General features: G+C 50.3%; 2 protein-coding genes across 3 annotated transcripts; one reads left to right on the top strand and one right to left on the bottom strand.

Annotated features, from left to right (window-relative positions):
* Positions 1-52,758: 52,758 nt before the first annotated feature.
* Positions 52,759-99,012, top strand: SLC9A8 (solute carrier family 9 member A8; the record flags this gene model as incomplete). 2 transcript variants are annotated; one of them, XM_080716763.1, is made up of 16 exons in its annotated part: positions 52,759-52,775; positions 54,706-54,887; positions 62,317-62,397; positions 69,282-69,340; positions 72,876-72,959; positions 75,983-76,084; positions 77,794-77,828; positions 81,680-81,823; positions 84,539-84,689; positions 87,044-87,140; positions 91,347-91,463; positions 94,346-94,428; positions 96,503-96,614; positions 97,091-97,311; positions 98,143-98,289; positions 98,905-99,012. In XM_080716763.1, the coding sequence occupies exons 1-16, from the start codon at positions 52,762-52,764 to the stop codon at positions 99,010-99,012; spliced, it is 1,737 nt and encodes a 578-aa protein (XP_080572889.1). In that variant the 5' UTR covers positions 52,759-52,761. The 2 variants fall into 2 exon arrangements, with proteins under 2 accessions (XP_080572889.1, XP_080572890.1); XM_080716764.1 differs by lacking the exons at positions 52,759-52,775; positions 62,317-62,397 and having other exon boundaries at positions 54,716-54,887; positions 84,539-84,674.
* Positions 99,013-108,884: 9,872 nt separating this feature from the next.
* SPATA2 (spermatogenesis associated 2) lies at positions 108,885-111,180 on the bottom strand (the record flags this gene model as incomplete). Its single annotated transcript, XM_080716027.1, has 2 exons — positions 108,885-110,111; positions 110,845-111,180. The coding sequence occupies 2 exons, from the start codon at positions 111,178-111,180 to the stop codon at positions 108,885-108,887; spliced, it is 1,563 nt and encodes a 520-aa protein (XP_080572153.1).
* Between the last annotated feature and the right edge of the window lie 12,540 nt (positions 111,181-123,720).

The raw sequence follows: 123,720 nt of genomic DNA, 5'->3' as shown, positions 1-123,720 counted from the left end.
TTTCTTTTCTTATTTTTATGATTCTGGGAGGTTGAACCCAGGGTAATTCTACCTCTGAGATACACCTCCAGTCCTGTCCTATTTATTTTTTTATTTATTTTAAATTTTATTTATTTATTTATTTTACAATATTAGGGATGGAACTCAGGGACATTCTACCTCCGAGCTACACCCCCTGACCTAATTTTTATTCTTTATTTTGAAACAGAGTCTCACTGAGTTGCAAAGGGCTGCGCTAAGTAGCTAAGACTGTCCTTGAATTGCGATCCTCCTGTCTCAGCCTCCCAAATACTGGATTTATTTTTTAGTTTTAGTTTTAGTTTTGCAGAACCAGGGATTTAATCCTGGGACACTCTACCTCTGAGCTACACCCTCAGCCCTATTTTATTCTTATTTTGAAACGGGGTCTCACTAGGTTGATGAGCATCTCAGTACTTGCTTGAGAGGATCCCGGGTTTGACGTCAGCCTCGGGAGCCCAGTGAGGCCCTGCGGCTCGGAGGTAGAATGCCTCTGGCTGAACCCCCAGGACCACGAGAGATAGATAGATGATAGATAGATAGATAGACAGACAGACAGACAGACAGACAGATGGATGATAGGAGAGAGAGTCTAAACGCCCCAGGTGCTGGCTGGCTCTCTAGGAGCTGCCCGCCTGACTCTCACTCTGCCATTTTCTACTTTTTTCCTCAGGAACAGGATCCCACTGGTTTCCTCACACACACACACACACACACACACACACACACACACACACACACAGCGAATGCAAGGGCCAGGCCGGTGGGTCAGAGCCCCAGACCAAAGCCAGCAGGTTGGAGTGAGGAGCTGGATGAAGGATGGAGGATGGAGGGAGGATGGAGGGCGGAGGGAGGGTGGAGGATGGAGGGAGGATGGAGGGCGGAGGGAGGGTGGAGGATGGAGGGAGGATGGAGGGCGGAGGGAGGGTGGAGGATGGAGGGAGGATGGAGGGCGGAGGGAGGGTGGAGGATGGAGGGAGGGTGGAGGATGGAGGGTGGAGGGAGGATGGAGGGAGGGTGGAGGATGGAGGGTGGAGGGAGGATGGAGGGTGGAGGGAGGATGGAGGGTGGAGGGAGGATGGAGGATGGAAGGAAGATGGAGGGAGGATGGAGGATGGAGGGAGGATGGAAGATGGAGGGGGGATGGAGGGCGGAGGGAGGATGGAGGGCGGAGGGAGGATGGAGGGTGGAGGGAGGATGGAGGGAGGATGGAGGGAGGATGGAGGGCGGAGGGAGGGCGGAGGGAGGGCGGAGGGAGGGCGGAGGGAGGATGGAGGGAGGATGAAGGGTGGAGGGAGGATGGAGGGAGGATGGAGGACGGAGGGCTGGGCCAGGCGGGTGCTGTGCTCAGGTGCTGTGGAAGGACTTTGCTGCTGCTGTTGTTAGAGCTGTCCAGCGGGCTAGGCAAGGCTCCTCCACTGAGCTCCACCCAGCCCTGCAGGAGGGTTTTCTGAAGAGACCTGGACTGACTCTGGATTCCTTTGCGCTTGGGAGGGGCTGGGAAAGGCAGAAGCTGGGAGACTGCACAGCCTCAAATCAGACAGGCCACCACCTGATCGTGTACCCAGCACACAAGTGCAGAACGCTGTATTGTATTATGAATTGTGTGCGTGTGCACTGAACCCCGGGAAATTCTACCTCTGAGCTACACTCCCAGCCCTATTTTAGTTTTACTTGGAAGCAGGATCTCGCTGGGTCAATGAGAGTCACACTACTTGCTGAGGCTGTCTTCGAACCTGCAATCTTCCTGTCTCAGCCTCCCAAGTACTAGGATTACAAGCATGCACCGCCACACCCAACTCTTTGTTGTATTATTTATTTATTTATTTATTTATTTATTTATTTATTTATTTATTTGCAGTACTGGGAATGGGATCCAGGGGCATTCTACCTCCAAGCTACACCCCTAGCCCTGTTTTTTTTTAATTCGTTATTTTGTAGCTGAGGCTGTCCTTGAACCCAGATCCTCCTGTTTAGGCCTCCCAAATGCTGGGTTTACAAGCGTGTGACACCACGCCTGCTATTCTTTATTTTTTGAATCAAGGTCTCACTGAGTTGCAGAGGGCCTCACTAAGTAGCTGAAGCTGTCGGCGAACGGAGATCCTCTTGTCTCAGCCTCCCGAGTACAAGATTACGAGTGTGCCACCGGGGCCAGCTCAATATAGCTGGTTGGAATCTATTTCTACACCAGTAAATTGGAGCTGAAGGACTGAACCTCCCACAGGTTTGTCCTAAGGACTAAATGAGTTAATCTGTGTAAAGGGACCCAGAGTACGGTCGGCCCTTGCTAAATATTAAAAGTTATGTCACAGGGCCTGCTCCACGGCTGGGAGAATTTCTCAAGAGCTCAGGATTGCTTTAGCCCAGGTGCAGAGAGGGAGCCTCCGGCAGGGTGCTGAAGTTTCTAGCCTTCCAGCTGACTACAAGTATCTCCTCCTCCTCCTTCTCTGTTTTTTTTTTTTTTTTTTGGGGGGGGGTGGGTACTGGGGATGGAACCCAGGAGCATTCTACCTCTGAGCTCCACCCCTGGCCCTAATTTTTATTTTATATTTGGGAACAGGATCTCACTGAGTTGCAAGGGCCTCACTAAGTAGCTGAGGCTGTCCGCGAACTGTGATCCTCCGGTCTCTGCCTCCCCAATGCAGAATTTTAGAGATTTTCTCTCCAGGTTGCTGCACCATCTTTTTTTTTTTTTTTTTTTTGTGGTACTGGGGGTGGAACCCAGAGGCTTTCTACCTCCGGGCTACACTCCCAGACCTTTTTTATAGTTTATTTGGAAACAGGGTCTCACTAAGTAGCTGAGGCTGGCTTCGAACCCGTGCGATCCTCCTGTCTCAGCCTCCCAAGCGCGGGGATTACAAGCTGCGCCACCACGCCCGGCTTTTGCTGCACCATCTTGCCCTGTGAGTGCATCTTAAAGACTCCAACCCTCTGCCGGTCTCCTGGTCAGGTGGAGAGGCTCCTAGGTGCACCCACCCCGGGAGGGCCCCGCTGGCCACCCAGCGCTCTTGTGTAATGCACCAGAGAGATACAGAAGTGGTAGGAAGTAGGGTCCAGCTTCCTCTCTCCAGGCCTGGGGCACTTTTGCTCTGTGTGTATGTGTGTGTGTGTGTGTGTGTGTGTGTGTGTGTGTGTGTGTGTGACTAGGGATTGAACCCAGGGTACTCTGGCGCTGAGCTCCACCTCCAGGCCTATTTTATTTTTTGTGGCACTAGGGACTGAACGCAGGAGCACTGTTCTTCCCCAGACCTACACTCCACTCCAGCCCTATTTTATTTTTTTATTTTGAACAGGGTCTCACTAAGCTGCGGAGGGCCTAAGTGGCTGAGGCTGCCCCGAACCTGCAGTCTTCCTGTCTCAGCCTCCCAAGTACTAGGATTACAAACGTGCGCCACCACGGCCTGGCTTCCTTTTTTTTTTTGTTTTGAAACAGAGCCTCAGTAGGTTGCCAAGAGTCTTGCTAAATCGCTGAGGCTGGCCTTGAACCTGCAATCCTCCTGTCTCCGCTTCCCAACCCCTGGGATTACACCACACTCCTTGTGGTTTTTTTTTTTTGTTTGTTTGTTTGTTTGTTTGTTTGTTTGTTTTTGAGGGTCTGGGGATGGAACCCAGAGGCATTTGACCTCCAAGCTACACCCCCTGCCCTATTTTTTTTAATCTTTATTTTAAACCCAGGTCTCACTAAGTTGCAGAGGGCCTCACTAAGTAGCTGAGGCTGTCCGCGAACCGCGATCCTCCAGTCTCAGCCTCCCGAATGCTGGGATTACAAGAGTGCGCCACCACGCCCGGCTTTGATTTATTATTATTATTATTTTTTTTTTTTTACTGGGGTTCCTGGAAGCCCATCTACCTCTGGGCTACACTCCCAGACCTATTTTTACATTTTTATTTGGAAACAGGGTCTCCTAAACCAGCGCGCGCGGCTGGCTTCGAACCTGCGCGATCCTCCTGTCTCCACCTCCCAAGCGCGGGGATTACAAGCGTGCGCCGCCACGCCCGGCATGATTTATTATTTTAAAACAGGGTCTCACTAAGCATGCCTTTGCCTGGAACCTCTGATGCCCCCATCTCAGCCTCCCAGATACTGGGATTACAGGGGTGCCCCACCTCACTGAGTAATTTTATTTTACTTTAATTTGGGGATTTTAAATTTGCATGTAAATGTAAATATCCACCTGTGGGTAAAGACAACTATACCCCACTGGACTATGCTAGACTTTTTCCTCTGTACATTTACATATAGTTTGCATCCTGTGTTTTACATAAATTCTCCTGCTTTATGTATTCTTCTGCTACTTGCTTCCTCCCCACTGAACATTCTTCTTCTTTTTTATCTTTTCTTCTTCTTCTTCTTCTTCTTCTTATTATTATTATTATTATTATTATTAATTATTACTATTATTACTTTTTTTTTTTGCGGTACTGAGGATAGAACCCAGGGGCATTCTACCTCCAAGCAACACCCTTAACACTATTTTTTTATTTTTTATTTTGAAACAGGGTCTCATTGAGCTGCAAAGGGCCTCACTAAGTAGCTGAGGCTGGCCTCAAACTGCCATCCTCCTGTCTCAGCCTCCCAAATGCTGAGATTACAAGCATGGGCCACCATGCCCGGTTCTATTATTTGTGGTACTAGGGATTGAACTTAAGGACTTTCTATCTCCGAGTTACACCACCAGCCCTATTTTATTTTTATTTTGAAATAGAGTCTTACTAGGTTAATGAGAGTCTCACTACTTTTTTTTTTTTTTTTTTGGTGGTACTGGGGGTGGAACCCAGAGGCTTTCTACCTCCGGGCTATACTCCCAGACCTTTTTTATAGTTTATTTGGAAACAGGGTCTCACTAAGTTGCTGAGAGCCTCACTAAGTAGCTGAGGCTGGCTTCGAACCCGTGCGATCCTCCTGTCTCAGCCTCCCAAGCGCGGGGATGATAAGCGTGCGCTGCCACGCCCGGCTGAGTCTCACTACTTTCTAAGGCTGTCTTTGAACCTGCAATCCTCCTGTCTCAGCATCCCATGTACTGGGATTATAGGCATACACCACCTTACCTAGGTGAACATTATATTTTGAAAGCCTTCATATGAGGCCACATTCTTATTTATGCCAAATTCTTATTTATGTATGTATTTATTTATTTTTACTTGATGGTACTAGGGATGAATCCCCTGCTGTACTTCCACCCTTTTAATTTTTTTTTTTTCGGGTTTGGGGATGGAGCCCAGGGGCATTTGACCTCTGAGCTACACCCCCTGCCCTATGTTTTATTCTTTTATCTTGAAACAGGGTCTCACTGAGTTGCAGAGGGCCTCACTAAGTAGCTGAGGCTGTCCGCAAACTGTGATCCTCCTGTCTCAGCCTCCCGATTGCTGGGATTACAAGCGTGCGCCACCACGCCCGACTTTTCTTTATTTTTAAACAGGATCTCACTGAGTTGCAAAGGGCCTCACTAAGTAGCTGAGGCTGTCCTTGAACTGCAATCCTCCTGTTTCCCCAGTGCTGGGATTACATGCACACACCACCATGCCTGGCTCAGTGATCTCCTTTTGATGTAGGGTATGAGAAATAAACAGGCAAAAAGGAGACAGCAGAAACAGAAAGGTAAAGTAAAATATAACTTAATTTATTTTATTTTATTTTTTTTTTTTTGAGACTGGGGATTGAACCCAGAGGGATTCTACCTTGGAGCTACATCTACATTCCTATTTTATTTTCATTTTGAAACAGGGTCTCACTAGGTTCATGGCGGTCTAACTAGCTGCTGAGACTGTCCTGGAACCTGTCATCCTCCTGTCTCAGCCTCCCACCTACTGAGATTACAAGCGTGTGCCACTTCACCAGCCAAAATATGACTTTAATATAAGAACCTGGTAGCCGGGCATGGTGGCGCACGCTTGTAATCCCAGCGTTCGGGAGGCTGATACCAAAGTATGGCGGTTCGCGGCCAGCCTCAGCTACTTAGTGAGGCCTCTGCAACTTAGTGAGACCCTGTTTCAAAATAAAGAATAAAAAATAGGGCAGGGGGTATAGCTCGGAGGTCAGATGCCCCTGGGTTCCATCCCCAGACCCGCCAAAAAAAGAAAAAAAAAAAAAAAAAAGAACCTGGTGCTAAAGCCGGGCATGGTGGCGCACACTTGTAATCCCAGCGCTTGGGAGGCTGAGACAGGAGGATCGCACAGGTTCGAAGCCAGCCTCAGCTACTTAGTGAGGCTCTCAGCAACTTAGTGAGACCCTGTTTCCAAATAAAGAATAAAATAGGTCTGGGAGTATAGCCCGGAGATAGAGAATGCCCTGGGTTCTACCCCCAATAGCAAAAAAACAAAAAACAAAAACCTGGTGCTTAAAGTATGCTATATAACTTTATAACTTGGACACTGTCCAGCTCATCTGTTAATCAGATAATGAAGGCCTCCATCAGCACATCCCCCTGTCTCAGCACACTAAGGCTGACCAGACCCTAGGCACCACCTTGGTATTACTGCACTGAGTTCTTCCTCCCTAAAGCTGACCAGACCACTGCCCTGGGGGCTACCAGACTGAGATCACCCTCATATACCTCCTCTCGCCCACCCCTCATGAAAGTCCTCTGCAAGAAAGGAGCCCTAGCCAGGCTGGGTGGCACACGCTTGTCATCCCAGTACTTGGGAGGCCAAGACAGAAGGATTGCAGGTTTGCAGCCTGGCTCGGCTACTTAGTGCCCTCTGAAACTTAGTGAGACCCTGTTTCAAAATAAAGAATAAAAATAGGGCTGGGAAGCCCAGGTATGGTGGTGTACCCTTGTAATCCCAGTACTTGGGAGGCTGAGACAGAAACTTCTCAGGTTCACAGCCAGCCTCAGCAACTTGTGAGGCCCTCTGCAATTTAGTGAGATCCTGTTTCAAAACAAAGAATAAAAAATAAAATGGGCCCGGGGGTGTGTAGCTCAGAGGTAGAATACCCCTGGGTTCAATCCCCAGTTCTGCAAAAAGAAAAAAGAAAAAGGAAAAGAAACAAAGAAAAGAGCCCTCCCCTCCCCAAGGCATCTCTCTCCCTCTTGAAACGGCCAGATTGTCCCTTGAATGTGTGTTTTTTTACTTTCCTAAATAAACCTCTGTGTCTCTGACTGGCCCGTGCTGAAATTCTTTTCCGTCACATTAGCCAAGGACCCTGGGGAACCTGAATTCCTGAGCCGAGGAAATGACGGGGTCCCCACCCCCACCCCCGTTGCTTCCAGGGCTGAGACCCTCGCTCTGGGGTCTAGAGTAACACAGCATCCCGGAGCCTTTGGCTCCGCCGTGGCAGCGCTAACCTCTGGACCTTGCCTCTTCCTGCGGTGATTCCCACATCTTCCTCCTGGCCAGCCATTGCAGCCAGCCAGGATGGAGATGACCTGGTAGACCGAGGAGCGCCTGCAGCTACGGCCTCGCTGCTGGGAAGCAAAGAGAAGGACAGGAGAGCTTCCTGGAATCCAGGTCCAGGAGTTGCCAGAAGTGGGCCTCCTCTTTTAGGAACAATTGAATGTCACCGGGGTAACCCAACACTGCGGGCCAGAGTCCTCCTGCCCACAGCCTCACAGAGCAGCCTGTGTGAGCCAGGGAAAAAAAACAGAAGGGCCTGGCAGGGTGCCCCGCAAGGCCATCTGAGGAGAAGAGACAGCTTGCAGGGCTGGCTCCCGGCAGCCCTCCACGAGCGGCCGGCCGCAGGACGGGTCCTAGACTGGAGGCTTCCCAGTGTGTCTCGGCCCACAGGCAGCCCGTGGGGAAGCTTCTAGCTTCTAACTCAGGAGCCAGGAGCTCAGAGCGTGGCACAACCTCTCCGAAACTTGGTTTTCTCGCTGATAGAAAAGGAATAAAAGTGGAATCATAGCTAAAATGGGACTGGTAGCATGCCAGGCATGGTGGTGCACGCTTGTAATCCCAGCGTTTTGGAAGGCTGAGATAGGAGGATCGTGGTTTGCTGCCAGCCTCAGCTACTTAGTGAGGCTTTTTGCAATTCAGTAAGACCCTGTTTCAAAAGAAAGAATAAAAAATAGGGGTGGGGGTGTAGCTCAAAGGTAGAATGCCCCTGGGTTCCAGCCTCAGCACTGCAAATAAATAAATAAATAAATAAATAAATAAATAAATAAATAGGGAGGGACAAAAATATTACAAGAATCAAATAAGAGAGGGGTTGGCAAATCTTTTAGGTAAAGAGCCACGTAGTAAATATTTTATGCTTTGTAAAGCAGCCGGCCTCTGCCACGGCCCTCCAGTTTTGTCAGTGTGGGGCAAAGAAAACAAATGGGTACAGCCTTGTGCCAATAAAACTTTGCTTTGGGCCAGACATGGTGGCTGACGCCTGCAATTCCAGGACTTAGGAGACTGAGCAGGTGGATTGCAGGCTTGAGGACAGCCTCAGCAAGTTAGCAACATGGTGTTTCAAAATATAAAGAGGGCTGGGTGTGGTGGCGCACGCTTGTAATCCCAGTACTTTGGAGGCGGAGACAGGAGGGTCGCAGGTTCACGGCCAGCCTCAGACACTTAGTGAGGCCCTCGCAACTTAGTGAGGCCCTACTTCAAAATAAAAGATAAAAGGGGCTGGGAATGTAGCTCAGAGAGCACTCGCTTAGCATGCTAGGGGCCCTGCGTTCGTTCCTCAATACTGCCAAAGGGAAGAAAAAAAGATAAAAAATAGGGTGGGGTGTAGTTCAGAGGTAAAATGCCCCGGGGTTCAATCCCAGTATGAAAAATAAAATAAATAAAGCTGGGGGTGGTGGTGCATGCTTGTAATCCCAGCATTTGGAAGGCTAAAAACAGGAGGATCATGGCTGGGGATGTCACTCAGAGGTACAATAACCCTCGGTTCCATCCCCAGTACTGCAAAACAACAACAACAAAAAGAATAAAAAATATGGTTGGGGGTGTAGTTCTTAGGAGGCTAAGATGGGAGGATCATAGATTTGAGGACAACTTCAGCAACTCAGTGAGACTGGGTTTTTTTTTTTTTTTTTTTTTTTTTTTTTTGGTACTGGGGACAGAACCCAGGGGCATTGTACCTCCTAGCTATACTCCCAGCCCTATTTTTCATTATTTTGAAACAGAGACTCACTGAGTTGCAACGGGCCTCACTAAGTAGCTGAGGCTATCTGTGAACCTGTGATGTTTCAGCCTCTGCAGTACGGGATTACAGGTATGCGCCACCGCACCCAGCTTGCCTTTCTTTAAGTGCACAAGTAAAATACATTTACTCTGGCAAGCCTGCCTCCTGGTGAAGAGTCCATGACAAGTCCAGTTGCTAAGAGTGGCAAGAAGGCCTGGCCTCGCATCCCAGAGATGGAGGCACATTCTGAATTCTCCCTGTCGGCCCGCCCTCCCCGAGTGTACCAGTATCGGGAAGAGGTTTCAAAATGTATTAATGAGGAGATAGAAAGGAAATAGGCAGATAGGGAAGACTCCTCGGTAGAAAAAAACTTAATTAGAAAAAACTTAATTTCCTGAGGGGCGAGGGGCCAAGGCTCAGAGATAAGAAGGACCAAAGCTTCACAAAGCCATAGGTTTACATGTCAACAAACCCAGGAGCCATCACCGGAGCAAGTCTGACACTTCGGAAAGGAGACTCTTCAAAGGACATGCAAATTCTGAGAGCTGCTTTCCAGAATTCCCAAAATCTCAAACTCACCACAACCAAACAGAGGACATGCAGACATCTGGCAAAAACCCTAGTGCAGCCACCAAATTGGGTTTTTTCCCTCTCGGGACCCCCTCCCCTTTGGGGAGCTTTTCTCTCTCTCGCAGGTCGTGTTAGCCCTGAGAGAAGGCGGAGTGCAATTGAGGGCACGTGGCTCAGGCAGCTCTCCGGCAGTGCCCTGAAGGCCTCTGCTGGACATCAAGGCTGACCAGGGCCCCTAGGGGTGACCTGCACCTCTTTTCTGGCAGATCATGTGGACCCTGGGAGAAAGTAGTTTGCAACTGATGGCACTTGGCTCGGGCGACACTCGGGTAGTGACCTGACCCGACAGCCCCTTTGGGGTGTTCTGCCACTTTCCCTATTCCTTTCTGGCAGATCACGTGGACTCTGGAAGAAAGCAGCTTGTAATTAAAGGCATTCAGCTTGGGCTACTCCGAAGTATTGTCCTGAAGGCAGCTGCTGGACCCCAGAGTTCTGACAGCGGGTGTTCAGCCATCTTTCCTTATTCCCTGCTGCTCCCAATAAACCATTTACTCCCCTTCCTGCGGTCTGCAGGTGTCATTCTTCGCTCACTGTAGACAAGAACCCGGTAAGGAAATGCAGAGTTTCTTCTCAAGAAACTCCGTTTCATCTTTGATGAAACTCCGGGTTTCTTCTCAGGAAACCCCTGCTTCATCTTGGGGGCTCAGAAGAAACTCCCATTTCATTAATGTACTGGTATTGGGAAAGATTTCCAATTTTTTTTTTTTTTTTTTTTTTTTTTTTTTTGGTGGTACTGGGGTTCCTGGAAGCCCTTCTACCTCCGGGCTACACTCCCAGACCTATTTTATATCTTTTATTTGGAAACAGGGTCTCTTACACCAGCGCGGCTGGCTTTGAACCTGCGTGATCCTCCTGTCTCCGCCTCCCAAGGGCGGGGATGACAAGCGTGCGCCACCACGCCCCGGCAAGATTTCCAATTTTAAGATATATCTTTGGTAGTGAAGAAAGCCAGGAGCTGTGGAGAGAGGACAGTAGACTTCTCCATGGATAATTAGCAAAGGGATAGAAGAAGCCTAGGGTCTTTTTACATTTCTGAAGAGAGGCAGACTTCCTCAAGGATGGGAGGAAATCCCAGATTCTGGAGAAGCAACTTAACACATTTTGGAGTGTAACAAAAGGTGTGGGGGTCTGTGCCGGAGACAGAGCTGCCCCCTGCCCCAGAGGGGGCGGATCTGGTTGGATCAGAGACAGAGCAGGATACCTGGGCTAGAGATAGGGCAGGATGTCTACATAAAAGGACTGGCCGCAGACCTGGTGGGCTGGCTAGAAGAATACTCTGCATCCAGGGATTTTTTTGGTTCGTAACTGTCTTCTGTATTTCTATCTTTTTTTTTTTTTTTTTTTTGGTGGTACTGGGGTTCCCGGAAGCCCTTCTACCTCCGGGCTACACTCCCAGACCTATTTTTACATTTTTGTTTGGAAACAGGGTCTCCTAAGCCAGCGCGCGTGGCTGGCTTCGAACCTGCGCAATCCTCCTGTCTCTGCCTCCCAAGCGCGGGGATTACAAGCGTGCGCCAACACGCCCGGCAATTTCTATCTTTTTAATAAACTTCTTTAACTCTTCAGCAAGAGTCCGGGCTATTGCAAATCTATCCTTAGCTCCGGACAAGAACCGTACTTTTTTATTTTTTATTTTTTTTGTCTTTTGAGGGAAAATGTGTCCGGGAGCCTAACAGGCGTGCCCGGGGACAGTTTCCCAAAACCTTAACATCTTCCCTCAAACCGTAACACGGATCAGTGTGCCCAGCCCCGCCTGGCATTTCAAAGGATGTTCGGGAAGTGCGCCAGGCCCCAGCGGTGCCCCTTGAAGTCCTTCTGAATGATTTGAAAGTTCACTTGAAGTTCTTAACTTCCAACGCATTGCCCGCCTCTTCAAAGACCATAGAGAAAAAGTGGCGGTGGTGGGGGACCTCAAAGATGGTCTCCGCATTTGTTTCCAAGTCAGGAAGCTGAAGTCCTGGAGGGGGAAGGACCTTGTCAAGGGCACACACAGTCTATTGGTGGTAGGGAGGGGTCAGCAGGGCATCCTGTCTGCCCTGTGTTCACTCAGTTTGCTTCTCCTTTATTTATTTATTATTTATCATTATTATTTTTTGGTACTGGGGACGGAACTCAGGGGCATTCTACCTTTGAGCTAAACCCCCGAGCCCTATTTTCTTTATTTTGAAACAGGATCTCACTGAGTTGCAAAGGGCCTCACTAAGTAGCTGAGGCTGTCTGCAAACTGCAGAAAGAAATAATAATCTTTTCACTAAATATTGTTGAAAAATAATAATTACTTGAAAAAGAATAGAATTGGACCCTTACCTAACACCATATACAAATATTAACTCAAAATAGATAAAAGACCTAAATGTAAATCTTAAGACTATAAACTTTTAGAAGAAAACCAGGGTCATAACACTTCACAACATTGAAATTGGAAGTGATTTCTTGGATATGATTTCAAAGGCACAGGCAACAAAAGAATAAACAAACTTCTTAAAAAATTGTACATCCAAAAACAATGTAAACAGAGTTAAAAGTTACTGATAAAGCCGGGCGTGGTGGCGCACACTTGTAATCCCTGTGCTTGGGAGGCTGAGACAAGAGGATCACACGGGTTTGAAGCCAGCTTCAGCTACTCAGTGAGGCTTCCAGCAACTTAGTGAGACCCTGTTTCCAAATAAAATATAAAAAAGGTCTGGGAGTATAGCCCAGAGGTAGAAGGCCTCTGGGTTCCACCTCCAGTACCACCAAAAAAAAGAAAAAAAGTTACTGATAAAATGGGATAAAATATTTCCAAATGCTATATCTGAAGGTATATTAATATTCCAAACAGAGATCCTAAAAATTAGCAACAATAAAAGCAAACCATACAATTTAGAAATACAATTTAGAAATAGATAAAAGACTGAAATAAATAATGAATCTCCAAAGATTTTGACGTATAAACACATGAATATATTCTTCTTTGCTTAGTTGTCTGCTGGATGGAAAGTCTTGTTTCTCTGCTTCTGCTGTGTATTACCTATTTCTCCTTTGTAGTTAATCTCTTTGAGTATTTTCTCTAGCGCTGTTTTTTTTTTTTTTTTTTTTTTTTTTTTTTTTTGCGGGTCTGGGGATGGAATCCAGAGGCATTCGACCTCCGAGCTACACCCCCTGCTCTATTTTTTTATTCTTTATTTTGAAACTGGGTCTCACTGAGTTGCAGAGGGCCTCACTAAGTAGCTGAGGCTGTCTGCGAACCGCAATCCTCCAGTCTCAGCCTCCCGAATGCTGGGATTACAAGCGTGCACCACCACGCCCGGCTTCTAGCGCTGGTTTTGAAGACATAAATTTCTTAAGTTTCTATTCGTCTTATTTCCCCATCTAATTTGATAGATAGTTTTTCTGGGTAGGAAATTTTTGGCCGGAAGTTGTTTTCTTTCAGAGTTTGGAATATGTTACTCCATGCCTTTCTGTCTTTCATGACTTGGTTTGGGAAGTCTGGAGTGATTCTAATTGGTTTGCCTCTGAATGTCACTTGGCCTTTTGTTTTTGTTGCCTTTAAGATTCTCTGCTTGCAGGGCATGGTGGCGCATGCTTATAATCCCCACACTTGGGAGGCTGAGACAGGAGGATCGCACGGGTTTGAAGCCAGCCTCAGCTACTTAGTGAGGCTCTCAGCAACTTAGTGAGACCCTGTTTCAAAAAAATATATTAAAAAGGTCTGGGAGTATAGCCCAGAGGCAGAAAGCCTCTGGGTTCCACCCCCAGTACCCCCCCCCAAAAAAAAAAGATTCTCTGCTTGGCTTCCATATTGGTCATTTTGACAATTATGTGGCGTGAGGATCCTCTTCTCTGATCCTGTCTAAAGGGAGTACTGTAAGTTGCCTGGACCTGTGTATGGACCTCTTGCTCTATGTTTGGAAAATTTTCTGCTATTATTTCTTTGAAGAGATTATTGATCCCTTTGGTTTCACCTTCTTTTCCCTCCTCTATTCCGATTATTCTTAGGTTAGCTCTCTTAAAATGGGCCCATATTTCTTCAATGTCAGATTCCTGCTGTCGGATTTTTTTTCTAAGTTAGAAATTATGCATTTGTTTTTGGAGTGATCATCTTCTAGGAGTGAGATTCTATTCTCCATGTGGTCTAATCAATTTTGTATACTTTGAATTGAGGCCTTTACCTCAATGATTGCTTCCCTTATTTCTTTTAGACTCTAAATTCTTTTCGAAAGTCCTGTATTATTTCTACAGTTATATTCCTGATTCGATCTTCTGGAGATCTCTGAATTTCTGTGTTATCAGGTTCTGATGTTGTGGGGTTGTGGGCACTCATTGCTCTATTGTTGTTCCTCTTTCCCATGATTTTAAAATTTTGTGCCTTCCCTGGGTCACTACGACTTCACTTAGGGTACTCTATATCTTGAGTCTGTGGTAATCTCAGCTGCCACTACTCCTTTACTGGGTTGTATCATAAAGTCTAATACCCAGGAAGTTAAGGCTGTGTGAGACCGTGGGGGTGCTGGGCATTTTCCCAAGGGGAACTGTGACTAGGATGTGGTATCTCTGCCACCACTACTCCTTCACTGGGTTGTACTGCAAAATATCCGACCCAAGGAGATTATCAAAGCTGTGCAAGTCCCTGGGAGTGCAGTACAGGGATTTCTCCTTTAGGGGCCACGATTTCACTCACGGTTATTGTGTGCACCGATCTGGAGCCATCGCGGGCGTGGTGAACTCGCTGTCGCTGCTGGCAATATGGTGTTGCTGTTACACCCTCGGCCGTGAGGCTGGTGTATTTCTTTTCTGGTTTTACGCTCCGTTCTGAGTCCCTGGAAGGCATGATGAGCTTGGCCACTGGGAGTTTTAGTCGTTCATTGCGCTGAAAGAACTGCTGAATTAAACCCGAATGATCCGCAGCTGCTCACTTCAGCTCCGTGTTTACCTTTCCTCTCTGGAGCCTGGTGCTGTGAGGCAAGATGGTGCCGGTGCGACTCTGCTGCCGCATTGCAGGCTTGATTTCTTTTCTGGTCTCTGGTTGTTCTTCTAGTCTTTTTTTTCTCTGTCCCTTGTGTTTACATTTTTTAATTTCTCTGCTGATGGTGTTTTCTGGCTATGAAAAGCGCTGATTTTGTGGCAACAGAGATCAAGTTTTAGCAGAACTCGTAAACGCTGCTTTTCTCGGTTGCCATCTTCCCAGAAGTCAAAGATTTCCAATTTAGGCCAGGCGTGGTGGCACACGCTTGTAATCCCTGTGCTTGGGAGGCAGAGACAGGAGAATCGCGCAGGTTCGAAGCCAGCCACGCGCACTGGCTTAGGAGACCCTGTTTCCAAATAAAAATGTAAAAAAATAGGTCTGGGAGTGTAGCCTGGAGGTAGAAGGGCTTCCAGGAACCCAGTACCACCAAAAAAAAAAAAAAAAAGATTTCCAATTTAAAAATATATCTTTGGTAGTGAAGAAAGCCAGGAGCTGTGGAGAGAGGACAGTAGATTTCTCCATGGATAATTAGCAAAGGAATAGAAGCAGCCTAGGGTTTTTTTACATTTCTGAAGAGAGGCAGACTTCCTCAAGGATGGGAGGAAACCCCGCATTCTGGAGAAGCAACTTAACACATTTTGGAGTGTAACAAAAGGTGTGAGGGTCTGTGCTGGAGACAGAGCTGCCCCCTGCCCCAGAGGGGGCGGATCTGGTTGGATCAGAGACAGAGCAAGATACCTGGGCTAGAGATAGGGCAGGATGTCTACATAAAAGGACCGGCCGCAGCAGACCTGGTGGGCTGGCTAGAAGAATACCCTGTATCCAGGGATTTTTTGGTGAATTTGTTCAAACCACCCTCCCCCATGCCACTCCTGAATGGCATGGGGCTGTAACTGTCTTCTGTATTTCTATCTTTTTAATAAACTTTTTAAAATCTTCAGCAAGAGTTCAGGCTATTGCATATCTATCCTTAGCTCAGGACAAGAACCTGTACGTGTGTGTGTGTGTGTGTGTGTGTGTGTGTGTGTGTGTGTGTTTTGAGGGAAAATGTGTCTGGGAGCCTAACAGGGGTGCCCGGGGACAGTTTCCAAAACCATAACACCATCTTCTCTCAAACCATAATAGGCTCCATCCCCAGACCCGCAAAAAATAAATAAAGACACGCTTGTAATCCCAGTACTTGGGAGGTTGAGACAGGAGGATTGCACAGGTTTGAAGCCAGCCTCAGCTACTTAGTGAGGCTTTCAGCAACTTAGGGACACCCTGTTTCCAAATAACATAGAAAATAAAACAGGTCTGACAGTGTAGCTCAGATATAGAATGCCTCTGGGTTCCATTCCCCAGAACCACAAGAAAGAAAGAAAGAAAGAAAGAAAGAAAGAAAGAAAGAAAGAAAGAAAGAAAGCAAGCAAGCAAGCAGGGGTGTAATTTAGGGGTCAAATGCCCCTGAGTTCCATCCCTAGACCCGCAATAAATAAATAAATAAATAAATAAATAATAAAATAAAAAATAAAAGCCAGACCTGGTGGTGCATGTCTGTAATCCCGGCATTTGGGAGGCTGAGACAGGAGAATCATGGTTTGCAGACAGCCTCAACTACAGCTACGTAGTGAGGCCCTTTGCAACCTAGTGAGACCCTGTTTCAAAATAAAGAATAAAAAGTAGGTCTGGGGGTGTAACTAGGAGGTTCGAATGCCCCTGCTTCTGAATTCAATCCCCAGTACCACAAGAAAAAAAATGGGAGAGAGAGAATGAATTTCCTGGGCCTAGCCCGTTTTCCCCCTCAACCCCACCCCCAACATAAGAAGGTCCTAAGGGCAAGGGAGACAGGATGAAGCAGCCAGCAGGATTGGTTTCACAGCTTCAGCGGTTTTCCTGAGTCATCGTCTTTTTCCTCCTCCTTCTCCTTCTTCTTTTCAGTACCACAAAAAATTTAATATTTTCTTAATAAATCAAATAAAAATAAGTCTTGGGTTGTAGCTCAAAGGTAGAAAGCCCCTGGGATCCATCCTCACATACAAAGGGATTGTAAAGTCCAGTGGCTTCAGGCACCACACAGGGAAGACTTGGGAACTGATGTCAAGAGCAGAGACTCAGGCCCCAGCCGCCAAGGAAACTGAACAGTGTTTCTCTTTCTTTCTCTCTTCCTTCTTTCCTTTCTTCCTTCTTTTTCTCCTCCTCCTCCTCCTCCTCTTCCTCCCCCTTCTTCTTTTCCTCCTTCTCTTCCTCCTCCTCCTCCTCCGTCTTCTCCCTCCTCCTCCTCTTTTTTTCTTTCCTTCTTTTTTTTCTTTTTTCTTTTTGCTAGGGACTGACCCAGGGCATTCTACCTTTGAGTTATACCCTCAGAGATGGACATCCCTGGGCTCTGTCCCTAGCGCCGTGGATATGCATGCAGACACACACATACACACGAAGGTAGAAGTTTATTCCTCTTTTGCATAATAGTCCAAGTTGAGCAAATCCAGGGCAAAGGTGGCTCCTTCCAGACGGTCCCTTTGCTATCTTTAACCCATGGCTTCCAACTGGAGGCAACGGGGCTGCCGAAGCCCTCACCATCACACCCACATTCCAGCCTGCAGAGGGAACAGGGGAGAACAGGCCCTGTGCTTTCAGGCGACGGCTTGGGGCTGCCTGTCACCTTCCTTCACCGCTCAGTGGCCAGACTTGCTCTTTTGTAACTTCCTGCAAGAACTAACCAAGTTCCCAGGAGAAATGTATCGGTTCCTCCTGGGGGCGCCCCTCCACACCCCGTGACCCGATGGCCTCCACCGGGCCCCATCTCACGGGTCCTGTCACCTGAGCGCTGCCACGTGAGGACCAGGCCTTCAACAGGTGAGCCCTGGGGGACACACTGCTCCCGGACCACAACATCTCTCAAAACCCTCCGTGCCTGACTTTGAGCCGGCCGGATTCTCCTGTGAGCTACAGTGACGAGCTCCCTTGGAGACCGCCGTGGTCAGTGGAGGACAGAGGGCTTGGCCTAGAGTGGACCTCAAGAAATACTGTGCAAAAATAGAAAGGTAACACCGGGCGTGGTGGCGCACACTTGTAATCCAGCATTTGGGAGGCCGAGACAGGAGGATCGTGGTTCGCCGTCAGCTTCAGCTACTTAGTGAGGCCCTCGGCAACTCAGTGAGACCCTGTGTTCAAAATAAAAAATAGGGCTGGGAGTGTAACTCAGAGATAGAACGCCACTGGATTAAATCCCAGGTACCGCAAAATAAATAAATAAGCAAATAAATAAATAAAACGTAAAAATAGGGCTGGAGGTGTAGCTCGTAAGTAAAATGCCCCTGAATTTAATTAATCCTCAGTACCACAAAAAAGAAAGAAAAGAAAAAAAAAGAAAAGGGTTAGAATTCTGTACTTCCTTTAGAATGGCGACACAAGTAATTCTCTCTCTCTCTCTCTCTCTCTCTCTCTCTCTCTCTCTCTCTCTCTCTTTGTGGGCTGGTATCCAACCCATAGCTTTTCTCTTCACATGCCCACCCACATTTTCTTTTTTCTTTTTCTTTCTTTTTTTTTTTTTTTTGTAGTACTGGGATTGAACCCAGGGGCTTCCTACCTCTGGGCTCTACTCCCAGATCTATTTTATATTTTATGTTGAAACAGGGTCTCACTAAGTTGTCGAGGCCCTCATTAAGTAGCTGAGGCTGGCTTCGAACCTGTGCCATCCTCCTGTCTCAGCCCCCAAGTACTGGGATTACAAGCGTGCGCCACCGCGCCCGGCCGCAAACCGGATTTGACATGATGCTCTAACTCCTGCTTTCTTTGGGGCCCTTTAGATGGTTATTTATTTGTACTGACCCTCCAGTCTTAGCTTCCCAAGTACTGGAACTATAACCCAGAAAGGCTTAGTAGTTATTTTTAAGCCCACAGAAAACATTAGATGTAAGAACTGTTACTATTTTAAGGACAAGACAAGGCACCCGAAGCTACATAGAAAAGGAGAAGAAATAAAATAAAATTTTTTAAACTGGAGATTGAATTCAAGGGTATTCTATCTCTAGATTTACTTTTTTATTCTTTTTTTTTTTTTTTTTGGTGGTACTGGGGTGGAACCCAGAGGCTTTCTACCTCCGGGCTATACTCCCAGACCTTTTTTATATTTTATTTGGAAACAGGGTCTCACTAAGTTGCTGAGAGCCTCACTAAGTAGCTGAGGCTGGCTTTGAATCTGTGCAATCCTCCTGTCTCAGCCTCCCAAGCGCGGGGATTACAAGCATGCGCCACCACACCCAGCTCTTATTCTATTTTGAAACAAGGTTCTCACTAAGTTGTGAAGGGCCTCACTAAGAGGCTGAGGCTGGCAGGGAACCTGGGATCCTCCTATCTCAGCCTCCCAAGTACTAGGATTATAATTGTGTGTCATCACGCCCAGCTTTAAAAAATTTTTTTGGTGGTACTGGGGTTTGAACCCAGAGGCATTCTACCTTAGCGCTTACACCCCCCCAAACAGAAATGTGATTTTATTTCTTATTTGGAAACAGGGTCCCACTAGGTTGATGAGAGTGTCACTACTTGCTAAGGCTGCCCTCAACCTATGATCTTCCTGTCTCAGCCTCCCAAGTACAAGGAATACTGACCTGTGCCACCACTCCTGGCTCAGGCTTATAAAGAAAATCAATTGGGTGTGATGGCACACGCCTTAATCCTAGTACTTGAGAGTCTGAGACAGGAGGATCGCAGGTTTGTGGCCAGCCTCTGAAATGTAGTGAATCGGAAGTTTCCCTTACTGGTGTTTTTGTCTCTAAAGTGCAAAGAGTGACCCTCTCACACAACAGGAGGGCGACGGGGAGCTTATTGTAAAGGGGACGGGGAAGGAGAAAGAGGCCGATCGCCCTTGTGGGCGCATTGGGGACCCTGGTGTCCAGCAGCCGCCTTCTGGACACTACTTTGGAGAAGCCCAACCCACGCGATGTCCATTGCAAACTTCTTTCTCCCCAAGATCTGCTGAAGAGAGCTTCCGGTCATGCCTATGGACCTCAATGTCCAGCAGGTGTCTTCTGGTCACTACCTGAGAGTTGCCCAGGCCGAGTGCCGTCAAGTACACACCACTTTTTCGCAAAGCCAACGTGACCTTCGAGGGAGGGGAGCTCTCCAAGGTGACCGTTCCCAAAGGGGAAGACGGCGAGAGAGGCCATCCTAGGGGTGTACAGACCTCTCAGTCTCTTTAGGTCTCCTGGAATCTGCGAGGTGTATTTGCACGATGCCCTTCTCTGGGTCTCCTCTCAGTTGGGTTTCTGGAGGCCCTCTGCAACTCAGTGAGACCCTGTTATAAAGAATAAAAATAGGACAGGGAGTGTAGCTTGGAGGTAGAATGCCCCTGGGTTCCATCCCCAGCCCGCAAAAAAAAATAAATAAATAAAAATAAAAAATAGGGCTGGGGGTGTAACTCAGAGGTAGAATGCCCCTGGGTTCTATCCCCAGTACCACAAAAAATAAAAATAAAAAAGATAAAATAGATCGCCGGGCGTGGTGGCGCACACTTGTAATCCCCACACTTGGGAGGCGGAGACAGGAGGATCACAAAGGTTCGAAGCCAGCCGCACTGGCTTAAGAGACCCTGTTTCCAAATAAAAATATAAAATAGGTCTGGGAGTGTAGCCCGGAGGTAGAAGGGTTTCCAGAAACCCCAGTACCACCAAAAAAATGAAATGAAATAAAATAAAATGAAATAGAATAAAATAGAGCCAGGTGTGGTGGTGCACACTTGTAATCCCAGTACTTGGGAGGTTGAGACAGGAGGATCACAGGCTCGAGGCTAGCCTCAGCAATTTAGTGCTGCCCTCTGCAACTTAGTGAAATCCTGTTTCAAAATAAAACATAATAAAATAGGGCCAGGGATGTAGCTTGGAGGTACAATGACCCTGGGTTCAATTGCCAGTACAGCAAAAGTAAATAAAATAAAAGCCGGGCGTGGTGGCGCACGCTTGTAACCCCAGCATTCAGGAGGCTGAGACAGGAGGATCGCAATTCATGGACAGCCTCAGCTACTTAGTGAGGCCCTCTGCAACTCAGTGAGACCCTGTTTCAAAATAAAGAATTAAAAATGGGGCAGGGGTGTAGCTTGGTGGTCGAATGCCCCTGGGTTCCATCCCCAGACCTCTTAAAAAAAAAAGAAAAGAAAAAAAGACAGAAGGATGTTATCAGGCGCCTAAGCCCATCGTGGCGTGTGGGCAAGAGTGGGCTGATTGTGCTTCACTGAGGAGAAAGGGTCATGGACACACACAGGCACGCGCAGGCACACAGACACCCAGCTGGAGAGAGGCCAGCCTCCCCTTACCCTTGGGTTGTCTAGCACCGCCCCCCCCAGCTGGGTTTCTATCAACAAAAAAGGAGAAGGACAGGTCTTCGCCAGCGTCCGCCACGTGTCCGCCTCACATCACAGACAGGACTAGACCTCCACCCACTCTCCAAACCCCCAGCACCCCCAGCCCCATACAACTGAGGACCCGCGGCTTCCTGGGGAGCGGCAAGCAGAGTCCCCAGCCCCAGGAGCAGCTCCCACCTGCTGCCAGCCAGATGAGTGAGCCGGAGCAGCCGGAGCCACCTCCGGTCACCAGGGCTGGCCGCCCGCAGAGCCCGTGAGTCACCCAAGTTTCCCGGGAAAAGGACGCCCAGATAAGAGGCCGGTCCCAGAAAGACATAAACCCTTGGCCCCAGGCCCAGACCTTCAGGGAAGCCAGCTGGTCCTGTGGGAGCGGTCACCTTGAGCCAGGTCTCCTTGTTCTCCGTTGCCCACTCGGCCATTTGCTCATCGGCTATTTATAGGTGTGACATTCATGTGTCCATTCAACAAATATTTATTAGGCGGGGCGAGTAACGCTTACTTTTAACTCTAACGTCTCCCTTATCGGTGTGCTGGCTTTCTGCAATTAGTTACCTGCGGTCAACCAGTCTGAAAATACTACATGAAAAATCCCCAAAATAAGCAATTCATAAGTTTGTATTTATTTCTGCTTTTTTTTTTCCTGCTGGGGATTGAACCTAGGGGCACTCTACCTCTGAGCTATACCCCCAGCCCTATCTATCTATCTTCCTTCCTTTCTTTCTTTCTTTCTTTCTTTCTTTCTTTCTTTCTTTCTTTCTTTCTTTCATCTATTCTTTATATTTTGAAACAAGTTCTCACCAAGTTATGGAGGGCCTGGGTTGCTGAGGCTGGCAGTGAACCCATGATCCTCCTCTTTCAGCCTCCCAAGTATTAGGATTTCAAGAGTGCCCCACCAGGCCTGGCTAATTCATACTTTTTTTTCCTTTTTCTTTTTTTTTTCATACTGATGATAGAACCCCTACTTCTGAACTACACCACCAGCCCTATTTTTTATTTTGTATTTATTTTTTATTTTTGGTGGTACTGGGGTTCCTGGAAACCCTTCTACCTCCGGGCTATACTCCCAGACCTACTTTATATTTTTATATGAAAACAGGGTCTCCTAAGCCAGCGTGGCTGGCTTCGAACCTGCGCGATCCTCCTGTCTCCGCCTCCCAAGCGCGGGGATTACAAGCGTGCGCCACCACGCCCTGCTTCATTCTTTATTTTGAAACAGGATCTTACTAAATGGCGGAGGGCATCAGTACGTAGCTGAGTCTGTCCGCAAAGCCCGATCCACCTGTCTCAGCCTCCCGAATGCTGGGATTACAAACGTGCGCCACCACGTCCAGGTCGTAAGGCGATCTCAAGCTGTCCCTTCCGTCTCCCTCGGGTTCGAAGCATCCATTTGTCCAGCATGCTCGCCGTTCCCTGAGCACCTTGGGCTACCTTTGAGAAGGATAGGGTAGCCTGGTGCAGTGGGCACACCTACAGTCTCAGCACTTGGGAGGCTGAACAGGAGGATCGCAGGGAGGAGACCAGCCTCATCAATTTAGCAAGACTCCCAGCAACCTAGGGAGGTCCTGTTTCAAAATATCAACAACAAAATATACAAAAGGGCTAGAGATGTAGCTCAGAGGTGGAAGGCCCCTGGCTTCAGTCTCCAGTACCAAGAAAAGGAAGGACAGAACAGAAAAAGGGTGTCCTTGAATCAAGAATTAAGCAAGCCCTGTTTCTCTAGGACACGTTGCTTTAACGCTTGCTGTAAGTTGGATCTTTTAGATTTTATGTGTGTGTGTGTGTGTGTGTGTGTGTGTGTGTGTGTGTGTGTGTGTGTGTGTTGTTACTGGGGTTGAATCCAGGAGCATTCTTCCTCCAAGCTATACCCTGAGCCCTATTTCTATTCTTTATTTTTATTTTTATTTTTGGTGGTACTGGGGTTCCTGGAAACCCTTCTACTTCCGGGCAACACTCCCAGATCCATTTTTATATCTTTTATTTGGAAACAGGGTGTCTTAAGTCAGCGCGGCTGGCTTTGAACCTGCGCCATCCTCCTGTCTCCGCCTCCCAAGCGTGGAGATTATGAGCGTGCACCACCATGCCCGGCTCTATTCTTTATTTTGAAACAGGGTCTCACTAAGTTATGAAGGACCTCACTAAGTGGTGAGGTTGACCACAAACCTGCAATCCTCTTGTCTCAGCCTCCCAAATAAGCACTGGATTATAAGCATACACCACCACACATCTGGCTAGATTTTTTTTTTTTTTTGGTACTGGGGATGGAACCAGGGGCGTTCTACATTCAAGCTACACCCTCACCCCTAGTTTCTATTCTTTATTTTGAAACAGGGTCTCACTGAGTTCCAAAGGGCCTCACTGAGTAGTAGCTGAGGCTGTCTGGGAACCGAGATTCTCTGGTCTCAGCCTCCTAAATGCTGGGATTACAAGCATGCGCCACCACGCCCGCTTCTGGCTAGATGATTTTTTGTATGTGGGTACTGGGGACTGAACCCAGGGTTGTTATATCTCCAAGCTACACTTTCAGCTGTACTTATTTTTTCTTAATGGGTTCTCACAGTCAGGGGTTGTGGTGCATGCTTATAATCCCAGTACTTGGGAGGCTGAGACAGGAGGATCACAGGCTTGTGGCCAGTTTCAGCTACTTATTGAGGCCCTCCACAACTTAGTGAGACCCTGTTTTAAAGTAAAAAATAAAATATAGGGCTGGTGGGGTGTGGCTTGGAGGCATAATACCACTGGGTTTTAATCCCAATAGAGAAAAATAAAAGAATAAAAATAGGTCTGGGGCCAGGCGTGGTGGCGCACATTTGTAATCCCAGTACTTGGGAGGCTGAGACAGGAGGATCGCGCAGGTTCAAAGCCAGCCTCAGCAACTTAGTGAGTCTCTCAGCAGCTTATGGAGACCCTGTTTCCAAATAAAATATAAAATAGGTCTGGGAGTGTAGCTTGGAGGTAGAAAACCCCTGGGTCCCACCATAGTACCAAAAAAAAAAAAAAAAAAAAAAAGGTTTGAGGCTGAGTGTGGTAGCGCACGCTTGTAATCCCAGCATTCGGGAAGTTGAGATAGGAGGATCGCGGTTTGCGGACAGCCTCAGTTACTTAGTGAAGCACTTTGCAACTCAGTGAGACCGTTTCAAAATGAAGAATTAAAAAATAGGGCTGGGGCTATAGCTCGGAGGTAGAATGCCCCTGGGTCCCATCCCCAGTACCTCAAAAAAAAAGTTATAGAATCATCTTGTACATTTGCATGCAATCAAAAAAGATTTTTTTTGTGTGTGTGGTACTGGTGATGGAACCCAGGGGCCTTCTATCTCTGGGCTACACTCTCAGACCTATTTTATATTTGAAAACAGAGTCTCACTAAGTTGCTGAGAGCCTCATTAAGTAGCTGAGGCTGGCTTCGAACCCGTGCCATCCTCCTGTCTCAGCCTCCCAAGCACTGGAATGACAAGTGTGCGCCACCACGCCTGGTTAAAGAAGGAGTGTGTGTGTGTGTGTGTGTGTGTGTGTGTGTGTGTGTGTGCACGTGCGCCTCTGTGCTGAGGATTGAACTCAGGAGCATACCACCTCCAAGCTTCATCCCCAGACCAATTTTATTTTTGATTTTGAATCAGAGTCTCGCTTATTTGCAGAGGGCTTCACGAGGTTGCTGAGGCTGGCTTCGAACCTATGCCCCTCATGATTCAGCCGCCCATGTAGTGGAATTACAAGGGTGTGCCACCAGGCCCAGTTCAAAGAAGGAATACAAATGTACTGAGGTGCTATCATGTGGCAGTATAGAGGCCAGAGGTACAGCAATAAGCAGGTATGACTTCTGGAGTCTAGAGGGCCAAAAATCAAAGCAAGGAGGCCAGTATATTCAAAGTAAGTACAATGAGAAGGGGCCGTAGATAGCCAGCTATGGTGCCCATGGTGTAACCCTAGCACTTAGGAGGCTGAGATGGAGGGCTGCAGGTTTGAAGCCAGCCTTAGCAACTTAGCAAGACCCTGTGTCTGAACAAGAAATAAAATCCGGTTGGGGGTTTAACTTGGAGGTAGAATGCCTCTGAGTTCAATCCCCAGTACCACAAAAAAGGAGGAGGAGGAGGAGGAGGGGGAGGAAGAGGAGAAGGGGAGGATGAGGAGGAAGAGGAACAGGAGGAGGGGGAGGAAGAGAAGGGGAGGATGAGGAGGAAGAGGAACAGGAGGAGGAGGAGGGGGAGAGGGAGGAGGAACAGGAGGAGGGGGAGGAGGAAGAGGAGGAGGGGGAGGAGGAGGGGAAGGAGGAGGAGGGGAGGAACAGAAGGAGGAGGAGAGGGAGGAGGGGAGGAGGAGGAGGAGAGGGAGGAGGAGGAGGGGGAACAGGAGGGGGAGGAGGAGGGGGAGAAGGAGGGGGAGAAGGAACAGGAGGAGAAGGAGGAGGGGAAGAGGAGGAAGAGGAGGAGGAGGAGGAGGAGGGGGAGGAGGAGGGGGAGAAGGAACAGGAGGAGGAGGAGGAGGGGGAGGAGGAGGGGAGAAGGAGGAAGAGAAGGAGGAGGGGGAGGGGAGGAAGAGGAGGAGGAGGAGGAAGAGAAGGAGGGGGAGGGGAGGAAGAGAAGGATGGGGAGGGGAGGAAGAGGAGGAGGAGGAGGAAGAGAAGGAGGGGAGGGGAGGAAGAGAAGGATGGGGAGGGGAGGAAGAGGAGGAGGAGGAGGGGGAGGAGGAGGGGGAACAGAAGGAGGAGGGGGAGGGGAGGAAGACGAGGAGGAGGGGGAGGAGGGGGAGGAGGAGGGGAAGAGGAGGAGGGGGAGGGGAGGAAGATGAGGAGGAGGAGGAGGGGGAGGAGGAGGAAGAGAAGGAGGGGGAGGGGAGGAAGAGAAGGAGGGGGAGGGGAGGAAGAGAAGGAGGGGGAGGGGGAGGAGGGGCAGCGGCAGGTATGGGAGAGCCCAGAGAGGTACCATCCTAGTCTAGGCGGTTTGTGGGGTCAGAGAGTATACGAATACTAGAGGGAGACAGAGGCAGGAGGATCACAGTTTTGAGACTCTCATCAACCTAGCAAGACCCTGTTTCAAATAAAAATAAAAGCTGGGCATGATGGTGCATGCCCAGTAATCCCAGCATCCAGGAGGCTGAGACAGGAGAATCATGGTTTATGGACAGCCTCAGCTACTTAGAGCCTTTGAAACTCAGTGAGACCGTTTCAACACAAAGACTAAAAAAGTAGGGCTAGGGGTGTAGCTCAGAGGTTGAATGCCTCTGGGTTCTATCCTTAGTATCTAAAGAAATCAGTAGGGCTGGGGATATAGCTTGGAGGTAGAATGCCCCTCAATTCAATCCCTAGTGCCAAAAAAAAAAAAATAGAAAGAAAGAAAGAAAAGAAGGAAGGAAGGAAGGAAGGAAGGAAGGAAGAAAGGAAAGGAAAGCCCGGTCTGGTGGTGCACACTTGTAATCCCAGTATTTGGGAGACTGAGACAGAAGGGTCACAGGTAGCAGCCAGCTTCAGCTACTTAGGGGACTCTCAAAATAAAGAATAAAAAATAGGGCTAGGGGTGTAGCTCAGAGGTAGAATGCCCCTGGGTTTCATCCCCAGTACCGCAAGAAAAAGAGAGAGAAGGAGAGGAGAGAGAGAGGCAGAGAGATACAGACACACACACACACACACACACACACACACACACACACACACAGAGAGAGAGAGAGAGAGAGAGAGAGAGAGATTAACTGGTTTATACATTGAGAAATAAATCACAAAGTAAAAAACAAAGGATCTCTCCGTCTTTTTTTCGTTGTTCCATTTCTCTCCATCCTCCTGCTCTGCTTTCTTCCCTTTGGGTTTATTTTGGGACACACTTTCTCTACCTGGTGACAGATGACCAGAAGTAACTTCCTGGGAGCTTTATTTTTTGCACCTGTGATCACCTAAAACAAAGACAATTCTTTTCTCCTAAGGATTGCAGCCAAAGTCCCAGGAACGACGCTCATTGGTCCAGCCACTTTCACGTCGCCAATCAGGAACCAATCATCACTAGCCAGAGGGATGGCCTAATCTGATTGGCTAGGCTCACCCCGGGAGGCTGGGCCTTACTCAGGCCCCCTGATAGGGAACGTTCCCCCAAAGGAAAACTGAGATGCTGTGTTCTGATCCAGAGGCCACGGACGCAGGGCAGAAGACCTGGAAACAGAGGAATTTTCTAAAATGATATCGGCATCGCCCTCTGTGAGGTAAGGGAAGGTACACAGGCAGAGACTGGTGGGCACCAGGAAGTCAGGCCTACCACTTCACAGATAACAAGGCAAAATAAGGTTTAAAATTCTGCAGAGGGGCGGGCGTGGTGGCGCACGCTTGTAATCCCAGCTTTTGGGAGGCTGAGACAGGAGGATCGTGGTTTGCGGCCAGCCTCAACTACTTAGTGAGGCCCTTTGCAACTCAGTGAGACCCTTTGCAAAGTAAAGGATACCACCCGGCGTGGTGGCGCACGCTTGTCATCCCAGCATTCGGGAGGCTGAGACAGGAGGATCGCGGTTCGCGGACAGCCTCAGCTACTTAGTGAGGCCCTCTGCAACTCAGTGAGACCGGTTTCAAAATAAAGAATAAAAAATATGGCAGGGGGTGTAGCTTGGAGGTCGAACGACTCTGGGTTCCATCCCCAGACCCCCACACACACAATAAAAAGAATACAAAATAGGGCTGGGAGTACAGATTGGAGGTAGAATGCTCCTGGGTTCCATCCCCAGTACTGCAAAAACAAAATAAAATAAAATAGGGCTGGAGGCATAGTTCAGAGGTAGAATGTCCCTGAGTTCAATCCCCCGTATCAAAAACAAAATAAAACAATAAAACAGGACTGGGGTGTAGTTAAGAGGTAGAACACCCTTAGGTTCAATCTCCAGTACCATAAAAAAAAAAAAAAAAAAAAAAAAACAACCCTTCTGCCAGGCGTGGTGGTTTGTAATCCCTGCGCTTGGGAGGCAGAGACAGGAGGATCACGCAGGTTGGAAGCCAGCCTCTCTGGCTTAAGAGACCCTGTTACCAAATAAAATATAAAATAGGTCTGGGAGTGTAGCCCAGAAGTAGAAGGGTTCCATCCCCAATAACACACACACACACACACAAAAAAAAAAAAAAAAAAAAAAAAAAAAAAACCTTCTGCTGGGCGTGGTGGCCCACGCTTGTAATCCTAACATTTGGGAGGCAGAGATCAGAGGCTTACAGTTCATGGACAGCCTCAGCTACTTACTGGGGCATCTGCAAGTTAGTGAGAACTTGTTTAAAAATTAATAATAATAATAATAATAATAATAATAAAGCCAGGCATGGTGGCGCCCACTTGTAATCCCAGCAGCATTCCAGAGGCTGAGACAGGAGGATCAAAGGATCATAGTTTGTAGACAGCCTCAGCTATTTAGTGAGGCCCTCTGGAACTTAGTGAGACTCTGTTTCAAAATAAAGAATAAAAAATAGGGCTGGGGATGTAGCTTGCAGGTCGAATGCTCCTCCACCCTCAGATACACACACACACACACACACACACACACACACACACACACACAAATAGGGCTGGGGTGTGGTTTAGAGGTAGATTTCCCCTGGGTTCCAATCTTAGTACCACACACACACAAAAAAAAGGAATAAAAAATAGGCCAGGCATGGTGGCACAAACTTTTAATCCCAGTACTTAAGAAGTTGAAACAGGAGAATTGGAAGTTCATGGACAGTCTCAACTAATTAGTGAGGACCTCGCAATTAGTGAGATCCTGTTTCAAAATAAAGAATAAAAAATAGAGCTGGGCATGGTGGCACACGCTCGTAATCCCAGCATTCAGGAGGCTGAGACCAGAGGATCGTGGTTCGCAGACAGCCTCAGCTACTTAGTGAGGCCCTCCGCAACTTAGTAAGACCCTGTCTCAAAATAAAGAATCAAAAATAGGGCAGGGGGTGTAGCTCGGAGGTCGAATGCTCTGGGTTCAATCCCTGGTACTGAAAAAAAAAAAAGAAACTATTAGAGGAGACACCCCCATTTCAACATCAGTGTCACACAGGCAAGATTAAAGATCTCTACTGCAGAAAGCTTCCTGGAGAAGTTGACCTCTGAGGTCAACTCTAAATTGACTCACAGGTGAACCAGACTTTGCCTGGTGATGGAGCGGGAGTGGCGAGGTGGTGGGGCAAAGCCCCCGGCATGTGTCACGGCTGGAGAGCATGTCTTGTTCTGGAGAACGCATGTGACTCCTGGAGCACGTGGAGGGGGAGGCGGCGGCGAGGTCCCAGAGGCAGGGGCGGCTTCTGAGCATCGCGATTCCACCAGCCTCCACCCACTGCCCACCCCATCCCACCGGGGGCACTGGACTCAGTCCTCGGGCTTCCGCCCTGCCACCTGCTGCAGGCCTGGACCGTTCGATTTCTCCTGAAACGTGTCATTCATCAGCAGAGCCTGTCACCTGCCAATCCACACCACCTTCTGGAATGTCAGCTGACCCCCAGCTGGACCACAAATAAAAATCCAGACTTTTATGGGTGAAGGAATTCTTTTTATTTTTATTTTTTAATAAATTTTTATTGGTGCATTGTAGTCATACATCTTAATGGGATAACAAAAAAAAACTTGTGGAGATAATGCACGCACACATCACCCAATCAGCCCTTACCTAATCCCTAGCCCTTCCCTCCCCCTCCCTCCTTCCCATGCTTGGTTTCCTGATTAACTTTGATATGTTTGGGTTTTTTTTTTTCTTCCATATATGATCAAGTTATTTTTGACAAGGTTTCCAAGAACATCTGATGAAGGAAATAATAATCTTTTCACTTAATATTGTTGAAAAATAATTACTACATGAAAAAGAATAAAATTGGGCCCTTACCTAACACCATATACAAATATTAAATTAAAATAGATAAAAGATCTAAGTGTAAATCTTAAGACTATAAACTTTTAGAAGAAAACCAGGGTCATAAAACTTCACAACACTGAAATTGGCAGTGACTTCTTGGATATGATTCCAAAGGCACAGGCAACAAAGGAATAAAACTTCATAAAAAATAGAAAAAATATTGTACATCCAAAGACAATGTAAACAGAATTAAAAGTTACTGAAACAATGGGATAAAATATTTCCAAATGCTATATCTGAAGGTATATTAATATTCCAAATATAAATCCTAAAAATTAACAACAATAAAAGCAAACAATATAATTTAGAAATAGGTAAAAGACTAAAATATATAATGAATTTCCAGAGATTTTTATATGACCAATAAACACATGAATATCACTCATCATTATCATAATATAACTGATAATTAAGGAAATACAAATAAAAACTATAGTGAAATACTACTTCACATTTATCAGGATGGCTACTTAACATGACTTACCTTGCTCCAGCCCTTTATCTTGAGTTTGTTACTATCTTTACTTGTAAAGTGTGTTTCTTGTAAGCAGCAGATGGATGGATTCTGGTTTTTAATCCGTTTTGCCACTTTATGTCTTTTTATTGGGGAATTGAGGCCACTTACATTCAGTGTGATTATTGAGAGATAACTTTTAATTCCTAACATGTTAAGATTTTATTTCTGTTTGAAATACTGTTTATTCTTCTTTGCTTAGTTGTCTGCTGGATGGAAAATCTTGTTTCTCTGGTTCTGGTGTGTATTACCTATTTCTTCTTTGTAGTTAATCTCTTTGAGTATTTCCTCTAGCGCTGGTTTTGAAAACACAAATTCCTTCCGTTTCTGTTTGTCATGGAAGCTTCTTATTTCCCCATCTAATTTGATAGGTAGTTTTGCTGGGTAGGAAATTTTTGGCTGGAAATTGTTTTCTTTCTTTCTTTCTTTCTTTCTTTTTTTTTTTTTGGTACTGGAGTTCCTGGAAGCCCTTCTACCTCCGGGCTATACTCCCAGACCTATTTTATATTTTTTATTTGGAAACAGGGTCTCTTAAGCCAGTGAGGCTGGCTCCCAACCAGTGCGATCCTCCTGTCTCTGCCTCCCAAGCACAGAGATTACAAGCGTGCGCCACCACTCCCAGCTTGGAAGTTGTTTTCTTTCAGAGTTTGGAATATGTTACTCCATGCCCTTCTGGCTCTCATGACTTGGTCTGGGAAGTCTGGAGTGATTCTAATTGGTTTGCCTCTGAATGTCACTTGGCCCTTTGTTTTTGTTGCCTTTAAGATACTCTGCTTGGCTTCCACATTGGTCATTTTGACAGTTATGTGGTGTGGGGAATCTTTTCTCTGATCCTGTCTAAAGGGAGTTCTGTAAGTTTCCTGGACCTGTGTATTGATTTCTTGCTCTATGTTTGGAAATTTTTCTGCTATTATTTCTTTGAAGACATTATTGATCCCTTTGGTTTCACCTTCTTTTTCCTCCTCTATTCTGATTATTCTTAGGTTAGCGCTCTTCCATATTTCTTCAATGTCAGATTCCTGCTGTCAATCAGACAGCAGGAATTTTTTTCCTAAGTTATAAGTTATGCATTCGTTTCTGGAGTGATCATCTTCTAGGAGTGAGATTCTATTTTCCATGTGGTCTAATTGATTGTTTATAGTTTGAATTGATGCCTTTACTTCAATGATTGCATCCTTTATTTCTTTTAGACTCTCTCTAAATTCTTTTTGAAAGTCCTGTATTATTTCTACAATTATATTCCTGATTTGATCTTTTGGAGATCTCTGAATTTCTGTATTATCAGGTTCTGATATTATGGGTTTGTGGGTGTTCATTGCTCTATTGTTCCTCTTTCTCATGATTTCAGAAGTTTGTGCCTTCTCTGGGTTCTTCCCTGGGTCACTTAGGGTGCTCTGGATATGGAGTTTGTGGTAATCTCAGCCACCACTACTCCTTTACTGGGTTGTATCGTAAAGTCTCAGACCCAGGAAGTTAGTCGAGGCTGCTCGAGACTGTGGGGGTGCCAAGCTGTGTGTTTTCCCACAGGGAGCTGCGACTAGGGTGTGGTATCTTTGCCGCTACTACTCCTTCACTGGGTTGGACTGCAAAATCTCAGACCCAGGGAGATTATCAAAGCTGTGCAAGTCCCTGGGGGAGCAGTGCTGGGATTTCTCCTGTAGGGGCCACAATTTCACTTACAGTTATTGTGGGTGCTGATCTGGAGCTGTCGTGGGTATTGTAAACTCGCTGTCGCTGCTGGCAATATGGCGCTGCTGCCATGCCCCCAGCCTTGAGGCTGGGGCTGGGTGCACTTGGAGCAGCAGAACCCGCTCTCTGTGGGAGATAAAACAAGAGTTTTGTGGAGATGGACCAAAATGGCGGTAGCGGCAGCTGCCAGTATTCGGGAGAGGCAGATCCAATCCAATCCACCTTGAATTTTTGAAAATATTTCCCCAAAAGTAGACTGCTCTTGCCACACATGTGCAGGAATTCTGGACAACATTCTATGTAAGAAAAATGTCTGGGGCAAGTCAGAGGGAGCCCCACCTGTATTGCTAGGCTGATTCGCTGCACTGGAGGTCCTGGGAGACCTCAGCTCATGGCCGCTGCGCTCCTCTGCTCTGCGCTGAGGGTCAGAGTGGGCTTGGAGCAGTGGGTCCCACTCTCCATGGTGAGGCTGTGAGCCTCCGCTTTCAGTGGGGAGATAAAATCCATTACTGCTGGGGAATTGGGCTCTCAGCTTATGCAAATGACATGTGCTGTTTTCTCCTACTAAAATATATGTGGAGGGAAAATGGGAACCTTTGTAAACATCATGCCCACAGTGACAGGAACCAGATCCTGCTGGGCGGCGAGGCCAGGTCTGGAGCCAGCAGGCCGGGCCCGGAGCCTGCAACGCAGCAAGGCCAGGCCCTGAGCCTGTTGTGCAGCAGGCCTGGAACTGGGGCCTGCTTCACAGCAAAGGGCCAGCAGGTTTCTTCAACTGTGTGGCCAGGAAGCAACAGAAGCTGCCACTGCCTCACCTAATCTCTCAGCAGATTTCCAGATTTTTTATTTTAAAAAAAATTGGTTGTAAGTGGATCATCCTGTCAAAGTTACTCACCTTCTGGCTTTCAGGTTTTCCATAAGTGGGAATAAGTGTGGAGAAATAGAAGCTCTAATACATGGTTGGTGGGATTGCAAGTTGGTGCAACCACTTTGGAGGATAGTATAGAAGATCCTCAGAAAAAAAAAAATGAACTTATCATATGATCCATCAATACCACCTCTGGGTATCTACCACAAAGAATGAAAACCAAAATACCAAACTAATGCATGAATAACCATGTTCATAGATGCACAGTTCATCATTGTCAAACTGTGGAACCAGCCAAGATGTCCTTCAACAGAGGAGTGGATTTCAAAACTATGGGATAGGCTGGGCATGGTGACGCACGCTTGTAATCTCAGCATTCGGGAGGCTGAGACCAGAGGATCGCGGTTCGCGGACAGCCTCAGCTACTTAGTGAGGCCCTCTTCAACTCAGTGAGACCCGGTTTCAGAATAAAAAATAGGGCAGGGGGTCAAATGCCCCTGGGTTTCATCCCCAGACCTGAAAAAAAAAAAAAACTATGGGATATGTACACAATGGAATTTTGCCCAGCCATAAGGGAGAACAAAAATTATGGCAAATTGCCAGGCGTGGTGGCGCACGCTTGTAATCCCAGCATTCGGGAGGCTGAGACCGGAGGATCGCGGTTCGCAGACAGCCTCAGCTACTTAGTGAGGCCTCTGCAACTCAGTGAGACCCTGTTTCAAAATAAAAAATAAAAAATAGGGCAGTGGATGTAGCTCAGAGGTCAAATGCCCTTGGGTTCCATCCCCAAACCTGCACACACACAAAAAAATTATGGCATTTACAGTGAAATGTCACACACAAAAAGAAATCAGATGCTTTTCTTAATGTGCAAAATATTAGGAAGAAATGGGTAACAAGAGGAACTCTAGATGAAGAAAGGACCCTATAGAGGAGCACTTAAGGTGACCTATCTAAAGGGATAAGAGGGAGGATAAGGGAAACTCTTTAAAGCACATGTCGTACTTAAACATATCAAAGTCAATCAGGAAGCCAGGCATGGGTAGGAGGAGGGGGAAGGAAGGGGTTAGAGATTGGGTAGGGGCTGATTGTGTGATGTGTGCATGTATATCGCCACAAGTTTTTTTTTTCCCCCCATTGAGATGTATGACTACAATGCACCAATAAAAAATTATTTTAAAAAAGAGTAAAAAAAAAAAAAGATAAAATAGGAGCCGGGCATGGTGGCGCACCCTTATATTCCCAGTATTCAGGAGGCTGAGACCCGAGGATCGTGGTTCACAGACAGCCTCGGCTACTTAATGGGACCCTCCACAACTTAGTGAGACCCTGTTTCAAAAATAAAGAATAAAAAATAGGGCTGGGAGTGTAGCTTGGAGGTAGAATGCCCCTGGGTTCCATCCCCAGTAGAACAGGAAGGGGGAGGGAGGTATCACCCTGCCTCATGAATTGAATTGGGGCAGACCTGAGGTTTTCTTTGCTGGAATTTCCCTGGTCAAGCAAGTCTCTCCCACAGTCCCAGCGATAAGAGCGACCGGCTGGCACCAGGCTGGACCCGGATGTGGTCATTGGGCACAACACGGGGACAGAGAGAACTCTGTCTCCAGGGAGGGTGCACGGGAAGCTGACGCTGTCCCCAGGAGCAGAAACAGAAAGTGACATGGCTGGAAAGGTCGGATGCCCTCGGCCCCGGCCACTGCTCGCAATCACACACCACACATCCTCCTGCCGAGGGTGGGAGGACGTCTTATTGAAGCGGAACACACTTTCAGAAAAGAACACACATGAGCTGGGCGTGTCGGCACACGCTTGTCATCCCAGCGCTCGGGAGACAGACAGGAGGACTGTGGTTCACCGCCAGCCTCGGCTACTTAGTGAGGCCCTTTGCAACTCAGTGAGACCCTGTTTCAAAATAAAGCATAAAAAAATAAGGCTGCAGATTTAGCAAGGAGGTAGAATGCCCTTGGGTTCAATTCCCAGTACCAAAAAAGAAGAAAATAGCTGACCTAGGTGACAGCTGGATACATTTTCACAAAGGTAGCAGCACACTAAGGTGGCCACCATGAGATCAGGTGACAGAACTCACCACCCCAGGAGCCTCCTGCAGTCTTCTCTCACCTCATGGCTTTTTTTTTGGCGGTTCTGGGGATGGAACCCAGGGGCATTCTACCTGCGAGCTATACCCCAGCCCTAATTTTTAGTCTCTTTATTTTGAAACAGGGCCTCACTAAGTAGCTGAGGCTGTCCGCAAGCCACAATCCTATCTCAGCCTCCTGAATGCTGGGATTACAAGCGTGCACCACCACATCTGCTTTTTTTTTTTTTTTTTGTGGCACTGGGGGTGGAACCCAGAGGCTTTCTACCTCCAGGCTATACTCCCAGACCTATTTTTTATATTTTATTAGAAACAGGGTCTCACTAAGTTGCTGAGAGCCTCACTAAGTAGCTGAGGCTGGCTTCGAACCTGCACGATCCTCCTGTCTCAGCCTCCCAAGCGCGGGGATGACAAGCGTGCACCACCACGCCCGGCTTACCACATCTGCTTTAAAAAAATTTTTTTTTTAATTTTTATTGTGGAACTGGGAATGGAACCCAGGGGCATTCGACCTCCGAGCTACACCCCTTGCCCTATTTTTTATTCTTTATTTTGAAACAGGGTCTCACTAAGTTGCAGAGGGCCTCACTAAGTAGCTGAGGCTGTCTACAAACCTGTGATCCTCCTGACTCAGCCTCCCAAGCACGGGGATTACAAGCGTGGCCACCACGCCCGGCTGCACTAAGTCTTTTGTCGAGGACTCCTTTGCTACAAACATCGTATGTCTGGGGCAGCAGCGTTTTCTCTGATTTCTTCCTCCACAAGGTCAAAGAGGGAAACGCACTTGGCAGGACTGGTTTCAGTGGGGCCACCATGACGTCAAACTTCACCGTGCTGTGCTGGAAAGCATATCAACTCCATTTCAAAGATGAAAGAACAGCACACAGAAAGGTTAAGTACTATTCCCAGGCGGAAAGTAAAAGGTCTGTGTTTGAACCCAGGTCTCTTTGATGTCCAAGCTGATAAACTTACACTCCTTATCAACCCAGTGATCACGCCGGGGCCTTATGATACACGCCTGTGATCTCAGTACTTGGGAGATTGAGACGGGAGGATTCTAGGGTTCAAGACCAGCCTCAGAATTTAGTGAGACTGTTTCAAAACAAAAAAATAGAGCCGGGCATGGTGGAACACACTTGTAATCCCAGTACTTGGGAGGCTGAGTCAGGAGGATCGGGGTTCGCAGACAGCCTCAGGTATTTAGTGAGGCCCTCTGCAAATTAGTGAGACCCTGTTTCAAATAAAGAATAAAAAATGGGGCAGGAGGTGTAATTCGGAGGTTGAATGCCCCTGGGTTCCCAGACCTGCCCCCCACAAAAATCAGAAATCAGGCTGGGGGGTCTATCTCAGAGGTAGAAGAATGTCTCTGGGTTCAATTCCTAATTCATTCATTCTCTCTCTCTCTCTCTCTCTCTCTCTCTCTCTCTCTCTGTGTGTGTGTGTCACACACACACACACACACGCCAGGCATGGTAGTAAATGCTGTAATCCTAGTACTTGAGGGACTGAGATAGGAAGATCATAGGTTCGAGGCCAGCCTCAGCAACCTAGTGAGAACTTGTTTCCAAACAAAAAATAAAAAGGGCTGGGGGTATAGCTTGGAGGTAGAATGTCCCTGGGTTCAATCCCCAGGACCACAAAAATAAATAAATACACAAATAAATTTTTAAAAAGTCCTGGGGTGTAGGTTGGAGGTAAGATTCCCCTGGACTCAATTATCAGTATCATACATATACAAAAAAATTACTGAGCACTCTTTTTGGACTAGACAGTATTCAAGCTATATGTCTATTTATTTATTTGTTTATTCTTTATTTTTGGTGGTACCCAGAGGCTTTCTACCTCCGGGCTATACTCCCAGACCCATTTTATATTTTATTTGGAAACAGGGTCTCACTAAGTTGCTGAGAGCTTCACTCAGTAGCTGAGGCTGGCTTCGAACCTGCGCGATCCTCCTGTCTCAGCCTCCCAAGCGCGGGGATTACAAGCGTGCGCCACCACGCCTGGCTCTTTATTTACTTTTTTTTTTTTTTAACAGTACTGGCGATTGAGTCCAGGGGAATTTTACCTCTAAGCTACACTCCCAGCCCTATTTTAAATTCTTTTATTAATTTATTTACTTTTTATTTATTTAGTTGTGGTACTAGGGATGGGACCCAGGAGCATTCTACCTTTGAGCTACGCCCCCAGCTCTATTTTTAATTCTTTCTTTCTTTCTTTCTTTCTTTCTTTCTTTCTTTCTTTCATTTTTGTAGTGCTGGGGATGGAACTCAGGGGAATTCTACCTCTAAGCTACACCCCAGCCCTATTTATTATTATTATTTATTTTTTTTATTTTTTTGCAGGTCTGGGAATGGAACCCAGGGGCATTCATTCGACCTCTGAGCTACACTCCCTGCCCTATTTTTTATTCTTCATTTTGAAACAGGGCCTCACTAAATTGCAGAAGGCGATCCTCCTGTTTTAGCCTCCCACGTACTGGGATTATAAGCACGTGCCGCCACACCCGGCTTTCTTTATTTTGAAACAGGGTCTCACTGAGTTGCAAAGGGCCTCACTAAGTAGCTGAGGTTGACAATGAACTTGTGATCTTCTGGCCTCAGCATCTAAAGACTGGGATTACAAGCGTGCCCCACCATGCCCAGTTTCTATTTTTGCGAGTGTGTGTGAGTGGGGGGTGCAGGGGATTAAACCCAGAGACATTCTATCTCTGGACTATGCCCCCAGCCTGATTTTTTATTTCTTATTTGAAACGCTGTCTTGCTCAGGTTGCTGAGAATCTTGCTATGTTGCTGAGGCAGTCGTCAAACCTATAATCCTCCAGTCCCAGCCTCCCTAGCGCTGGGATTACAGGGTGGACCACCCCTCCCAGTCTCTTAATTTTCTCTACCCAGTACCGGCTTCCTGTCTCCCCACAACAGCACTCCATATCTCTGGGGCCCCCTTCTTTGCTCTCTGTCTGTGCAGAGCCCAGAAGCTGTGTCCTCTCTCCAGGGAAGTCTAAATGCTCATAGCTGGCCAATCGGCAGGCCTCATTCCTCTGCAAGCGAGCCGGGCCAGGGATGGACCTGTGTCCCACCAGGGCCCATGAGTCACCCTTGGGTTCTTGCTGGAATTTTTGGGAAAACCTTGTTTTCTGCTGTGTGAGGCCGGTATGATGAGGGTCTAAAGCTCAGAGGTGGCCACCGCTGGGAGATTATGAATGACTCTAAGTCCTAAGACTTCTGAACCCTGACTCCAGGGGTACCCAAACTGGTGCTGTCCGCCCATACCTTACAGTCTCCACGAGCCCATGTGGTTCTTTTTGGGCTCAAGTTGCTGTAGCAGTTGATGCTGGGCCTCTCCCCAGGCCCCCTGGGGTACTTATTTTTAGGCACAGAACTGTAAGAAAGAAAAGTGATCTTTTCTTTTTTTTTTTTTCTTTTTAAATTTTTTATTTTTTGTAGGTCTGGGGAAGGAACCCAGGGGCATTCGACCTCCGAGCTACACCTCCTGCCCTATTTTTTATTCTTTTCTTTTTTTTTCTTTTTCTTTTTGGTGGTACTGGGGTTCCTGGAAGCCCTTCTACCTCCTGGGTACACTCCCAGACCTATTTTTACATTTTTATTTGGAAACAGGGTCTCCTAAGCCAGTGCGAGCGGCTGGCTTCGAACCTGCGCGATCCTCCTGTCTCTGCCTCCCAAGCGCGGGGATTACAAGCGCGCGCCACCACGCCCGGCTAGTCTTTTATTTTTGAAACCAGGCCTCACTGAGTTGTGGAGAGCCTCACTAAGTAGCTGAGGCTGTCCACAAACCGTGATCCTCAGGTCTCAGCCTCCCGAATGCTGGGATTACAAGCGTGTGCCACCACGTCCAGCTAAAAGTGATCTTTTCTATTGGAAGTTATAAGATCATGTAAAAACAGACTGGTAAACCAGGGATGGTGGTGCATACTTGTAATCCCAGTACTTGGGAGGCTGAGACAGGAGGATCACAAGTTCGAGGCCAGCCTCAGCGACTTAGTGAGGCCCTTCACAACTCAGTGAGACCCTGATTCAAAATAAAGAATAAAGGCCGGGCGTGGTGGCGCACGCTTGTAATCCCCGCACTTGGGAGGCAGAGACAGGAGGATCGTGCAGGTTCGAAGCCAGCCGCGCGCGCTGGCTTAGGAGGCCCTGTTTCCAAATAAAAATGTAAAAATAGGTCTGGGAGTGTAGCCCGGAGGTAGAAGGGCTTCCAGGAACCCCAGTACCACCAAAAAAAAAAAAAAAAAGAATAAAAAAATAGAGCTGAGGGTGTAGCTCAGAGTAGAATGCCCCTGGCTTCAATCATCAGCACACACACACACACACACACACAAAGGGCTGGGGGTATAGCTCAGTGGTAGAGTGCCCCTGGATTTCATACCCAGTAACACACACACACACACACACACACACACACACACACACACACACTCACGCACGCACACACACATTTCTTTATATTTTTCCAACCTTCTTTTCAGCTAGGAAGCGGTGTGTGCACTCGGGGGGGGGGGGGCTTCTCTCTCACACCTGTCTCAGGCCCCTTTCCTGCAGGGCGGCAGCCTGCTCAGCCACCCCTCACCCCTGGCTCCAGTTCCTTCCTGCGCTCTACCATCTGCAAGGCCTCAGGGTTGGGTCCTGCTACTGATAAGAACGTTCCAGGGTCTTCCTGTCCCTGACCTTTGGAGGAGCCCTGCCCAGGAGGGCCAGTGATGCTGATGCAGGCAGGGCGTTCCTGCCCGCGTGGATGTGGTGGGGACAGAGGTTCCTGGGAGGCTGCCCTGGCTGGGTCCTACTTCCTCCAGCAAGTGATGACTGGGAACCGGAGCAAGGCAGTCTCATTGCAAACGCCAGACTCAACCAGAGGCAGCAGAGCAGAAAAAGCAGAAGGGATCACTCTCTCTCCTCTTTTGGTCTGTCTCTCTGTCTCTGTCTCTGTCTCTCTCTGTGTCTCTCTGTCTCTGTCTTTCTTTGTCTCTGTCTCTCTGTCTCTCTCTGTCTCTGTCTCTCTCTGTCTCTCTCTGTCTCTGTCTCTCTGTCTCTGTCTCTCTCTGTCTCTGTCTCTCTCTCTGTCTCTCTCTCTGTCTCTCTGTCTCTGTCTCTCTCTCTCTCTCTCTCTCTCTCGTGATTCTGGGGATTGAACTCAGAAGCAGGTTATCTCTGAGCCACGCCCTAGACTGATTTTATTTTATTTATTGTTTGAGGTCCTGAGGATGGAACCCAAGGGCATTCTACCTCTGAACTACACCCAGGCCCCATTTTTTATTCTTTATTTGAAACAAGGTCTCACTGAGTTGTGGAGGGCCTCACTAAGTAGCTGAGGCTGGCCGTGAACCTGCATCTTCCTGCCTCAGCCTCCCAAGTACTGGGATTGCAGGTGTGTGTCACCATGCCCTGTTTTATTTTCTATTTTGAAACAAGGTCTTACTAACTTGCAGAGGGCCTCGCTAAGTTGCTGAGGCTGGCTGTGAACTGTGATCATCCTGTCTCAGCCTCCCAAGTACTGGGATCACAGGTGTGCGCCACCATGCCCAGTTCAACTCTACTTTTGTTTTTTGTTTTTTGTTTTTTTTTTGGCGATATTGGGGATGGAACCCAGGGATATTCTACTTCAAAGCTACACCTCCAGCCCTATTTTTATTCTTTACTTGAAACAGGGTCTCACTGAGTTGCAAATGGCCTCACCAAGTAGCTGAGGCTGGCTTCGAACCTGTGTGATCCTCCTGTCTCAGGCTCCCAAGCACGGGGATTACAAGCGTGCGCCACCACGCCCAGCGTTATTCTTTATTTTTTGAAACAGGGTCTCACTGAGTTGCAGAGGGGCTCACTAAGTAGCTGAGGCTGTCCGCGAACCGCAGTCCTCCGGTCTCAGCTTCCCGAATGCTGGGATTACAAGCATGTGCCACCACGCCCAGACTGTACTTCTAACTGAGATCTGACAGATGCAATGGTGACCACTCATGAAGGTGCTTAGAGGATAACTGGGCAAAGAGGAGCCGATGGGAAGGGCACTGGGGTCAAGGGGAAAAGGGGAGGCCGTGGGGGGCACTGAGAGGCCAGAGGGCTGAGGAATACAGAGCAGGGTTGGGAAGCAAGGAGGTGTGGGCAAGGGGCTACAGAAGGCTTATAGCCTTATAGCCGGGTGGGAACGTGACGTCAGCTACTAATAAGCACGGACTCAGTGTCGGCTTTGTGTGTGTGGCACTGGGGATTGAGCCCAGGGTTATCGTGCCTCCGAGCTACATACCCAGCCCAAATTTATTTTTATTTGGAAACAGGGTCTTGCTAGGTTGCCAAGAGTCTCACTACTTGCTGAGGCAGGCCTTGAACTTGCAATCCTCCTGTCTCAGCCTCCCAAGTACTGAAGTACTGGGACTAAAAGCCTGGTTCAGAAGCCAGGTGTGGAGGCGCACGCTTGTAATCCCCGCGCTTGGGAGGCTGAGACAGGAGGATCGCACAGGTTTGAAGCCAGCCTCAGCTACTGAGTGAGGTTCTCAGCAACTTAGTGAGACCCTGTTTCCAAATAAAATATAAAATAGGTCTGGGAGTGTAGCCTGGAGATAGAAAAGCCTCTGGTTTCCATCCCCTGAACCACACACACACACGCACGCACGCACGCACGCATGCACGCACGCACGCCTGGCTCAGATCTTTTCTAAGATGTTAACATGTATATATATATATTTTGTGTGTGTAGCACTGGGGGTTGAACCCAGAGAATTCTACCTCCAAGCTAAACCCCTGCCCAATTTTATTTCTTATTTGTACATATTTTGCAACAACCCCTATATTAAGGCTCTATAGACCATGAGCAAGTGTCTTAGCTACTGTGTCTTCGTTGCCTCAGACACACTGTGTGTGTGTGTGTGTGTGTGTGTGTGTGTGTGTGTGTGTGTGTGTCTGGGAGAGAGAGAGAGTCAGAATCTGATGGAATTGACAGAGGCATTCTACATTTGAGCTATATCCCCAGCCAGATTTTATTTCTTATTTGGAAAGAGAATCTTGCTAAATTGACAAGTCTTGCTACTTTCTGAGGCTATCCTCAAGCCTAAAGTGCTCCTGTCTCAGCCTCCTAAGTACTAGAATTACAAGTGGTTGCCGCCACGTCTGGCAAAGTTCCTTATTATTTTTTTGTGTGTGTGTGGCACTGGGGATTGAACCCAGAGGCATTCTACGCCCAAGGTAAATCCCCAGCCCAATTTTATTTCTTCTTTGGGAATAGGGTCTCACTAAGTTGTGGAGGGCCTTGCTAAATTGTCAAGACTGGCTTTGAACTTGCTATCCTCCTGTCTCGGTCTCCCAAGTACTGGGATTACCAGTGTGCGCCATCACGCCCGGCAAAGTTCATTATTTTGAAACAGGGTCTTAGTAAGTTGCTGGGGCCCTCACTACATTGCTGAGGCTGTCCTTGTAGTCACGATCCTTCTGTCTCAGCCTCTTAAATCCTGGGCTTGCAGGTGTGTGCCTCCACGCCCGGTATAGACTGATGGGAAGGGCTGGCGAGAAGGAAGGGCTGGTGAGCAGAGAGAAGCCAAGCCTTTCTCCCAGGAGAGAAGGGAAGGCGGGCCACCCCGGGCACCCACGGCCAACTTCCTTGCGGCTTGCTCGGTCTTAGCCGCTAGGTGATTCAGTGCCTCCTCGGCTGTTGCTACTGGCATGACATTGTTTTGTGGTTTTCAGGCTTATAAATGGCAACCGCCTAAATGTTTACCTCTGCGAGTTCCTTTCCGCTTACTTAAGGTCTAGTCCATTCATCTTAAATGCTAACTGGCATTCTATTACAGGAAGCCGGCACGGTTTATTTACCCATTCTCCTGGGGACGTCTGCTCAGTCTCTCTCTGCCGTTTGGGTCATCTTTGCACGTTTTATTATTATCTATTTAGTTATTTAGGTGCTGGGGATGGAACCCAGGGTCATTCTAACTCTGAGCTATAACCCCTGTTTTGTTTTGGTTCTTTTGCTTTTTGTTTTTTGGTGGTACTGGGTTTCCTGGAAGCCCTTCTACCTCCGGGCTACACTCCCAGACCTATTTTATACTTTTTTATTTGGAAAGAGGGTCTCTCAAGCCAGTGAGGCTGGCTCCAAACCAGGGCGATCCTCCTGTCTCCGCCTCCCAAGCCCGGGGATTACAAGCGTGCGCCACCACGTCCGGCTTACACCCTGTTTTTTTGAAACAGGGTCTCACTAAATTGCTGAGGCTGGATATGAAGCTGTGATCCTCCCAGTTTCAATCCCCAGTACCAGATAAACAATTAATTTTAAAAAAGGGAAGCCGGGCGTGGTGGCGCACGCTTGTAATCCCAGCATTCGGGAGGCTGAGACAGGAGGATCACAGTTCGCCGCCAGCCTCAGCTACTTAGTGAGGCCCTTCGCAACTCAGTGAGACCCTGTTTCAAAATAAAGAATAGAAAATGGGGCAGGGGGTGTAGCTCGGAGGTCAAATGCCTCTGAGTTCCATCACTAGACCCACAAAAAAAAAAAAAAAAAAAAGGAAGCCCTGTGTGGTGACACACAACTCTAATTCCAGTGCCTGAGAGTCTGAGACAGGAGGTTGATGACAGTTTCAATACCAATCTCAGCAATTTAGCAACACGTTCAGCAACTTAGTGAGACTCTGTTTCAAAATCAGAAATAAGAAGGGCTGGTAGTGTGGCTTTAGGCACAATATTCCTGGGCTCCATTCCCAGCACACACACACACACGCATACACACACACACACACACACACACACGCATACACACACACACACACACACACACACACACACACACACACGTCAGGCTGTTCCAGTGTGCAAACTACTATGGTCAATTTGGAGTCAGACAAGTCCTGGATCAAAGATGCCCGGCTCGCCGCGTGACCTCAGGCACCCTCTCGAGCTCTCTGAGCCTCAGTTCCTCCATTTGTGAAATAAAGATGTTAAAAATAAGCCCGGCGTGGCCGGGCGTGGTGGCGCACGCTTGTCATCCCCGCGCTCGGGAGGCAGAGACAGGAGGATCGCGCAGGTTCGAAGCCAGCCGCGTGCGCTGGCTTAGGAGACCCTGTTTCCAAATAAAAAATGTAAAAATAGGTCTGGGAGTGTAGCCCAGAGGTAGAAGGGCTTCCAGGAACCCCAGTACCACCAAAATAAAAATAAATAAATAAGCCGGGCGTGGTGGCGCACGCTTGTCATCCCAGCATCCGAGAGGCTGAGACAGGAGAATCGCGGTTCGCAGACAGCTTCAGCTATTTAGTGAGGTCCTCTGCAACTCAGTGAGAACCTGTTTCAAAATAAAGAATAAAAAATAGGGCAGGGGGTGTAGCTTGGAGGTCGAATGCCCTGGGTTCCATCCCTAGTACGGGGTGGCGGGGAATAAGGATTAGGGCAGGAGTTTTCTCTGTCATTGCTGTGCCCCTAGTCCCTTGAACAGCCTGGCTGAGTATTACATATTTGTTGAATACAGGTCACGCTCTGGTTGGTTGATGTGTGTGTGTGTGTGTGTGTGTGTGTGTGTGTGTGTGGTACTGGGAGTTGAACCCAGAGGCACTCTACCTCTCTGAACTATACCCCCAGCCCTAATTCGTTTTTTATTTTAATTTATTTTTTGCGGCACTGGGGATGGAACCCAGGAGCATTCTACCTCTGAGCTACACCCTCAGCCCTATGGTGGCACATGGGAGGACTGCTATATAGTGAGGCCGCAGCTACTTAGTGAGGCCCTCCACAATTTAGTGAGACCTTGTTTCAAAATAAAGAATAAACTGGGCGTGGTGGCGCACGCTTGTAATCTCAGCGCTTGGGAGATTGAGACAGGAGGATCGCACAGGTTCAAAGCCAGTCTCAGGAACTTAGTGAGACCCTGTTTCCTTCCAAATAAAGTATAAAATATGTTTGGAGCCGAGTGTGGTGGCACATGCTTGTAATTCCAGCATTTGGGAGGTTGAGACGGGAGGATCTGGGTTCGCAGACATCCTAGGCTACTTAGTGAGGCACTTTGCAACTCAGTGAGACCCTGTTTCAAAATATTAAAAAAGAAAAAAAATAGGGTTGGGAGTATAGCTCGGAGGTAGAATGCCCCTGAGTTCCATCCCCAGTACTAATGTGTGTGTGTGTGTGTGTGTGTGTGTGTGTGTGTGTGTATTTGGCAGTATAGCCCAGAGGTAGAAAAGCCTCTGGGTTCCACCCCCAGTACCACCAAAAATAAATAAATAAATAAATAAATAAATAAATAAATAAATAAATAAATGCCAGGCATGGTGGTGCACACTTGTAATCCCAGCATTCCGGAGGCTGAGACTGGAGGATCGCAGTTCGCAGACAGCCTCAGCTATTTAGTGAGGCCCTCTGCAACTCAGTGAGACCCGGTTTCAAAATAAAGAATAAAAAATAGGGCAGTGGATGTAGCTCGGAGGTCGAATGTCCCTGGGTTCCATCCCAGACCCGCAAAAAAAAAAAAAAAAAAAAAAAAAAAGAATAAAAAACAGGATGGGGGGGGTACCTTAGAGGTCTAATACCCCTGGGTTCCATCTCCAGACCCCCCAAAAATAAGGAATAAAAAATAGAGCTGGGTGTGTAGCTTGGCAACAGAACGCCCCTAGGTTCAACTCCCAGTACTGCAAAAAAACAAAACAAAAAAAACACCTTGTTGAATGACTTTGGGTGAACAAGACCGGAGGTGGGTGGGTGGCTCAGGAGGAGGGGCCGCTCAGGCTGTCACAGCTCCTGTGATTACAGCGAGAGGACTTAGGCAAACAAGGGTGACTTCATGTCCAGGCAAGAAAGGTCCTCTAACGCACGGCCAAGGCGCAGGCAAATTAAGTCGGCCCGGAGGGTGGGGCTGCCAAAAGCTACAAGTGAATCCAAATGGGGTTCATTTCTTTCCGATTATGAAACTAATATTGGCTCCTAATTACAAGGTTATTTTCCCCAGACTATTGGGAAAGGCCCGGAGAGTGACGCCGCATCACAAGTTCAGACTGTTTTGTTAATTATCTCACATTTTTCCAATGCATGAGTGGATACTTAAACTCTAAAGTGAATTTGTGCTTTTATTTATTTATCATTGTTATTATTACTTTTGGTACTGGGGATTGAATGCAGGGTCATTCTATCTCTGAGCTACATTCTGGCCTTTTTTTTTTGGTGGTACCGGGGTTCCTGGAAGCCCTTCTACCTCCGGGCTACACTCCCAGACCTATTTTATATTTTATTTGGAAACAGGGTCTCTTAAGCCAGTGCGGCTGGCTTCAAACCAGCGTGATCCTCCTGTCTCCGCCTCCCAAGCGCGGGGGATTACAAGCGTGCGCCACCACGCCCGGCTCCTTTTTATTTTTAGGTTGAAGCAGAGTCTCCGCTAAATTGCAGAGGCTGACCTCGAACCTGCAATCCTCCTCTCAGCCTCCCAAGTACTGGGATTACAGGTGTGCTCTACCATACCTACAGGGGCATTCTACCTCCGAGAGGCACCTCCAGCCCTGTTTTTTATTCTTTCTTTTGAAACAGGGTCTCACGGAGTTGCAGAGGGCCTCACTAAGTAGCTGAGGCTGTCTTCAAACTGCAATCCTCCTGTCTCAGCCTCCCAGATGCTGGGATTACAAGCGTGTGCCACCATGCCAGGCTGTCTACCTTAGTGCTTTTAATTAACCAGTGATACCTAAAATATTCTGAGTACTTACAGTGCATAAACCAGTTACTCTCTGTGTATTAACTTCCTTTATACTCCTTAGAGTCCTGTGTGATCAGTGCTATTTTTTCTCCCGTGGTGCTGAGGACTAAACCCAAGGGTGATCTACATCTAAGCTATACCCCAGCCCTTTTGCTTATTATCATTATTGTTATTATTATTATTTATATCAATAAATCAATAACATTATTAAATCAATAATATCATCATTATTGTTATTGTTATTATTGTTGTTATTATTGTTATTATTGTTTATATCAATAAATCAATAATAACATTATTAGATCAATAATATCATTATTGTTATTATTATTATTATTGTAATAGGGTCTCATCAAGTTGCTGAGTCTTGCTAAGTTCCCGAGACTGGCCTTGAACCTGTGATCCTCCTGTCTCAGCCTCCCAATTACTGATATTTCAAGGCTGCACCACCACACCTGGCTGCAGCTCCACTTGTAATTGAAGGGTAGCAGCTGGGGAAGGTCATGAGGCCGGCATCGGTCCGGAGGTCGCAAGACAGTTTGCGGTAGGCTGATCATTTCCAGGATCCTTGGGCTGACCGTGCTCTTTGTTGCCTGCTCAATAGACAGTCCTGGAAAGTCCCCGAAAAATCCCCGCGCTCAGGAGGCGGAGACAGGAGGATCGCGCAGGTTCAAAGCCAGCCGCGCTGGCTTAAGAGACCCTCTTTCCAAATAAAAATATAAAAATAGGTCTGGGAGTGTAGCCCGGAGGTAGAAAAGCCCCTGGGTTCCATCCCCAGTACCACACACACAAAACAAAAGCAAAACAAAAAAACAAAATAAAGAACAAAAAATAGGACTGAAGGTGTAGCTTGGAGGCAGAATGCCCCTAGGTTCCATCCCCAGTACTGAAAAGGAAAAAAAAAAAAAAGAAAAGAAAAGAATTTATGGATTTCTTAGGAATTTGGGAGTGCCCGTGGGGTGAGAGACTGGCTTAGGGAGTGACTAGCCTAGAGCGGCATGTGGAGATTCTGAATTGGAACTTTATTTCCTTGTTCTTTTATGACACCTTTCTACCCACTCCTAGTTCTTCTAGGCCACCTGGCCACCACAGTGACAGGAGGCAGCCCCCACCGCCGCAGTCACCGTCCTTCTGGAACTTTCCTTTGCCGTCCTCAGACAGGTAACACCACGTGAACTTATCCTGGTTTGTTCCTTAAAAAATCCTTTAAAATTATTATTTTTATTTTATTTTATTTTATGGTATTGGGGTTCCTGGAAGCCCTTCTACCTCCGGGCTACACTCCCAGACCTATTTTATATTTTTTTCTTTGGAAACAGGTTCTCTTAAGCCAGCGCGGCTGGCTTCAAACCTGTGCCATCCTCCTGTCTCCGCCTCCCAAGCGCGGGGATTACAAGCGTGCGCCACCACGCCTGGCTTAAAAAATATTATTTAAAAGCTGAGTATAAACCAGGTGTGATGGAGCACGCTTGTAATCCCAGTACTTGGGAGGATGAGACAGGAGGATCTGGGTTCTCCACCAGCCTCTGCTACCTAGTGAGGTTTTCTGCAACTCAGTGAGACCCTGTTTCCAAATAAAATATAAACTAGGTATGGGAGTGTAGCCCAGAGGTAGAAAGCCCCTGGGTTCCATCCCCAGCACCACACACATACACATACACACATACACACATAATAATAATAATAATAATAATAATAATAATAATAAAATAGGGCTGGGCTATAGCTCTGAAATAGAATGCCCCTCGGTTCCCCAGTACTGCAAAATAAAAAAATAGTAAATAAAAAATAGGGCTGCGGATATAGCAAGGTGGTAGAATGCCCCTGGGTTCAATCCCCAGTACCAGAAAAAAAAAAAGTGACAGCTGGATACTTTTTTTTTTTTTTTTTTTTTTTTTTTTTTGCGGGTCTGGGATGGAACCCAGGCAGGGGCATTCTACCTCCAACCTACACACCCAGCCCGATTTTTTTTTTTTTTTTTTTGGTGGTACTGGGGTTCCTGGAAGCCCTTTTACCTCCGGGCTACACTCCCAGACCTATTTTTACATTTTTATTTGGAAACAGGGTCTCCTAAGCCAGCGCACATGCAGCTGGCTTCAAAACTACACAATCCTCCTGTCTCTGCCTCCCAAACGCGGGGATTACAAGCGTGCGCCACCACGCCCGACTCCAGCCCTATTTTTTTTTTTTATTCTTTATTTTGAAACCAGGTCTGACTGAGTTGCAGAGATCCTCACTAAGTAGCTGAGGCTGTCCGCGAACCGCGATCCTCCGGTCTCAGCCTCCCAAATTCTGGGATGACAATCGTGGGCCACCAAGCCCGGCTGGATATATTTTCATAAAGTCACTAAGGTCGCTGGCCATGAGATCAGGTAACAGAACTCACCACCTCTCAGGAGCCTCCTCAGCCTTCTCTACCTCAGTGACATCAGTACCGCAGGGAAAAAAAGAAAAGAAATGGTGTGTGGGAAGGAGATATTTTGAGACTTTCCATATCTGAACGTGTTTTTTATTCTAGTTGTCTTCTTGATGATTTAGTTTAGCTGAGTATAGAATTGTAGTTGGAAATTGTACCAGTATTGGGAAGAGGTTTCAAAATGTATTAATATACCAGTATTGGGAAAGATTTCCAATTTTAAAAATCTTTTTTGGTAGTAAAGAAAGCCAGGAGTGCCAGGGAAAAGGGCCTCTTTACATTTCTAAAGAGAGACAGCCGGGCGTGGTGGTGCACGCTTGTAATCCCCGCGCTTGGGAGGCTGAGACAGGAGGATCGCACGGGTTCGAAGCCAGCCTCAGCTACTGAGTGAGGCTCTCAGCAACTTAGTGAGACCCTGTTTCCAAATAAAATATAAAAAAGGTCTGGGAGTATAGCCCAGAGGTAGAAAGCCTCTGGGTTCTACCCCCAGTACCACCAAAAATAAAAAATAAAAATAAAGAAAGACAAAGTTCCCCAAGGATAGGAGGAAATCCCAGATCCTGGATAAGCAACTTAACCCATTTTGGGCGTATAACAAAAGGTGTGGGGTCTGTGCCAGAGACAGAGCTGCCCCCCCCCCCTCAGAGCGGATGCCTGGGCCAGGGCAGCATATCTACATATCAAAGGACCTGGTCGGGATAAGAACACTCAGCATGCAGGCACTTTTGGTGAATTCACTCGAATGGCCCCCCTGTGCCATTTCTGAATGGCAGGGGGCTTTAACTGTCTTCTGTATTTCTATCTTTTTAATAAACTTCTTTAAATCTTCAGCAAGAATCTGGGCTGATGTGTATTTACCATTAGCTCAGGACAAGAACCTGCACTTTTTATCTTTGTGTGGTTTTGTTGGGGGAATTATTTCTCCCCTTTTACTGTATCATATTTCACCATAATAGAAATTATTTTCTTTCTTTCTTATATTTTTGTAATTAATAATCCCAGGGGACTCTACCTTCTTATTTTTTATTTTTATTCTTGTGTGTGTGTGTGTGTGTGTGTGTGTGTGTGTGTGTGTGTGTGTGTTACAGGAGATTGAACCCAAAGGCATTCTACCTTTGAGCTATCCCCTAGTTCTGTTTTTTGTTTATTTATTTGTACTGGAACTTGAACCCAGAGGCATTCTACCTCCAAGCTACATCCCCAGTCAGCCCTATATTTTATTCTTTATTTTGAAACAGGGTCTCACTGAGTTGAAGAGGGCCTCACTAAGTAGCTGAGGCTGTCCGCAAATTGGGATCCTCTGGTCTCAGCATCCTGAATGCTGGGTTTACAAGCGTGCCCACCACGCCCAGCTTGCTTCCAAGTTTTGATGAAGCACAGTTATTCCAATGTTGTAAAGGAAGAAGAAGAAGAAGAAGAAGAAGAAGAAGAAGAAGAAGAAGAAGAAGAAGAAGAAGAAGAAGAAGAAGAGAGGAGGAGGAGGAGGAGGAGGAGGAGGAGGAGGAGGAGGAGGAGGAGGAGGAGAGGAAAAGCCAGGTGTGGTAGCGCACGTTTGTAATCCCAGTTCTTGGGAAGCTGAAACTGGAGGATGGCAAGTTCCTGGCCAGCCTTAGCTACTTAGTGAGGCCCTCCACAACTCAGTGAGACCCTATTTCAAAATAAAGAATAAAAAATAGGGCTGGGGGTATAGCTTGGAGGTAGAATGCTCCTGGGTTCCATCTCTAGAACCACCAAAAAGAAAGAAAAAAGAAGAAAGAAAGAAAGAAAAAGAAAAGAAAAAAAAGAAAAAGAAATGTGAGTCTGGTAGCATCTGTGGCTTGGGAGCAGCGTTGCCCAGATCCAGGGCTGCTGCGCCGTGTGCTGGTGACTTCTCCGCCTGGCACAGCCCCGGAGCCCAGGAACTGTGTGTCCAATGGCTTTATTTGCCTTCCTGGGGCAATGACCAGGGATTTCAGATTAATTCCCAGGAACAGGTGAGAAGATTCTGGGACTCAGCACAGGCTGGAGCAGGGCCTTGACTGCGGGCTCTGCGGTTAGGGAACTGAGGGGCAGGTGGGGTTTTCCGGGGCTGGAAACGCAGCCTTACGCCTCAGTCCCTTGGCCAAAGAGCACCCCACTCTCCATCTTCTGCGGTCCACTCGGTTCCTCACCAGGCCCAGTGCTGAAGGATGGACGTTAGCTATGGACCCCAATTCAGAGCCAGAGGAGCTAGAGCAGTACAGGGCAACGGGGCTCCTGTTTAGAAACAGACTGAACGGGATGTGGTGGCGCACACTTGAAATCCCAGTTGACTTGGGAGGCCAAAACAAAAGGAGCGTAAGTTCAAGGCCAGCCTGGGCAACTAAGGAAGACCTTGTCTCAACATAAGAAATAAAATGGGGTAAGAGGTGTAGTGTAAAGAATAAAGAAGCCGGGCGTGGTGGCGCACACTTGTAATCCCCGCACTTGGGAGGCTGAGACAGGGGGATAGCGATTCGCAGACAGCCTCAGCTACTTAGTGAGGCCCTTTGCAACTCAGTGAGACCCTGTTTCAAAGTTAAGAATAAAAAATAGGGTTGGGGGTGTAGCTTGAAGGTAGAAGGCCCCTGGGTTCTATCCTCAGTACCACAAAAATAAATCGGTATGTAAATTAAATAGAACAGGAGCAGGCGTGGTGGTGCATGCTTGTAATCCCCGCACTTGGGAGGCTGAGACAGGGGGATAGCGATTCGCAGACAGCCTCAGCTACTTAGTGAGGCCCTTTGCAACTCAGTGAGACCCTGTTTCAAAGTTAAGAATAAAAAATAGGGCTGGGGGGTGTAGCTCGGAGGTAGAATGCCCTTGGATTCAATCCCCAGTTCCGGGGGTGTGGGGGAGAAGGATCGCAAGTTTGATGACAGCCTCAACAAATAGTGAGACTCTCATCAACCTAGCAAGATCCTGCTTCAAAATAAAAATAAAATAGGGCTGGAGCAAAGCTAGGAGGTAGAATGCCCCTGGATTCCATCCACAGTACCAAAAGGAAAAAATAAAGTTTCTTAGCCCTGAGTGGTGGTGCACGCTTGTAATCCCAGCATTTGGGGGGGCTGAGACAGGAGGATCACGGTTCGAGGACAGCCTCAGCTACTACTTATGCCCTTGCAACTCAGTAAGAACCTGTTTCAAAATAAGAATAAAAAATAGGGCTGGGGTGTGGCTCGGAGGCAGAATGCCCCTGGGTTCCATGCCCAGTACCACAAACACACACAAAAATTTAAGTAGGTTAGTGGGACAGCACTTGCCTAGCATGTGTAAGGCTCTGGGTTCAATGCCCAGCGATGGCCAAAAAACCCCAAACAAACATTTATTGAATCAGTTAACAAATTTCCCAATCTTCGTCGCGTGAACTCCAGGACACAGGGTAGGTCAACAGTGACATCATAGGAGTTCCCTCCAAATCCTCCCCGCCCTGTAACAGGGAAAACCCGGCCTCTCTAGGGGCCCTCCAGCCCAAACCCAGCCGGGGCTCAGAAAGTCCTCCGAGGGCCGCCCGACGCTCCTCCTCCCACCTCGGGCCACCGAGACGGCGGGACAGAGGGTCGCCCTCGCGCGGCCGAGGCCCCGCCCCTGCCCGCCGGCCCGCCGGCGCCTCCAGCGGAAGCCGGAAGCAACAGCGGGCCCCTCTAGCCCCGCGGCTCCGAACTCGGTGGTCCAGGAGGCTCCGCAGGCTAGGGGAGAAGATGGCGGAGGAGGAGTGAGTGGGCTTTTCCCGGGCGGCAGAGGCGGCAGGGCTGGGCTCCGGCGGGTGACAGCGAGCCTCTGGCCCCAGAGGGCGGAGCTCCTTGTGCCAGTCGGTCAGCACTGACCATGCCGGCCTGCCAGGAGGGCGGGGTGGGAGCCCGGCCCCACGCTGGCCCTGCAGCCTCACTGGGCCGGCCCTCGCCCAGGCTGGGGAGCGGCCCTGGAGAGAAGTCTTGCGGAAACCGTGACCCCTAGTTCCCTTTCTCCGTTTTCGATCCTTTGAAGGTTCCTGAGCGCCCCTCCTCTTCCAGGAAGCCTCCGGGGACCCCCACACCCACGCCCTTCCTTAGCCAATCGCATCCTTCCGTCACCTTCAGGGAAGGTGTCGGGCCCGTCATTCATTCTCAGGCTGTGGCTTCTGCGCAGGCGCAGGCCCGGACTCACTGTGCAGAGGAGGCCGCCCGGGAGCTGCCTTCAGAGCGTTTCCATTCTAGTGGGCAAAGCCGGCCGTAAATAAGCAGCCCAGGAGGTTGCAGGGCCGCTGAGTGCTCCGAAGGAAATGGGGGCATCCATCCAGGAAAAGCGACACTTGAGCTGAAACGTGGGTGAACGGAAAGGGATACAGAAAGAGGAGAGTGACGTCAAATTCGAAAGACCCGAGTCAGGAGAGGTTTTAGTGCTTGGGAGTGACCTCCAGGAGTGCTGGGGCGTCGAGAGCAGGGGTGCTGGCCGTGCACGGTGAGGTCGGGAGGGCGTCTGTGTCCTCCAGGTCTTTCTGGGCAAGGACCACTGTCGGTCCGTCTCCTTGGGTGCAGGGCATCGTCCGTGCATGTTGTAAACGCTCTGCCTGTGTTTGTTAAATGATATGTGAAGGCTGACAAGGAACCTGATTGATACTGGACCTCCTCATTTGATGACCTCGCAAAGGTCTCCTGGCCAAGTGGGTGCGGAGTCACTTAGTCAACTTACTTACTGGATGTCTGCTCTGTTCCATACACTCAGTGAGCCCTTGCAGGGTATGGTGGTGCATTCCTGTCATCACAGTATCTGGGAGGTTGAGATAGGAGGATCGCAGGTTCCAGGACAGACTCGGCAGGGCAACTTATCAAGACCTTATCAAGACCGTGGGTGTCTACACCCCACCAAGAGGGTGGGGGTGTAGCTGAGAAATAGAAAGCCCCAGGGTTAATCTCTAGTATCAAGACTAAAATAAAGTAGGCCTCAGCAGCACAAAGCAAGAGGTGGTATCACCCAGTGACTTCAAGTGTGGGCTTGAAGCCTGGTTCTGCTCTTGACTAACTGAGCTGTTGGCCAAGCCACGGAACCTTGAGAAATGGAGTATGACCTCACATCTGGAAGGAAGCAGTGCTCACTAAGACCAGCTGTTACAATCACAGTTCTTATTGTATAGTGTGGGTTCACAATCCCAACACAATGGGAGAAAGAGGGCATGGGCACATAAGCCGCAGGGTGGGTAAAGGCGGGCGGAGTGGGGAATTACGGAGCCCGTAACCTGAGCCTTTTGAAACCAGAAGGATTTTTGCAAGGTATGGCAGGGCGTTTGGACCAGATCGACATCTGGGTAGATTCAGGTGGTTTCTCCCGCTTGTAGAAATAATGCAAGGAATGAAGACCCACTGGAGAGATACAGGCACTGGGAATGGGCCTTGGGTTGCAAGGAGGCTTCAGTGTGTCCCAGCCCGTGAGCAGGCAGCGACATTGCCCTCCCGTGCCGGCCCGGCGGCCCGGGTCCCCTGTCCTGGCCTCTCGAGACTGTTCAAAAGCAGCTGAGGCCTCCGCTCCTGTGCCGCGCGGGCCGAGTTTCCTTACTTTCTTTCCCAAGACTTGTGAACCCATGAAGCTCTTTGCCAGGTTTTCTTTCTGTGTTCATGCTTTAGGGTCCCTTTCCTTCAGCTAATCCCGCCGCTTTTCATGTCTTCCAGTAGGTTCTCCAACACAACTCATGATGTTTTCAACATCACCCTCCACACCACCCTGGGTGTCACAACGAAGCTGGTGCTCCCGACCCCCGCCAAGCCCATCCTGCCGGTGCAGACGGGGGAGCAGGCCCAGCAGGAGGAGCAGTCGAGCGGCATGACCATCTTCTTCAGCCTCCTCGTCCTAGGTGAATACGGACACACTGTCACCTGCCACCTGGAGTGTTTGTGCGGATAACCCTGTCATCCCTGTCGATTTGGTGAAGCCTTTCTCCCATGTAGTTTGCACTTTAATATTTTTTTATTTTTATTTTTGGTGGTATTGGGAGTAGAACCCAGAGGCTTTCTACCTCTGGGCTATACTCCCAGACCTATTTTATATTTTATTTGGAAACAAGGTCTCACTAAGTTACTGAGAACCTCACTAAGTAGCTGAGGCTGGCTGAGAACCTATGCGATCCTCCTGTCTCAGCCTCCAGAGCGTGGGGATTACAAGCGTGCGCCACCACACCTGGCTTTTCACTTTATTTTTTTATTTTTATTTTTTGGGGGATCATGGAGATGGAACCCAGCGGCATTCTACCTCCAAGTTACACCCCCAGCGCTATTTTTTTTTGGGGGGGGGGTCTGGGGCATTCGATCTCCAAGCTACACCTCCCGCCCTATTTTTTATTCTTTATTTTGAAACCAGGTCTCACTGAGTTGCAGAGGGCCTCACTAAGTAGCTGAGGCTGTCCGCGAACCTCCATCCTCTGGTCTCAGCCTCCCGAATGCTGGGATTACAAGCGTGCACCACCATGCCCGGCTCCCAGCCCTATTTTTTATTCTTTTTTTTTTTTTTTTTTCAGTACTGGGGGTGGAACCCAGGGGTATTCTACCTCTGAGCATCACACCCAGCCCTATATTTTATTCTTTATTTTGAAACAGGGTCTCACTGAGTTGCAGAGGGCCTAAGTAGCTGAGGCTGTCCTTGAACCATGATCTTCCTTTCTCAGCCTCCCAGATGTTGGAATTACAAGCATGTGCCACCATGCCTGGCTTTATTTTTATTCCTTCTTTCTTTTCTTTTCTTTCTTTCTTTATTTTGATGGTACTGGGGTTCCTGGAAACCCTTCTACCTCTGGGTTATACTCCCAGACCTATTTTATATTTATATTTGGAAATAAGGTCTCTTAAACCAGCAAGGCTGGCTTCGAACCTGCGTGATACTCCAGTCTCCGCCTCCCAAGCGTGGGGATTACAAGCGTACGCCACCACACCTGGCGCTTATTCTTTATTTTGAAACAGGGTCTCACTGAGTTGGAGGGCCTCACTAAGTAACTGAGGCTGTCCTTGAACTGTGATCCTTCTGTCTCAGCCTCCAGAATGCTAGGATTACAAACGTGTGTGCCACCACGCCCGGCATGGTTTTCACTTTAATTACTGAGGCCAGCTGGACGTGGTGGTGCATGCTTGTAATCCCAGTACTTGGGAGGCCGAGACAGGAGGATTGGAGGTTCAAAGTCAGCCTCACAACATAGGGAAGACTCTGAGTAACTTAGCAAAAGACTGTTTACAAATTAAAAATAAAATAGGGCTGGGGGGGTCTAACCTGGAAGTAGAAAGCCCCTGGATTCCACCCCCAGTACCACCAAACAAAACAAAACACCGTGGCACTGGGGATGGAACCCAGGGGCATTCTACCTCCGAGCCACATACTCCCAGCCCTATTTTTTATTCTTTATTTTGAAATAGAGTCTCACTAAGTATTTGAGGCTGGCCTTGAACCTGCAGTCCTCCCGTCTCAGCCTCCCAAGTACTGGGATTAAATATAAGTGTTTTGCACCTCCCCCGGCTACCTCAGCCCTATTTTATTTTATTTTATTTGTGGCATTGGCTATTGAGCTTGGGGCATTTTATTATCTCTGAGCTAAACCTCCAGTCTCCCAGTCCTATTTTTTATTTTGAAACAGGGTTTCACTACGTTGTGGAGGGCCTCACTAAGTAGCTGAGGCTGGCCACAAACCTTTTATCCTTGTCTCAGCCTCCCAAGTACTGGGATTACCGATTACAGATGGGCACCACCGGGATGGGCTGATCATAATTTTTTTTTTTTTTTTTTTGCGGTATTGGGGATGGAACCCAGGGGCATTCTGCCTCCGAGCCACACCCCTAGCCCTATTTTTTATTCTTTATTTTGAAATAGGGTCTCACTAAGTAGCTGAGGCTGGCTGTGAACCAAGATCTCTTGTGTCAGCCTCCCGAATGCTGGGATTACAAGCGTGCACCACCACGCCCGGCTCTCACACCCGGCTTTTAAATCGTGTATTAAGGAAGTGCAGGAACCAATCGTGTATAATGTTCCATGTGGATGTCATACATCCTGGTAACTTTTTACCCTGTAAATGTAACTGAACTCTGTTTCCAGTGGGTATGTCAACAATCAGTGGCTCCTCTTCGCTTTTTTTTCTTTTGTTGCAGTACTCTAATACAAAGAAAGCAGTTCTTTTCTCGATTAAGAAATCGTAGTACCTGAAGTTGTCTTTCAGGTTAAGTTTTGTAGTCTGTTTGCCTTGCCGTCAAGAACACAGAAGGCAGCCTAGGAACAACTTTTATAGTCACTCTTTTGAAGGGAGGGTAAAAAGCATAAGTTATAGGAACTTTCAGGGTGTGTAGCATTGAAGACTAGCTTGTTCTGCAGATCCCAAAAAAGGTTTCAGTCACGTGCTTTCTTTTTTTTTTTTGCGATACTGGGGATGAAACCCAGGGGCATTCGACCTCCAAGCTACACGCCCAACCCTATTTTTTATTCTGTATTTTGAAACCGGGTCTCACTGAGTTGCAGGGGGCCTCGCTAAGTAGCTGAGGCTGTACGCGAACCGCGATCCTCCGGTCTCAGCCTCCCGAATGCTGGAATGACAAGCGTGCGCCACCATGCCCAGCTGCTATTTTAATTTTTGAAACAGGGTCTCTCTAAGTTGATGAGAAGCTCACTTCTTATTGAGCTGCCCTCAAACCTGCAGTCCTCCTGTCTCAGCTTCCCAAGTACTGGGATTATAAGCATGGACGACCATACCCAACTTTAAACTGTTCTTTTAAATGGTGAAAGCTTTTGTTTGTTTTGAACCCAGGGCCATTCTACCTCCAAGCTACACCCCAGCCCTGTTTTATTTTATTTTTAATAAATTAATTTATTTTTGGTACTGGGGATGGGACCCAGGGGCCGTCTACCTCCGAGCTATACCCACAGCTCTATTTTTTTATTCTGTATTTTGAAACCGGGTCTCACTGAGTTGCAGAGGGCCTCGCTAAGTAGCTGAGGCTGTCCGCGAACCGCGATCCTCCGGTCTCAGCCTCCGAATGCTGGGATGACAAGCGTGCGCCACCGCGCCTGGCTGTTGTATATTGTTATTATTTATTTCTGATTAGAGATCCAAACAATGTCAATCTAATAACATTTAAAAAAAGCTGCTGGTAATAGATAACTTGTTTACTCACTAAAAGTTATACAGGAGCTGTAGTGAACTGAGGGAAGTGAGTCATAGTGTGTTCCAGACCTCAGGAGCTGGTGACCTGGCGCACAGGGGCTACTTTGTTTACTGTTTTAGTTCAGTCAAAAGAAATTGTAACTCTGTGTTCTAGAACCCAAACCTGTCACAGGATAAAGTGTATCCCATTTGTTGAAAAGGGATGCCCCCCCCCAGGCCCCAAGTCCTAGTACTTGAGAGGCTGAGACAGGATGAGATCACAGGTTTGAGACCATTCTCAGCAAAGAGCGAAACTCACCAACCCAGCAAACCCTGTTTCAAAATAAGAATAAAATAGGAGCTGGAGCTGTGGCTCCTAGGTGCAAAGTCCCCGGGCTCAATCCCCATGACCAAAGAAACAAACAAAAAAAGACGCCGACTTCTAGTTATTTTCACTTTTTAGAAGCTTGAATTCAGTTGACTTGCATTAAGCTGGCTGATCTCTGGCTCATACTAGAAATAGCAGTGAGTGGTTATTGACTCAGACAATCAATATCACTTGGCACATGTATTTTATGGGCTGTTCAATTCAGTGGAATTATTAAAATTGACGTGTCTGTGTTTTACTATATTTTATTTTTTGGTACTTTGGATCGAACCCAGGGACATTGAACCTCCCAAGCTGTACCCGCACCCTATTTTTATTTTATTTTTATTTTATTTTTGTGGTAGCACGGATTGAACCCAGGGGCATTCTACATCGAAGCTATGCCCCTCTCCTATTTGATTTTTATTTCGAACTAGGGTTTTGCTAAGGTGATGAGTGACTCACTGTTGCTGAGGCTGTCCTCAAACCTGTGATCCTCCTGTCTCCGCCTCTCAAGTGCGGGTTACACATGCACCACCTCTTCTGGGTTAATGCTTATGGTTTTCTTTCTTTTTTTGTGTGTGATATCTGTGATGGAACCCAGGGGCATTGTACCTCCAATCTACACCTCCATACTGATCTTATTTATTTATTTATTTGGTGGTACTGGGGTTCCTGGAAGCCCTTCTACCTCCGGGCTATACTCCCAGACCTATTTTTTATATTTTTAAATTTAGAAACAGGGTCTCTTAAGCCAGCGTGGCTGGCTTCGAACCTGCACGATCCTCCTGTCTCCGCCTCCTAAGTGCGGGGATTACAAATGTGCGCCACCATGCCCAGCTTATTTTTTTATTTTAAAACAGGGACTCACTAAATGGCTGAGGCTGGTGAGAAGCTGTCCTCCGGTCTCAGCTGCTCAAGTCCTGGGATTACAAGTATAGCCACCATGCCCAGCTTTTCCTTTTTTTTTTTTTTTTTCGGTACTGAAACTCAGGGGCATTTTACCTCTGAGCTACATCCTCAGTCCTATTTTTTATTCTTTATTTGGAAACAGGGTCTCACTGAGTTGCAAAGGGCCTCACTAAGTAGTACCTGTCCAGGAACCGTGATCCTCCTATCTCAGCCTCCCAAATGCTGGGATGACAAGCGTGCGCCACCACGCCCAGCTGTATTGATTTTAATTTGTTATCTATTAGGGGTGAAATTGTGTCTCATTCAGCTTTTGGTTTGCATTTCTCTAGTGATTGTTGAATTTGAGCCAGCATCTTTTCACTTGCTATATTCGTCATTGGTATGTAATTGTGTTGTTTGAGCTGGCGAGTACTTGGGAGTTTGAAACTGGACAGTGTCAGCAGTAGTGAGACTCTCCTCAACCTAGCCAGACCCTGTTAAAATAAAATAAAAGCTGGGTGTGGTGGTGCACACTTGTAATCCCAACATTTGGGAGGCTGAGACAGGAAGATCGTGGTTCAAGGACAGCCTCAGCTACTTAGTGAGGCCCTTTGCAACTCAATGAGACCCTGTTTCAAAATAAAGAATAAGCCGGGCGTGGTGGTGCATGCTTGTAATCCCAGCTTTCGGGAGGCTGAGACCGGAGGATCGCGGTTTGCGGACAGCCTCAGCTACTTAGTGAGGCCCTCTGCAACTCAGTGAGACCCGGGTTTCAAAATAAAAGAATAAAAAATAGGGCAGGGGGTGTAGCTCTGAGGTTGAATGCCCCTGGGTTCCATCCCCAGACCCGCCAAAAAAAAAAAAAAAAAGAATAAAAAATAGGGCTGGGGATGTAGCTTGGAGGTAGAATGTCCCTGGGTTCCATATCCAGTAATTTATTTATTTATTTATTTATTTATTTATTTATTTATTTATTTTGTGATACTGGTGATGGAACCTGGGGCATTTGACCTCTGAGCTACACCCCCAGCCCTATTTTTTATTCTTTATTTTGAAACAGGGTCTCACTAAGTTGCAGAGGGCCTAAGTAGCTCAGGCTATTCACAAACCCAGATCCTCTTGTTTCAGCCTCTTATGCTGGGGTTACAAGCGTGGCTCCTCATACTAAAAAAAAGTAAAAAATAAAAAAGGTCTGAGGGTAAAGCTCAGAGATAAAATGCCCCTGGTTCAATCTTCAGTACTACCCCAAAATACATAAATTATTTATTTATTTATTTATTTATTTATTTAGTATTATTTGGTGGTACTGGGGGTGGAACCGAGGGACTTTCTACCTCCAGGCTATACTCCCAGACCTATTTTATACTTTATTTGGAAACAGGGTCTCACTAAGTCACTGAGAACCTCACTCAGTAGCTGAGGCTGGCTTCTGACCTGTGCGATCCTCCTGTCTCAGCCTCCCAAGCTCTGGGATTACAAGCATGCACCGCCATGCCTGGCTCCAGCCTTTTTTATTCTTTATTTTGAATCAGGGTTTCACCGAGTCGTGGAGGCCCTCACTAAATAGCTGGGGCTGGCCGTGAACCTGTGACCCTCCTGTCTCAGCCTCCCAAGGGCTGGGACCTCAGGCTGGCCACCACGCCTGGCTCTTGTGTTTTTTATCTGTTTCCGCCTCTGTGCTCACGCACGTTTTGTCCGTTTTCTCTGCCAGGGAGCCCTTCTCGTCACACACTGTGTTCTGCATGGGACTGTTTGTATGCCTTTGTATTTAATGTAGGATTTTTCAAGTAGGTTAAATATTTCTGTCAAAATAACAACACAGATTGATAGTTTCTAGCACAGAATGAAAGAAGGATAACATTTCTCTTTTACAACTGTCTCCTTTCTCTGGCCACCTGGTGCCTTTTGGTGGGATTGAGGAAATGTAATTTGTCAGTGTGGGCTCTGAGGGTGGCCGATAACAGCCATGCAGATGGCTTTAAGTATTTCCTTAATAAAACAAAACAAAACAAAGTTATTTTTAGTACTATTAAAATAATACTGGAGAGCCGGGCATGGTGGCGCACACTTGTAATCCCAGCATTCAGGAGGCGGAGACCAGAGGATCCGGGGAGGATCACAGTTCACGGACAGCCTCAACTCCTTAGTAAGACCTTCTGCAACTCAGTGAGACCCTGTTTCAAAATAAAGAGTTCAAAATAGGGCAGGGCAGGGGGTGTAGCTCAGAGGTAGAACGTCCCTGGGTTCCAACCCAGTACCACACACAAAAAAATTAAGTAAAATAAGAGCAGGGCATAGTGGCGCACGCTTGTCATCCCAGCATTCGGGAGACTGAGACAGGAGGATCGCAGTTCGTGGCCAGCCTCAGCTATTTAGTGAGGTCCTGTGCAACTCAGTGAGAACTGTTTCAAAATAAAAAGTTAAAAATAGGGCTGGGGCTGTAGCTCAGAGGCAGAATGCCCCTGGATTCCATCCGCAGTACCACAAAAAATAAATAAATAAATAAATAAATAAATAAATAAATAAACAAATTGATTGTGAGGTGGGGGATGCAGCTCACACTCCCTGTGTCTTTTTGCCACTGTCCTTTATCCTAATGGTCCCCAAGAAATACACCTGCCTTGAACTTGGTTTTCATTATTCGAAATTGGGCTTTTTTGTGTATGTGTGTGTGTGGTCCTGGAGATAGAACCCAGGACCATTCTACCTCCAAGCTACACCCCTGCCCTATTTTTTATTCTTTATTTTGAAACGGTCTCACTAAGTTGTAGCGAACCTCACTAAGTAGCTGAGGCTGGCCGCGAACTGCGATCCTCCTGTCTCAGCCTCCCGAGTACTGGGATGACAATCAGGTGTCACCAGGCCGGGCTCCTTGTTTTGGGGTTTTTTTAACGTTGTCTCATTCCCCCGCAGCAATCTGCATCATATTGGTGCATTTACTGATCCGATACAGGCTGCATTTCTTGCCGGAGAGCGTGGCTGTCGTTTCTCTAGGTAAGTGCTGGGTGACCCCGTGATAACAGTCATAACTGACTGCCCTTCTCTGGGGAGCTTCCTTAGTGCCAGGCGCCCCAGATTGCACTGCGCGCCTTTCCCTTTCCTCCTCACTGCGCCCCCAGGCTCTTATGATCCCACTTTCATGATGAGGACGCCGGAACTCAGAGAATGGCGGTTACCTCCTCGTGTGGGAGTCCGCCTCTGCACCCCAAGGCTTTTCACTGCCCTGGGGCACGTTAGCCTCTCTGCGGGCCGTGGCGAGGTCCCTCTCAACTGAGGCAAGCGATTCACACTCGACTTGCACAATTCAATACATTTCTTACTTACTTGTTGCCATTTGGGGGACCAAACCCAGTGCCTCCCCGATGCTAGGCAAGTGTCTACTCTGGGGTACGTGTCCAGTGCTTTTTATTTTACTTTTTTTTTTTCTTTTTGGTACTGGGGTTCCTGGAAGCCCTTCTACCTCCGGGCTACACTCCCAGACCTATTTTATATTTTTATTTGGAAACAGGGTCTCTTTTTTTTTTTTTTTTTTTTTTTGCAGGTCTGGGGATGGAACCCAGGGGCATTTGACCTCCGAGCTACACCCCCTGCCCTATTTTTTATTCTTTATTTTGAAACCGGGTCTCACTGAGTTGCAGAGGGCCTCACTAAGTAGCTGAGGCTGTCCTCAAACCGTGATCCTCCAGGTCTCAGCCTCCCTAATGCTGGGATTACAAGCGTGCGCCACCACGCCCGGAAACAGGGTCTCTTAAGCCAGCACGCGCGGCTGGCTTCGAACCAGTTGATCCTCCTGTCTCTGCCTCCCAAGCACAGGGATTACAAGCGCGCGCCACCACGCCCGGTTTCATTGAAGTGTTTAGTGAAGGAAGGGTCAGGGACTTTAATTGATATTAAATTTAAATTAAGCCATGCATGGTGCTGCATGCCTGTAATTCCAACACTTGGGAGGCTGAGATACGAGAATCACAGGTTTGAGGACAGCCTCAGCAACTTAGCGAGACCTAGCAACCTAGCAAGACCATTTTATTGATTTTTTTTTTTTTTTTTCCCGTACTGGGATAGAACCAGGGGCATTGTACCTCTGAGCTACACCCCCAGTCCTATCTTTTAATCTTTTTATTATTTTTTATTTTATTTTTTTTTGTGTGTGTGTGTGTGGGGGTATGGGGGATGGAACCCAGGGGCCTTCTACCTCTGGCTATACTCCCAGACCTATTTTATATTTTATTTGGAAACAGGGTCTCACTAAGTTGCTAAGAGCCTCACTCAGTAGCTGAGGCTGGCTTCGAACCTGCGCGATCCTCCTGTCTCAGCCTCCCAAGCGCAGGGATTACAAGTGTGCGCCACCACGCCCGGCCTCTTTTTATTCTTGAAACAAGGTCTCGCTGAGTTGCCAAAGGCATCGCTAAATAGCTGAGGCTGTCTGAGAACTACAGTCCTCCAGTCTCCTCATCCCGAATGCTGGAGTGACAAGCGTGCAGTACCACCCCTAGCCTCTATTCTGTATTTTTTTTTAATTTTTAATTTTTTTATTTTTTGCAGAACTGGGGATGGAACCCAGGGGCATTCTACCTCCAAGCTACACCCCCTGCCCTATTTTGTATTCTTTATTTTGAAACAGGGTCTCACTGAGTTGCAGAGGGCCTCACTAAGTAGCTGAGGCTGTCCGTGAACTGCGATCCTCAGGTCTCAGCCTCCCAAATGCTGGGATGACAAGCGTGCGCCACCACGCATGCAGAAATCCTTGGGTTTAATCCCTATGACTGCAAAGAAAAATAGACCTTTATATCTTAAGGATATTTGGTTAGAGTTTGGAAATGTTGACAAGCTGTCACAATTGTTCTGTGCTTCCTATAGCCATAGAAATAGAAGGAAAACTTGTTTTTACTTGAATTTTCCTAACCTGCCTCTTAAGCCAGAAGTTACTAACCATCTACAGTCAGTCAGAGCTATCATCAGCCTTTTGTGTTACAAAGTCCCTCTATAAATAGGGACAACTAAGCTGGGCTTAGTGGCGCACGCTTGTAATCCCAGCATTCAGGAGGCTGAGACCGGAGGACCACCGTTTGCGGACAGCCTCAGCTGCTTAGTGAGGCCCTTTGCAACTCAGTGAGACCATGTTTCAAAATAAAGAATAAAAAATAGGGCAGGGGCTATAGCTCGGAGATCGAATGCCCCTGGGTTCCATCCTCAGACCCGCAAAAATAAAATAAAATAAAATAATTAAAAAAAAATAGGGCAGGGGGTGTAGCTTGGAGGTCAAAATGCTCCTGGGTTCCATCTCCAGACCCGCAAAAAAAAAAAAAAAAATAGGGACAACTTTCTCATAATGAAAACGACAGCTTCAAATTATTGTTTATTTATTTATTTATTTATTTTGTATGTGTGGTAATTGGGGGTGGAACCCAGGGACTTTTCTACCTCTGGGCTACACTCCCAGACCTCTTTTATATTTTATTTGGAAACAGGGTCTCACTAAGTTGCTGAGAGCCTCGCTAAGTATCTGAGGCTGGCTTCAAACCTGTGCGATCCTCCTGTCTCAGCCTCCCAAGCGCTGGGATTATAAGCGTGCGCCACCGCGCCCGGCTGCAAATTGTTTTAATTTAGCCAGATGTGGTGGTGCATGCTTGTAATCCTAGTACTTGGGAAGCTGAAACAGAAGGATTGCAGGTTCACTGCCAGCCTCAGCTACTTAGGACTTCCGCAACTTAGACCCTGTTTCAAAATAAGTAAAGTAGGGCTGAGGGTGTAGCTCAGCGGTAGAATGCCCTTCAATTCCATTTCACCAGTCACACACACACACACACACACACACACACACACACTCTTTTAACTTCTGAATTTCCTGGAAGTATCTTTTTTCTTCAATTCCTCCTGTGGGGAGTAAAGCATCCTCACGCTGAGAGGCGGGCCGCAGGGCTGCTCCCTCTCCCCATGGACCAAGGATGCTGAGCCTGGTGTGTCCTCTGGCTAAGTCTGCATTTGCCTGTCTCCTGTCTCTGCCCTACTTTGCTGCTTCTTGTCTTATAAAAGCCTCCCTTGCCTTTGAGTTCTCTGAGTTGAAACAAAAAGTTTCCTCTTTCTTCCTTCAAAGCTGGCTTTGAGTAAAGCCTGTTTTCATGCTTGTCTGACTGCAGGCACCGTGCAGCACTGTGACTAGAACGCAGCCTCTGGCCAGCAGGCATGGTGCATGTGCCCATGATCCATCCCAGTGCTCGGGAGGCTGAGACAGGAAGATGGAAGTGCTGAGGCCGGCCTCCGCACTAGAGCAAGACCCCTCAGCACCTCGGAGCTGGGCATGGTGGCACACACTCGTCATTTCAGTACTTGGGAGGCTGACTCCGGTCGCTCGTTGGTTTTGGGCCAGCCTCTGCAATTTAGTGAGACTGCTTCCAAATAAAAGAGTAAAATAGGGCTGGAGGTGTAGCTTGGAGGTAGAATGCCCCTGGGTTCCATCTCCAGTACCACACACACACACACAAACAAACAAACAAAAAAAACTAGGGATGGAACCCAGGGGCCATCTACCTCAGAGCTCACATTCCCCGGCCCTATTTCTTATTTGGAAACAGGGTCTCAGTATCTTGATGAGAGTCTCACTACTGGCTGAGGCTGTCCTTGAACCTGTGATCCTCCTGCCTCAGCCTCCCAAGTACAGGGCCTACAGACATGTGCCACCATGCCTGGCTTATTCTAATATTGAGGCAGTTTAAAATGTCCCATGGGTAGCCGGGCGTGGTGCGCACGCTTGTAATCCCAGCATTTGGAGCCTGAGACAGGAGGTTTTGGGTTCGAGGCCAGCCTCAGCTGCTTAGTGAGGCCCTTTGCAACTCAGTGAGACCCTGTTTCAAAATAAAGAATAAAAAATAGGGCTGAGAGCATAGCTCAGAAGTAGAATGCCCCTGGGTTTCATCCCCAGTACTGAAAAAAAAAAAAAAAAAAAGTCCCATGGGTTACCTGGGCCTGGTGGCACACCCTTGTAATCCCAGTACTTGGGAAGCTGAGACAGAAGGACCCCAGGTTCAAAGCCAGCCTCAGCAATTCAGGCTCTCAGCAACCTAGTGAGACCCTGTTTCCAAATAAATAAAATTGGGCTGGGGTGCAGCTTGTGGGTAGAATGCCTCTGGGTTCAGTCCCCAGGACCAGTGAATCAGTCCGTGTCCCCTGGCTAACTGCCTGCTGTAGTCGTTATTAGAGAAACAGTTCTCACTCGTTGGTATCAGAGAATCTGTCCCAGTGGCGCCGGTGGCCAGATGGACAGGACGCCTGCGTTAGGCTGCAGGGGCTCTGGTCTCTCCCCTTCCCGGCGCGGCCAGGAGGGCGCGCAGCCTCGGGGACTCTGAACGCAGGAGTTGAGGCGACAGGGCCAGGCCGTGAGGTCGTGCGTGCTGCTGCTGTGCTGCTGTGAGGCAGACGCGTGCTCGTGGGTACTAACTCCACACTTGCACTGCAATCTTGCTTTAACTTTCCTAGTTTTATGTTCATCTTCTTTCGCTCTGCATTTTATCTTTTTTTTGGGGTGGGGGCTGAGGGTGGAACCCAGAGGCATTCTAATTCCAAGCTACAGCTCCATCCCAATTTTATTTCTTATTTGGAAATAGAGTTTTACTAGGTTGCTGAGCACCTGCCTAAGTGGCCGAGGCTGACTTTGAACCCGCGGTCCTCCTTTCTCAGCCTCCCAAGTGCTGGGATTACAAGTGTGGGCCTCCACGCCCGGCTTTGATCTCTTGTCTTTAAGCTGTGTTATACGTCACCCCTCAGGATAGGTCAGAATACTGAGACCGTCCCAAGTTTTAAAAGGGGAGAAGGCAGCCAGGCTTGTGACAGATGCTTGTAAATTCCAATACTTGGGAGGCTGAGACTGGAGGCTCACAGCTTCAAAGGCAGCTTCAGCAACTTGTGAGGCCCTCTGTAACTTAGACCCTGTCTCAAAATAAAGAATTAAAGCCGGGCGTGGTGGCGCACGCTTGTAATCCCCGCGCTTGGGAGGCTGAGACAGGAGGATCGCACAGGTTTGAAGCCAGCCTCAGCTACTTAGTGAGGCTCTCAGCAACTTAGTGAGACCCTGTTTCAAAATAAAATAGAAAATAGGTTTGGGAGTATAGCCCGGAGGTAGAAAGCCTCTGGGTTCCACTCTCAGTACCACCAAAAAAAAAAAAAAAAAAAAAAAAGAATTAAATAGGCCTAGGGGTATAGCTCGGAAGTAGAATATCCCTGGGCTCAATTCTTAGTACCACAAAAATAAATAAACAAAATTAAATAAAAATAGGATGCGGAGGTATAGTTCAGAGTCGTACAATGTCCTGAGTTTCATCCCCAGTACCCAGTACTGCATAAATAAATAAATGATAAATAAATAAATAAATATAGGGCTGGGTGTAGCTCAGAAGTAGAATGCCCCTGAGTTCAATCCCCACTACCTCACTAAGTAGCTGAGGCTGGCTGTGAACCTGCCATCCTTCTGTTTCAGTTTCACAAATGCTGGGATTAAAAGTGTGTGCCCCAGAGCCTCACTCCTTTCTGAGGCTGTCTTTAAATCTGTGGTTCTCCTGTCTCAGCCTCCCGAGTACCAGGATTACAGACCTGTGCAACCTGCCTGGCTCAGATCCTCTTTTTTTTTTGGTGTTACTGGGGTTCCTGGAAACCCTTCTACCTCCGGGCTCCACTCCCAGACCTCTTTTTTTTTATATTTTTTATTTGGAAACAGGGTCTCTTAAGCCAGCGCGGCCGGCTTCGAACCTGCGCGATGCTCCTGTGATGATGCTGAGGAACCAGCTGGGTAAAGATTGACTTGTCCAGCAAGAAACCCAGCAGTCCCAGCCGTGCCAGCGATGCCTCTCTGAGGGGTATTTCTGGTAGTGTTTAGGGAGAGAGTAATGAGCTTGTCAGCGTTATGGAAACATGCTGGACTCAGACGGTCTGTTTTCTTTTGGAAATTTCACAGAACTTTTACTTTGGGTTATTTTCAGCCTTCTCTAAACATGCGACATCGAGCTGCTGTCTGAGTCTGTGGGAAAGTGATCTTGAGTTTTTGTTTTTGCTTTTTGGTACGGGGAATTGAACTCAGAGGCTTTCTACTCCAAGCTACACCCCCAGTTCTTTTTATTATTTAATTTTTCAGAGTCTTGCTAAATTGCTAAAGCAGGCCTCAAACCACTGTGCCCAGCCAGGCTTGGGAGGCTGAGACCAGAGGGTTGCACAGGTTCAAAGTCAGCCTCAGCTACTTAGTGAGACTCTTAGCAACTTAGTGAGACCCTGTTTTAAGATCAAGAATAAAAAAGATAGCACTGGGGGTGTAGCTCAGCAGTAGAATGCCCCTGGATTCCATCCCCAGTGCCAAAAAAAAAGTTTTAGTCCAGCTTGGGCAACTTAGTGAGACGTTTCTCAAAATAAAAAGTTTCTCAAAATAAAAAGTTATAATAAGCTGGGTGTGGTGGCTCATGCCTGCAATGCCAGTACTTGGGAGGCTGAGACAGGAGGGTCTCACATTCAAGGATAGCAAATAATGAGACACACATCAACCTAGCAAGATCCTGTTTCCAAATTAAAAAAACACAATAGGGCCGGGGTATAGCTCGGAGGTTAGAATGCCCCTGGATTCAATCCCCAGTACCACACAATCACACACACAATTATAATAAAAAGGGATAGGGATGTGGTTCAGTGGGCGAGGACCCCTGGGTTCAACCCCCAGTATCACAAACACACACACACAACTTCGTACTAATGTCCTTATTTTTAGTTTTGAGACAAAACTTGCAGAACTCCATGCAAACGACCAATAGATTCTGATCGTAATATAGTTTCTCTAGAACAGAAAGTCTGAGAAACCTTTCTTGATCCTAAATTCATGTTCAACCTTATACTCTCTCTTCCAGGCATTCTCATGGGAGCAGTTATAAAGATCATAGAGTTTAAAAAGCTAGCAAACTGGAAGGTAAGTCTGCCTAACTGCTCATCTGCAGCATAATCACAGTGTCTGGTTGTTGCGTAACGTTGATGCTTATACCTGTGTTCTTATTGTTACTACCAGTGGGATTGTTTAGATTGCGCTGTTAGCCTGTTTTTGGTGCCGTGGATCGGGCTCATGCATGCTGGGCAAGTGCTCTACCCCTGAGCTCCACCTGTAGCCCCGTGTTAGTTTTAGTTGTTGTTCGTATATTTTCTGTGGTCCTGGGGGTGAAGCTTAGGGGTTCTACCTCTGAGCTACAGCTCTGGCCCTACTTATTTATTTTTGCGGTATTGGGGATTGAATCCAGGGACATCTACCTCCGAGCTACACCCCCAGCCCTATTTTTTATTCTTTACTTTTTTTTTTTTTTTTTTTTTTTGGTGGTACTGGGGTTCCTGGAAGCCCTTCTACCTCTGGGCTACACTCCCAGACCTATTTTTATATTTTTATTTAGAAACAGGGTCTCCTAAGCCAGCACGCGCGGCTGGCTTCGAACCTGCGCAATCCTCCTGTCTCCGCCTCCCAAGCACGGGGATTACAAGCTTGCGCCACCACACCCGGCTATTCTTTACTTTTGAAACAGGGTGTTACTAAGTTACAGAGGGCCTCACTAAGTAGCTGAGGCTGGCCGCGAACCTGCGATCCTCCCATCTCAGCCTCCCACGTATTGGAATTACAAGCGTGCGCCACGGGCTCTATTTTTGTTTAGAAGCAGGGCCTTGCTAAGTTGCTGAGGCTGACCTGGAACCTGGGTTCCTCCTGTCTCAGCCTCCCAGCTCCTGGGATTACAAGTGTGCGCCACCACTCTGAGCTCACTTTGGTAACTCTGGGCAAACCTACTTCCTAGGGAGAAGTTCGCTCATTAGCATTAAATACTGACCGGTGTTACTACACCAGTTCAGTTCTGACAGCTGAGGTTAATAAATGTGTGTGTCCGGTGCCGTGGAGGTCAGCGTGCTTTACCCACTGAGCTCAGGGTGCCTGACAGCCACTTGAGGAAGATGGCCCGGTCTACTCAGTGGATTTGTTTCCCAGTGGGTGTTTCTTCTCAAGGCATTGAATTTAGCGGTACAGACACTGAGCTGAAGTTGGGCGATGGGCCTCCAGAGCCATGTGGCAGCCGCCCCCAGAGTGAGGCGGGTTGCTGCCTTGGCCAGGTTGTGGGCAGGGGTCCTGGAGGCCAGGCATCCGAGGAGAGCCAGCGGGAAGCAAGACCCCCTGGACGGGGCATGGGAGCCAGGGGAGATGAGAGCAGACGAGGGGCTTGGTGGTTTCTGCGGTCAGCTCTGGCTCCGCCCTGTCATTGTGCTTTTTTTTTTTTTTTTTTTTTTTTTTTTTTTTTGGTGGTGCTAGGGATTGAACCTAGGTCTGTTGTGCCTCTGAGTTACATCCCCCAGCCCAGTTTTATTTTGAAACAAGGTCGCATTAAATTGCAAAGGGCCTAAGTTGCTGTTTTTCTGTCCTTTGGATTTGGGGCCTGCCCCCATCCAGTGTGGTCCCTTCCACATCCTCCCCTCCCTTGGTCCTTGTCCTTCGATCTGCAAAGACCCTCTTGCCAAGCCAGATCGGGGATCTGCGCCACCTCGCTGCAGGTGGCTTCTCCTACATCCTGGGGGTTTAGTTTTCGAACCTCCCGAAGGCTTGGCCCAGAGATCTGGCCGCCCGGGCCCGGAGAGGAGGCCGCCCGGAACAGGCAGCGCTCGGCCGGGTGAGTCACGAGCTGTGATGCTGGTATTTTAAGACTTAATAGGGCATCTTCAGAAGTCATCATTTGCTTCTATTTTGAGCCTTTTTTGAGTGTTATTTTAGTCTTTATGGTAACAGCTGTGCATTTGTAGGAGTACATTGAGTCATTCTTTTGAATAGGGATTTTGACAAGAAATCAGACTGTCAAGATTGTGACGCGGAAATAGTCACAGGAAAGGAGCTGAGTAGGCAGCATCCAGCAGCCCGCGGATGGCATGTGGTCATGTAGGGCTTGTGTATTTTCCCCAAACCCCACCAGCAGTTAAGGATATATATTCATAGAGAAATGAAAGTCGCATGATTTTATTCCCCAGGATGATAGCATCTAGAACACCTTTATTTTTTAAATAAAAATAATTTTTTGTGTGTATGTGATATACTAAGGATTGAATCCAGGGGCATTCTACCTCCAAGCTTGGGGGTGTCCCCAAGCCCTGTTTTATGTTTATTTATTTTTATTTTTATTTATTTATTTATTTATTTATTTATTTTTTTGCGGGTCTGGGGATGGAACCCAGGGGCATTTGACCTCCGGGCTACACCCCCTGCCCTATTTTTTATTCTTTATTTTGAAACCGGGTCTCACTGAGTTGCAGAGGGCCTCACTAAGTAGCTGAGGCTGTCCGCGAACCGCGATCCTCCAGGTCTCAGCCTCCCTAATGCTGGGATTACAAGCGTGCGCCACCACGCCCGGCTCTATTTTGTTTTTTTAATTAATTAATTAATTAATTTTTTGTGGTACTGGGGATGGAACCCAGAGGCCTTCTACCTCTGGGCTACACTCCCAGACCTATTTTTTATATTTTATTTGGAAACAGGGTCTCACTAAGTTGCTGAGAGCCTCACTAAGTAGCTGAGGCTGGCTTTGAACCTGTGCGATCCTCCTGTCTCAGCCTCCCAAGCACAGGGATTACAAGCGTGCGCCACCACGCCCGGCTCTTATTTTTATTTTGAAGCAGAATCTCGCTAGGCTGATGAGAGCCTTAGTGCTTGCTGAGGCTGTCCTTGAACCTGGGATCCTCCTGTCTCAGCCTCCCAGGTCCCAAGTACTGAGATTATGGGTGTGTACCATCATGCTCTGCTTCTTCTTTGTGGTATGTGTGTGTGTGTGTGTGTGTGTGTGTATTACTGGGCATTGAACCCAGGGGCATTCTATCTCCGAGCTTATACCCCCAGCCTTATTATTTTTTCTTTTAATTTGGAAATAGGGTCTCACTATGTTGCGGAGGGCCTCACTAGGTGGCCATCCTCAAACCTGCAGTCCTCCTGCCTCAGCCTCCCAAATACTGGGATTCTAGGCGTGTGCCACCGTGCCTGGCTAGAATAGCTTTTATAATGGCATTTAATTTTCAAATCTGAGAGCCTGGCACGGGCCTTGCTCTACAGCCCCTCCTAGGGCTTCAAGTGGGAACGACTTTAGCACAGTCTGAAGTGGGAATGGCTGGGTGAGTGAGTGACGGGCAGAAAGGAGTCTGGAGCCGGGCATGGTGGCACATGCTTGTAATCCCAGCGTTTGGGACGCTGAGGCTGGAGGATCACGGTTCGTGGCTTCAGCTCCTTAGTCCTGTTTCAAAATTAAAAAGGACTAGAAAAAAAAAAATAGGGCTGAGGGTGTAGCTCATAGGTACAGTGCCCCTGGGTTCCATCCCCAGTACCGCAGAAAAGCCAAGCGCTCGTGTGGGCCGGGCCTGGGGGAGCGACTTCAGCCCTGTTGATGAGCTGCTGTCCTAGTCGCGCGGAGTCTGCGTCTGACGGTGCCACTTTGTGTTTCCAGGAGGAAGAGATGTTCCGTCCCAACATGTTTTTCCTCCTCCTGCTCCCGCCCATTATCTTCGAGTCCGGCTACTCGTTACACAAGGTGAGGCCTGGCGTCGTCTGCCTGCTGGGGGCCTCTCGTGCCCTGGGGTGGCACCCCAGTCCTGGGGACCCCGGGCGTGGCAGTGAGCTGCTCCCAGGGCTGCAGGCGGGTCCACGGGGTGGGGGGCTTGCCTGGGAAGGTGGCCACAGCGACCTTAAGTGGTGCGTGGCCAGGACAGCGGACACAGGGAGTCCGTCTGTTGCACGGTGGAGACTGGTACACACCGAGACGCCGACTGTCCTGGCACGACAGGAGCGCGCCCCAGGCCGCTGGCTGCTCCGCTCACCTGGAGGGATTTTCTCCCTCCTTGTTTGTTTGTTTGTTTGTTTGTTTGTTTTGTGTCACTGGTGATTGAGCCCAGGGTCATTCTACCTCCAAACTGTACCTCCAGCCCTATTTTGTTTTTATTTGGAAACACGGACTTGCTAGGTTGATGAGAGTCTCACTACGTGCTGAGACTTTCTTCAAACCGGTGATCCTCCTGCCTCAGCCTCCAAGAACTGGGATTGCAGGTGTGCGCCACTGCGCCTGGCTTTTCCTCCTCAAGCTTCCTCCATCCTCCCTCTCTCTCTTCCTTCCCCCTTCCTTCCTTCCCTCCCTCTCTCTCTTCCTTCCCCCTTCCTTCCGTCCTTCCCTCTCCTCTCAGCACCCTGTCCTGGGCCTCAGCTCGCAGTTGGTAGTCTCCCCTGTAGTCTCCATGGTCCCCAGCCTCCTCCTCCCCGGCCCAGCTTTCCCCACCAGGCGGCCCCACCTCCTGTAGCTGCTGCGCCCACTCGCTTGCTGGCTGGAGAGCCCGCTGGGCACTGGCCCTGCCCTGGCGCTGCTGTCTTGGGATCGCTGGCCCTGTAACCACCCCCATGGCCCTGGAGATTGATCCCGAGCGCACTCTGCCTCCACGCTGCACCCTCAGCCCCCTTTAAGTTTTTGTTTTTGGAACAGGGTCTCTCTAGGTTGCCGAGAGTCTCACTTAGTTGCTGAGGCTGGTCTCAAACCCGCGGTCCTCTTGTCTCAGCCTCCCATATCCTGGGGTTGCAGGCAGCACCACCATTCCCAGCTCAAGATAATACTTGGTGCGTAGGCAGGAGCTTCGCCTCTTTTATTTTTTTATTTTTTTATTTTTGTTTTTTGTGGTCCTGGGGATGGAACCTAGGGACCTCTACCTCCGGGCTACACCCCCGACCTATTTTATTTTGAAACAGAGTCTCACTAAGTTGCTGAGAGCCTCACTAAATAGCTGAGGCTGGCTTCGAACCTGTGTGATCCTCTTGTCTCAGCCTCCCAAGCGCGGGGATTATAAGCGTGCGCCCCCACGCCCGGCTGGCTAGGAGCTTTTCCTCTTAAACCTGTTTTTGTGTCTGGGTCTCCTTTTTTGTGAATCTTCTTTATATATAAAGGATTTAAATTTTAAAATAAGTGAACTCAGCCCACTGTGGTGGCACACTCTTGTAATCCCAGTACTTGGGAGGCTGCCACAAGAGGACTGCAGGTTTGAGGCCAGCCTCAACAAGTGGTGAGACTCTCATCAACCAGTGAGATCCTACTTCAAACTACACATAAAATAGGGATGGGGGTGTAGCTCAGAGGTAAAATGCTTCTGGGTTCAACGCCCAGTCCCACACACACAAAATTAAATTAACTCAAAGATTTAGTGCTACGATAGGTTTTGCGAATGTGGCAAAGAAATTATGATGTGGGAAGGACCAGGCGAGGCCGGCTCTTAGGAGAGCCGGGGCTGTGGAGCCAGAGTCCAGGTCTGATCGCGCACTGCCCCCTGCAGGCCCCTCTTGGGAGGCCGAAATTAAATACAAAACCTTTCCTCAACCTAATGAGACCCTGTTTCAAAATAAAATTTAAAAATAGGATGGGAGAGGTATGGCTCGGAGGTAGAATGCCCCTGGTTTCAATTCCCAATACCACACACAAAAATAAGAAAGTAAATAAATAAATAAATAAAGTAAAAAGGAAATTTAATATAGAATGTATTTTTTTGTCAGTACTAGGGATTGAATCCAGAGGCATTCTACCACTGAGCTATAACCTCAGCTCTATTTTTTTATTCTTTATTTTGAAACAAGGTTTCACTAAGTGGAGGGCCTCACTAAGTAGCTGAGGCTTTCCTGGAAGTACTGGAATTACAATGGTGCGCCACCACCCCGGCCACATAGAGTATGTAATGTAAGCTGGGCGTGGGGGCGCAGGCTTGTAATCCCTCTGCTTGGGAGGCTAAAGCAGGAGGGCGAAGCTTCAAGGACAGCCTCAGCAAGTAATGAGACTCACAACCTAGCAAGATCCCATTTCAAAACAAAAATAAAAATTGGGCTGGGGGTGTAGCTCAGAGTTAGAATGCCCCAGTGTTCAATACCCAGTGCCCAAAAGACAAAATAGCTGGGCATCGGCCCACACCTGTAAACCCAGTACTTGGGAGGCCGAGACAGGATGGCAGGTTTGCCGATAGTCTCAGTGAGTACTAGGATTTGCATCAACCTAGTGAGACCCTGTTTCAAAATAAAAATTAAAGGTTGGGCGCGGTGGCGCATGCTTGTAATCCCCACCCTTGGGAGGCTGAAACAGGAGGAGTTCGCAGGTTCGAAGCCAGCCTCAGCCACTGAGTGAGGCTCTCAGCAACTTAGTGAGACCCTGTTTCCAAATAGAATATAAAATAGGTCTGGGAGTATAGCCCGGAGTTAGAAAGCCTCTGAGTTCCACTCCCAGTACCACAAAAAATAAATTAAATAAAAAAAAATTTAAAAAAATAGGGCTGGGGGTGTAACTTGGAGGTAGAATGCCCCTGGGTTTGATATCCAGCACCACAAAAAGAAAAACACTATCATAAAAAAAGAAAACTCTGGGGTGTGGTGATACATGCCTGCGATCCTAGTATTCGGAGCAGGCCCCAGGCTGCTGAGAGGCCCGGAGGCGCCGTCACTGTGGCCTGGGGGAGAGCGGGAGGGATGCAGGCACCGCAGTCGTGTGTCTTGGGGAGGTTTTGCCCTCGTTTCTCTGACGTCTTGTCTTTCAAATAGGGGAACTTCTTTCAGAATATTGGCTCCATCACGCTCTTTGCTGTTTTTGGTACTGCAATCTCTGCTTTTGTAGTAGGCGGAGGAATTTATTTTCTGGGTCAGGTAAGAAAATAGCTTTGAAAGACTTTGAAGATTCCGGGAGTGGGGCGGGCGCCTCCTGGCCTGGCTCGCGCTTGCGATTAGTGCCCTCCTGGTCACAGGAGGTGCACAGGAGCATGGGAAACGGACTCTGCCTCCCAAGAATTGTGGCATCTGGAATTGAGTGAATCTTTTCATGGCCATCGTCAGCAATATTTGGCTTTATTTGCAAATTAATATTGTCTTAGAATTAGCCATGTCTGTAATCCCATTATTTGGGAGGCTGAGACTGGAGGATCGCAGGTTCAAGGCCAGCCTCAGCAATATAGCAAGACTCTCAGCAACCTACTGAGGCCCTATTTCAAAGCAAAAAATTAAAAGCACCAGGGGTGTGACTCAGGTAGAATGTCCCTGAGTTCAAGCCCAGTACCACAAAAAAATTGTCTTAAATTGTAATATTTAGAAATGAAGCAGAGTAGAGACCATCACAATTTTCAAGTAAAAACAGGAGCAGTCAGGATTAGTTGGGTAGACTAAATTGGGATGGGACATTGTCTTTTAACAAAAATTTGCATTTAGAGCCAGGCGTGGTAGCGCACGCTTATAATCCCAGCGCTTGGGAGGCTGACGCAGGGAGGCTGACACAGGGAGGCTGACACAGGGAGGCTGACACAGGAGGCTCTCAGCAACTTAGTGAGACCTTGTTTCCAAATAAAGTATAAAATAGGTCTGGGAGTAGAGCCCAGAGGAGGTAGAAACCCCCTGGGTTCCATTCCCAGTGCCACAAAAATAAATAGATAGATAGATAGATCCCAGTGCCACAAAAATAAATAGATAGATAGATAGGTAGATAAATAAATAAATAAATAAATAAATACAATTTGCATTTAAATCAGATGATTCTTAACTGGGCTTGGTGGCTCACACCTGTAATCCCTGTACTTGGGAGGCTGAGAATGGAGGATTGAAGGCTCATGGCCATCGCCAGCAATTTATTGAGGCCGTCAGCAACTTAGTGAGACCCTGAATCAAAATAAACAGTAAAATAGGGCTGGGTGGCCTAGCTCAGAGGTAGAATGTCCTGGGCTCAACCAGCACCTCAAAGTCGGTCAGTGAGTCCGACGGCTCTGAGCTGTTCACTCAGTTCCGGGCTGTCCTCCTGGCGGGGCGGCGCTGCGTTCTGCGTTTCCCACCGGGACGCCCCGTCGGCGGTGGCACCAGCTGGGTGCTCTGCACATTGATGGAGACCAGACACGCGTAGGAAGCGGTAGCCGTAGATGTGCAGCCTGCATGTCCGTGCATGGCCCGGCTCCTTTCCTTCTGTCGACAGCGCCAGTCCGCCTGCCCCACGCGTGCTGAGGGCCAGCTGAGGCCAGGCGGGCGCGGGCAGGGCGCGCTGGGCGCTGCTGTTTTCTTCTCCTGATGCCCGGAGCCCGTTCCGTCTGGCTCTCAGTGGCAGCAGATAATGGATCTGCCGAGCAGCTTCCCTGTCGCCCAGCCCCTCGTATCAAAGAGAAACAAGCTCTGGAGAAGAAAGCGGCGTTCCCCGGGCTCGGAGCCGAGCCGTGCATGCGTGGACGGCAGCGTAGGAGGGCCCTTGGTTTTCGGTTGACTGGGGAACTGGAGACGATGCCCTTATTAGTGGTGATAAAGCGCTAATGGGCACCTTCGTCTTCTTGGCTGCGCTCCAGGGTTTTCTTTGTGTCTGTGTGTCTGTGTGTTTTATTTTACAGGCTGATGTAATCTCTAAACTCAACATGACAGACAGGTAAATCCCTCACACGGTAACTGCCCTGCGAGGGCCGTGCAGGCTCGGGGGAAGTTTCTCCGCGGTGCTTCCTGGCGCGCCCACTTCTCCATTTCACCCCTGCTCCCCTTGCTCGTGATTTCTGCCCTAGAATCCATTCTGAATTAATTTGTGGCTCAGAAATGACTCAGCATTACTTTGTGGACTTCTGAAGAGCCCTAGCCAGAGCACTGGCGACGGCGATGACTAGTTTACCTCACTCTTCTGTTTTGTTTGGTGCCAAGGATCAAACCCAGGGCTCCGTGCACGCCATGTACGCGCTCTGCCACTGAGCCAGCTCCCCAGGCCCAGAAAGTATTTAGTTTAAGCTTTGGTGGCAGTTACCTGTTCCTCCTGCCTACACGTATCACGCACCACTGTCTTTTTATCATTATTTATTTCGGTACTGGGGATTCAATCCAGGGGCATTCTACCTCCATCTACACCCCTAGCTCTTTTCCTTTTTTATTTTATTTATTTATTTATTTTTGGTGGTACTGGGGGTGGAACCCCGAGGCTTTCTACTTCCAGGCTGTACTCCCAGACCTATTTTATACTTTATTTGGAAACAGGGTCTCACTAAGTTGCTGAGGCTGGCTTCGAACCTGTGTGATCCTCCTGTCTCAGCCTCCCAAGCGCGCGTGGGGATTGCAAGCGTGCGCCACCACGCCCGGCTTCCCTTTTTTATTTTGAAACAGGGTCTCAGTAGGTTGCTGGAGATCTTGCTAATTTGCTGAGGCCGGCCTTGAACTTGTCATCCTCCTGATTACAAGTTCTCTCAAGTACTGGAATTACAGGTGTGGGTTTCTACACCTAGCTGCTTTTATTAAGAATCATCTTCAAGCTGGGCATGGTGACACATGCTTGTAATCTCAGTACTTGGGAGGCTGAGACAGGAGGATCCCAGGTTCAAAGCCAGCCTCGACAACTTGGTAAGTCCCACTGCAGCTTAGTGAGACCCTTTTGCCAAATAAGAAATAAAATCAGGCTGGAGGTTTAGTTCAGAGATAGAATGCCCCTGGGTTCAATGTCTAGTGCCACAAAAAGAAAAAAAAGTCATGTTCAACATTAATTTATAAGTCTTTACTGTGTTTTCTCTCTATATATATATATATTTACTTACTTACTTTTGGCAGTCCTGGGATTCACACCCAAGAACACTCTCCCCTTGAGCTACATTCCCAGCCCTTTTTTCATTATTTTCTTGTGAGACAGGGTCTCACTAAGTCACGGAGGCTGGCCTTGAACTTGCTTGTGGCCTCCTTCCTCAGGGGTTATCTTCTTGATAGAAAGGGGAGTGAGGACGGAGTTTTAGCTCTGCTCCCACCACGCGGGGCTGGAGCGGCCAGGCCCAGGCCCTCTGAGCAGGCAGAGCTGCTGCTCTCCAGGAGCCCGGCCAGGAATTATAATCCACTTAGCAGGAAGGGGGTGTGGTGGCACGTGCCTGTAACCCTAGTTACTCCAGAGGCTGAAGCAGGAGGACTGAGCGTTCAAGCCTGGCCTGGACAACTTATTGAGACGCCATCTCAGAGAGAGAGACAGACAGACAGACAGACAGACAGAGATCTGGTGGCGTGGCTGGGTCAGTGAGGTTCAATGCCCTTCCTGCCAGGCAGCCAGAGTTGCCAGTCTGTTAGCCATCATGTGCCTTGGGACTAGAATCTAAGAACATTTTCATAGGAAATGTGCGTTCCCACCTCCCCGTCCCCCTCCCAAGGCCTGCCCTGCCTGAGACAGGAATTTTGGAATTCTTGGGGGTTTCTTTGTTATTGTTGCTTTCAGAACTGGGAGTTGAACCCAGGGGCAGCCTACCTCCAAGCTATACCCCACCCCTATTTTTTATTTTAAAACAGGGTCTCACTAAGTTACAAGTAGCTAAAGCTGGCCTTGAACCTGTGATCCTCCTAGGAGTCTCAGCCTCCCAAGTGTTGAGATTACAAGTGTGCACCACTATGCCCGACGTGGAATTCTTGGTTTGAGAAAAGTTTTTTTGGTACTGGGGATTGAGCCCAGAAGCATTCTACCTTCAAGCTGTACCCCAAGCCCGATTTTATTTCTTATTTGAAAACAGTCTCAGCTGGGCGTGGGGACGCACACTTGTAATCCCAGCATTTGGGAGGCCGAGACCGGAGGATTGCGGTTCGCGGTTCAAGGACAGCCTCAGCTACTTAGTGAGGCCCTCCACAACTCAGCGAGACCCTGTTTCAAATTAAAGAATAAAAAATAGGGCAGGGGGTGTAGCTCGGAGGTCAAATGCCCCTGGGTTTCATCCCCAGACCCACCAAAAAAAAAAAAGAGAGAGAAAAAACAGTCTCACCAGGCTGATGAGAGTCTCACTACTTGCTGAGGCCATCCTCAGCGATCCTCCTGTCTCTCAGGCCTGCGATGATGCCCCAGAGGCCCAGCGTGGAAGGTGTGGCAGAGGAGAACAGAAGCTGTCGCCACGACCACAGCTGTGTGTGCTGAGCCGTCCACCCGCTCATGCTCTGTTGGGGTGGAGGAGAGGCGAGCACATGGCCTGGCTTCACTCTGGTGCTGTGGGCCATGAGCGTGAGGGAAGGAGGAAAGGCCACTGCCCCCAGCCCAATGGGGCGCCCCACTTGGCTGTGGGCGGGGCTGCCTTCCCTCCTTCCTGCCTGCCTTCCTGCCACAGGTCCTCTGGGCTGTGCCCAGCGCAGAGCCTGGGCACACAGCCAGGAGAAGAGGCATACCCTCTCTAGAATTCGCAGCCAGGCCAAGAGTAGCTCACATGCCCACAGGCACCACTGTGGGGACGGAGCCCAAGACCTCAGCCTTGCCTGTAATCCCAGTACTTGAGAGGCTGAGACACAAGGATCGCAGGCTGGCAGCCAGCCTCAGCTACTTAGTGAGGTCCCCCGTAACTTAGTGAGACCCTGTCTCAAAGTCAAAGGATAAAAAATAGGACTGGGGGTGCAGCTCAAAGGTAGAATGCCCCCAGGTTCAATCTCCAGTACTGAAAAAAAAAAAAACAAAAACCAGTGACCTCAGCCTGGCAGCGGCTCTTCTGGGTGGATTCCCATTGGCCACCCGGGGCACTGCCATGGAAACCCAAGGCCAGATTCGTGGTCTCCCCGGGAAGTTGTGCCGCAGGGCACTGTCCAGCCCAGGCCGCGTTGCTCCTCCCCTCCCGCCCTGCGAGCTGCTGCCATCTCTGGTTTGTGCCCTGCCGCGGGGCCAGGCCCTCACCCGGCTGGGGCCTTTTCTGAACCCTCTGCCAAAAGGTTTCCGCACCTCTGCCGCCACCGCGCTCGCTCCCACATCACGCGCTTGCCCTTCTCTGAATTGGGCTTGGTCTCTGGCCACGCAGTAGCTGCCTCTGAGGAGGAACGGCTGCTCTGACCCAGCCGGCCTGTGTCGAGTCCTGGCTGCACTTGCCCTGATTGGCTGTGGCCGTCGTCCCTGTGCCGGGCGGCAGTGCAGTCTCGAGGCCTGTGGTACCGCGTTGAGGGGGCTGGGGCGTGGTGAGAGCCTCCACGTCTGCTGACGTTTTGGCGTTTTCTGGATTGGCCACAAATGGCACCAGGGGAGCAGAGGCCAGGTCCCACAGCCCTGACCACGTGGCTGGGCGGGCAGGACGGACCCAAGCAGAAGTCTCCTGTCCCTCGCTGGTCAAGAGCAAGTCTTGGCCATCCTGGCCCCTCCCGGAGGGCCCGCCTTGCCCTGCCAGTTGGCAGATAGCGGGAGGAAACTGCCCCGCCTGTCAGTGCCCAGCCACAGGGCGCACCCTCTGCCGTGTGGCGCGGCCGTCCACTGGCGCGTCATCCTGTGGACGCAGCGAGCCACGATGCAGCCGCCCCTTCCTTTCCTTCCAGTTTTGCGTTCGGCTCACTCATCTCTGCTGTCGACCCCGTGGCCACCATTGCTATTTTCAACGCCCTGCACGTGGACCCCGTGCTCAACATGCTGGTTTTTGGAGAGAGTATTCTCAACGATGCAGTCTCCATTGTCCTCACCAAGTAAGTGTGGGGTAGGACAGCAGGGAGGTCCCGGACAGAGAGGCAGGTGACCCGTAGCGGCCCGAGCAGTGGCTCTGGGTGACCCGCACCTGCTGCCTTTCTCCATCCCTCTGCTCCGACAGCTCTTCTGTGTCGGAACATGCCAGCTGTGGGTGAAAAGGAGAGGTCCACCTCCTCTCTCCCACCTGCTAGCCATTCCTCCTCCTCCTCCTTTCTTTCTTTGTTAGTGGCAATTGAACCCAGAGGCATTTTACCTCCGAGCTGCAGCCTCGGCCCCTATTTTTAAATTTTATTTTGAAGCAGCGTCTCACCAAGTTGCTGAGGCTGGCCTCAAGCCTTCTATCCTCTGTCTCAGCCTCTCAAGCACGGGGGTGACAGGTGTGCACTGCCGGCCGCCATGCCGGCCCAGCTCCCGTCGGCGTCACGCAGAGGGCTTGCTCCTGGGGCTTGTGTGTGTGAAGCTCTGAGTTTGGCTCCAGAACCAAAGGAAAACTCGTGAGGGCGAAATCATCTTACCTATGAGCTGTTCTGAGAGCTGCTTGGCTCGCTGGTCTTTACTCTGATCTCATATCCTGCTGACATATTGAACATTTGTGATAAGGAATTTTACCCAAGTTAGAGTTGACATCATGAGTTATTTTTATATAACTCAGCTACTTAGTGAGGCCCTCAGCAACTTAGCAAGACCCTACTTCAAAATACAGAATAAAACAGAGCTGGGGGTGTAACTCGGAAGTAGAATGCCCCTGGATTCGATCCCTAGTACTAAAAAAAAGCTAAACTTTTTTGCTTTTTTATTTAGAATTATTCGTCTGATTTAAGAGGAAAAAATTGTCAAAGAGGCCTTTTCTGAGCCCTTCCAGATCCCTTTCCTGCTATAAGGCCAAAGATCCAGAGGAGAAATTTTGGAAAAAAAAAAAAAAAAGAGAGCAGCGAGGGCATCGTGGCGCGTGGACCGGCTCTTAGTGGACATGTGCCTTTGCAGGCCAGGCTCCCTGTGAGGGTGCTCCTGTGGGGACACGTGGACTGCGGCCCCTCGAGCTTCCGGCCTGCCCCCCTTACTGGCGCGGGGGTCACAGCGGGCTGGGCTGAGCCTCCTGCCTGCACACACAAAGTGCTGGCTGCAGTCTTGGCCCTTGCCGAGCGCCGTCTGCTGCTCAGGATGTGTTGGGCAAGAATGTTTCGGAGAGAAGTGACCAAGGGGGGCGGGCAGGAAGCCTGACATGCAGGCTTCTCAGCAGAGCCCCGTCACCAGGCCGTGCGGAGCCCGGTGTTCACAGACAGAAGCAGGAGGGGCGGCCGGCCTGCCCGCTTCTCGAGGCTGGCTGGGCTCCCCAGCGCCAGCCACCATCAGCTCTCGCCTCTCCCAGCCTACCCGGCAGGCCCACATCTTATGATAGGGCCTTCATAGACACTCGTTCCCAAAGTGCTGAGCTTATGAATAGGTGACCCCCCTTTTCATTCTTTAATTTTTGGTACTGAGGATTGAGCCCAGGGCATTCTACCTCAGCCCTACTTTTTATTTTTATTTTGAATCAGAGCCTCACTAGGTTGATGAGACCCTGAGGCTTATTAACTTAGCTGAGGCTGTCCTTGAACCTGCAGTCCTCCTGCCTCAGCCTCCCAAGCACCAGGCCTACAAGCGTGCACCACCATGCCTGGCTTTTCCTTTCATATTTTAATCTTATTTAAGGTAGGGTCTCAGTAAGTTGCCCAGGCCGGCCTCTCACTTGGGAAGCTCCTGCCTCAGCCTCCGTATCAGCTGTGCGTCCTCGGGCTCGTTTGGGCTGCTGACTACAGATGGGCCTGGTCTGTAGAGGTTGGGGAGCACGGCTGGGGAGGGGAGAGTGACGCGGAGCGTGTGGACCTGAGAGCCAAGAGCCAGGAGCCTGGGCGGGCAGGACGCGCGAGACTCCTCACGGTGACGGTGCTCCCGCTGGAGGTCAAGTCCACAGTAGCATTAGGGCTCTGACATGTCACTTAGCTGTCACAGCGGAAGGGAAGCCTTTGGGGCCCCTGCCTCGTGCCCAGCGTCTCCCCTCCGCCTCACGCCGAGGCTCCTCTGGCGGCCCCGCTCCAATCCGGCTTCTGGCCCTGGCCCCGGCCTGTGTGCGGCAGGACTCCTGTGCCGGAAACACTTCTCCCTGGAGACTCCCGACCTGAGGGAGAAGCCCCGGCGCCTTCCACAAGGCCTGCCGCGCCTGCGCTCGGCACCTCTCCCCTCGGCCCGGGAGCTCAGCCATGCCCATCCACGTCCAGACGCTCCCCTGTGCTCCTGGTGCCTGGGCCCCGCCTCCCCGCCTCCCCGCCTCCCCGCCTCGCACAGATGCTCCCACGGCCTGGGCCGCCTTCCCGCAGTTCACCTGTCCAACTCTCCTCTATCCCAAATCTAAACCCAGCCCACATTTCTAGAGCCTTCCTTGGCCCCCACGGTCGGAGCCGCATGTCCCCCGCCGCGTCCCTGTAGACCTGTCCTCGTCCTGTTCCTCTCCCTCGGGAGACCGCGGGAGCTCACTGAGGGCAGGGACCGCCTCATCCCTAAGCCCCCAGGAACCGACCCAGACATGTTGACGAACGTTTGGCTGACTGAGGCCAGGAATGAATGGACGCGGGCGCATGCACAGAGAATAAGTTTCCAGTTCTAAGTTAATTCCTAAGGACTGTCTGTAACATTCTCAACAGACTAGCTTCTTTCTGTTTTCTTTTCTTTCCTAGCACAGCTGAAGGCTTAACAAGAAAAAATATGTCGGATGTCAGTGGGTGGCAGACGTTTTTACAGGCCCTTGGCTACTTCCTCAAGATGTTCTTCGGCTCGGCAGCGCTCGGCACGCTCACTGGCTTGATTTCTGCACTGATATCCTTTGACGTGAGAAGCCGGCTCGATGGCATCCATCGCTAGCTAGTTTTTCCTGTTCCTTAAGGGGCCAATTTTAATCTAAGGCTTTGTGTAGGGGAAGATTTATGCTAAGTTCTGGTAAGAAGCACTCTAATTTAAACTCCGGGATTTTAACATTTAACAGATGAAATGTAGGATGCCACTTTTCCAAGCTTAAAGAGCACGCACCACGTTGGGCATCGGGTGTGACTTTGGGGGCTCCGAGCTACCGGAGCCTCATACCACATTCACACGACTCTGCCGCCGCGCCAGTTTGCATGTTCAGAAAGTTGGGAATTCATTTTCTTTCAAAATAGGAAGTTGAAAACGTCTTTACCCCCACTGAAAGTGTCTATCCAGACGCCAGAGACGACTTTGAAAGCCTGCTCTGCCGTTCCCACCTACTGTTGCCCAGCAACCCATGGGCTTTGCCCACCGGGAGGAGAGAGGCGGCGAGGGTGGCCCCGTGCCCTCTGCAGAGCGCTCGGCACACCTGGATCGGAGCAGGCGGCAGCCGGCCCTCACGTGCCTGCGCTTCCGTCCTGGACGAGGCCACCTGGTCCTCCTCCGAGGCCAGTCTGCTTCACAGATGGCTGGGAAGGACTCGCCCGCCCGCCCGCCTGCGCGCTTCCCCGCCGCTCTGCGCTCTGTTGGGCTTCCCACAGCTCCTTTGTCCAGAAGCCACGAGGCTCCGCCGAGTCGGCTGACGGCTTCTCGTATTGTGCCAATAAACAGAACGGGGAGAAGGAGAAATCTGCGCAGCGTGGGGTTCCCTCCGTGCTTGTCCTTTTCTCTAGGAAGGCACGGCTGTAATGAAGTTAGGACGTGGATTCTCTGAGCTCGGCAGAGGCCTCATGAGTGTTATCTGAGTGTACGTAAACTCTCCTCAGGGCTGCGGGGTAGACGTGCAGGGGCAGACATGGCTGTCCTTCAGTAGGGTGCTGAGCCCCTGCAGAGCGAGATGGCCGTGGCCTTGGGGTCACCCGACCAGAGCAAGCCGGAGGGCCATCCCGTGTGTCTGCAGCCCCGCCCACCGCCCTCGCTCCCAAGCTGCTGAGGCGGTGTTCTTGTGTTTTGGATGGTATGAGGATTGAACCTGGGGCATTGTACCTCCGAGGTACGCCTCCATCCCTGTTTTATTTTATTTAAACAGGGTCCCGCTAAATTATTGAGGCTGGCTTTGAACCTGTAGCCTTCCTGTCTCAGCCTCCGATTACAGGCATGTGTCATTGTACCCAGTTGCAAATTGGCTTTATTTATTTATTTGTTTATTTATTGTACTTGGGGTTGAGCCTAGGGTTATTCTACCTCTGAGCTACACCCCTAGCCCTACTCTATATTTATTTTTAAAACAGGATCTCACGGGGTTGATGAAAGTCTCACTACTTGCTGAGGCTGTCTTTGAACCTGGGATCCTCCTGTTTCAGTCTCCCCAGTTTTGAGATTACAAGTGTGGGCTACAACACCTGGCTTTAAATCAGCATTTTTAAAGGGGTTGACTTGGCTCATCATCTTCCCCACTGGTGATCTCAGGAGTTTCCATTTCTTGGTGTTTTGTCAGATTCCTCTGTTTTTTTTGTCAGATTCCTCTTTTTTTTTTTTTTTGTTTTGGTGGTACTGGGGTTCCTGGAAGCCCTTCTACCTCCGGGCTACACTCCCAGACCTATTTTTACATTTTTATTTGGAAACAGGGTCTCCTAAGCCAGTGCGCGCGGCTGGCTTCGAACCTGCGCGATCCTCCTGTCTCCGCCTCCCAAGCGCGGGGATGACAAGCGTGCGCCACCATGCCCGGCTTTTTTTTTTTTTTTTTTTTAACAGCAGCAATCTCTCTACAAAGAAAGATTTCAGAGCCGGGCATGGTGGCGCAGGCTTGTAATCCCCGCGCTTGGGAGGCAGAGACAGGAGGATTGCAATTCCAGGACAGCCTCAGCTACTTGGTGATGGCCTTTGCAACTCAGTGAGACCCTGTTTCAAAATAAAGACTAAAAAATAGGGCTGAGAGTGTGTAGCTCGGAGGTAGAATGTCCCGGGTTCCATCCCCAGTACAGAAAAAAAAAAAAAAAATAGAGTTGGGCGTATCACTTGGAGGTAGAATGCCCCTGGGTTCCATCCCTAGTACCACGAAAAAAGAGAGAGAGAAAGAGACAGAGGGAGGGAGGGAGGGAGGGAGAGAGAAAGGGAGGAAGGAAGGAAGATCTGACAGTGATGAGTTTTCGGCTGTGACACAGATGTGCAGTCTCCCGCCTCCTCGTGGCCTGACGAGCCTGGGAGGGCGCGCGGCCCGGGACTTCTGTCCATGCAGAGCCAGGCTGTTTTCCTTGACGGCCGCCGCGCACGTGCTCAAGCACGTCGACCTGAGGAGGACGCCCTCCCTGGAGTTCGGCATGATGATCATCTTTGCCTACCTGCCTTACGGGCTTGCGGAGGGCATCTCCCTGTCAGGTGAGCGGCAGAGGGCCCAGGCCGCCGTGCTGCCCGGCGCGGGGATGGGTCACGTGGGTCACTTCCAGCCACAGGAGGCAGGTTGAGAAGCAGAAGAGCTGCAGCTGTGTGGGCGACCGATGTGGCACCTTTTGTCTTCACTTACCTTCGCTAATTCATTCCCATCAGTCTTAGCGAGGCTCCGGTATAAGTGGAGAGCACCAAGCGTGGCCACACCTGTAACCCCAGGACTCAGGAGACTCAGAAGAAGGGTCTCTGGTCAGAGGCCAGCCTCGGCAACTTAGACCCTGAACCACTCAGCCAGACGCTGTTTCAAAATAAAGAATTAGATACGCCGTGGTGGTGCACACTTGTAAGCCCAGTACTTAGGGGGCTGAGACAGGAGAGTCGCAGGTTATCAGACAGCCTCAGCTACTTAGTGAGGCCCTCTGCAACCGAGGGATGACCTGTTTCTTTTTTTCTTTTTTTTCCCTTTTTTTTTTGCAGGTCTGGGGATGGAACCCAGGGGCATTTGACCTCCGAGCTACACCCCCTGTCCTGCTTTTTATTCTTTATTTTGAAACAGGGTCTCACTAAGTTGCGGAGGGCCTCACTAAGTAGCTGAGGCTGTCCGTGAACTGTGATCCTCCAGTCTCCGTCTCCCGAATGCTGGGATTACAAGCGTGCGCCACCATGCCCGGCTGAGACCCTTTTTCAAAATAAAGAATAAACTGGGCATGGTGGTGCACGCTTGTAATCCCAGCATTAAGGAGGCTGAGATGGGAGGATCGCGGTTTGCAGACAGCCTCAGCTACTTAGTGAGGCCCTTTGCAACTCAGTAAGACTCTGTTTCAAAATAAAAAATAGGGCTAGAGGTTGTCGCTTGGTGGTAGAATGCCCCTGGGTTCCATCTCCAGCACCGCCAAAAAAAAATAATAAAGAATAAGCCAGGCATGGTGGCATACCCTGGTAATCCCAGTAGTTGGAAGGATGAGACAGGAAGATAACAGGTTCATGGACAGCCTCAGCTACTTAATGAGGCTCTCTGCAACTTAGTGAGACCCTCTTTCAAAAATGAGTAAAAGAGCCGGGTATAGTGGTGCACACTTGTAATCCTAGTGCTTGGGAGGCTGAGACAGGAGGATCACACAGGTTCGAAGCCAGCCTCAGCTACTTAGTGAGGCTCTCAGCAACGTATTGAGACCCTGTTTCCAAATAAAATATAAAATAACTCTGGGAGTATAGCCCAGAGGTAGAAAGCCCCTGGGTTCCACCCCTAGTACCACCAAAAAAAAAAAAAAAAAAAAAAGAATGAAAGCCGGGCATGGTGGCACACACTGGTAATCCCAGCTTTTGGGAGGCTGAGACAGAAGGATCTGGATTCATGGCCAGGCTCAGCTACTTAGGCCCTTTGTACTCAGTGAGATCCTGTTTCAAAATAAAAAATAGTGCTGGGGGTATAGTTCAGAGGTAGAATGCCCATGGATTTTATCCCCAGTACCGCAAAAGAAATTTAAAAAATAAAGAATAAAAATAGGGCTGGAGGGTATAGCTCAGAGGTCAAATGCCCCTGGGTTCTATCCCTAGTACCAAACATAAAGAAAGAATAAAAATAGGGCTGGGGTATAGCTCAGAGGTAGAATGCCCCTTAGTTGAATCCCTAGTACTGCAAAAAAAAAAAAAGGAGGGGGGGGAGAAAAAGGCAGGGAGGGAAGGAGGGCTGATGGCCATAGCCCTCTAACAGCTCTCCCTCCAGAGCAGGCTGTACTGAAGCCGTGTACAAGGCGACTTAGGGGCCCGGGCGACGTCCGGCCGCGGCGTAAGGACCTCATAGCAGGGCTCGCCCGACACGGGAGGCCGGACTCAGTGTTTGGTTGTCGTCCCAGGAGACGGTTGAGCCTGTGCCCACAGTTGTTAAATTTTAAGAGTGCCGGCCTGGCCATGGAGACAGGGCTGGCCAGAGCTCAGCTCCTGCCCGCTGCCTGAGGCCCGGCAGGTGGGTGGGCGCCGCCCCTGGCAGCCTGAGCCCAGCCCATCCTGGCGTCCACCCCTTTTTTGTGTGGTCCTAGGGATGGAACCCAGGGGCATTCTCCCTCCGAGCTACACCCAACCCTATTTTTTATTCTTGATGTTGAAACAGGGTCTCACTGAGCTGCAGAGGGCCTCGCTAAGCAGCTGTGGCTGTCTGTCTCCGCCTCCCGAATGCTGGGACTGCAAGGTGCCCGATGCCGCCGCGCGCTCGTCCTGGCCCTTGAGAGGCCCCCCTGGAGCAGGCACCGCCGGCAGCCACTTTGATCTCTGCTGCCAGAGGCTTTTCCCTCCTCTCTTCCCTTCTTCCCTTCCTTCCTTTCCTTTGCATGCTGCAAATTGAACCCAGGGACAGTCCACCTCTGAGTTACACCCCCACCCCTTTTTATTTTTTTATTTTGAACAGGGTCTCACTAAGTTACTGAGCCTCACTAGGTTGCTGAGGCCGGCCTCTAACCTGGGATCCTCCTGTCTCAGCCTCCCTTGTGCTAGGATCACAGGCGCGCCCCCACGCCTGGCCTCGTGGCTTCTTGTGACCGCTGAGCAGCGTCCTCCCTCCCGCCGTCCACTGCCTGGACTCGGAGCGCGCCGAGGAGGAGTGGAGAAGCCGCTCCTGTTTCTGCTGGGGACTTCTCCTAGACCTTGCAGGAGACCAGCCCCTCTCCGCTGGCAGGCTCCCTGCTTACATAAACATCACCCATGAGTCACTGGGCGCTGGCCCACCTATTTTTACCTCTGTTTTTCCAAGTCGCTCCTCCGCCCCCTGGAGATTATTACTGAACACTGTTGGCAAAGCTGTAGTTCCTGCATCTGGCTGGAATTTGTGATGAAAACGAGTGTTCTTCTCGTCTTGTACCAAGCAGCAGGGGTTCTGTTTATAGGGTTTGGAGATTCGGCTCTTGGGACCTTGCACACCCCGGTGGGGCAGAGGCCGGTGCGGGCCGGGGCTCCTCCTCGGCTGCACTTGGCCTTTGGGCTTGGGCGGCCGGCCCTGCGTGTTGAGGGAGGCCCCAGGGAGCTGCGCCTGCACGGGGCATACGGCAGGCTTGGGTTTTCTGCCTGCTTCTCGTGCTCCCATTTTCCTGGCAGTGAGCAGCTCCCGAGCCCAGCAAGCCAGGTCGCACGGCCTCAGAGGGCCTAAGTAGCTGAGGCTGGCCGCGAACCTGCGATCCTCCTGCCTCAGCCTCCCAAGTACTGGGATTATGTGTGTGCATCACAAACGGCTTTTTATTATTTTTTCAGTAGTGGGGATGGAACCCAGGGGCATTCTACCTCTGAGCGACACCCCCAGCCCTATTTTTTCTTCTTTATTTTGAAACAGGGTCTCACTGAGTTGCAAAGGGCCTCACTAAGTAGCTGAAGCTGGCCGCAAACTGTGATCCTCCTGTCTCAGCCTCCCAAATGCTGGGATGACACGCGTGCACCATTATATCTGGATGACTTTGCCCCTTAAAGAAGTAAATGTCTCGGGAGTTCTTCCTTCAGGCCCTTTTTATTTGGGGATTGAACCCAGGGCATTCTACCTCTGAGCGACACCACCGGCCCTAGGTTATTCATTTCTTATTTGTGAATAGGGTCTCGCTAAGTTGCTAAGAGCCTCACACTGGCAGTTTTTCTGTCTCAGCCTCACGTGTACTACAGTTACAGGCGTATACCACCATACCTGGCCCTTCCTTTTTCTTAAGACCTCTAATGGGAGGCTGAGACTGGAGGATCATAGATTCAAGAACAGCCTCAGCGCCGGGCCTGGTGGCGCACGCTTGTAATCCCAGCATTCGGGAGGCTGAGACCGGAGGATCGTGGTTCGCGGACAGCCTCAGCTACTTAGTGAGGCCCTCTGCAACTCAGTGAGACCCGGTTTCAAAATAAAGAATAAAAAATAGGGCAGGGGGTATAGCTCGGAGGTCAGATGCCCCTGGGTTCCATCCCCAGACCCGCAAAAAAAAAGAACAGCCTCAGCAACACAGCATATTCTCAACAACCTAGCAAGACCCTGTTTCCAGATAAAAATTAAAAAGGTCTGGGGGTATAACTGACAGGTAGAATGCTCCTGGGTTCAATCCTCAGTACCAGCTCCCCCAAAAAACCCAAAACCCTAATGTTGTAGGTGCAGGGACCCGGCGCCCAGGCAGCGAGCCGCCTGCTGTGGGCACGAGTGGCCGGACCTGCCCGCTCACGCCTATGTCTCCGCCCCTCCAGGCATCATGGCCATCCTGTTCTCAGGCATCGTGATGTCCCACTACACCCACCACAACCTCTCGCCGGTCACCCAGATCCTTATGCAGCAGACCCTCCGCACCGTGGCCTTCCTGTGCGGTGAGTCGGCCTCCGTGCGCTCGCGCGGGCTGCCCAGAGCCAGCCGGGCACCTGCCCGTGCTGCTGTAGGAGTCGGGCTGTTCCCTGGCAGCGGGCGGCGGCGCTCCTCCCAGCCGGGTACCATGCCCCCTTCTCCCGGGTTCGTTCTTCTGACTGCTTGTCCGTAAAGTAAGCATAACGCCCTTGATTTTAAGACCAAAATGAGTGAGAACTGCTAATTCTGAACACTTGAGGTGTGGGGTTTTTTTTAATGTGTAAAAGCGATACTTCCAAAATGTATTCCTTGGAAATTATATTGGTGAGGGTGAGCTGAAGAGACTCCAGAGTTAAAAAAAAGAAAGAAAGGCAGAATTAGTTAGGAAGTTCAGGCTGAAGTTGAACGGGTTGAGGAGCTGGAAGACTGTCCGGCAGATGGGCATTGAGTTTCCTTCTCAGGGGAATGTGGGCCCGGCGTCCTCCGCGCGTGTCCACAGCGCCCTCCGTCTCCAAGAGCAGCCTGAAGAGCGGGCCTGGTGGCGCAAACCTGCCCTCCCTACTCGGGCCAGCCTCGCAGCTTAGCAAGACTCCTAGCAACCTGGCAAGACCGTTTCAAAACCAAAAATAAAAACCAGGCATGGAGGCACACACGTGTAATCCCACTGCTTGGGAGGCTGAGGCAGGAGGATTGCAGGTTCACAGCCAGCCTAAGCAATTTACTGAGGCCCTCTGCAACTTAGTGAGATCTGGTTTCAAAATAAAAATTAAAAAAGCCGGGTATGGTGGCGCATGCTCGTAATCCCAGTATTTGGGAGGTTGAGACAGCAGGAACTGGGTTCGTGACCAGCCTCAGCTACTTAGCGAGGCCCTTCACAACTCAGTGAGACCTTGTTTCAAAAAATAAAGACTAAAAACTAGGACCCGGGTGTAGCTTGGAGATAGATCGCCCCTGGGTTCCATCCCCAGTACTGCAAAATTAATTAATTAGTTAATTAATTAATGATAATAACAACAACAAAAATTTAAAGAGAGCCAGGAATGGTGGCGCACCCTTGTAATCCCAGGACTTGGGAGGCAGAGACAGGAGGACTGCAGGTTCTCAGCCAGCCTCAGAAACTTTGCGAGACCTTCCACAGTTTAATGAGACCCTGTTTCAAAGTAAAGAATAAAAAATAGGGCTAGAGATGTAGCTCGGATGTAGAATGCCCCTGGGTTCAATCCCCGGTACCACAAAATATAAAAAAATAAATAAATATAGGGCCGGAGGGTGTAGCTCAAAGACAGAATGCTCTTGGGCTCAATTCCCAGCACCATAAAAAATAAATAAAAATAAAATAAGGCTGAGGAGCTGAGTGTGATGGCGCATGCCTGTAATCCCAGTCATTGGGAGGCTAAAACAGGAGCGCAGGTTCAAGGACAGCCTTGGCGGGAGTGAGACTCAGCAACTTAGTGAGGCCCTGTTTCCAAATAAAGGGAAGCGCTAAGGATATGACTTGGAGGTAGGACGCCTCTGCGTTCAGTCCCACACCCCCAAAAGCCAGTTCGTAGCTCCCCAGTTACTAGGCTCTTCTGGGGGACATCACAGTTTAAGTTGGGGCCTAGGAATTTATATGGGGCTTTGTCTGTCTTTCTTTCTTTCTTTCTTTCTTTCTTTCTTTCTTTTTTTTTTTTTTTTTTTGTGGTGCCGGGGATGGAATCCAGGGACATTCTACCTCTGAGCTACACCCCCAACCTGATTTTTTATTCTTTATTTTGAAACAGGGTCTCACTGAGTTACAAGGGCCTCACTAAGTACTGAGGCTCCTGTCCTAGCCTCCCAAGTACTGGGATTACAAGTGTGCGCCACCACACCTAGCTTCTTTTCTTCTTTTATATATATATATATATTTTTTTTTTTTTTTTTTCTGTGTGTGTGGTACTAGAGATTGTACCTGGGGCATTCTCCTCTGAGTTACATCCTTAGCCCTATTTTTGTGACAAGGTCTCACTATGCTGCGGAGGACCTCACTTACTGAGTAGCTGAGGCTCGCCATGAACCTGCGATCCTCCTGTCTCAGCCTCCCAAGTACTGGGATTACCGGTGTGCGCTACCGTGCCGAGTTACGGTGATTTTTCTTACAACACACAAGTGACCCCTTGTACGAAGAAATCAGCTTTGGGCTCTTATAGTTTGTGAAGCGGAGTGGAGGCTGGAGCTGGATCTCTTCCTGCAAGCCCTGCTCTAAACCTGGGGCAGCCTTAAAGATGTCAAGTCAGGCCTGCAGCCCGCCCGCGCAGGGAGCTGACAGAGGCCCTTGACATGTGCCGTGTGGCGCCTGCCATCCTGGCTCCGAATCTTTGCCACTGCCGGGACCTTTGCTAATCACAGTGTTCAGCAAATGGGCAGATTCATATGTTTATCTCTTTCCCGGGTGGGACAGTGTTTATTTATAAGTGTTTGACAGTCCAGTCATTACACTGGGAAATTCTGAATAGCAGGGGCGTGCTGCCTGTGTGACAGGAAAGAGAAAGAGCCGGGGCCGGACGTGATGGCGCAGGCCTGGAATCCCAGGACTTGGAAGCTGAGACAGGAGGATCGCAGGTTTGAGGACAGCCTCAGCAATGTAGTGAGGCCCTCTGCCACTTAGTGAGACCTTGTTTCAGAATAAAACATAAAATAGGGTTGGGGTGTAGCTCAGAGATAGAACCCTCCTGAGTTCAATCCCCAGTACAGAGAGAGAGAGAAAGAGAGAGAGGAGAGAGGGAGAGAGAAAGAGAGGAGAGAGAGAGGAGAATGTAAGCACAGAGTTGACCACACACCCGCGGTGGGGCCCACGGGCCGTGGTTCCCGGCACTGCCAGCCTGCAGCTCGGCCCCCTGGCGGGGACGGCTGGGCTGAGCATCCTCCGCCCTCCGGTCTGTTTCAGAGACGTGCGTGTTTGCATTCCTTGGCCTGTCCATCTTCAGTTTTCCTCACAAGTTTGAAATCTCCTTTGTCATCTGGTGCATAGTAAGTGATTCTCTTTTTTTTTTTAATTTATTTAATTACTTATTTGTAGATCAATAACCATGTGTTCTGGATTCATTTATGTAACTGTTAACTGTTCGAGGTCAACAGCTACATAGACTCTCCTGTTTAAAAGTCTTTTTTGTTTTAAAAAACACCCCACAAACTCATAATAAGAGAAAGGGATGGAATTCAGTCAGTCAGAGCTCTGGAAAAGGACTACTGTTTTATTTTTTCCAGTGGATTTGAATGTTATGGTTTCCTCTAAAATGTAAAAATTAAGGTGGGCATGGTGGCACGCGCCTGTAATCCCAGTACTCGGGAGGCTGAGACAAGCGGATCACTGATCTGAGGACAGATTCAGCATTATGGTGTGATTCTCAGCAACCTAGCCAGCCCGGGACTCAGAACAAAAAATAAGCCAGACATGGTGGTGCAGGCCTGTAATTCCAGTTCTCAGGAGGCTGAGACAGGAGGATCGCGGTTCGCAGGCAGCCTCAGCTATGTATTTGCCACTCAGTGAGACCCTGTTTGAAGATAAAGAATAAAACATAGGGCCGGGGTGTAGCTCAGATATAGAATGCCCCTAGGGTCCATCTTTAGTACCGCAAAATAATTAAATAAATAAATAAAAGTATAAACCAAGTTGGGTGTGGTGGCACATGCTTGTAATCCCAGTTTTTGGGAGGCTGAGACAGGAGGATCACAGGTTTGCAATCAGCCTCAGCTACTTATGGTAAGGCCCTCTACAACTTAGAAAGACCCTGTTTCAAAATAAAGAATAGAAGCAGGGCATGGTGGTGCATGCTTATAATCCCAGTACTTGGGAGGCTGAGACAGGAGGATCTAGCAGATTTAAAGCCAGCCTTCGCTACTCAGTGAGGCTCTCAGCAATTCATTGAGAGCATTTCCAAATAAAATATAAAAATAGACTGGGCATGGTGGCTTACGCTTGTAATCCCAGCATTTGGGAGGCTGCGACAGAAGGATCACGGTTCGCAGACAGCCTCAGCTACTACTTAGGCCCTTTGCAACCTAGTGAGGCCCTGTTTCAAGATAAAGAATAAAAAATAAGGCTGTGGGGTGTAGCTCGGAGGTAGAATGCCCCTGGGTTCCATCCCCAGACCCGCAAAAAAAAAAAAAAAAAAAAAAAATAGATTTGGGAGTGTAGCCCAGAAGTAGAAGGCTCCTGGGTTCTATCCCTAGTACCGTGGGGGGTGGATGGGGGGGGGGAAGAGGGAGAGAGAAAATAAAGAATTAAAAAAAAAATAGGGCAGCCAGGCGTGGTGACGCACACTTGTAATCCCAGCATTCGGGAGGCTGAGATGGGAATATCATGTTTATTGGCCAGCCTCAGTACTGAGTGAGGCTCTTTGCAATTCAGTGAGACTGTCTCAAAATAAAGAATAAAAAATAGAGCTGGGGGTGTAGCTCAGAGGTAGAAAGCCCCTGGATTCTATCCCATTTCACACACCAAAAAAAAGAAAAAAAAAATAAAGAAAAAAAAAATAGGGCTGGGGTATACCTCAGAGCTAGAATGCCCCTGGGTTCAATACCCAGCTTTGCAAAAAGAAAAAAATTTTTTTTCCCTAAGATTCCACTCAAATAAGATTTAAACTTTACATAACTACATCTCCAACCCCATAAAGCTGTATTTGTTAAGACCGATATGCCTTTGGAAATGGGAGCAACCACAGCCATGGCTAGGCTGTGCCTGCGCTTTTCTTTGGTTTAGAGGGTAGCGGGGCTGTGCGGTGGCCCCCAGGATCCCCCCCCCCCCCGCGCGCTCGCCACGCCCCGCTCGCCACGCCCCCTCGCTAGCCACGCCCCTTCCCTCCCCTTGCAGCAGCAGCAGCGCTCACCCACCCGCAGGGAAGGCCTGCGCGGACTCTGGTGCTGCTCAGGGCCTCTGCTGCCCTCTTGCTGCTGTCGGGCTTGCCAGTCCCGCGCACGAGGCTTTCGCCGGCTGCAGCAGCCCCGCGCTGGCCCCCTGCCTGCTGCGTGCGTGGGCTTTCCACCGAGGCGGGCCAGCTAGGAGAAGCCTGTCTCCCGAGGCTCACAGTGTCGCTCTTCGCAGGTGCTCGTACTGTTCGGCCGAGCGGTCAACATTTTCCCTCTTTCCTACCTCCTGAACTTCTTCCGTGACCACAAAATCACGCCGAAGATGATGTTCATCATGTGGTTCAGTGGTGAGTCCGTCCTGAGGCCAAAGCCCCCACCACAGAGCCTGAGGCCAGAGCCCCACCACAGAGCCTGAGGCCAGAGCCCCCACCACAAGAGCCCCACCACAGAGGCTGAGGGAGGCCAGAGCCCCCACCACAGAGCCTGAGGCCAGAGCCCTTGCCGGCCCTGTGGCACCGGGAAGCCGGACAGCTGGCAGGGAGGAGCTGCCCCAGTGCTGCTCACCACACCAGGCGGCCAGGGCCCCACAGGGGAGTCCTCGGCACAGGCCACCAGGCAGACGGCCCAGGCAGGCCGCTGGTACCTGGCTCAGCCTCACCTTGGAGGGTGCAGCCAGCGCTGTGAGCCATGGGCAGCGAGGCCTGGCACACCCAGGCGCTGTGGCCCAGCCAGCCTGCCGAGCGGGGGGAGGAGCAGCCCCGCCCACGCACCTGGGTGCTGGGGCCACCCGGGGTCCCCTCCTGCTGACTCCCCGCTGCCCCAGGCCTGCGGGGCGCCATCCCCTACGCCCTGAGCCTGCACCTGGACCTGGAGCCCATGGAGAAGCGGCAGCTTATCGGCACCACCACCATCGTCATTGTGCTCTTCACCATCCTGCTGCTGGGCGGCAGCACCATGCCCCTCATCCGCCTCGTGGACATCGAGGACGCCAAGGCGCGCCGCCGCAGCAAGAAGGACGTGAACCTCAGCAAGACCGAGAAGATGGTCAGTGCCGGGCACCGCGCGCCCCTGCGCACACCGCACACGCACACCCCTGCACACGCTCACACACACACACCTACACACACCCCGCACACTCGCACGCACACCCCTGCACACGCTCGCGTGCACATTCTGGCCCTGCCGAGAAGGTGGTGGAGGAACGTGAGCGCTGGAGCAGGCCTCTTTGGGGCAGGGGCTAGCCAGTCGTGGGACCTGCCGAGGCCACAGAGGCCGGGCTGGCACTGGTCACTTCCTCGGCGGTCTTGGGTGCTCCTCATACAGCCTGGCTCGTGTCAGACTCTCCCAGCAGTGCTCCTCCCCAGTGGTGCCGAGTCATCCACCAGGGCCCAGGACAGGTTTCAAAATCACACCTTTCACCAGGCGTGGTGGCGCACGCTTGCCATCCCAGCATTTAGGAGGCTGAGACAGGAAGATCTCGCTTCTGAGACAGCCGCAGCTACTACTTTGGGCCCTTTGCAACTCGGTGAGACCCTGTTTCAAAATAAAGAATAATAAGCCAGGCGTGGAGGCACACGTTTACTTGGGAGGCTGACTCTGAACACACGCATAAATAAATACAAATAAAAGAGCACTAGACATGGTACAGGAAGACACAGGAGGATCGCACAGGTTCGAAGCCAGCCTCAGCTACTTAGTGAGGCTCTCAGCGACTTAGACCCTCTTTCCAAATAAAGTATAAAGGGAGTGTAACCAGGAGGTAGAAAGTCCCTGGGTTCCATCCCCAGTACTGCAAAAATAAATTGAATAAATGCATGAGTGAGTGAATGAATGGCGCTGGGCAGCTGACGGCGTCCTGGCCGCCTTGTCTCCCAGGGCAACACCGTCGAGTCAGAGCACCTGTCGGAGCTCACCGAGGAGGAGTACGAGGCCCACTACATCAGGCGGCAGGACCTCAAGGGCTTCCTGTGGCTGGACGCCAAGTACCTGAACCCCTTCTTCACGCGGAGGCTGACGCAGGAGGTGGGCAAGGCGGCAGATGCAGAGGCCAGCAGGCTTCTCTGGCCCGGGGACTGTGGCGGCTCTTCTTGTGCCATGTCTAGTGCCCTTTTATTTGTATTTATTTATTTGTGTGTTCAGAGTCAGCCTCAGCTCTTTCGTGAGGCCCTCTGCAACTCAGTGAGAACTCTTTAAAATAAGAAATAAGATTGAGTGGGGGTGTAGCTTGGAGTTAGAACACCCCTGGGTTCAATCCCCAGTGCCACGAAAACAATTGTCATGATAGCCTGTGCTCATGGTCCAGTTCCCGGGTGCTAGTTTGGGGACATGGCCTGGCCTGAAGCCTGGCATGGCATGAAGCCGCAGGGGGTGCCATGCCACAGGGGGTGGGGCCGTCACTGTGCTGCACTGGGGGAGGGGCACTTTAGTCTCCAGCAGCCATTCTCCCACATGACCCCTGGGGAGGAGGCAGGGATACGACGGTCACACAGCCCGAGTGTGTCTGATTCCAGAGGCCTGGCTCTACCCCCAGCAGCCCGGCTCCTCCCTCCCTGTCTCAGGGACCCCTCTGCTGCCCCCCAGAGCAGCCCCCACCATTCCCACTGCCACACGGCTTACCGTGTTCCTCGCTCACCCCAGGACCTGCACCATGGGCGCATCCAGATGAAGAGCCTGACCAACAAGTGGTACGAGGAGGTGCGCCAAGGCCCCTCGGGCTCCGAGGACGACGAGCAGGAGCTGTTCTGAGGAGGGTGCCCGCCACGCCCAGCAAGGCCCGGAGGAGCGTGCACAGGCTTCCAGGTGTGAGAGCTGAGCAATGCCCAGGCCTTCTCAGCCAGCGGTCCTGGGCGCCCGTCCTCCCACGCCACCGGCTGGCCTCTGCCCCGTGCTGCTGCTCGGCCTGCGGAACGGCCTGATCCACGTGCTGCCGCCTGGCAGAGCAGCCATCCTGCCCACAGGAGGCCGGCCACCGAGCGTGACTCCGGGTGTGGGGCGGGCAGGGGTGCTTCTGAGGTCACTTAGTACCCGGGGTCTGACCAGCGGGCCACAGGGAGCAGCTGCCACTCGCTCTGAGTGGCCCCGAGGCCTCTGGCATGCGGTAGCCATTCTGACCCCAGCGGCAGCGCCCTCGGCCTTGGAGACCTTACACTCGGCTGTAGTGTTTGCTGAGAAAGACAGACGGGCCTTTTTTCTTGACCTCTGCTGCCCTTCGGGGTGTGCTTGAATGTTTACACTGCTGCCCGCCCTGGGGGTGCCTTTTAGGGAGAGAAGCTGCTGCAGGGCGGACGTGGGCAGCCTCTGCCGTGGGCTCAGCCCCAGCCATGCGCTTTAGCACCTGGAGAGCCGGGGCCGCCTCCCGCCGTCCATCTCCTGAGCCCCTGCTCCCGCATCCTGTTGGTCCAGCCGGCCCCTCCCTGGATGCACAGTGTCCACCTGCTGCTCACCCACCTCCACATTCGCTGCTACTCAGGGGCCGCCTTCTTTCCTTCCCCCAGCTTCTACCATCTTGGGCTCGCTCCCAGTGACCCGTGCTGAAGTCCAGCGGCAAGGCCAAGGGCCCCGGGCTCTGCCCTACCGCACCCACCTGGCCACATGGCAGGCTCCCGCATCCACTCATGCCCGCAGGCACGCCCTAGGCCCGGCTTCCCTGCGGCTCGGGGTGGGGCACTGCCCAGAGGCCCGCCCTTTCACAGCCGCCTGGGCCCCAGCTGGAGCCCGGACCAAGGCTCTCAGGGCGCCACGCTGGCCCTGGGCTGCACGCACACACACTTCACGTCTGTCTTCTGCTTCAGGCAGAGTGGCTCTGGATGTCAGAAGGAACTGACTCCGGCCCTGTGGGGTTGGATCCAGGCCTGGGAGGCCCTAACACCTCTCGCTGCCCGAGGCCGTCAGGGAGGTCAGGTGGGCAGGAAGCCCGCAGATGCTTTATGCATGAAAAGTAAATTTGCACGATCTGGTCTTCTCTCTGTTCCAGCCGCCCTGGTGCCCTGTGGCTTTGGTCTCTGCTGCTTTCTTCTGTGGAAGAAGAGGCCTGTGCCTCCCTCAGGGAGGTGGGGGTCTGGGGCCGGGCAGTTCTCACAGCCAGCCCCCAACTGGCCCCCTTTGTCCCCGGACTGCCCTCAGAGACTAGGTTGCTTTGTGAGATCAATGACTTGCCAAGATTTCTTTCTCTTTCTTTTTTCTTCCTTCGTTTCTTTCCTGTGTGTGTGTATGTGGTAACTGGGGATCGAACCTAAGGGCATTCTACCTCAGAGCTACACCCGCAATTCTATTTGTATTCTTTATTTTGAAACAGGTCTCACTAAATTACAGAGGGCCTCACTAGCTGAGGTTGGCCTCGAACCTGCGGTCTTCCTGTCTCAGCCTCCCAGGTACTGGGATTACGCTTTCTCTTTTTAATCTTAAATTCATAGATTAAGCAACGAAGAGTTGGGCTCTTCTCAGTTCAGATCCTGAGACCACCAGGTCTAGTGCCCAGCCACGTCACACCCCAGCCTCCCCTGTTGAGACTAGGGAAAGGCTGCATCGCAAAGCAGGTGGGACTCTGGTGGGAAGGAGGGACCCAGGCTTTACTGGGCCGCTCCACCCCGGCCTGGGTCTACTTGGGTCTCCTGTGGGCCTCCTCTGCCCCCTGCTGGCTGAGCAGGGTCTAGCAGCCTCGAGAGGCCCCCCCTGACCCCGGGGTGATCTACTTGGCCTCCAGCAAACAGAAGGCCCTGGAGGTCAGCTTCTCAGGTGGATTTTTGCACCGTCTTTGCCTGACATCTGGAGTATTGCTGTTACCTTTGGCATACCTAATAACGCTATCATTAGGGAGCGGTAAAGGTGTAAAAGATATAAAAAGTCCAGTTTTGCCATTTCTTCCTGCATATTTCAAGTCTAGGCTAAGGGACAAGAGAGCTGTAGTGTGCAGAGGGAATTACTTTAGAGTGAGGCAGTTGGGGTGACCTGGGGGACCCCAGCCCTGTAGGCAGGGTGAGGCCCTGCCCCAAGGGCCGCAGACCTCGTGAGTCCAAGCCACTTTGTGGGGTGATTCGCAGGCCTTCCGCAACCCCGCGGTCCAGCGTGGGCCCTCAGGACGAGCTCACCTCCAGCATGAAGGAAGGAAGTGGCCTTTCCCAAGTCCCAGATGGAGGTGCTGAGCGCCAGCGGGTTCCCTCAGCTGCTGCTCAGCCCGGGGGCAGGGCGGAAACCCTCAGCCTGCCCCAGGCCAGCCACCCGGAGGCCCTTGGGGGATGTTGACCAGGCCTGGCGGGCAGCAGGCGAGGCAGCCTATGGCGGTCCAGAGGCCCTCATCTGCTGCGTCCCTTTTGTGTGGTGGGGTGCCAGAAGACCATGGGGTCCCCCTCCTCACACCCAGTCAGAGGCCCAGTGGAGGCCTGCTCCTGAGGCCTCGGGTCCAGGTGGGCCTGCACACTGGACAGAGCTGGGGGGCCTGGGCTTAGAGCTGCTCCACTGACTTAGATTTTTAAGTGTAAAATTGAGGAAAGGTCCCTCCCTCTTCCTGGCAAGATGCCAGCCTGGGTTCCCTGCTGCTTGGTGTGTAAGAATCCAAGTGTAAAGTGTCCTGGCACAATGGCCAGAATCGTTAAAGGGTTGTTCTAGCCGGGTAAAAACTGGTGTTGCATGCCTGTAATCCCAGGATTTGGGAGACTGAGACAGGAAGATTGCAGGTTCAAGGCCAGCCTCAGCAACTTAGTGAGACCTAGTTTCAAAATAAAAGTTTTTTTTAAGTACTTGGGTGGGGAGCTGATGTTATAGCTTAATGGTAGAATGTATGTGTCGTACACATGGGCCCTGGGTTCAGTCCTCAGCATCATAAATAAATAGTTGTTTTATTTTTAACAAAGGCTTGTTTGGGACGCAGCTTTGGGCTTAGATGGTCAGGCAGGCTTTCAGGCCAGGCTTGTGCCTGCTTTGGGGGCGGCTGGGACAGGAGGGCCTGGGCCATGCTGCTCCAGTCCCAGTGGGCTCACTGGATTTTTCAGATTCAACATGGATGGAAAAGTCGTGTCACTGGATATTTATTTTTGAAATAAAAGTGCTGCTGAGCCCGAGCTGCTTTGCATGTTCTGTTCACGTGGCCTTGCAGGCACTCCATCCTGCACCTGGACTCACTCAGCCCTGCGCCCACCCAGCCTCCCACCTGCAAAGCCAGTGGCCAGCCGTGGGGGCTCAGGGTGAGGCCGGCCCAGGCCTGGTGCCCGCCCCTGGGTGGGTGATGCAGCCCGGCCACAGGTGTGGCTGTACCTCCCCGCTGACATCTTCACAGGATCCCTGCCTCTGCTCCCCCAGGCATGGCCGCCTGGGGGCAGCTCAGCCCTGGCTGGCCTCTGCCTGGCAGCAAACCCACCATGCTGGGCAGAGTGGCACACACCTGTAATCCCAGTACTTGGAGAGCTGAGACAGGATTATAGGATCAAGACCAGCCTCGATTTATTTATTTCATAACTATTTTTTGTGGCACTAGGGAATGAACCCAGAGGCTTTGCACCTTCAAATCATACCCCTGCCCCATTTTATCTTTATTTTAAAACAGGGTCTCGCTAGGTTGATGAGTCTCACTGTTTACAGAGCCTGTCCCAAGCCCACCTGCCATCCTCCTCCTCAGCCTCCTGAGTGCTGGGGTTACAAGCATGTGCCACCTGCCTGGCTCTTAGTGAGGCCCTCTGCAACTCAGTGAGACCCTGTTTCAAAATAAAGAGTAAAAAAATAGGGCTGGGGGTGTAGCTCGGAGGTAGAATGCCATTGGGGTTCCATCCCTAGTACCACCAAAAAAAAAAAAAGGTGTCTGTCACCACACCCAGCTGGTCTCAACAATTTAGCAAGACTCAGCAACCTAGTAAGACACTGTTTCAAAACAAAACAAAAATTTTTTTTTTTTAAGGATTGGGGGCAGAGCTGAGGTAGGACGCCCTGATCCCCACTGAGCCGACACACAGCGGGGGGGCCACGGCGTCCTCTGTGGGGAGGCCATAGCGTCGTGTGTGGGGGTCCGGCTGGATTGTATGCCCCCCCCCCCCGTACTTCCAAAGGCATCTGAAGTTGCTTATGATAACACCACAAACAGCGTGTGTGACAGAGAGGAGACCCAGCCGGGCCGAGCCCTGAGCGCCTCCCGCCTCAGCACCAGGAGTCCCCGGGCGCTGCGGGCTCCGGAGCTCTGGCCGGGCCTGGACTTGGAGGGGCCCTGACCACAGTGAGGACCGTGTGAGTGTCCGCGCAACGCTGGGGTGTCAGGGACGCTAGCGATCAGAGGGTGGGAAGCCGCAGGCTGCCTTGACTAGGTTGCTCCGCGGCTGAGCCTGGGGAGGGTGTCGAGCAGCCCCAGGGCACGTCCAGATTTCCTTTCTTGCTAGTTTCTTCTAGCAAGAACTTTATTTTTTCCAGTACTAGGCATTCTACATTCAAGCTACACCCCCAGCCCAATTTTTTTTTCTTTATTTTGAAATGGTCTCACTGAGTTGCGGAGGGCCTAAGTAGCTGAGGCTAGCCACGAACCGCGATCCTGTCTTAGCCTCCCTAATACTGGGATTACAAACCTGTGCCACCACGCCCAGGAAATTTCTTTTTACAGATGTATTCCAGTTGCTAAAACAAAGATAAAATAATAAAATTGGTATGGCTCCATTTTGTAACTTGTAGTGAAGTAATGGATCTAAGTAGGAAGGAGAAGCCATTACAACTGTTAATATCTCAAAGGGATCCAGGATCAGTGGTGCATGCCTGTAATCCCAGCTACTTGGGAGGCAGAAGGATGTCAGGTTTGAGGCCAACCTCAACAGCTTAACGAGACCCTCTTTTTTTTTTTTTTTTTGCAGTACTGGGGGTGGAACCCAGGGGCATTCTACCTCTGAGCTACACCCCAGCCCTATTTTTTATTCTTTATTTTGAAGCAGGGTTTCACTGAGTTGCAAAGAGTCTTACTAAGTAGTAGCTGAGGCTGGCTATGAACCACAATCCTCCTGTCTCAGCCTCCCAAAAGCTGGGATGACAAGCGTGTGCCACCACACCTGGCAAAACCGTTTCAAAATAAAAAATAAAATAAAATAGGGCTAGGGGTGTAGCTCAAAGGTGGAACCCACCTGGGTTCAATCCCCAATGCCAAAAAACAAACACTCCAAGGGTAAGTGCTCAACGTGTGTGTGTGTGTGTACACACGTGCTGCAGCTTGAAGCCAGGGGCAGTCTACCTTCCAGCTATGTCCCCACCCCGCTTTTATTTCTTATTTGGAAACAGTGTCTTGCTAGGTTGATGAGAGTCTCACTACTAAAATAGTGAGAAAATAAAAATAGGAATAGAGTCTCACTAACCATGCCTGGCTTAGAACTCAACATTCTGTACATCACGTCTCTCAAATATTCTCACCAAAAAAAAAAAAAAAAACTGGAGCCAGGTGTGGTGGCGCATGCCTATAACCCCAGTACTTGGGAAGCTGAGACAGGAGGGTTACAGGTTCAAGGCCAGCCCCAGCAATTTAGTGAGACCCTGTTTCTTTTTCTTTCTCTTTTTTTGTTGTACTGGGGATTGAATTCAGGGGCATTTTACCACCAAGCTAAACCCAGTTCTTTTTTCTTTTTTTTTGGTGATACTGGGGGTGGAACCCAGAGACTCTCTACCTCCGGGCTATACTCCCAGACCTATTTTATACTTTATTTGGAGACAGGGTCTCACTAAGTTGCTGAGAGCCTCACTCAGTAGCTGAGGCTGGCTTCGAACGTGTGCAATCCTCCTGTCTCAGCCTCCCAAGCGCGGGGATGACAAGCGTGCGCCTCCACGCCCGGCTAACCCAGTTCTTTTTTAGTTTTTGTTTGAAACGTTCTCACGAGGTCGCTGAGAGTCTCACTAAATTGCCGGGGCTGAGCTGGGCGTGATGGCACACCTTATAATCCCAGCATTTGGGAGACTGAAACAGGAAGATCACAGGTTCAAAGACAGACTCAGCAAGTAGCGAGGCTCATCAACGTAGCGAGACCCTGTTTCAAAATAAAAATAAAGCCAGGCGTGGTGGCGCACGCTCGTAATACCAGCACTTGAGAGGCTGAGACAGGAGGATCACGCAGGTTCAAAGCCAGCCTCAGCAACTTAGGTTCTCAGCAACTTAGTGAGACCGTTTCCAAACAAAATATAAAATAGGTCTGGGAGTGTAGCCCAGAGGTAGATGGCCCCAGGGTTCCATCCCCAGTACCAATAAATAAATAAATAGGGCTGGGGATGTAGCTCAGAGGCCCAATGTCCCTGGGTTCCATCCCCAGTGCTATACACACACAAAAAAAGATTTAGTGGCTGGTAGGCCACTTCTGACGTGTATCTTGGCTTAGGGAGAACTGTTCTCTTCAGCTTGTATTATTATTATTTTTGGTACTGAAGATTAAACCCAGGGTCATTTTACCTCCAAGCCATATCTCCAGCCCCATCTTGTTTTTATTTATATATATTTTATTTCTGTCACTGAAGATGGAACCCAAGGGCATCCTATCTCTGAACTACAACCCTAACCCTATTTTATATATATATATTTTTTAATTTTTATTTATTTCGGTACTGGGGTTAGAACCCAGGGGCATTCTACCTCCAAGCAACACCCCCAGACCTATTTTTTATTCTTTATTTGGAAACAGGGTCTCACAAAGTTACAGAGAGCCTCACTAAGTAGCGGGGGCTGGCCCTATTTTTAATTTTTATATTTGGAAACAGGGTCTTGTTAGGTTACTGAGTCTCGCTACTTGCTGAGACTGTACTCGAACTTGCAACCCTCCTGACTCAACCTCCCAAGTACTGGGATTACTCGTGTGTGCCACCATGCCCGGCCTTATTTTTATTTTGGAACAGTTTTGCTATGTTGACGAGTCTCACTACTTGCTGAGGTTGTCCTTGGATTTCTGATCCTCCTGTCTCAGCCTCCCAAGTACTAGGATTACTAGTGTGGCCCACCATGCCCGGCTCCAGCCTTTCTTTTTTCTTTCCTTTTTTCTGTTTTTAGTACTGGGGATGGAACTCAGTCAGTGACATTCTACCTCTGAGCTACACGCCCAGACCTATTTTATTCTTTTTTGGTGGTACCGGGGTTCCTAGAAACCCTTCTACCTTCGGGCTACACTCCCAGACCTATTTTATACTTTTTTAAATTTGGAAACAGGGTCTCTTAAGCCAGCAGGGCTGGCTTTGAACCTGCACGATCCTCCTGTCTCTGCCTCCCAAGTGCAGGGATTACAAGCGTGCGCCACCACGCCCGGCCTCTATTTTATTCTTTATTTTGAAATAGGGTCTCACTCAATTGCAGAAGGCCTCACAAATTGCTGAGGCTGACCTTGTCTCAGCCTCCCAAGTACTAGGATTACAAGCATGTGCCACCAGGCCCAGCTGAGGCCTTATTTCAAAAAAAAAAAGGATGGGAGTCTATGGGAATGTCCCTGGGTTCAATCCCTAGAACCACACACACAGAGAACCACACATATACCTAGAACCGCACACACACCTAGAACCGCACACACACACACACAGGACCACACACGCACCTAGGACCGCACACGCACCTAGGACCGCACACGCACCTAGGACCACACACACACCTAGGACCGCACACGCACCTAGGACCGCACATACACCCAGGACCGTACATACACCTAGAACCGCATATACACATAGAACCACATACACAAAAAATTAAAAAACCCGCACTTCATTTAACAATGGAAGACACTTTTATTACTTCTTAAAATCTCTCAACATTTCAACTCTTGGCAGAAATTAAATGCAAACATCTGCATTTTCAAATCAGCATATACTTAACGACCTCAATCACAGCACCCTCTAACAGTAAGCTACACGGCGGGGAGCAGGCGTTGGCCTCCTGGTCCCGCCCGCGCGGGGCGCTGACGGCAGCGCCACCGCTCCGGTCTCCCCAGGACACCCCAGTCGTTCCTGCTTCCATCCACCCCAGGTTCCGTGGCATCACGGTTGGCTAAGGGAGTTAGTTACTGTCATGTTGGAGCGACCTGGAAATGGAAATGTAGAAAACTAGCGCTCTCGGAGCGGGCCAGCAGCGCAGTTCTGAAAGGTGAAAAGGAAGAACGTCAGAGACGCGCCTGGGCAGGCTGGTCTTGGTGGTAAAGCTGGCTGAAATCCCACTTTATACACACATGGTATATCTACAGGTGACCTACCAGATATGTAAAAAAGAGCCGTAGAAGAGCTGGAAAACCTTAAAATCACTGGACTGAGTTGGAAGAACATCAGCAGATTCACAGTGGCCTCAGGATTCAGCCAGATCCCAACTTGCCTGAGAGCGACTCTCTCAGGAGAAGCCCTGCGCACACGGATCCCCAGCCGTGCACGGCACAGACACGTATGGCTGAGGTCCCGATAGCTGACAAGGAAGTGGTTCTTCTTGCCCTACTCCTGCTCTGCACCCTCCAAAGGGAAATCCAGGTGGGCAACTCACGCCAGGAGTGGGGCCTTCGGGCCGAGGCATGCAGGCTCAGCTGAGTATCGGAGGGGCCGTCAGTCTGCTGGGCATGCGCTGGCTCCTGCCCGCTTTTAGTGCAAAAAGATCACAAGTGTTGTTGCAGGTGAGTTCTGGAAACAGAAGAGGACCGAGGTGGAAGGGTGGGGGCTCCGATGGCTTTCCTTCTGAAATGAACTCGGGAAGCGTGGAGCGCAGGTCTGTGTTCAGCGGGCACCGAGGCTGAGGTCCTGGGGCAGCGCTGGGTCGCCTGCCTGCAGGCGCAGACCTGGCACCGGGCGCCCCACGCACGCCGGAGGTAGGTGTATAGTAGTTACTGGAGGGAAGACGGTGACTCCGCCAACTCAGGAAGGAGGACTCGGCTCGGTCCCTCCCCCGCCCGACTCTTCACGATCCCGTAGCAAGGGGGAGAGGTGGGGTCTCCTTGGAAGACTAAAAACCAGGGCATTTTATAAATAGCTACATAATTAACTTTTAACCACTTTGAAACACAAAGCAAGTTGAATATTTATTTAAAAATAAATCTCAAATATCTATTTACAGTACAGTAAAAGGGACATGTGCAAACAACAGAAAGGAAAGTCGTCCTGCTGCGGAGTCTGGTGCTGGAGCAGTCACCACACGCCGGCAGCGGCGGCAGCGATGACATCGGCTAATACTGACCCACGACCCCGGGGAGGCGGGCGGTGGGGCGCAGGGACGCCTGGCCGGGGAGCCTGGTTGCGGTGAGCCGTCTGGAGAGGCCAGCTGTGGCCGGAGGGCTCATTTCACAAGCCAACAGGCCTCTAGCTCCAGCCCCAGGCGGGCGTCGGGAGAGGGCCTGGGGGCCTCCCCCAGGCCAGGCTGGCTTCACCTGGAAGAGCCCCAGAGATGTAAACCTCTTGAAAGAAAAACCAAAATCAAAACCAAAACCAAAACGAACAGGGAGTGGAGAGATTAGCAAAACTGAATCTGAACGGAGCCCCTCTCCCTCTCAGACAACAGAGCAGCCAGCAGTTGAAACGAGTCGCTAATGGGCACCCAGGTGGGTGCAGCCCCAGCTCCCGCCACCCGCGCGGCCTGGCCTGGCTTCTGACCATGCGTGGACGCTGCTGCACTCGAGACCCCGGCGGCCAGGGTGTAGCCCTTGGAGCGGCGGCGGCAGCGGCTGCGTCTACCTGTACACGAGGTGGGAGCACGGGGCGGCCTTGTAGTTGAGCTGGTGGCTGGGCAAGAACTTGTGCAGCGCACTCTTCTTGCAGCAGGGGTCGTAGTGGTAGGCGCTGAGGCAGGTGTCACAGGAGACCTTTGAGCACTGGGTGCAGGTGTTGGTGGCGCCGGGGCGGTTGCAGAAGCCGCAGCGGGGGGCGGCGGCAGCGGAGGGCTTGGCCTTGGAGAGGAGGGGCGGCAGCCGATCGAGGCCCTGAGCCTGGCCTGAGTACTTCTCTCGTAAGGGCGCCCCGTGGGCCAGGCCGTCAGGGGATGAGGCCTTGCTGGGGAGGGCCCCGGGCTTGGAGGCCGCAGGGCAGGCCAGCGGGCCGTCACAGCGCGGGCAGAGGGAGGAGCCGCAGGCCAGGCCGCAGTTTTGGCACTTGGAGAGGGCGGCGGGCTCTTTGGCGGGGGGCGAGCGCTTGTGGTAGAGGGGGTGGGCGTCGTTCCTGAGCAGCCACACGTCGGACCGCAGCGCGTCCTGCCTGCGGTAGGTGGCCCTGGGCTCCAAGTCTGTGTACAGATCCACGTCGTCCTGAGCGGAGAAGTAGGTGCCACGCAGCAGGCCGAGGCCGTCGCCAGGGGAGGCGGGCGGGAATTCGTCCGGGCTGCCATGCGGGGAGCTGGACGTGGTCAGCAGGGAGGCCGGGCGCACGCTCTCGTCCTCCGGGTCGTCCGCTACGCCCGCGGCTGCGGGCTCCTTCCGCAGGCTCAGCGAGGCTCTGAGCGGTGGCCGCCGGCTCTCCCAGCAGCTGTCGTAGGTGTCCACCGACCTGGAGGGCTTGGTGACACGGGGCTTGTAGTAGTCCTTGGCTGCCCGCTCGCTGGCCGACTTCTGCAGCGCCACGCGGGCCATGGAGGCCGTCAGGCGCTCCCGGCCCTCGGCCCGCCGCCGCAGGGCATCCGAGCAGCCGCGGGGGTCCTCGGCGCTATTCCGGCGCTCGCTCACCACGTCCAGCTCCGAGTAGCCCTTGTCCTGGACCTGTGCGTGGATCTCCAGCATCTGCTCACACTCCACCTGGGCCAGGAAGAGCTCAAAGGAGACCATCTTCACCTGGACGCTCTCCACCAGCTCGGCCAGCCTGTACGCGGTGCCCAGCTCGGGCACGTAGCCCATGGAACTGAGGATGGCTCGGATGTCCTCCTCCAGCAGCGTGGACTTGACGTGGTACACAAAGGGGCCTGTGTAAGTCTGGGGAGAGGGCAGAAGAGAGGTGGGATCGTCTCCGGCCCACACACAACAGAAAGCATCAGAGAAGCTGCTCAGGCCCCGGGGTGGGGTAAACGCCCGACAGAGCCGCCCTCGCCACAAGGTGAGGCTGCCAGCCCCTCCGACGCCCGAGGACAAAACCGCAGGCTCCCTCCGGGGCACAAAGACCCTGCTGCACATGAAGAGGAGGGCAGGGCGAACAAGGCGTCGGACCGCAGGCAGCATGCCCCAAAACACCGAGAAGATGTCTCTCTGCACAGGTGAGTAGTATTCACCTATAATCCACTACCTGGAAAGCGGAGACAGGAGAACTACGGGTTCAAAGCCAGCCTTTGGGCCGGGGAGACTTGGAGCTACCTAGCAAGACCTGCTTTCAAAACGTAAAATAGGGCTGGGGGGTAACTTGGAGATGGAACCCCTCTGGATTCAATCCCCAGTACCACAAAAACAAGTAAGTAAATGAATAAATAAGAGAATATTGACCTTGCTAGGAAGGCGCGAGGAACTGGCCAGGTCAGAGGAGCCGCGCCCTCCCTGCCAAACCAGCTTCAGAATCCTCACCCACACCCCCTGCCCCACTGGGACCACCAGGTCCCTGTCAGCACTTGGCCTGCTGGGAGCAGGCCTCAGAGAGCAGAGTGGGGGCTGGCGAGCCGGGCACTGTCCTCTCAGGAGGGGTGCAGGGTGCGGGGAGGTGGAGACGCCGTGCCCTCACCTTGATGCTCCGGAACTCCTTCTTCCACGGGTAGAGGAAGAGGTTGACGCCCACCGTCTCCAGCACGCTGAAAGCGCAGTGCAGAGCCCGCAGGCTGGAGGAGCCCAGCGAGCGCAGAGCGCTCTCCACCACCTCGTAGAACTGGATGAGCCGGAAGCGGTAAAAGGGGTCCACCTTGTGCAGGCTGAGCAGGGCCGAGGCCGCCGCCCGCAGGCTCTCCGCGCTGGCCGGCCGTGGCTTGCTGGGGGTGGGGTCCACTCTGCCCTCGTGGAACTGCACATACTTCCGAAATAAGTCATCCTTGTACTTTGTATCCATTGAGCTGGGCTTCCCCATCTGAGCCACCTCATCTCCCTGGCTTCGGGGCTGAGCGCGCTGGCATGTTGCGGCCGGGAAGCAGCGCTCTGGAAGAGAGGACGAGAAGGTCATCCATTCAGGTGGTCCACACACACACCCCTTTTTTTTTGTGGTACTGGGGATTGAACCCAAAGGCATTCTAACTCTGAGCCACACCCCCAGTCCAATTTTATCTTTTTGTGTGAATGGTACTAGGGATCCAGGGATGGTACAAGGAGCAGTCTACCTCTGAGCTATACCCTCTAGGTTTTGAAAATGGGCCTCACTAGGTTGATGAGTCTCACTGCTTGCTGAGGTTTTCCTGGAACCTGCGATCCTCCTGCCTCAGCCTCTCCAGTACTGGGATTACAGGCATGCACCACACCTAGCTCTTTTTTTTAACTTATTTTTTCGGCACTGGGGATGGAACCCAGGGCATTCTACCTCCAAGTCACACTCCCAGCCCTATTTTTTATTCTTTATTTTGAAGCAGGGTTTCCCTGAGTTGCAATGGGCTGGCTGCGAACCTGGATCCTCCTGTCTCAGCCTCCTGAGTGCTGGGATTACAAGCGTGTGCCACCACTATGCCCAGCTACTTATTTTTTATTTGTTACTGGGGATTAAACCCAGGGGAATTATTCTTTTTTTTTGGCGGGTCTGGGGATGGAACCCAGGGGCACTTGACCTCTGAGCTACACCCCCTGCCCTATTTTTTTTTCTGTATTTTGAAACCGGGTCTCACTAAGTTGCAAAGGGCCTCGCTAAGTAGCTGAAGCTGTCTGCGAACCGCGATCCTCCAGTCTCAGCCTCCCGAATGCTGGGATTACAAGTGTGCGCACCACGCCCGGCCCCAGAATTCTACCTCCGAGCTATACCCTTAGCCTTATTTCATTTTTATTCTGAAGCAGGGTCTCGCTAGATTGATGAGAGTCTCACTACTTGCAGAGACTGCCCTCCAACCTGCGATCCTCTGTCTCAGCCTCCAAGGACTGGGACAACAGGTGTGCACCACTACACCTGGCTTTTTTTTTTTTTTTTTTTTTTGGTGGTACTGGGGATGGAGCCTTCTACCTCCAAGCTCGGGGCTCCACTCCCAGACCTATTTTATATTTTATTTGGAAACAGAGTCTCTTAAGCCAGCAAGGCTGGCTTCAAACCTGCACGATCCTCCTGTCTCTGCCTCCCAAGCGCGGGGATTTCAAGCGTGCGCCACCACGCCTTGCACCTGGCTTATTTTTTATTTTTGAAATGCCCTGGCTAAATTGCTGAGGCTAGCCACAAACCTGTAATCCTCCCAGCTCAGCCTCCAAGTCCTGGGATTCCAGGTGTGTTACCACACCTGGCTCATGCTCGTCTTTATTTTTGGGTATTAAGGATTGAACCCAGGGACATTCTACCTCCAAGCTACACCCCAACCCCATTTCTTTTTGTTGTGAAACAAGGTCTCACTAGGTTGAGAGTATTACTACTTGCTGAGGCTGTCCTCAAATCTGCGATCATCCTATATCAGCCTCCCAAATACTGAGATTATAGGCATGTGCCACCATGCTGAGCTCCCTGTGCTACAGGGACAGGGGCCTGAGGAGCACTGCAGGAGGCAGCTCGCACTCTGCTCCTCCCCCTCGGCCTCCTCCCAGGACCCCTGCACAGGCCCTTTTGCATGTTCTTGCCGTGAGTCTTCCCTGTGTCTGTCTGTCTGTCTGTCTGTCTGTCTGTCTGTCTGTCTCTCTGTCTCAGCTGGCACGTGCCCCGCCCCTCCCCAGCCCCTCGATGTCATCAGACATTCTCAACTTCATCTGTCAGTTTACTAGCATCCTCTCTCCCCAGCCAGTGAGCACCGCGGAGCTAAGCACCTGCCCTCTTCGCCAGCTCAACGCCCGCCAGCCCTAGCACACGGCAGGCCTTGGTAACACGGTGCAGTGACGGGGCCCAGGACTCGGACCCGCATGAGGCCACCCTAGCTCCTCCCTCAGATCCCAGGAGGTCAACGAAGAACAGGATCCCGAGATGGCATGACAGTCGCTGGAGGCCAGCAGAAGGTGGTCGGAGACGCCACGCCTGGCTTCTGGAGCGCCCCAGGACTCCATGACCAACGGGTACTCATGGTGCAGCCACCTGCTGCCAGGCACCAGCCCGAAGGTGGGGCGGGCAGGAGAGAGGCCAGCAGGACAGACAGCCACCCTCAGTTCTGGCTAATCTCAAACCTTGTACATTCTCTTAGGAAAGAAAAAATGGGCCGGGCGTGGTGGCACATGCTTATAATTCCAGTACTTAGGAGGCTGAGAGAGGAGGATCGCAGTTCAAAGACAGCCTCAGCTACTACTTGGTGAGGCCCTTTGCCATTCAGTGAGATACTGTTTTGAAAAAAAAATAAATAAAAACTAGGGCTGGGGATATAGTTTGGAGAATGCCCCTGGGTTCCATCCGTAGTACCGCAAAAAATTTTCTTAAAAATTAAAAAATAAAAATGAGCCAGGGGTGGAAGCACACCCTTATAATTCTAGTATGTGGGAGCCCGAGACAGGAGGATCACAGGTTCACGGCCAGCCTCAGCTACTTAGTGAGGCCCTCAGCAACTTAGTGAGTCCGTTTCAAAATAAAGAATAAAAAATAGGGCTAGGGGTATAGCTCAGAGGTAGAATGCCCCTGGGCTCAATCCCCAGCACCAGAAAAATAAAATAAAACAAGCCAGGCATAGTGGTGGATGCCTGTAGCCCTAGTACTTGAGAGGCTGAGTCAGGTTCAAGGCCAGCCTCAGTAACTTAGCAAGGCCCTCAGCAACCTAATGAGACCCTGTTTCAAACAAAAATAAAAATGGCTGGGGGTGTAGCTCAGAGATAGAATGCCCATGTTAAATCCCTAGTACAAAAGAGAAAGGAAGAAAGAGAAAGAAAGAAAGAAAGAAAGAAAGAAAGAGAAAGATTTACTGCACTCCCAGAAAAAAACTAATAAAGCCGGGCGTGGTGACGCACGCTTGCAATCCCCGCACTTGGGAGGCTGAGACAGGAGGATCGCACGGGTTCAAAGCCAGTCTCAGCTACTGAGTGAGGCTCTCAGCAACTTAGTGAGACCCTGTTTCCAAATAAAATAGAAAATAGGTCTGGGAGTGTAGCCCGGAGGTAGAAAGCCTCTGGGTTCCACCCCCAGCACCACCAAAAACAAAACAAAACAAAACAAAAAACTAATAAATAACATGTATCTGCTTTTGCTTTTTATCCTTTTTTATGTTACTGGGGATTGGCGCTTGGGGCATTCAACCTTGGTGCCACACCCCAGCCCTGTTTCACCTTCCCTTGGAAGCAGGCCTTGCCAGTTGCTGAGGCTCTAGCGCAGCTGTGCCGGCTGCCCTCCTTCCCTTCTCTCGGCCTCCCCAGCACTTGGCTGAGCCGTGCGCCACCATACCCAGCGCGCTGCTTGTATTTATTCAGGAGATGCTCCCATCCTGCCTCTGGTCCCGGGGCCTATTTTTGGTATGTCAGAGCTGCTGGAGGTGTGTTCAGTGGTAGAGCCTGGCACCGGGCCCAAGGCCCGGGCTCCGTCCCCAGCATCAGACACACACAGAAGGGACACCACCCTCGAGTTCTGTTCTCTGGCTCAGAGCCTGTGCTCTGTACCAGCACCATGTCCCCGCCCTTGTCTGTTGCTGGCAAACAATAGACAAGGAAAAGGAGTCCACACAGTGCCGCTGGTGTTCACAAGCCATAAGAAGGGGGGAGCCCATCTAAGAATCAGGAAGCAACCTGGGTAGAGGAGGAGGGAAAAGTGAATGCAGCCGGGCGTACTTCGGAGGCTGAGACAAGAGGACAGTCTCAACAACTTAGGCCTTCAGCAATTTAGTGAGACCCTGTTTCTTTTGTAATTTTTAATTAATTAGTTCATTTGTTTATTGCAGTACTGGGGGTGGAACCCAGGGGCATTCTACCACTGAACTACACCCCAGCCTTATCTTTTATTCTTTTCTTCTTTTCTGTGTGTGGTACCGGAGATGAAACCCAGGGGCATTCTACCTCCGAGCTGACCAGCCCTAGTTTTTAGTCCTTTTATTTATTTATTTTTTTAATTTTTCCTTTCGCGGTACCAGGGATGGAGCCCAGGGGCATTCTACCTCCAAGCTCCACCCCAGCCCTATTTTTTATTCTTTTAATTTGAAACAGGGTCTCACTGAGTCGCGAAGGGCCTAAGCAGCTGAGGTTGTCTGCGAACTGCGATCCTCCTTATCTCAGCCTCCCGAATGCTGGGATGACAAGTGTGCGCCACCACGCCTGGCTTGAGACCGACCCAGTTTCAAAATACAAACAAAATAGGGCTGAGAGTATAGCTCAGAGGTAGGGTGCCTCTACTATCAAAAAAAAAAAAAAAAAAGATAAAGACAATTAAGGAAAGAGAATGAAGTCGGCCATCAGCAAGGGCCTACTACGTGCCAGCATTAGGCTTCCCACTTTCACTACAGCTTCCACTTAACCCTCATGACAACCAGGAAACCAAGGTTCAGCCGCTCATCGACCTGCCCCACCATGCTTGAAAGGGTCAGCACCGAATGTGAGCTCAGGATGGGTCTTGAGGGCTGGCTCATTCACCTCGCTGGCTTATTCTGGCCATCAGTACCATTTCTCAGGGGTGCCTGTGTGAGTACCCTGCTTCTTCAAAGATCAATGAGGCCAGGCATAGGGTGCACCTGCCAGCCCCGTACTTGGAAGGCGGAGGCAGGAGGGTCGCAGGTTGGAAGCCAGCCTCAGCAGCACGGCAAGACCTCAGCAAACTCAACAAGACCTATTTCCCAAAAAATGACGGGTCTGGGGGGTAGAGTCTGGGGATAGAATGACCCTGGGTTCAGTCCCCTAGTACTAAAATTTTAAAAATTTTGAAGATCACCGGGTGTGGTGGTACACGAGACAGGAGGATCGCACAGATTCGAAGCCAGCCTCAGCTACTTAGTGAGGCTCTCAGCAACTTAGTGAGACCCTGTTCCCAAATAAAGTATAAAATAGGTCTGGGAGTATAGCCTGGAGGTAGAAAGGTGCCTGGGTTCCACCCGCAGTACCACAAAAAAAAAAAAGAAAAAAATTTTTTTTTTTTTTAAGATCAGTGAAATTGGGCTGGGGATGGAGCTCCGTGGTAGAACACTTGCCTAACCAGGTGTGAGGCCATGAATTCAACCCACAGCGTTGAAAAGCACACAAATAAGTAATATATGAAATCCACACAATAACCCCACCTTTAAGAAGAAATTGAGGCTCAGAGGGTCAAGTCTCTTGCCGTAAGTTATAAAACTAGGAAGAAGTGGATCTGAACCTAAGTTGAACACCAAAACTCTGCCTTCTAAAGAAGTGGTCCTGTTTCATCTGCTGAACAGCTCTCTGCAAGACTAGGCTCTGGGAGAATGCCCATGGCGGCTGAGGAGAGCTGAGTTCTAAAAACTCCTGTAGTAGAAAAATTCCCATCTTCCTGCACAGAGCAGGGCTGGAAGAGCCACAAATCTCTCTATGATGTAAGCGCAGGGGCCAAGGAAAGAGGTTGGCTGGCCAGAGGCCGGCCAGCGGCAAAGCAGTTAGTTACATCATCCCCGCTGAATACATTTTCTGAGAATACAGGCTGCCTTGTGGCTGGACAGAGCTGGTGTCTTTTCTGAGCACAGAGTCAACAATTTATTCCCAGCGCTCTGCAAGAACAACACAAAGCATGCTCTCTGCAAAAACAGCCTGGTTACAGGAGACCAGGACAGCCCAAGCAACAGAAGCTGTTAATTTCTCCAAGCAACCCAAAGATTGGAACGCCAAGCCGTGCCAGACGGGCAGGGGGGATAAAAGGCTCTGTGAATATCCTGAACGCAAAGACAGATGGATGCCCAGAGCCAACAGCCCTGGCCAACACCTTCTGCACCCGCAATCTGGACCCCCATTTTATACAGCATCAGCGAAGGCAGAGGGCAGCCAGGGAGGCAATGGCTTCTCTAACGATTCGCTTTTAAACACCTGAGGGCAAAGCTGTATCTGTTCCGAGTTCCACTGGATGGAACAGAAATGATTCTGGGAGGCAGAGCATTAGCTTGGCGCTACCTCAGCGGGCCATTCAAGCAGAAAACGTCCCCAAGCAGCATCTGAAGGCGCCCCCTCCCTCCTGCACAGGCAGAAGCTATTTTGGTCCCAGCTCTGTCCCAATCCACAGGTTTACACATCCCTCGTCTAGCTTCAGCCTCCAAACAGGATCAGGGGAAAGCAGATCCGCCCCTGCCAGCCCCACCCCACCTGCTCGCTCTCCTTCCAAGCAGGAGACCCTCCGAACCACAGCCCAGGCGTCTGCTGCTGGCTGTGAAAAGCCAGAGGGGCCCCTAGTAGCCCGCGGAGGCCTTCCAACCCTCTGAGAACAACAGGCAGGAGTGCGCGCAGAGCGCTCCTGGCAGCGACCTCTCCCCTCTCCGAGGGGCTCTGAAGGAAGCCCGTCCCCTGCCCGCAGGGGACGGAAAGAAGCTGGAGCCAGTTACTCCCAGCTCGGCCATTGCTACTGCCTCTGAGGTTGTGAAAAACAGCCCGACCCCACACTCGGGCCGCGCGGCCGGTCGGTGTGCGGCGCTGGCGAGGCAGGCTCGACCCTGCGCCCCCCGCCCCGCGCCCCCCAGCACCGCGGGCTGATGAATGGAGACCGGAGCCTTCATTTACTGGCCGCCGGCCGCCGGCCGCGGGCCCGCGCTCCCCCGGCAACGCCTCGGCCGTCCCTCCGCGGCTCGAGCCGCTCGGCTGCGCCGACGCCAGGCGACCGAGGCCGCTAGGATGGAGTGCTCGCCCAAGGTCACCCGTGTGAACACCCGCGTCCACACCCGGGCCGGGCGGCGGCGCCCGCTCGGCGGCTCGGCCGAGGGGCGTTCCTCGGCCGGGCGGGGGCCGCGGACCGCGGGCGGGGAGCCGGGCCCGCGCCCGCCGCCGCCACTCACCTCCGAGGCGCCGCCCGGCGAGCAGCGCAGGCGCGGCCGCCGCCCGACGCGGGCCGGCTGGGCGATCGCCGCTCCGGCCGGCTGCAGGGAGCGAGACCAGCGCCCCGGGCCGCGGCGACCCGGAAGCACTCGGCCCGGAAGTGACGCGCGGGGCGGCCCGAGGGGCGGGGCCGCGGCTGCGCGCTGGGCCCGGGAGGAGGTTGCCGCCCGCGGCCGGCAGAGGCAACGGACGGGCGGACGGGCGGACGGGCGGCGGCGGCGGCGGCGGGAGGCAGGACGGCGAGCCGGGCGGCCGCCGAAGCCGCCTCGGGATCCGCCGGACCGTTCGCCGCGGGTCGGGAGAGGACCCGGAAGTAAAGGGGCCGGAAGTGACGCACGTCGCCCGGCTGGGCGACCGTGGCTGCCTGTGTTGTCATGGCAACCGGTCCGGGAGGCAGGAGGTTGGCCTCCAGCGCCTAGTTGGGTCGAGATGATCAGCGCACGCTTGTCATCCCCGCGCTTGGGAGGCTGAGGCAGGAGGATGGCGCAGGTTCGAAGCCAGCCGCGCGCGCTGGCTTAGGAGACCCTGTTTCCAAATTTTAAAAAATGTAAAAATAGGTCTGGGAGTGTAGCCCGGAGGTAGAAGGGCTTCCAGGAACCCCAGTACCACCAAAACAAAAAATAAAAAAATAGGGCTGGGGGTGTAGCTCGGAGGTAGAATGCTCTGGATTCAATCCCCAGACCCGCAAAAAACAGAAACAAAACCAAAAAATGGTGTTCTACCTCTGAACTATATTTATTTTGAAACAGGTCTCACTAGGTCGCTGAGAGTCTCACTAAATTACCGAGGATGCCCTCGAATCTGGGATTACAAGTGCATGCCACCACACCCAGTTTCCGTATCTCTTAATCTGTTGCAAAGTGATCAGGTTCACAGGAATTCCAGCTGAGAAAAACCATCCCACTTCAACTCTGTCTGCCTGGTAAACTCAGAACTCTGTTTTCAGCAGGGCGTAGCAGCCCACACCTGTAACCCTAGTACTTGGGAGACTGAGACAGGAGGACCACAGGGTTGAGGACAGCCTTAGCAACTTGGGCCCTCTGCAACTTAGTGAGACCTTGTTTCAAACTAAAGAATAAAAAAAAATGGTGCTGGGTGTAGCTCGAAGGTAGAATGCCCCTGGGTTCAATCCCTAGTACCAGGAAAGAAAAAAAAAAAAAACCTCTCCTTTTGTCAAGGATAAAAAGATTCTGTTTTGTTTTTTACCTCAGACAGCTAGAAAAGTCCCAGCTTTGTGGTTCTGTGACAGGCAAGAGATATTTATGTGTGTACACACACACACACACACACACACACACACACACAAAATAGATATATTTTGTGTGGTACCCAGGAGCATTCTACCTCCGAGCGACAGCCCCAGCCCTATTATTTATTCTTTATTTTGAAACAGGGTCTCACTGAGTTGCAGAGGGCCTCACTAAGTAGCTGAGGCTGTTCATGAACCATGTTCCTCCGGTCTCAGCCTCCCAAGTGCTGGGATGACAAGCGTGCGCCACCATGCCTGGCACTTACTTTATTTTGAAACTGGGTCTCCCTAGGTTAGTGAGAGTGTCACTACTTGCTGAGGCTGGCCTCCAGCCGACCATCCTCCTGTCTCAGCCTCCCAACGGGGACTGGGATTACAGCAGTGCACCACTCTGCCCGGCTTCCTATCTTTTCAACACAGCTGAAGGCTTGTGGTTTCTCTGCTTGCCGATGTGGAAACCACGGGAGCATCTTTTCCAGATTTTATTACATAATGATTAACAGATTACATAACGGCCACGTGCCAGTAATAGGCACCCCTACTTCCTAAGAGCCTGCAACTCCAGCAATCTACCTACCTCTTTCTATTTTTTAGTTTTCTTTTAAATCACGAAAGTAGCACATGTCCAACAGTACATAAGTGTAGAGAACAAAAAATGAAACAGAAAAACTGACCTGTAGCTGGGCGTAGTGGCGCCGGCTTGTCATCCAGTATTTGGGGGGGGTGGGGGCTGAGACAGGAGGATCACAGGTTCACAGCCAGCCTCAGCTATTTAGTGAGGCCCTCTGCAACTTAGTGAGACCCTGTTTCAAAATAAGGAATAAAGGATAGGCCGGGAACCTGGCCCGGCATGGCGGCACACACTTGTAATCCCAGTACTTGAGAGGCTGAGACAGGAGGATCACAGGTTCGCGGCCAGCCTCAGCTACTTAGTGAGGCCCTCTGCAATGTAGTGAGACCCTGTTTCCCTAAAATCAAGAATGTAAAAAAAAAAAAAACATAGAGCCGGGGGCGTGGCTCCGAGGTAGAATGCCCCAGGGTTCCATCCCCAGCACCACAAAGAGAAAAAAGTCTAGATTCATGCCAGGTGTGGCGGCCACGCCTATTATCCTTGTCCTCGCAATTCAGGAAGACATTCAGCAACCAGCAAGATCTTCCCAAATAAGAAGGGCTGGGCGTAGCTCGGAAATAGCATGCCCCTGGGCTCACGCCCTAGTGCCCCCCAAAAAAGGAGCATTGTCTCACAGAGTGCCTGGCTCCCAGTGAGCATTCAGTAAACCCCCGAGAGAGAGCAGGCCACAGCCTCCACCTGGCGGGGAGGATCAGCGCCCACCACGATGCCGCTCGCTGGACGGGTGCGGGCGCCCTGGAACACGCGGGGGGCATTGGTTCCCATGCCAGTCTCTTACACTTCTGCCCCCGCGGAGAACCTAGAAAGGCCCTCGCCCATCGTCATGTTTATTACACGTCTCTTGGTTGATTGAGTGATATGTTTGTGTGTGTGGGGGGGGGAGGGAGAGCCGGCGCTGCCGGGTCTCCTCACAGTCAGCAAGGAGCGCCCCCTTCCTCTCTTCTCTAAATACAAACCTGTCTCTCCCAAGTCTTCACAGCACCCACACGTCCAAAGGTGGCTCCGCCGGCCAGCAGACGGGGACCAGTGCGACCAGCCGGCCACCGAGGAGCCGCCGCTGGTGAGTCTCACTACTGCGAGGCTGTCCTTAAACCCGGGTCCTCCTGTCTAAGCCTCCCCAGGCCTGGGATTACAGGTGCAAATACTGGGATTACAGGTGTAAGTACTGGGGTTCTAGGTGTAAGTACTGGGATTACAGGTGTAAGTACTGGGGTTATAGATGTAAATACTGGGATTACAGGTGTAAATACTGGGGTTCTAGGTGTAAGTACTGGGATTACAGGTTTAAGTACTGGGGTTATAGATGTAAATACTGGGATTACAGGTGTAAGTACTGGGGTTCTAGGTATAAGTACTGGGGTTCTAGGTGTAAGTACTGGGGTTACAGGTGTAAATACTGGGATTACAGGTGTGAGTTCTGGGGTTCTAGGTGTAAGTACTAGGGTTACAGGTGTAAGTACTGGGATTACAGGTGTAAGTACGGGGGTTACAGATGTAAATACTGGGATTACAGGTGTAAGTACTGGCGTTCTAGGTGTAAGTACTGGGGTTCTAGGTGTAAGTACTGGGGTTGCAGGTGTAAGTACTGGGATTACAGGTGTAAGTACTGGGGTTACAGATGTAAATACTGGGATTACAGGTGTAAGTACTGGCGTTCTAGGTGTAAGTACTGGGGTTCTAGGTGTAAGTACTGGGATTACAGGTGTAAGTACTGGGGTTCTAGGTGTAAGTACTGGGGTTACAGGTATGAGTACTGGGTCACAGATGTAAGTACTGGGATTACAGTGTAAGTACTGGGACTACAGGTATAGGTACTGGGGTTACAGGTATAAGTACTGGGGTTACAGGTGTGCGCCCCCACGCCTGGTTTGTGATGCTTCTAAGTGCAGTGGAATCGGTTCCGCATTCCTGGGTGCGTAGTACTGGCTCTCAAAGGCTCCTCTGCAGGAATCCAAGGTCTTTGCCTCCCACTCCTGTCAGTGAGTTGCTTTGTTACTCAGCCACGTCATCGAGGCAGAAATGTGCAGTAGAGTCGGAGCCTCAGCTCAGCCCCCAGCTCTGCCGCTTCTGTTGTGTGAGCTTTCTTTTCTTTTTGCAGTACTAGGGATGGAACCCAGGAGCATTCTACCTCTGAGCTACACCCCCAGCCCGACTTTTTATTCTTTATTTTTAAACAGGGTCTCAGTGAGTTGCAGAGGGCCTCACTAAGTAGCTGAGGCTGGCCACGAGCCTGAGATCCTCCAGTCTCAGCCTCCCGAATGCTGGGATTACAAGCGTGCGCCACCACACCCAGCTGTCTATGGATGGAACCCAGGGACATTCTACCTTCCTATTTTATTCTAAAAAAGGGTCTCACTAAGTCTTGGAAGGGCTCACTAAGTAGCTGAGGCTGGTTGCAAACCTTTGATCCTCCTGTCTTTTTTTTTTTTTTTTTTTTGCAGGTCTGGAGATGGAACCCAAGGGCATTCGACCTCCAAGCTAAACCCCCTGCCCTGTTTTTTATTCTTTATTTTGAAACCAGGTCTCACTAAGTTACAGAGTGCCTAAGTAGCTGAGGCTGTCCGCGAACCGTGATTCTCCAGTCTCAGCCTCCCAAATGCTGGGATTACAAGCGTGCGCCACCACGCCCGGCTTGATCCTCCTGTTTTAGCCTCCTAAGTGTGAAATTACAAGTGTGCACCACCACATCAGGCTTGTGAGACCCTATTTCAAAATAAAAAAGTAAACCTAGGGATGGTTGTACAACGTCAGCAATTTAGCAAGGCTCTAAACAACTGAAGACCTTCCTTGTTTCAAAATAAATAAAAAGGCCTGGGAATGTAGCTCGGAAATTGAATGTATCTGGGTTCAATCCTTAATACCAAACACACTCACAAAATAAATAACAAAAAAAATGGGCTGGTGTGGGGGTGCATGCTTGTAATCCCAATACTTGGGAGGCTGAGACAGGAGGATTGCAGGTTTGAGGACAGCCTCAGCAAGTAGTGAGATTTTCATCAACCTAGTGAGATCCTGTTTCCAAATAAGAAATAAAATCGGAATGGAAAAGCCGGGTGTGGTGGTGCACACTTGTAATCCCTGCGCTTGGGAGGCTGAGACAGGAGGATCGCACAGGTTCAAAGCCAGCCTCAGCTACTTAGTGAGGCTCTCAGCAACTTAGTGAGACCCTGTTTCCAAATAAAATATAAAATAGGTCTGGGAATATAGCCCGGAGGTAGAAAGCCCCTGGGTTCCATTCCCAGTACCATAAAAAAAAAAAAAAATCGGAGTGGAAGTGTAGCTTGAAGGTAGAATGGCTTTGGGTTCAATCCCCAATACCACACATAAAAACAAACTGGGGCTGAGGGCACAGCTAGGAGGCAGATGCCCCTGGGCTCGATCCTCACAAAACAAACAAACAAACAAACAAAAAGGTAAAAGATATGGGCCTGGAGCCGGGCTTGGTGGCACGCTTGTAATCCCAGCATTTGGGAGGTTAAAACAGGAGGATCCGGGTTCGGGGACAGCCTCAGCTACTTAGTGAGGCTCTTTGCAACTCAGTGAGACCCTGCTTCTAAGTAAAGAATAAAAAATAGGGCTGGGGGTGTTGCTTGGAGGTAAAATGCCCCTGGGTTCCATCCCCAGTACTGCAAAAAAAAGAAAAAGAAGAGAAAAAAGAGAAAGAGAAAAAAATCTCACGTCGGTGCCCAAAT

This window comes from Muscardinus avellanarius, assembly GCF_963383645.1.
Source record: "Muscardinus avellanarius genome assembly, chromosome: 19".
Lineage (NCBI taxonomy): Eukaryota > Metazoa > Chordata > Mammalia > Rodentia > Gliridae > Muscardinus > Muscardinus avellanarius.
This window is presented reverse-complemented; position numbering and strand designations above follow the sequence as displayed.